We start from the raw sequence: 118386 nt of genomic DNA, 5'->3' as shown, positions 1-118386 counted from the left end.
AATTTGGATGAATCTTTGCAGGTTCCCAAAATGGTCCTTCGCTAGAAGTGGGTGAAATTTTCCTGTCTTCTCTGGGGCCAAAGCTTCCATCATTACTTCCTAATAGTGCTGAAGTAAAAACCTTGGAGGACTTCTCTTCCTACAAGGACAAAGCCAATTCTGCCCGAGGACTGCTTTGGCTTTGTGGAAAAACATAGAGATGAGCAAGGGGCTTCTGGGGCTCTTGGGGTGAGGTAGGGTTGAACCTCCTCCTCTGCCCCCAGTGGACGTTCTGCTCCTTTCGTGCCTTTTCCTTTGCTGATGGGTTCTGCTTTCTCCTCACCTGATTTTTTTTCCTCCGTTATATGCTTTTTTCAGTTTTGTTATTGACAGCTCATCTGTTTCAGATCCTCTTCAAACTTAATTAATGTGCTGCTTATTCCATCTTCCAGATTGGTAATTATTATATTAAATAAGACCAGATCTAGTCCTGATCTGTGCATTACCTCCTGCTCTCTCAACACTTTTCAGTTTGCCATGATTTACAGCTTACAGTAATGCAATAGCACATCAGTCTATGCAAAAAGGTCCCTCCCAGTCTGGCCAGAATTTTTCAAGTAAAGAACAAAAATATATCAGACCTAAGAAAACGGACCTCTGCCTGTGCTGTTAAACAGAAGGTGGAAACAGAAGCTGCTGTAATGGTACTTTTCCTGCCGCAGCTCCTGGCACCTTAGATGGCTCCAGATCTGCAATCCATGGAGCAAGGTCTGCTCTGCTGCTCCTGGCAAAATGTGTGAGCTCTGTGAAAGCTGATTCTGGGCTCCCGGAATTTAGCAAAGTTCTTTCTTTTCTTTCTGCCTTTCTAATTATCATCTCTGCATCTGCAAATTGTCAGGTTTTCATCAAAATCTTGGGGATTTGTATATGGAGAAATTTCCACTTATGAAAGAAAAAAAATGTACTATTGAAAATATCTGGCTGGGGACCTTTCAGATTTGCTCCAGAATATGTGCCCTACTAAACACCACCTCCACAGCCTCCCTCCAGACAAGGGAAGCTGTCTGGGGGTTGCAGATATAATGCCTAATGCTTCCCACTGATCGTTTACCCTTTTGTGTAAGAAATGTAACAAAGTAGCCTGATTAACTGGGATTGAAGGAATTAAGCCTATGTTTGTGGAGATAATGATCAATGAGGTCTCTCTTAACACACTTGTTACTCTGGGCTTCCTTTGACTGGCATATCAGCAGCTACACACCATAAATTACCTTGATGGATTCTCCTGTGCATCTGAATTTAAAAGAGATGAGGCAGAGGGTTATTTTAGTTAATATTCCAGTGTGTGATTTTCCAGGTGCTGTGCAGCTTCTGTTTCAACTCGTAACCTCTGTTCTCTCACTTCTAAAGTCCTGTCCATGGAAATAGCACTGGAGCTGTCTTGAACTTGCCTCTGGGCTTTCTGTAGCTCCCATATTCCTTGACCTGAGAGTGTTTTCTGCCTGGACCATTCCTTAAACAGTATATGCTCATGATGCCTGGAGGAGGGAGCAAGTGCTGTGAGACTGAGGCAGTTTACTGACAAACTTTTGTCATGACCTAGCAGGTTTTCCCAGGTGACTGGCTAGGGCTGCTGGCATGGATCCTGGCGAGAATTAGCTAAAGAAATGTTCCTGGATGCATGTTGGGTCCACAGCAGAAATTTTGGTGCCTCTCCACCGCAGCCTGTTAGCAGTGAAGGGAGAGGTTGCCTTCCTTGGATTAGAAAGCACTTGAGGTTGTCATTTACTCAGGCAGATTTCCCAGCTGACTGAGCATTCTTATTCCACTAATTACAAATCAAGAGGGTGAGGTGGCATGTGCAGTGGCTCCCAGACAGGAGGAGCTCTCCTCCCTAATAGTGGGGCTGGCTGGACTAGGAAAAGCAGAATGGATCCTGCTAATTATCCTTTCCAGTCCTATCAGTTGGAACAAAGTAAAGCTTGCTTTGGTAAATCCTGCAGAGTTTGATCAGTTGCTGCATCTGCTGCCCTCTAACAGCTGGGGCCCAAGTCCAGCCCTACAGGTGAAGTACGCTTGGGGTAACTCTGAGCCAGGACCCTGGCTCAGACTAGGTGCTGCTTTGGAGCCACCTGAATAGCCCAGGATCTGGGACTAGGGAGGCATATAAATAACTAACCTGAACCTTTGGTAGGTGTTTGACCAAGCCATTGTAAGGCCATCTTGTTCTGACTGTTTTCAGCTGGTGTGGGAGGGAGAAGACTTAGGAAAAGTTGTTGTTTCAAATTTCCCAGTATTAAAGGCTGGTGTACTTTGGGATATGGGGTTGAGTGGAAGCAGTGATGCTCATCACAGTCCAACCAGACTCAGGGCTTCCCTCCGTGTAGGGCTGTTCTGGGTCATGCAACTTGGCCCATTATGAGTATTGCTGGTTTGGGGGCAGTTACAGCATCTCTTTTCTCATCTTGAGTGTCCTTTGATTCCCTGGGCCTGTTTCCTGTTTTCCTATTTGGCTGAGGATGACTGCATTTCCAGAGGCTCCATGTCCCATTGCCAGGCAGCTGATAGCAGCAGCAGAACATCTGCCTGTCTCTGCCCTGTAGCTCTTCCTCCCATTCATAGCTGCTTTGCTCTGCTCTGTGCCTTCCTACCATCAAACGCACAACTTCTCTTGCTGCTTGTCTCTGATCTGTTTACACTAAAAAAAAAAAAACCAAAACCAAAAACACTGAAGCAGACAGGCCCTGGGAGAGCATTGACTATTGGTGGTACATTTGTACTCCAAAATGCTGTGCAAGAAAGGAGTCCCAGCTGCCTGCCCTGGGACCCATAGTCTAATATATGTCTGTCTCAGTGTTGGTCCAATTCTGACAGGAAACTGGTGTAGTGGTTTCCAATGCATGTGTCTGAAGGTGTTTCTGCGAGTGGGAGTCACCATCAGTCCATGAAGGTGTTTCTGCGAGTGGGAGTCACCATCAGTCCTAATGAATTTAGGGATGGAGGGGACATGGACTGATGGATAAGCCAGTCCTCCAGCATGCTTCCACCCTGGCACCAGCTGTGCGGACGGTGTATGCACGAGAAGCTCTGTGAGTGACAGGGAGACAACTCTTGGGCTTTGAACTGTCCCTTTTTTTTGTGCTTCACCACATGCCAGGGCTAGCCTAACTCGTGAACTGTTTATGAGCAGTTCCTCCTTTCATTAGCTACTGAGCTTCTGGCTCAGTCTCAGCTTCCCACGTGGGTGCCTCCAGTAGCCAGCAGTTGGAGTGTCCTGCCTCCTGCAGCCACCACTCACCTTAACATCATGAAGAGCTCTTATTACTTGGGTCTCTGCTGTTTTGTTTCAGGTAATTAAAGCTGATGAGATCCACTAAGTGTTGGGCAGTTGCATGTCCCTCAGCTTCCTGTGGTCCTTGTAAAGTTTACCAAACATGGCAAGATATTAATCCTTTCAGAAACTATGGTACAGGCAATGTGGTGACATTTGGAGCTCTTGTTAAAGTAGCAGGTTCAGCTGAAGTCTTTAGGAAACTTCCGCTCTCCTGCTGACAGGCTCTATCCACAACCATATTGTGTGGATAACTATCCTGCTTGATGGAGAGGATCCCAAAATTGCCATTTTGACGAAAGTACAGTCAGTCTCCAGATGTGGCAGGTTCCTGAGTGCACTAGAGTTTATACTTCCCTTGGGATTTATCCTCCTAATGGCCTTTGCTCCTGAAGCTCAGCAATGTATTTATGCCAGGAGGCTCACTGCGGTTTGGTGTATAGCTGTAAACTGAGCTCAGTTTATCAAGCTATGATGAGGCCAGGGTCTCCTTTGACTTGACAAAGAAAGCTGAGGAAGGTATTTGGAGGGGAGGGAAGACCTGGAATAACATATTCCATGTAATATGAACATAGGACATTTTCCAAACACTTCAGCTAGTGTTGTCAACTTCTGCATTTTTTAGCATGAACCTCCTCATATTTGGCTCTGTTTCAAGTTCCAGGTTTCAGCTTCATGGCACTCTCCACTTCCTTTTGAAATAAAAAAATGAGTTCACAGTTTTGGGTGCAGAGATAAATCTAGAAGGACCCTGGATCAGAAAAGCAAACAAGCAGGACTCTTAAAGCCATCCTTCCAAAGCACTTGATTTAGATGAGCATTAGGTAACTAAATTGCTTAAACATATTTGGACTTGACAAGCATGTGCAATGTTAGAAATAGAAATGCTGAGGCATCTAAAACCTTAATACTCCACAGGGGGATTTTTGAACTGATGCGGCTATTGTAACTGCAGAAGAGAAAAGAAAGAGTATGTGAACAGGTCTTTCTCTCCAGGTTCATTTTCCCCCTGCCAAGTGACTGGAGGACAAATACAGTCTCCTTCAGGCCCATTAGCTTTTATGGATTTGTTCCACTGCCAGCATATAGTTTTTGAAATTTGAGGGAACTGTTCCTGCTAAAAGAGGTCTGGTACTTCTCCATAGAGTTGGACCTGGCTTTTAGAGATTTGGATGGACATGTTTTGTCATGGAAACAAGGCTCCAGCTCTTCACTTTGCCAGGATCTGCTGAGGCACAGACCTCAAGCTCTGCAGTGTCCTGCAAGAAGAGCTTTTTGGTCTTTGGTTGCATGGGTATGGGTAAAACCCCAGATAAACTGAAGCCCTTATCTAAAGCAGCAAGGATTATGTGATCTTGTATAGAAACACTGCACTGTGCCTCAAGCATCCCTTGATTATACATGTAGATCAGTACCTCTTGGAGAATGTGGAAAGGTGAGCAAAAATCATCATCTTTTCAACTAGTGCATGTTAGACCTGCCTGTTTTGTCATGGATTGTGTCTGTGACCTTAAGTGAGCCATTTGATGACTCCGCCTTAGCCCATTACCTTCCTCTGCCCACCAGCACAGCCCTGCAATGACCCAACAGCTTCTAAAGATGATGCTTCCTTTCTCACTTACTTTGCTAGGCTTCTGTAGACCAAACTTCTGGTGGTGGGAGCCACCTTTGCATTTGTGTTGCCAAGATTTAGCCCCAACACTATCAGGTTCTTGAAAAATGTATGAATGAAGTGACAAACTGCATGACATATGGGATACAAAGGAAAAGCTCTCTCCATTTTCTAAGTCTAAGGTTTAGAGGTGGAGAGCTTCGGCAGCAAGAATACATTTTAGCTGTGTGTTTGCGAGGGCAAAAAGAGCAGCATGCCCTGCAGCCCCTTCCCAGTGCCACAGGGGAAAAGTGTGTGGAAATGTTTGCTTTTGTGGTGACCAGCAGATTCTTACCAGTCACCTACTTTTAACTTGCCAGCACATGTGAGATAACAGCCAGTGGTTTTACTGGTAAGGTGGTGCCCAAAGGACAGTCTTGATGAGGGAACACTTTGAAGGGGAGCCTTGCCTTTGGACTGTGCTAGGGGAAAGTTTGCTTTTCAGCTGTTTCTGGAGACAAGGGACAGTAGAGCATTTTAGGTGGCTCTTTGTTTCCTCCTGGTAGGCTTTGAGGGCTTTACCACGGACAAGGAGGGGAAGGAGCTCCCTTACCATGGGGGAAGGAGGTGCTCCCTTTCTGCCTCACCCAGTGCTATGCCTGTTTGCTGGGGGCTGGCCTAGGACTGCTCCCTGCCCAAAGGAGGAAGCACCAGCTCATTGCTGGTTTGCATGGGTGGCTCTAGTTTGCCTGCAAACTGGGAAAACCACCAGTTTTTTGATACCATTTCTTTGGATGACAATTAGACTTTGCTTGAGGAGTGCAAACGCGGTGCCACAGAGGGCAAACAGCAGCTCTGCCGTGCCTGCTGCCTGCATGGGACAGCCCCAGCTGAGAGGCTGGGACGGTGGCAGCAAGGCTCCCAGCAGCATGCGGGATGAGCGGTGACCCCTGTCTCTGACCGAGGATGCAGGCGGGTGGCTGATTTATGGCCGAGGCGAGGTGGGGTCTCTGAGTTAAGCTGTAGGTGAGTTGCCATGGAGATGGGCTAATAAAGCACCAGGCAGCAGCCACAGCTCTGACGCTGCTACAGTTGCAAAGGAGCATGTGGGTGGGGAGAAGGGGCAGCTGGCGTGATGGTGGTGGAGAGTGAGAACAGGGTAGCACCAGGAGGGCGGGGCAGGAGTTGGGACTGCAGGGCTGAGGTGGCTCTGAGCGCTTTGAGGAAGGGGTGATGGAAGAAGAGATCCCTCTTCTCTCAGCTCTTTGTGAGGGGGGTGTCAGCATGGTGCTCCTTAGTGGTGAGTGGGACCAGCAGCTTTCAGGGAAGAAGCTGGACACTTATGCAGCCAGAGCGTGTTTTGTTCTGGTCACCTGTCTGCTTAGTGACTGTGGGCTGTTTCCCTCCTCCAGCAACATGAGAGGGCCTCAAAGTGGATGTGGATGTCAGCTTGCAGAGGCCACCTCACACAGTGCTGGTGTAAAGGACTCTGCTGTGCTCAGGGTTAGCTTCTGTGGGGGTGTAAAACAGGACCCACTCCATGCCACAGCAGGTGCCCGCACACAAGGTGGTCGGGGCCTTTCTAACTGCTGTGCCCTCCCTGTGCTGATGAGCCTTTAGCCTTGGAGCAGGTCTGCACCACCCAGTGCCCCCGGGGAGCTGTGTGTCACTGGGGCATGTCTCCCCTGGCACACTGCCCTTCTGCCTTTCAGCACTGGGGAAGGTCATCTATTCCCTGGCTCAGTCCTCCTTCCCAGCCATTGCAACATAACTGCAGCCAGCTGCCTTGGATCCTGAGTATGGGTGTTAGTGGAATGAATGTGGATGGCATGGACTTGCTTCCAAAGAGGTGGGTGTGCTGGAGCTGTGCTAAGCTCTTGCTCCAGCCTGCACCTTCAGAAATGACCCTCCTGCTTTGTTATAGTAGGGGTTAAGTCTGCAATTCCGTTCAGTTCGAAGGCACTGTAGCAAGGACCTAAAACTAAGCATACTTTTATTCTGGCTAGTTGAGCAGCGTGATGGGAAGAAAAGGCTTAGCTAACTATTAGAAAGATGTTCCCAGGCTGCTGTACTTCCATTTTGAGAGATTTCTCTTCAGTAATATGGTGACAGCCAGATTTTAACCTTGATCACAATAAGAAAGGTTTTGCCTCAAAGCCATCTCCTGGACTGTGTCAGAGTTCAGGTAGATGTGTTCCAACAGGTAAAGGAGAGCGGGGTGGGGGTGAGGCAGGCTATATATTTTAAGAAGAAAATGAAAAGCTTTATGGAGCAGTGCATTAAAAGATAATTGCTTACAGGTTTCACAAGATGTTTTTATGCCTCCTAAATTGATGGATGTATCCACAGAGACTGATGCTCTTAGTGGAGGGTTACCTTTCCTTCTAAACAGAGCAGAGATCAAGACAAGTCCAGCTAGCTAATTCCAACTATTGATAACACTACCGCTACCGCCCCAAAGAAAAGGTTGTCTAAAGCTGGACTTCTTGAGCTAGTTAATGCCTTCTTCCCTGCCCAAAGCCTTTTCCCCTGACAGCATCCCCTGTTGTTCAAAGGCATCCTGTGCTACTGCTGAATGGCCCTTGTGTCTTAACTCTGTCATCATGGGCTAGCCAGCCGGTAGGATTACTCCTCTCCAGTAGGGGTCAGTTGGCTTTTGGCTCTGGCTGGGCTGAAGGAGGAGTTCCACTGCTCCTATTGTTAACAGGACCTCCCTTGATGCCTGTGGAGGGCTAGCTGGTGGGGTGAGGCAGCCACCCCTTATTGTTGCAGTCAAACCATAAGAGGCACAGATCAGGCAAAACTTTGGAGTCTATCTGGTGTGGCCTCTGTAATCCAGGAAGGATTTGGCTGGTGGAGATTTTAATTATTGCTACTTGGCAGCCAGAAGCAGGCCTTGCTGTGGTTCACAGGTGCCACTCTGCTAAGGATTTGCATGAGCTGGTATAGTGTGGATCAGCACATCTGGAGGGACGGAGAGAGTTGCAATGTGCATGTCCACTGACCTCCTCATTTAGGGTGCTTCTTAGATGCTGTATCTCTTGCTCTGCTCTTAGCAACTCCCTTGTAATTTCTAACCTTGTGCTTTCTTTCCTGTCTGACCCCAATTATGGCCACTTCCCCTATCTTTGTATGGAGAACTTGGTGTGTGGTATGGCTACAAGGGGAGGGTTTTAATTTTATTTTTAGATTCTTGGAAAAACTCATCTGATAAAGGGCCTCATGCCCAAGATTATTTCAGGCTGCTGCCAGTGTCAGAGGAGACCTCTGAGCAGAGGAGGCAGTCTTTGGAGAAGGCGTATCAGAGAGGAGTGAGATATGTTGCTCCTGGGGGAGTCTGTATGGCTGTTGCTCATGGATGGACAGGCCTCAAGAGAAGCATGGTTTTTGTTGCCTGTGACTATTGTTAGCACTACTTAAATTTGTAAATCTTGGAATGTTCTTCAGTATGAGCCATTTAAAATCCTGAGTCAGTTCTGTCTCCAGATATGCTTGTCTCGCTGATTCTGTTTCATGCCTGTTATATCCAAGGTAGTTCATGCCAGCAGCTGAGTCAGTTTAGAAAGGAGGAGGAAACAAGTATTAGGGCCTCTTCTCTCACCTTCCAGGCAACCAATGTTCTTGAGTTAGCCAGGCCCTGTGCCTGGTCCCACCTCTGGACATGATCATCTTAGTGATATTCTCCAACGGAGTGTCACCTTCCAGTGGGAAGATGGTGAACTAGATCCTTGGGGCTTTCAGCCAGGGGAATGGCTGTGCCTTGGGACTCCACTCTGAGCTCTTCGCTGTTCCCTTGCTAACACTCTTGGGTTCACAATCATATAAATCAGGAACAGATGATGTGCCTTGGGGACAACTTAGATGTAAGCAGAAATTCAGTGTGAATAAGTATGGCCAACTTGTGTTGCTCACAGGCCTCTTCCTTAGCTGACAGTGCTTTGAGTGGGAGGTTGGACTGGATGATGTAGTGAAATCTCTTCCAATATGAATTTTCCTATGATCCTATGATTTGCCCCAGTTGTGGAGACTACAGAAAAGCTCCTCTGCTGGCATGCACGCACAGGTCTCTTCCTGAGTGATGCTTTAGATTATGGCGGGAGGAATTCAATGCAGAAACAGGTTTTATTTTTTTTTTTAATGGGAACAGCCCATTACTGGTTGCTGTCATTCATGTATGAGCAGTCTAAGGACAATTAAAATGTTGGCTGTCCATACAAGATCTCAATAAGTTCCTGCAGATCAGGCAAAATAGCTCTCAGAGATCAGAAATAACTTGAAGGCCTGGTTGCTGATGTTTCAGAATTGTCCTGTGTGTATTTAATCTCCGTTGGTGAGGGTTGGATGTGGTGTTGAGGGGAGGAGAAACTTATCTTGATTACATACTCTTCATGGTAGTCACACAGTCCCTGTAAGAGATCAGAGTGTTGCGATAACACTAAGGACTCTTCCTCCTCTGGTCTAAGAGATGTCAGATTTGATTGTAGGGGAACTGTGTTGGACTACTCTTAGTTTTTGCTTGAGACATTGGTCTTCAGATCTTGTGAGGCTCATTGGATCTTGCCTACAGCCCCTATCCAGCAGAGGAAAGCAGAACTTCACTGGCATTTGAACTGCTGGTAGCAGATACAGGTCTGGATACCTGGATTAATAAAGACCATGCTCAATCATAGAGAGATGAAGTTTTGCTTTGAAAGAGACCCTATGTTCTCTTCCTGCTGTCCAGAAACAAGTCATGATGAATGCTCCTATCTCACTGAAGTCAGGATGGCAGTGGTTTGTAGGGATAAGGTAGAACAGTGATTGCCTCTAACATTCTCCTGGAAGCAAGAACTGGGTCATCTTCTGATGCAAAAATGCAGAGAACTGACAGTTAAACTGGATTTAATTGCTCATGCCTTGATGGCCCTTGCTCTTAAGTATGTGTTATTTTAAGTATTTAAACCCAAGAGTATGTTAGAGATATTTTGGAGTGGTCAGTAATGCCTGCGGTGATGATACTTTGTCTCATCCCGCATCCTCAGTGATGGAGGAATGGTTATGTACCTTGGAGTCACAGCTGCGGCTGAGTCTTGCAGTGCGTGTTTAACAAGGCGAGCTCTGCAGGGACAATATATTTTGAGCGCGCCTTACTGTCAGCTTTTGCCTTCCCAGCTTCACTGTTGTGTGGCTCTGCAAAAGCTCCAAAGCCCAGCCAGCTCTGTCCAGCACATCTCACATCACCTTCCTCTGGGATCCTGGCACTGCCACGCTGAATCAGTCCTTGTTTTTGCTGCCTACTCCTTGCTGCATTTTACCCTCTCTTCCTCCTCCCCCCTTCTCTGCATTTGTTTTCCTCTGCGTGCTGTTTTATTGCAATATAAATCTCAACAATTTCAAGTTGAGGGCCAAATTTCGCTGCCCTGCCAGCAGACCAGGATTCAGCCAGGCCTTGCAGTGAGGAGACGGGTTGACAGGAGCTGGGGTGCTGGCCACCTCCTTGCAGAGCGCCAGCGCTTTGGGGATCTCCCCCCTTCAACAGGTAGATGTTGGGAGCAGCCAGCCTTACTCTGCTCGTCCTCCTGCGCGGAAAGGATGGCAGGGGCTGCCGCGATGCTGTGAGGCCGGGGCTGGGCGGAGGGCCCCGGGGGCATCGCTTGGGGTGGTGGCCCCAAGCCGGGTCAGGGAGAGCGGCAGCGCCCCGTCCTCGCCGCCCCGTGCTGCGGGGAGGGCAGCTCCGCACAACGCGGGTGGGTAAACCCTCCTCCGGGGCGCGGGAGGAGGAGGAGAAGGAGGAAGGCGGGGGGATGCTGCTTCCCTCCCTCTCTCCCTCCCTCGCCGCGGCTGGAGGAGCGCGCAGGCGGCGGCTGGCAGCCCCGGCCGGGCGGCACGGCGGGCTCGGGGGCGCGCAGCCCGGCGGTGCGGAGCGGTGCGGTGCAGAGCGGGCTCCGGCTGCCCCCCCGCTGGGGCAGCCGGCGTGGCGGTGAGTGCGTGCGGGGCGCGGCGGCGGTTCGCGTCCCCCGCTCCCCCCCGGTCCCCTCCGCTCCGCGCCTCCCCGGCGGCCGCACCGAGTAGCGAGTAACTGCCCCGCTGGGGCTGGCGGGGGTGACGGGGGGCAGCGCGGAGCCCCCGGCCGGGGACGGGGCTCCCGGGTGCTACGCCATCCCCCGGCTATTGTCTACGGGCCGGTGAACAATAGGGGGAGCAGCGGCCCCGCGGGGGAATGGGGGCTCTGCTCCGCCTGCATCCCCCGGGCAGGGGGCTCGGGAGGGTGGCCGCGGGGTCGGAGCAACTCCGGAGCGTGCCGCTCCGGAGCACAGCGGCCGCCCGAGCTGTGCCGGGGTCCTCCCCGCTGGGGACCCCCGGGGCTCCAGCCCGCCCGCCTCGCACTGCCGGCTGCAGAGCGGGGAGAGGTGTGAGCGGCTGCGATGGAAAACCTCTGGGCGAGGACGATCCTGAGCCCCTTTCGTGGAGCTGGACGGTGAATGCAGGGGAAGGGGTGAGCGGGGAGAGAGGTATAGTAAAGCAAAGTCAAATTTCCCCCTGAATCCTGCAGCCAGGCCTAATGGGCACTGATGCTGTGTCGGGGTGGGGAGGAAGGGGGGAGAAAAAGGAGTTTTGGGGGCTGCAGTCTCTGAGGCTGGTATGGGAGGAAAGGAAAAAGAGGTCCATATCTTTCGTCCTCCCCCCAGAGTTACTACGACTGAGATATGGATCATTAAAAAGGAGTAGCATAATGCAATTAAGCGTTAGACAGTCCCCACTGCAACACTTATCCATTGTTCCTCGCTCTGCCTTCTGCCAGAATGATTCTCTTCTGGACAAGAGAAGTATAATTGTGCAAATAGTTAATTTCCGTGGCCAATTGCATCTGTAGTCTCTCCCCTGAACCTGCTGCTGCCTGGCCACAAATGCAGCAGTGTCCTCAGACAGAAAGAGAGAAGCGGGACCCTCTGATGAGATCCTGCTGAGGTGGGCTAGCTGGCAAGAGCAGCTCTGAATGGCATCTCACCTGAGTTGTTCTGACCGCAGCAGCAGAGCAGGTTTGCTCCTGCACCTCTTGGTCCTCTTAGCTTCCTTGTGGGAAGCGTAAAGAAGAAAAATAACAGGTGGTGAGGCAGGTCCAGCCTACAACTAGAAGATGCTATGTGCGGTTCAGGCAAGTCATCTCCTTTCTGTAGTCTGTCTCTTCACTTTTTCTTTACCCTGGAGGATAAAGGATTTCAGGCTGTTTTGAGGTGATGCTGTTTTGGTGGAGTTTGCCAGCCTACCCTTCAGCCAGTGCCTGCGGTGGCTGGGTGCCCTGCAGTGCGCGCACACGTGCACAGAGGCAGGAGCGCGCAAGACCGACACTCCTGCTCTTTTCTGAGAGAACTCCCAGCAACTGGAGGGGTTGTGGCTGCACCTGGGCCCCATGGCACATGCTTGGCTGGAGGCTGTGTCCTTTCTCCTGGAGCCTCCTCCTGGTTCGTAGTGCACAGCAGAGCTCAGCACGCGGGTATGCACAGATGCATTCTCTGCACCGCTGCGCGACACGCTCGGTACTGGGAGGCTGCTGCCTTTCCTAGCTTCTGGAGCTTCTTATCACAAGTCTGCATTATGCAGCTTTCCTCCTTCTGTTCTTTCTCCTTTCCTCTTTCTTTGTCTGTAGACTGCTGCCTGTCCCGCTTCACTCTCAGCTTCTCGTTCGTCTTTCCTGCTTAATCCATTCCTTCACCTGTTTCTCTTTCCCTACATAGACCTTGTCCTTTTCAGCCTGCTCCTCTCAACACTGGAGAAGCAGCCCAGCCCCTCATCTCAGTAGGAGTATTCCTGCCAACTGTTTACAAAAAGTAGCACAATACCCAGGCTGAACACTGACATAATTACATACCCAGCCAGAGAGTGTAGTAAATAATCCTGCCTTTCAAGCTTTTGCCCAGTGGTGAGTCTTTTGCCATCTCCTTTGCCCGTAGGCTAAATGTATTATACTTGCTTGCATTTATTTCTATTCTGGAAACCCTAAGTCAGCGCAGTCAGTGCACTGATACATGGTATCAAAGAGGATGCACATTGATGTCTTGCACCATATACATGTACTGTGCCTGTATGCATGGAGTGTCTGAATATGCATCATACGGCTCTGCTCCTGGGTTGTTCAGGCTTTGACAGTTGCACTTGGCAAGTGTGAGGGCTGTCAGGGAAGGAACAATTGCTGAGGTGTGTATATTGTTCATCAGTGAAGGAAAGATGGCTGTGGGGTGAAGGTCAAGGGTGCCGGCAAAAAGCGCAGGGCTTGGCTAGCCTTGTTTGCATTTGTTAGGGTGCCAGCTAGTTTCCCAAGGTTTTGTGTGTACATATGGTTGCAGACTCTGGGTATTGTCAGCATGGTTGTATTTCCAGTTGTGCTTGTGAGCCTTGGGTCTGTCTGCGGTTGCTTTGATTGTGAGTCAGTCTGTCTGCAGTTGCAGTAGCTGTGAATCAGTGTCTGCCTGTAATTATGTGGGTGAATCAGTGTTGGCTTGTTACACTTCGAGTGCAAACGGTTTCCTGTAGCGGTTGTGGGTGTGAATCGCTCTACAGTCCCTCTGGATATGTTTTTGAGTAGAGAGATGCAATACTGGGATTAATTTTGTTTTGATGAGGAAAAACTGTCAAGCAGCTTCTTGTTTTGAAAAATTAAAGCTGGGTTGGGAGTTGGGCATAGAGCTTGTTTCTCTATTACCAGCTTTCTACAGAAGACATTCACTGTAAGGTTTGGTCCAAAGATTTCCATGTTGATCTGAACCTTTTAATTTTTTTGCCTTGTTCCTCTGGTTCTGAGTGTCCTCTTCTGCTGGCATCTTTTGCAGAGATGTAGGCAACGTGTTTGGTAACCATCACGTGAGCCTCATACCTTACGTGTGCGGTAGATTCATGGGAAGGTTGTTTGTGGCTTGTGCAGTGTGTGTGTTTGTGGGGACAATCCAATGTTGCCTCTCGAGTAGGGAAGCACAAACATTTTAATGCCTGTGAGTCGAAGACTGTGTGGTTACTCGCCATGTGCCTCTTGCTGTGAGCCAGTGCTTTTTCTCTAAGTAGAGGTAAACAGCAAGTTTGATTCAGATAGGCAGAGGTACCGCTGCCTGTTTCTTGTTCTCTGATTCCTATAAAATGCTGTAGTAGCTTCTGGCCTTCAGTAGCATCTGTACATCACAAAGCAGCACTAAACTGAGAGGCAAGTTGGAAAAATCTGGGCTATCTCAGATAATGGAAGCAGAGCACTCCCCTCAGTCCAGAATAACAAACCAAGACTTCCCCTGCGCTGGCTGGTGCAGGTAGAGCATGATGCTGGCAGGGTTGGACTGCTTCCAGTATGGACTAGCTGCTGGTTTGTGTGTCCCTGCCTGTGTTGTGCAGTGTACGTGTGATCCCAGTTAGCTCATTTCAGAACAAAGGGATGCAAACAACCAGTAGGACAAGGGTCTTGTGAAACACCACAGTGTCTTTTTCCATCATTTCGAGGCTTCTAGATGAACTATGTCTGCTCATTGCTGCCCCAGCCATCAAATAAAAAGATAATTTTATTCCAAGGGATCCTCCTTCTTAGCTGAAGTGATTGAGAACTGAAGCAAAACCTCCCCAACAGGGACACAGGGCAGCATGCGCGTTGCCTGCATTTATTGTGCTGCTGCTGCACTGAGCACTTGCTGACTGCCCATCTCTGCAGAGAGTGCTTGGAGCTTTACCTGGAGAAATGCTAAAGCAGCACAGCAGCGATCACCACAAGGCTGGTGTGCTCACAGAGGATCATGGACAGTTGGGCAGAGCACAGCCCATGCAGTTATGATTTTGGAATCCTTGAGAGGTGTTGAAGGACCCCTCCTGATGCCTGAGACCATTTTGCAGATGCTCCGGTGCAATGAGGAAGAGCTTTAAGGAGCTTCTTGTGCTGTGCAGGTGCACCTGACTTTGGGGGTAAATACACAGGTGTTGTGAGGTCACCTATAATGCTGTGCTTGGCTGTGTTATTGTGCAGGTGGGTGGATGTGCTTGGCACCCACTGGGTCTAGATCACTCTCTTCTCCCTCCGTGGAAGTGCTTGTATCTCGGCTTTTGGACTGCGGCTGCCTCTACTTCCCAGTCTGTTTCCAGCTGGCTTCCCAGCATCAGGTCCTCATTGCACACCCGTCCCTGAGATACCTGACTGGTCAATGATGTGGAGCAGCTGCTGGTCCTGGGGGCTGTGGGTTGAGTGAGAGCTGTAAGTACTCAGCACTCCTTCAGCTGATGCCACTGGTGTGGGTGTATGGCACGTGTGCGTGCTGACCTAAGTACACTGTACTGCAGGTACATGGCATCTCTGGGTGTAGTGATGGGGCAAATATGTCCTTTGGGCTGCTTCATGAACACCACCTGCATGATGAGACTATTGCTAAGTGAATCAGATTGTTCCCTTGGCTGTGCATGTTCCAAGGAGGCAGTATTTTGTGAGAGATGCCGATGTGATTCTCCCAAATGTATCCAGGTGGGTTTAGGGGCCCCTCCTGTCTTCATTCCCCTTCTGATGTTTGCAGTCTCCCCCTCGCTGGGCTGTTCTCCCAGATTTTTTTTGCAAGCTTTACCTTTCTGTCTCCACCTCCAGAGCTGTATCTGTCTTTCCCTTGTCAGCAGTAAGCCTGTGCTAATCACTCTTTCCTAGGAAGGCATTTCAGAATATTTAAAGGATTTCTGAAAATATAAGGCTTGGTATGGCAAGTCAGGAGACACCAAATGTTAACACAGTTCCTAGGGTACCTTGCTGGTCTAGAAGGTATCGGCACTTCTTTGGTTCCCAAATGCACCTCAGTTGGGGCAGGGGTTGGAGCAGGTTGCTGTCTTGGGGAGAAGGAAGCTTTTCCAATTACTCGTTCCAAGACTGCACATCCAACAGGAAGGCTGTATTTCTCAGGAGTGTTGTTATACTGTGATGCTCTGGAGATTGGACAGACTGCATGTGTTGGAGAGGAGTGGGTATGTTTACGATGCCTTTAGGTATGTGGTTATAAAGAGACCTGCCAAAATCTGGAGTGCACAGAATTGCAAACTTCAAGTAGTGCTGGATTCCAGCTGCAAAGTGTTAGCAGGGCTCCTTAGCAAATCTGCATTTGATTCAGCTGTGGAGGTTACCAGCAACTGCAGAATTAGTGATGAATGCATTTGCTAACTGTGCCATTAAGAAATGAGCAATGGACAGATGGAGGAAGTGCAGAGCTGCTTTGAACACATACCATCCCTATAGGCTCCATCTTGCATAGGCATAGATGTGAACCAGAAGCTTTAGGATGATGATCTGTAACTTATGTGAAAGGGGTGGGGTCAGTCTAAGGAAATGTACCACTCTTTTCTGAGCTTAGAAATCTCTGCATTCTGCTTTTTTTCTTCATTGATACTGTGCAGTTTCCTTTCAATGAGATATGGTAAGTGATTTGGTTGGGTGGTTTTTTCCTTTTGAGGCTATTACTATATTACATTCCATTTAACATTCCTAAACCCTCACTTGGATGCATGCAGTTAAATACATGTTGTCTGGATCCTCCCTCCCCTTCCCAGAGGACTGGGGATCCCTGCAGGTGTTCACATCAAGATGTTGACTGTTTTAAAGCTGTCCTGAGTGGAAATTGACAGCTGAATAGCATTTATTTAAGCACTTTCTGCAAGGACAGCACCAGTTTGGGCTGGAGGATCCCTAGTGTTCTCTTCCTGAGGCACACTTGTGGGTGTTTCCATTCCTTTCCTTTGCTCGAGATGGTGCTGCACACTGAGGGACCGCTTCCTGCCTGCTCTGCCTCGAGCAGTAACTGCTATGGTGCTTGCAGTCCTCCAAGAGCAACTCTTTTGTGTTAAAATCTGAGAAGCTCAGTTAATGGGCTGTTGAAGCCAGGACTGGTTTTACAAACCTGCCAGGTCAGAAACCTTGTTATTAGAGAGGCAGTGTGGCTAGTAGCTATTAGGCTTATAAAGCACTTGCACCAGCTGAGATTCTGTGTGTCCCTGTGGTTGGTACTGGGCCCGGACTAGAAAAGCCCCAGGAAAGGGGAGAGGTGATACTGAGGGCTGCTGTGCTGTCGGGACCACACTAAGCTCAGGCTATGGGGAGATTTGGAAGCTCCGTTAAACTGTATGAAGGGTGAAAACTCCTCCTCTGAAAAAGCTTCCTTGCAGACTCCAGACATGTTTCCTGCCTGCCAATAGGGTGACGAGCACTGGAAGGGAGTGGTTCCTTCTGCTGCTCCCCAGCAGGGCCTGGACAGTTCTGGCTCAATGTCACAAGACTATAGGGGTTCATCACCAACAGTTTAAGCCCCTGTGTTAATTGCAAATGTCAACCACAATCCTCAGGACTGGGTCTGCTTCTCAATCCATCTCTAAGTGTAAAGGAGTCAAAGAATGAGGAAAATGTCACACAGCCTTTTCTGTCCAGCTACCCAGAAAAATATGATACAAGAACCAAACAAAAGTGGTAGAAAACAGTGCCAAGCTATTTTCCATGCTGCGTTGTCCTTCCTGAGTCTATAAATGCAGCCCTAGCAAACCCGCCATCCAGGTACTCTCGCACCCCATTTTGGGGGCATTCTCTGTGCCAGCAAACTGAGCCATGGCTGGCAAAGCAATCACTTGGGCAAGTAGTGAAAATAGATTTTTCTTCCAGTGCAGGTATATAGAATTGGTTCTGTTGCTTAAAATGAGACGTAAGCATGTATTTACCTTTATTGAAGCAGCCCTGTTATCCTTGGCTGACACCTTCCTCAACAGAACTATCAAAAGTAGAAAATTAGCCCATCATCTCCATATAATATTGAAGGAAAACTCTATGAACAAGGTTTGGTGGAAATGCAGTTGTTTAGAGCTTCCTGGCACAGGCAGTCGTGTCTTACACACGCCTACCTGGCAGGTGCAAGTATTTCTGTCTTTTGTCACTGTTCCTGACCCTATCTCTTTCTGAAATACCTTGCTGCCTTGTTTTCTAGTTATGTCTTCTTTAGTTGCTCTGTAACACCTTTGGTGTGCAATCTCCCCAGTCCATGGCCTCATCAAATCTAATAAAGATGGTCCAAAATGTTTTACGAGAGTCAGAACAGTTTCTGCAGAGCCAGGAGGCACTTGCTGCAAAACCAGAGGGCCCTTATCTGTGTGGTTAAAAACTGCTGGCAGTGCAAATTCTGCCAAAACAAACCATTTATTGAAATCAACAGTTGAATAGAAAAAAGTGTTGATTGCAATGGAATTTTTCAATGGTGGTGTGGGGAGGGATGAGGGAAGCTGGCAATGTTGTTTTTGCTTTTGGCTAGTGTTTGAAATTGCCTTAGGAAAAAAAAATAATTTAAATCTTATTGTATAATATGCAAGTTTAAGTGAAATGAAAGGGAAAAGTTGAAAGGAAATCTGTTGAGGAGCTGCTAATTGAAGGAGTTTTGAATTTGCCTTGTAAGAAACATCAACATTTTAGCTGTCCTTGTTGTGATTTGGAGCTAGTCTCCCCTGCTGGAATTTCCCACAGAACAGATGTTCAGCCTCTTAATTTGTGCTTCATCAGCAAATACTTGAATTTCCAAGACTGAATGTCCCTTCTCAGCTGGAGAGTGGCAGGAGCCAGAGGAGCCATCCTGAATCAGGGCTTCTATTGCCAGAGGTGTCGGCATGCCCATGCCAGAAGGTTCCTGCAGCTTCCAGTAAGCGCATGCTCCTTTGGTGTGAAGGCTGTGCTTCCCTAAGTAGCATCCTGATTAAATAAGACCCAAGCACACCGGCAAATGCTCACATGCACAAAATTAATCCATGCACAGATGTTTACAAGGATTTTAAGCGAGTGATGGGGAGGAAGGTAAAGGTAACACGTGTCGGAAGAATGCTCTGTGCAAGGTGATGCTAGGGCCCAATGCTATATATATTATTTTTTTTCTTCTGTGCCTGCTATTAGTGAATATCTTGCTAGAAGAAAAGCTGAGGTAGGTGGATGAGGACTTGTAGTGTCTGGCTTTTACCTTCTGCCTGTGTGGCAGCTCATGTCCTCCTAGAGCTGTACTGAGATGAAAACCAAAGATCAGGCACAGCATCCAGGAAGACTGTAGGGCGACCAAGGGTAGCTAAATGCAGAATTGTGGTGTAACACATGACCCAGCCTGGCCTTGTGCCCCTTCTCCTCTTCCAGTCATCTGTGGCAGAGGTAGCCTTATACACACTGCTGCACATAAATTATATATATGAACTCCAGGTGTTTCCATCCTGCTCGGCTGAGCTACCTGCTCTGTTGGCATGCGATTTCTGCTGGGGGTTCCTGTCTCCCATGTCTGTGTGCAAAAACCCCTGCTCCTCAGTAGCACTTGCATAGCTCACCTGCCCCCTTCTCCCTGGGGCACCCTCTGCTAGCTGAGAAATGCCGTCCAGGTGGTGGGGTTTGGCTTTCAGCCCAACATCTCCTTCATCCCAGGAAGGAGCTGCCTGAGGCTCTGCAATGTTGGTGCCTACTGAGTGGGGAAATCCAGAGGTCAGATCTGGCTGGGAACAACATCTTGCACTGGTTTCTGCAGGCAGTAACTGAAGAGAGCCTTTATTTACAGCTTTGGGGACTCACACTGGCCCGTCGTCCCTGGCTGTTGCAGTGCTGAGCCTCTGCTGGGCTGAATCCCATGTGTGCCAGACACGGTGTCGTGCTGGGGAGATGTCACGACAAGCTGTATTTATATAGGCTGTTGCTTGGCAGTGCTGTTCCAAGGTGCATCAACATAATGAGATACATAAAAGGGGAAGGCAGTTAAATGTGCAATAACATCACAATAAAAGTAAATCTGAGCATTAATGAAAAATCTGAGCACGCTAAGTGCAGTACAATCGAACACTCCCACTACCTTGGGCTCCCATGTCCAAATTTAATAATAATTTCTGGCACTGTCATTACCAGAGTTAAATGAGGGCCTAACTGTCCAGGAAAAGATGTTTGGTAAAAATGGGTCTCGAGACTTCGCAAGTGCTTCTGCTGTGTGGGTGTCCCCACGGCAGCACAGGTAGCGGGGGGAGCTGGAAGCTGTTGCAAGGGGAGGGTGGTGCCTGAGAGTACAGGGTGAGGAGGAGGATGTGACGGGTGGAAGAAGCACCAGTGCTGTCATTTTGGAAGTGGAGCTCTGCAGTTGCTGTTAGGTGCTGAAGCACCTGGGGAGCTGCTGGATGTGCTGTGAAGAATGGGTGAGGGTTTGTACGTGTATGTACATGCTTGGCTCTGACCCCATGCTGCAACTTCTCCAGGGTCTGCAGCTCTGCAGGGGATGCTGCTGCCTTTGGTCCCTGGCAAGGGGTCTCTGGGACTTCAATACAGGACCCCAGAAAAACTGACTGTTGGCGAACATGGATGAACTGCTGGGAAAAGCTGAACTAAGTGGATTGTTTTCCTCCTAGTAAACAAAATCTCTTTTCCCTTCTCTCCTTCCCCTCTGTACCTACCCTGGCAGGTTTTGGAGGCTTGCTTGCCGGTTACCACGTGCTGACGCCATGGCACTGAGGCTCCTGGGAACAGGGTCGTGCTCTCTCATTAACCTTGGAGTCCTAGTCCTGGTTTTGATTCTCCCTGCTGATGCTGGGTAAGGTGGTGAACACTGAGGCTGTTGGCCAAGGCTGCAGTCCTTTTGCGGTGCTTAAATATCCCAAGGCTGGTACCTGCATGAAGTAGTCCTGGGCAAAGCACTAAGAAGTGTCTCTGCTGTGTTTGACCCTCCCCTTTCTCTGTCCCCATGCCTTTCACCCAGGGACTGATCAGTCCCTTGTGGCTGAGCTGACTGATTACATTAGCATTATTTGAGGTGCTCTCACTGAAGACAGTTGTCAGCATCTTTTGCAACGAAACCAATTTTCAGATTTGGCCTCTGCACAATTCACTCTGGGCAAGGACCTGGCTTGGATGAGTTTTAACCTGGAATAGAGCTTCCCCCCACTTTAATTTTTCAATAATCTTTTAAAGAAAAGAAAATGAAACTATTTCAGCTGTTTGGCTGTTTATGGTGTAATGGCCCATGAGCAGCACACCTGATCTGCTGTAGCATGGGTGGGAAAGGGGGGTCTCTGGCCAGCCCTGGCTGGGCACGCTGCTCGCCCTCTGCCTTGGCTTGCAGGCTCTGGCTGTCCCGGCATGGAGAGCGCTGCCACTAGCCTTGCCTTCCCAGCCTCTGGGAGCCGTCGGAAGAACACAGAAGCATGTTAGTACGTGACATGCTCTGCAGCCCTCCTCTGCATCCTCCCGGAGCCTCTGCTGAGGCTTGGTGAGCTCGGAGAGCCCTTCAAGGAGGAAGGCAGAGACACCCCCAGCACAGCCTCCCAGCCATGGGGAGGGAGGAGCTCTGTGCAGAGGGAGAGAAATGCAAATAATACATGACTTTTACAAAAAATTTAGAAAAGCCTTTAGAGTGCCAGGTACGGACACTGAAATGCTGTCTGCTAAGTTACAAGTCCAGTACTGATCAAGGATTTTCATGCATGAAAAAATGTCAGTGCTGTCACTCCTACTTCGCCCACATACCGCTCTGCGTGTAGCCGTTTGCACAGCTGCACTGCTCCTACCCTGTCCTGCCCACATTGCTTCACTTGCTTGGATCTACCTTTGCATGAGCAAATACATCCCAAGCACACCTTGACATGTAGATGATGACCCTTCTATCAATGTAGGGCTGGCTGCCCATGACTCATAGGCACAGGTGGCCCTGGGCGCTGGCCTCTGACCTTCCGGGGGTGGAGGAGTGTCAGCAGTCCCTGTGCCTGCAGCCCTGCCTCTGCCTTCCCCACTGCTGCCCTTTTGCTCCCCATCACATATTCACTGATGCTGCTGCTCCCTCGCCGCCTGCCATGCGGGTATCGCTCTCGTCCACAGGAGGACTTTTTTCCTAAATTGTGTACAAGGGGACCCTTGTTTGGAGGTTAGCTTGCTGATGTGGAACCAGCTCTCTGGAGAGCATGTGCATAGGGATGGGTGGCGAGGTAATGACTTTTCCTCAAGCCTATCCTAATTAAATTTGCTGTAAACCTCTGTCTTCCCTGCCTAAAGGCTTTTAATTATTTTAAAACCATGATTCCATACCTCTTTGCAGTTTCTTAGAGTTCTTCACTGGGGCTTTGAGAAAGATAAATTAGACCTGTTCTTACGCCTTGCTAAAGGGCAGCTTTAGCTTTATGTTAAGGTTAGGTGAGCCAACCCAGACCTTGGCTGGACTGGGGAATTAGCCCAAATCAGGTGCCAGGCAGAGGTGCTGCTGGCTCTCCCCTGCCTGTACCTTTCCCTCGCCCTGCCTGTGCTGCTCTTTTCCCAGCACCTACTGAGTGAATCCCACGCTGCTCACATTGAAGTTGAAACCTCAGATGTCAGGCTAAGTAAAATGGCTTTGAAATTTGTAAACTCATTTTTCCTGTCACTGCTGAGCCTCTGCCAGGAGTTCCTTCACAAAAATCTCTCCTCTCGCTCTTTATATTACGGGTAATTTTTAAAGATAGCTTATAAAACATTAATGAATGAGCTTTCATGAGCATGCTAGCTATTCGTAAGTTATGGTTATATACCCATCAGCAGATACTGGTACAGGTTGCTTTTAACCATGACATCTATTGAAAGCTGGTACAATTGAAACTTCACTAATTACAGTAGGCATTTGTTAAATTCCTCAGAATTCTACTTACCTGCAGGGACTTCAGCTATTTCAAATATTTCAAGTCCAGATGAAAAGCCAAAACCAGTGTTTTGGTTTGAATGGGAAGTCTTGAAGCCTGTGATGCAGTTTGTAGTATCAGCCATGTTTTGATGTTTCAGATCTGACAGGTTTCATTAGGGCTGGGATGAGTGTTTTCCCAACCATGCCTCATCCCCCATGCTCTACAGGAACTGCAGTTTAAGCACTTTATTAACTTCATTGGGCTCTTGTCGGTTGAGCTTCCTAGCTTGGCCACTTCTCCCATGATAGCAGGTATTGATTTGTTAAAAACCAGAGGTCACATGACCTTGTGAGAAGTGAGCCTCAAGCGCTTGAAATGCAATTTCCCAGAGTCTTTGGTCATTGATGCTGATGCAAATTAATGTCAAAATTGCCCAAAATGGAATATTTCAATTAGCTGCAGCATGCTGAATAGTATTGATTCAGCCTGACTAAAAATACCCATACCCTGCTCCCAATTTTTCCTCTTCTGCTAGAAAATACTTTTTGCTCCTCTTTTATCTTACAGAAGCTGAGTTTTCTGTTGGGAGAACATTTTGATAGAAAACTCCAAGCCAGCTCTGCTACTTGTCATCCTACTGACCCTCCACAGAATATTTACAAATGGACTAGTAGTGTCAGGGGTAACTAGTCTGACCAGATGGGATGCAGCAGGATTGAGCTTTGACTCCTTAAATGATTCCTCTTAATGTTTTGTTTTGGGTTTTTGTCCCCCAGTTGCTTCCTGACACATGCTTAAACCAGTCACTGCACACATCAACTGGAGCAAGAGAAAATGAGGCTAGGGAGGAGAAAGAAAGGGGCAGAAGTATTAAAAATCAACAGTTTAGGGCTTCTCTTCCCCTAGCTGTGGGGAGTGGGACCCTGCTTCAGAGGCTCATAGGTGCCCTCCCTGGTAATTGCAACCTGTCTTGCACCAGCAGTGTCTCTCTAGTTTGCTGCATTTGTGGTCTTCATCTGGGCAGTGCTCCCCAGTCACTTATCTCTCTGGTTAGTGGCACGGGGCTGATTTGCCAGTTGGGGCTGCCCCAGTCTTGAGGGGCTCCTGGTGTCGCTGCTGAGGATCCCTCCACTCCAGCAGCCTTTCTTCCCCCTGCTTGGCTGGGCTTCCTCAGGCATCCCGCTGTCTGTCTGCACCTCTTAATCTTTTTTTTGGTCTCATTGGTGTCTCTTTTATTTCCTCTTCCATCATCCTTGCAATCTCTGCATCTCTATAGATTTTTCTTTTGGTTTTCTATTACTTAATCTTCTGCCTTTCCATTTGTTTTTGGTCCTAACAGCTTTTTCTGCCGGGGAAAGCTGTGCTTGGAGCTACAGCACTGGTACTCTGTGTTGTCTGAAATCTCTTAGAGACAGCCAGTTTCAGAAGGGTTCACAGCCTCCTTTTCTGTTGATTGAAAGCGAGACGCAAGATGCAAATATATTATTTGAGCCCCTTGGGCTTGCAAAACAGCATTGAAGATTTTGTTTGGTGAGATGAGCTTTGTTTGAGAAATTTATTACTTATTTTATTCCACCTGGGGCAGAAAATTCCTGGAGGAAATCACCTTACTTGGGGGCTTCCAGGCTTCTTGCGTTGAGCAGAGATAGGAACATGAGGACTCATTTGGTTTTATAAACAGGGAAAGTTCAACAAATCACAGAAATGGTTCAGAAAGAGTTTTAATAATGGACTCAGGCTTCAAGCCTGCTTTACTGAATCCCTACTTTTCTGCCTCCCTTCCGTCTTCCCAGGAGCAGAGAACTTGGAAATGGCTCAATATGGTAAATAACTGGCATAACTTCTTCTGTGCTGCCTATAAGGAGATACTGGCCCTTGAGTAACTGAGGTTCCTACAGCCTCTGTTCATAAAATACCCTTTCTTAGGGGCAGGCAAGGGATGCTAGGGCAGGGGAAGGCTTCCTGAAAAAAACAGGACTCCTAAGCTGCTACCCATGGGCCCTGAGCATGGGGAGGTGGAGAGGAGGCAGCAGGGATGCCTTGGCTTCCATGGTGAGGGCTGTGATGACAGAGGCCAAAGGGGGCTTGAGTTGAGATGGCCTGTGGGGAGTCCTGCAAGCACATTGCCTTATCAACAGGCTTGTTCCATCCTGCAGTTCAGGGGCCACTGTAGCACTAGCTGGAGCATGAACCAGCATCCCTTCGTGTCCAGTAACTGTTCAGAGCATGTAAAAAGTAGATTTCTCTTCTGATTACGTGTTTTCTTCTTTTTTTCCCCCTGCATGCCAGGCTTTCTCAGAAGCATGTTTCAGACGTTGTCGATGACAGCAAAGATAACATCACCATTTTCACCCGCATCCTGGACAGGCTGTTGGATGGATATGACAACCGCCTGAGACCTGGACTGGGAGGTCAGTTGGGTGGAGAGATGATATTTTCCAAAGCTTTAGAAATGAGAGGCTGCACAGATGACTTCTGAATAAGTCTGGTGCTGTTGGGAGGAGAGGCTGGTTCAGTGCCAGAGTCAGTCTGTTGCTGGTTTTCCCATTTTGAGTGCTATCTTGTTGTTTGATATTTTGTGAGATGAGAGGTGCAAGTCTGACTGCTGCAGTTTTCTGTGGCGTTACATTGATAGGCCTGTAGATGGAGCAAATATGATTAAACTTATTTCTGCTACTTTTACAGACATTACCATTTCAGAAGTTATGATACTACCAGTTTGCAGGACTTTCAGCTTGTGTTGGTGTTGCTTTTTAGTTAGTGGGCATTGTTACCGAGCCTCTATCTTGACATCATCTCTGTTATTTCCTACGTAGCTGTTGTTGGGCAAACTCTTCTCTGTGTGCTGGTCTGGGCATCAGGCAGTCAGCTGGGCTCTGCTGTCTCCTGAGTTGCTTTTAACACCACTGCCATTATAGCTACTCTCCCTGAGTTTCTCTCCAAGTACCTACAGATGTTTGAGATGCTTTAGAAAGCAAACCTATGGTAGTCGCCTTTCCTCCCAGTGCTTACGGCATACATTTAGTGTGCTGTGAGGAGGCAGAAGCAATGGGGAGATGTGTGGGGAAGACAGATGTGAGCTTTCTTGGTGAGATGAGGGGAGACATGGGCCTGTGTAGTTTCTTGGTGCATTGTTGCCAAGGGGCATTGCTGTGGTAGAAAGATGACCCCTCTCAGGTGCCAGCAATGGTGTATTATGGGGTCTCTGTGCTGCTCTGAGCTCTCCTGCTCAGCTGCTAAAGGTGTGCTGCTGGACCACAATTCCCACCTGAAGCTGGAGTCACCATGTACTCCCCTGTTCCCTGAAGGTCCCACTGCCAAGAGAGGTTGGGAACAAGCTTTCCTGAGCTCTTGCATGCTGATGGGTCTCCAGTGATATAGTGCTAGCCTAGAATTGCACCCCCCATTCCTCAGAGCAGCCTTGTTGCCTCCTCCCAGTCACATGTCCACCTCTGTACCATGGCCTACTGCCCTGCACCTGTCCAGGAGTACTTTGATCCCAAGCAGAGACCGTGCAAAATCTGGGGAAGAAGGGTTTCTCCAGTGACCATCCTCACCTCCAATGGGCTGCTGTTCTGCAGGACCTGGACAGGAAAGGGTGTCTGCATAAGCCATCCATCAGTTTTATTGCTTTTGTTGCTTGTTTCTTTCCCCTAGAATTAACTATGGTCCCACTAATAGCTTTGCTTCCTCAAGTCTCCCCAATGACTGTATTGATTTAACTGAAATGAATTCTGAAAGGGGACTGAGGGGGCATTTATGTTCACTGTAGGCTCAGTTGCAGACAACCCCGTGTAAAGTATTAACAAGAGGACTCCCAGGAGCCCCTTGCTGGGAAAGTTAAAACCTTTCTTGGAATATCTCTGCTCTGTTGCTTTAGATCCTTTTATAATGTGCTTAACATAATAAATGGTTCTGGCAAAGGCAAAACATTGCATGTTTAAAGACTGCTTTCACCTCTGATTTCCCCTCATGGAGCACTGTTGTGGACCCAGATGGGAGGTTTTGACAAGAGCTACAGGTTTTGGGGGCTCTTGGCTGGCAATGAGTTGACCTCACTGTGTGTGTACGGGGCAGCCTGGTGAGTGAGGCTTTCCCCACTTTCAGCTGGACCTATTTTCCCCAAGTCCGGGCTTTTATTCCTTGGAGATTTGTCAGGGCTGCTACCAGGAAGAGCATTAGAGGGAAGGACCTTTCCCACTGCCACTGGTGGCCAAAGAAGCAGAAATGGTCCTGCTGCAGACTCCAGATTTAGGGGTTAATCAAATAGCCTGGGGTGACAGTCAGCAAGAGATGGGCTCCTGCTGTCCAAGGTTATGTGAGATCTGTGAAAAGGATTGCTTTGCTTCAAATTAGCAGCGGTGCTGCCAGGTGATTTAGTGACTTACAAGGTACATCAGTTTTCCTGTGAGACAGCACTGGGCAGTCCTTGTAGACCCAGCACTGACTCTCCCTGTTTCCCTCAGGAATATCTTCCACTTGCTTTTCAGAAGATGTCAGGCAAAAGCATCCATTGGCATCACGCAGTCCTGCTTTGGTGTCTGTGGAAAGGGCAGACATGGTGGTATTGTGCCCCACACAGGCTAATAGAAAGATGGACTGGCCTAAATTGTGGGTAACCAGGAAGCAGGACATGCAGGCTCCCTTCTTGGTCTTGGTTTCCCTGCTCTGTATGAGACAGATGCCCCTGAAACACTGGGTAGGGATATACAGGGCAGAGCAGGGTGCAGCACCTCTTGGAGGTGTGTGGTGCTGTGTGTGCCCAGACGCCTGTCCCCTGTGTTCAGCAGAGCCATTTCCTTGTGCGCCAGGAACCGAGCAATGTTTGTTTAGGCTTCAGGAGAAGAGACTGTGTAAGCAACAGAGTGTTGATGTGGCGACTTCTCCCCTCAAGATAGCCTCTTTGTATTTATTTTCGTATCCCCTCTGTTTTCACCATCTGCTGCCACCCACTCTAATAGCTCCCATGCCAGAGCTCCTCTTCCTACCAGGATGCTGCAGACACAAACTGAAGCAAACCAGTGCTGAGGCTGCTCCGGAGTGCCTGGCGCTGCAGAACCAGGCTCCAAGTGAGGGTGGTCCCGTGCCTTGCTGCTGCTCCTGCCCCCAGGAGGTGGCTCAGGACATCTTCTCCAGTGAGGGGTCCTTGCAGTCTTGATGGGAAGTTTGTAGGTTTGTGAGCATACTCCAGGCCAGCTTAGAAGAGGAAAGGTGCTGGCAGAAGGTGGCTATCAGACCCCTCCTTCTGCAGGAATGCACCATAGCACTGGGGACATGACCGTTGTCACAAAGAAGCCTTCTGTGACTGGTAGGAGGTTTCTCCCAATCTCTGCCAGGTGAGCTGGGGCTGGCTTCCTCTTAGGGACAGAGGTGAGTCTTGTGTTTGGCCCTATGAGAGCTGAAATACAGTCTGGGCTTGGGGAAGGGATAGCTGCATGAATAGATCATGTTATAGGACTCGGAGTCGGGGAGGAGAGGAAGGAACTCTCAGCAGATAACCTGTGTTTCCCCTGGGAAAATACAGGGCAGATTGGTTATTAAGTCAGGAGAGGAACAGAAATGGACCTCGAGGGGATGGAGACATCTGTTGTCATGGCCAACCTTGCAGGATAAGAAAATCTCCCACTGAGAGAGTTTCTGTGGACAGCACTGGCCTCCAGTCCTGGTCTGGAGCTGTGCAATCATGCAGATCCTCTGCCCAGCCCCATGGGGGCTGTCATGAGGGGCATCTATTTATAGCTCTCAAATTGTCTTTGTGGCTCCCTGCAGAGCTGGCACACAGAGAGGCCTCAGTTTTGAACCTGGAGCTTACCTTGCTTGCAAGAGTAGGAAATAAGAGATGGGGCCAGGAGAAAGAGGTAGAACTGGCTGACAAAGGGAGAGATATTGCATACCCAAAAAGAAGAGATGCTCAAGGAGTAGGATGTAAGCGATGGGACCAGAAGCGATCCTCCAATAATGACTGATGCAGAAAAATACCCTGTGTATCCTTGTGCTGCTTACTGTGAAGAGTGAGTGAGGTTCTGTAGTCCTTAAGTGGCCAATGTGATGCCCAGCACAGTTTCCATGAGAGGGGATGTGGTAGTTGTGTTGTTTGAGGCTCCGTAATGGTCCCAGGGCAGCTGTATCTCCTGCAGCCTTATTTCCTAACCAATGAAGTCTGGGGCCATTGGGCTGCAACACAACCATCTTGTGAATGCCTAGGGAGAGACAAGAAGGAAGGTTTCCAGAATTGCCCCAGCCTTTTCCTTCCTTGCAGCCTTGAGAATCCTTTTAATATGCTTTGGCAATAGAAAGCTATTGGGCAGCACCTTAATGCTCAGGGAGGAGGCATGTGGGGCCTTTCCATAGCTGTTTGCAAAACAGGGTAGGGATTTCTTCCAGCTCAGCCAGAGACTGTCTGCTTCACAGGGGCCAGGGGTATGTCTGAGGTGCTATTTGGTATAAGGATGAGGAACCCAGAGGGTATCTGGAGTAGTGTTTGACAAGGTCACTGTATCAGGTGGTCAGGGGAAGCCTGTGCTCCAGAAAACTGTTGGCCTTTTTCAGCGGATACCAAGGAGGAAAAGATTTTGCCGGAAGGGAAGAAGAGAGTAGGCGGTCAGTTTTCAAAAAGACAAGCTGTAAACTTTCTAGATAAGCCAGTTTCTCCAATTGCAATTAAAAAGTAATTTGTACAATGTTAAGCAGCTAGGCTAGGATCGATTGGTGTTCTCCCTCCTGGATGCAGCATCACTTACAAGGTAATTCACAGTATTTCCTTGAAGCTTGTACCACATGTCTCTGGAGTCCCTAAATGGCTGACTGGGCCCAGCTGAGGGAGTGGTGGCTGGTGAGCATCCTACCAGCCTGTGTCTGCATGGTGTGCTCCTGGACAGTTGAGGGTTAGGAGCCTACTGAAGTTTTCAGAGCATGGGGTTTACTAGGACCAGCAAACACTTCCAACCGGATTAAAGCAATGCAATTCCCTGGGCAGAACAAGGCACTTGGCCCCTTTGGTTTCTTCCCTGGGGACAGAGCATGGCACCCATTCCTTGTCCTGATTGGCAGCAAGTGGGTCCCATCCAGACAGAGCAGAAGCCTCATTTTGTACCTTCACAACTGGGTATATCCAGAGAGTGAAATCAGCCAAGGCTCGTGGCTACCTCCTCTTCTTCATCTCCACTGAGTTGTTCTTTGTGGCTTGGTGTCAACATCTCCCTGTCCACGTTTGCCTTGGTGCACACACCTTTGGGCTCAAGCAGGTTTTGGTGCAGTCAGGCTCTGCTGCTCACAATAGGACTCAAATCAGGGCTGCCCGACACGGGCCTACAGTGCCTTTTATCTGGCCTTACTGTGTCAGCTCTGCCCTGCTAATGGTTTTTATCTGTAGCCACCTGTTAATATTTATCCTTCTAATGTATTCCTTTTATCTTTTGTAAGTGAAGCACACCTCGGTTGGAGTTTTTCTTGTCTCTTCTTTCTGCGGTGAGGTGTGTTTTCCTGCTTTTTCAGTGATGGTGTGGTTTGGCAGGATGGCTTCTGAGCAAGCGAGAAGCATCTGTATCCCTGTCTTGCCACCTGTATTTCACTGATTCAAGTGCTGACGGCCAAGAGGTTTTGGGTTTAGGTTCGGAGCAGCTCCATTTAGGTTGAGACATTCCTGTGAGGTGCTTGATGTTACACCTCAGTGCATCTGTCATTTTGTCCTGACCTCTTGCAGGTAAGGGCTTGTCTGTTATTATGTGAGCATTAAGGCAGAGGGGCTGAAATAGTCAGAATAATTAAATTATAAAACTTGGAAGTACAGTGCTCTTCAAGCTGAAACAGTGAGGGCTTATCTGCCTGGCAAGATCCAAGAAGAAATTTGTTTGCAGTGAGAGTAACCTATAATAGTAGTAGAAATTGATAAATTGTCCAGATTGAAGTTTAGAGAATGTTTATTTCCTAAAATCTGGATGAAATGTTGAAATTGTCCTTTTCTTCTGCAGATAGGTTGCAAAGCCCTGGGGAAGGAGCCCTTACAAACTCTTTGGGTGCATGTAAAGTGACAGTGTGCAGCGGGTGCTTGGTGGTGGGCAGAGGGGTGGAGGCAGGGCTGTCCTTGGCCCCTTGGCAGAAGTATCAGGCACTGCCTGTTGCTGTGGAGACACCTGAGCAGTGGTGGCAGAGCTGGTCCCCAGGTGTCCGGGGAGGCTGGACTCAGTGTAGCCTCGAGCTCTCCTGCAGTTTTTTCACCTGTGCATGATGAAGCTGCCTTTAGTTTGTCATAAACATTATTTAGATCTAGTGTTTGTGCAAGAGAAACATTAGATGACAAATCCAGTGGTGCTTTGTGGTTTGTTATATTTTCCAGGGTTTCAGGACTGTGTTTAATCTGTTTTTCTGTCTTAATGTTCTACCTCTCCCAGCTTCTCATCTCTTCTCTCTGATCTGACTTCATGCCTTGTATTGATTACTCCAGGGAGGAATTTGATCCTTTCTTAGAAAAAAATCCATGTCTAACCTCAGATTTTTGTCTTTGTCTGAGAAGCCTTGATGAGTTTTAATTTGAAGCTGAGGCATTGCCTGAACAGCGTTTTCTTCTATTTACCTTTCTGGGCAATGGGGACCCTGCTCTGTCTTGTCAAACTTGTGAAGTTAAGATCTATGAACAAATTAAAAAAAGGTTGCCTTCCCCTTGGGTGCAGCTCTCCAAAGGCAGCTTTGCCATGGATTTGCACAGCCCTGATGCTCTCTTCTCATGCAGAAATCCCAGTTGTGCTGCTGTTTAAACCCACGGTGTACAGGGAGAGGGAGCTCAGTGTGAAAAGGCATGCACGTTTCAGAAGGCAAGTGAAGAATACGGGCTTGACAGCTATGCCTAAGGGTGAAAGTCTCCTCTTAAATAAGTTATGAATTTGCTTAGGGCAACAAGCCTGTATCAAAGCTTCAGGGATATCACAAACACTCCAGAGGGGTCAGAAACTCATTGTGAAATGAGATTCATAGCTTTTGGAGTGATATGGCACATGGGCAGGTCAGCACTGCATCCTTTGGGGGCATCTCACAGCTGCCTGTGCCCCTGCAGTGCCATGGGAGGGAGTGGACCACCACGGCGGGTCCCTGGCCAGCCACCCTCTCCATGGGGCACTTGTGTGGCCAAAGTCGATCACCATTGACAAGGCTGTCCTTGGGCTCATGTGCTCCTGGGCTCTCCAGAGAGTCCACAACTGAGCCCCCAGGCTGCCAGCATTGTGGAGGGGAAGGTGTTTCTCATGCTACTTTGGACACCTTTTTGTAGATGGTACCTTCATTTGCTGTGTGTGCTTCCAATGAGGACTCTGCCCCAAGCTGCTATCCCTCCACATATCCCCACATGTTGGCAAGAAGATTTTTCCCGAAGGGTGAGAAATTTCTCTAGGAAAGTGAATCCACTTGGAGGAATTTTTACCCCAGTAATTTGTACTGGAGTAACACCTCATTTCAGAGCTCCAGTGCTAGATCAGACACCTGCAGTGAACCAGGGTGAATGTTAGGCAGCTGATCCCAGCCCGAGGGGAAGCTCGTGATGCGTGTTGGAGATGGGATGACGCTATTTCTTTATAATGAATTTGGAAGGGGGGAGCTGATGTTTAAGCATGTTGAACATATGTTAAATGGTTTTAAGAACATTAGTAGATGATGTTATAGATGGCTATAAACTGCTTGCAAGGATGTCTTTATTGATCTGTTGGACTATGGCAGCTACTCATTTATTAGAATTTCCATTCGTTTAGTCCCAGGTAAAGGATTTATAATGTGTCTTTGATACAGATTGTGAAATAAGACTTTTTATTAGCTGTTACGGAGTTTAAAAACAACTTTAATTGGTTTATTCTGGGAAGCTGGTGGTGAAACAACTGGTCAAATATTGAGAAAAACCACAGTTATTCGTTGAGCTAAAGGGTAAAATGTTTGCAGCAGTTTGTGTACCTATACGGAGGCACTGATTATGTCTGATGAGGCAAAGTCATTGATCGTGTTGGTGGTGAATTTCAGCCTGGTTCCATCTGGAAGAAGCAATCAAATCACATCTACCTGGGCCCCTGTGGTGGGGGGATTAATGATTCTGATTCAGACCAGTTAGCTTGTTAATGCTGTTTCATTTATTTAAAGGCTATTGTTTGATTAAATAAAAATATTGGAGTGTTCATGAGGCTCTGGAAGATGCATGGGGGTTTGGGGAATGAGTTGCTGCAAGACTATGAGGCTAAACTGTGCAGGGTCCCTTAACCAAATAGTATTAAAAGTCAGAGTGAAATTCTCACCCTGTTGTAGTAAATGGTAAAGCTCTCAGTGAGCCTAGTGGGGCAGGAATTTCGTGTAATGATTTCTTTGGCTATGTGTACTAACTTATAGCTTGCTTTAAAAATCTGCCTCTGAAGGACATACAGCTAATGTTTATTTAAAAAAAAAAAGTCTTTGTGGAGTACTAGCAATTGTAAGCATAGAGTATAGTCTAGAGATAGTTTTTAATCTGTAATTTGCATTGTGAGAAAAGGACACCCCACTCACTTTGCCTTCTGGAAGAACATAATTCAAACCAAAGTGATGAGAACAACAGGCATGGAAAAAGCATATGATTCCTGCCTTCACACACACACACACACACACCCTCCCCAAAACCTGCTGGAAAATCCTATTGATGACAAAGTTCAGACTGAATCAGTGGATGGGATGAGTCATGACTGGAGCGAAATAAATTGTGCCTGAAAACTCAAGACACTAGTTCAGCCTTGCAAAAATCATTTGAAATGCCTCTTTTTTGAAGGATCAGTTCTGATACAAGAAACTTCACCAAGGAAAGAGGATCTGATGACCATATTAAAACAAACAAACATACAAACAAAAACCCAGCAATTTGCAAAAGGGAAGGTGGCAGAGGCTCTGAACAAAGTTTACTGCACCTATCTGAATTCTTGTCAAGGTAGTTGCATCCATACAGGCCAGATCAGATTTTTGCAGTCCTGCATTCCTACTTACTCCCCTGAAGCCGTCTCCTGGAGAGCTGTGAATGTCACTTTAGCCAGTTAAGGCCACTGTCCTGCAAAAAATGAAGGTGCAAACTCTTCTTTCCACAAGTTGTGTTTTCTGTAAACGGTCTGTGCCCATGTGGGAATTGAATTACAGGCTTTAGTGCTTGAAAGATTAGAGCTCTTCCCTTTGGAGAGATGCACCTGGTCTTGCCTGACTATTTGAAAAAGCCTTTTCCTAGAAAAGGGCCCTGTCTGCTTGCATGAGGAAGGGTTAAAGAACAAAAGCAAGAAATCTGCTTCCTTCTCTCCTGATCAATCTAGCCATCATTATGAAAGAAGCTTTCTCATAGCTTCTCTTTGTCATGTAACATTAATACCATTAAGTCCACTTTGGCAAGGAAAGCAACGCATAATTAATTTGCAAATCAGGAAAGTGAATGTGATTTTTATACAAAAGAGAAGGTCTTTAACTGCAGAAGGCATTGTGTGGGCATGGCTGTGCTGCAGATAGGACCTCTCCTCTCTGGCTGGGCAGGAGTCCCTCCTCAAGCATCCCCCTCCCAGCAGTGGTGTTGGGACCCCGAGGTCCCAGGCTGGGCTGGTTCCCTGCCATGTGCCCCCCTCTGTGCACACACCTTCATCGGGTCCCAGTTTGCTGCCAGCCAGAAAAGGGACTGAATCTAACAAATAAAACAGGAACGAGGTGGGGCAGGGGTGAGGTTAGGAATGTATGCAAGTGCCTCTGAATACCTGCAGAGCAAGTTGTTGAGCCAGGTGAAAGTATCTTTAAGCATCTGTTTCCATCCACTGTCCTTTTTGTTTTTTTAAGCCTTAGCTCTATTAGAATTATTACTATTTTGATGCAGAATGCATTAAAAGGGGGAAAAAAACCCTATCTGGACTGACTTGCTCTCAGAAAGATGTTTAATTTTATATATATAATTGAAAGGGGCTAAATATAGCTGTATTAATATTTATGGACCTTATGTTGGACTCAGTACAAGAGTTGCTGTTCAGGGCAATTAAGCTTTACCTTTTCACATCTAGGATTCCAGTGTTTGGAGATGACGTTAGTTGTGTGACCTGCATCCAAGAGGGAAAAAACTAAAAGCATGCCATTATCTGTCGTACATGATACCCTGTATTCAATGCTGTTTGCTGACAGGCAGTTTGTCTCCAGCAAGGGAGATCCCTCAGAAGCAGGACTACTGTCTTAAGAGAGGTGAAATTGGAGAAATCAGTAGGCTCAGAGGCTTGCAGGAGAACTGTCCCTGCAGCTGATGCTGTGTTTTAGGAGGAACTGAGTGACTAGACCATCTCATGGGATCAGAAAGTGGGTATTGCCCACCCTTTCTGCACCGGTAGCTGCTGGGGTAGAGTGGAAAATTATTGTGGTAGCACTTCATGGACTCCATTTGTCTTCATACGATCTCCACCCTGGTGCCGGGGCATGGGAAGTCCGACCCTCAGTAGCTTGTGTGCAGTGGCACACAGGGCAGAGGGGGCTGTTTGTACCCTATTCCTGGGCTCGGGCTATCTGTGCATGTCTGCAGGGCTAGTCACAACCTTCATGTCATTAAAGCACAGGGAAAGCAAATCCTGTCCAGAGATCTGAGCTGCTGTAGGGAACGTGTGTGCGGGGAATTAGGTCGAGGCTGTAACGATGAAAACAAGTCAGTTTGTGTTAATAACAAAGGCAAAATTATGATGCGCTTGATTTCTAAAGCACTGCCTTTCAAGAGAAGGGTATCACTAGGATAACATGACAAGAGTCCTGGCAGTGGTTGAATTGCCCTGCATTGCCGCTTTTTGGAAGCTGCAGCTCCTCACTGCTCCAGTTAGCAAAGAAGCTGTTAGATGCTGTAAAATCTGTCACTGATAAGGACTGTCTGAATCCTGCCTTTCTACTAAATTTGATCAGTGTGTCAGATTTTTACTTTCTTCCATCTGGACTCTAATAACTGCCTTTGAGAAGGAGGACTGCAGCAAGGAGCCTCCTCAGGGAGCGAGGGGTTAACCTGCCCTCCCCGGGGCAGGTGCTCACAGCCATGGCTGCAGATGGAGGTTGTCGGAGGGTGAGCCTGGTACCCATCCCTTCTCCTACGATTCACGCACCTCACAAATTGTGAAGCTTTGTGTGGGCGTGTTTCAGTTCTTTCACTGGTGCGTTGTATATTTTGGTAGCTGGAAGCCTTTTTAACCCCCTTCAATAAGCATCAGGGGAATGCGTTTTCCAATGGCTTTCATTAGCTTTTGCTTTTGGAGCACAATAGCTGCTTAAACAGGAAGGGAAACGTGGAAATCAAATGGCACACACGCGGAGGTAGAAATGGTGGCCACACTTTTAGTGGTTGGAAATGAGTTTTCAACTCCAAATTGCCCTTCCAAATTCAGCCTTGGCTCTGGGGATTCACACCAAGTGACCCTGACCCCAGTAGTCCCATATTAGCAATTACGGGTGACAACATCCTTGCCGAAAGGCGTTGGCTTGATAGCAAAGGATTGTTCCTTGGTGTGCCTGAGAGCGAGCCAGCACAGGGCTGAGTCCCACCTCATCTCTATTCCTGAACAAGGGCAAGCCAAGCTATATATTAAGGAGCAAGGAAATTGCACCAGTTAAATTTAAAAAACTCATTTAGCTAAAGCAGCACAAGCCCCCATGAATATTTATCTGATTTTATGGAAGCATGTGGACTCCCACCTACTTTATTAAATTGATTTTCAATAAAAATGCCAGTGGAAGACGTTTGATTAATGGCTGGTGGGGTGGTACAATTAATGTGGAGTCTGGTCTGGAGTCAGCAAGAAGTGTCGCCTGAGCACGTGTGTCCCTGCTGGAGGTTGGGCTAAGGAAATGTTTCTAAACTTGTCTGAGGGAGAACAGTGATGTTTATCCTTGTGGTTTCCATGATAGGGTGAACAGGAGCTGCTGTTTGGCTGGTGCCTGGTTTTGCTGAGGGCCAGAGTCCTGACCTTGAAGCTGGCATGTGGCTTTTGCTCTCAGTGCTCTGCCTTTTGCTCTGCTTTTCACGCCCCTCCGAGCAGGCTGCACCTGAGAATTAAGCACAGCAGTGAGCTTCAGAGATCATGTTGGGTTTGAGCTGAGGCTCCCTGGGCCTTTGCATTTAAACATGCTCCATCAGCCTCTGGATCTGCTCAGCTCCTACCAATTTACCTGCTTGGATTTGTCTCCTGAAGGAAGGCAATTTGAGTCTGTAATGTTACAGCTCTATTAGAGAGCTCTAGCGCGGTTTCCCACTGGGACCCCTGCCAGGGCTGGCGCCGCCTCTTTTTGATGAGCTGTCGGGTGGGAGATGCTGAGTGTGATGAAAGTGGGGGTCATAGGCATTGCAGTACTCAGGGCCCTGCTGAGCCAGGGAGCCTGGAAATCCCTGTGGGGTGAGGGGGCCTCCCTGCCCCTGGCGGGCAGTGGGGCTGGGGGCTGCCTGCACAGCCTGAAATAGAAACTGTCACTGGGAGAGTTGCAAAAAATCTTTGGAAGCTGCTGTAGGTGGGATTTGCATCTTATTTTCTCTGCAGGGGGTTTCTGAGTCAGAGGTGTAGGTTTTTTGGGTGTGATGGTTAGGTGAGGACTGCGTGGGAGTGGAGGCAGGTGGCATGCCTCGGTGTGGCAGGGGAGGTGGGTCTGTCTCAGGACCCACCGGCTCCACACCCGTGGAGGCCAGAGAGGTACCTCAAGGCTGTGGAGTGCTGCAACAGGGGTGCCTGAGTCACACCAGATAACCAAGACCTGGGGGCATGAATCCTTCCCCCGCCAGTGTGGGAGCCCCATGCACAGGCTTCTGTTCTGGGAAGCAGGATCAGTGCTCTGCTGCACTCACCCCTTCCCGGAGGGCACGTGGTGCCCAGTAGGCTGCGGCCAGGTGGCACAGGGAGAGCAGCTGGGGGCAGAGATGGTGCAGATGCTCCTGATGCTGACCTCTGGGGCTGAGAGGCTCTTGTAGTGGTCTGTATTTTGCAGTACTTTGGGTTCTTCTCTGCATGCAAATGTATAATGAGGCCCACGATGGTGCTCTGCCTGCAGGAGAGGAGGGGGTCCCTGAGCAGCACCTGCACCAGCAAGCAGTGGATCAGTGCAGGTTCTTTCAGCGTGTGCTGAATTGGTTGGGCGCTCCCCTGCCGCACTTGCATTACTGGGGAGCTGGGCTCAGACTGGGCATGGGGAGAGTGATGGGAACAGAAAGGAATGAAAAAACAAAAAGCGAGCAGGTGCTGGGGAGTTCTGGTTGAAAACAGAAGCTGCGAAAAGGCAGATTGGCAGCCAGCATATTTCTGGGGACAGCTTTCTCCTCTGTAGGCTGTGAGTTGCCTACGAAACATGTCAATAAAGCACACTTGCAAGCACTGTCTCTAATAAATATATATTTAAGAGAGACATTTCTTAAAAACTTCTGCTAGGAGATATCTAATTCTGAAGGGATGACACAAAAACGGTATCTCCAGTGGAAGCAGAGAGTTGCCATGGGAACTGGAACGCTTTGAATGCACGTCGCTAAAACAAGAAAACATTATCGGCAGCAAAGGAAATTAAAAACTACATCTGGAGGCACCTGCCCTCTGCTTGTCTCTGATGGGAGTATCGGAGTATTATGCAGTATATCATAATTCATGTAGTGGGCAGAACTGAAATTAGGTATTTGTTGCCAAATTTTTGTAACTAAACTTAATTATATCAAATATAATTTAAAATTTTAATAAAAAATATTTTAATAAAATATAAACCTATAATTTATAATAAATTTAGAAATTAATAAAAATAATAAAAAATTAAAGAATAAAAAGCGTTCCTGTCCATGGGACAGACAATGCTGGTGTCTGAGCAGTGCAGGGGAGGGAGACATTTAGAGGTGTAATGGAATTTCCTCTAAAAGAGTCTTGCTCACCTGGGGATAAAACAACAGCCTGAGTGCACAAATAAGCCTGTCTTGCCATGTGTGGGTCACCCTGCTGCTTCTGGGGTCTGCCAGCCCCGTTTGCTGGCCATGGGCTTTCCTGTTCCAGGGAGGCAGCGGGGAGCTGTGCGAGAAGGGGTGTGATGGAGAGGCACGGTGCGTGTCTGGGATTTATCTTGCACTTCAGAGACCCTCCATTTATCCTTGCAAGTCTGGGACAGCAAACACAGGAGGAGTTATTGCCATGTGGCAGAGATGGACTCGCAGTCCGTGCTGTCTAATGCATTTCTTGGTGCATTGGCAGCAGCATGCACAGGGGTAACATGGGGTGCTAGGAGAGCTTGCTGTGTGACAGACTCCAGCGTCAGAGGAAATGCTAAATTGACCAGTGCAAGGCAATGTGAGTTAAATAAATTTATTTGTACAATGTATTGGCATTGCTGCAAACTAAATGAGCAGTGACCATACAGCCCAGTGACCCGTGCATGATGGGGGAGAGACAGCGCGGTGGAGACCATGGCTCTGCCCCACAGCTCAGCAGCCACAGAAGCAAAGACAGCGTTGGGGTGCCTACAGAAGAGAAAGGATGGCTCTGTGTTGCCCTGGGGTGGTGGTGAAGAATGCCAGAAGTGTCACTGGAGGCACGCTACCACAGGAGCTGATTAAGTTCTCCCGCTGAAGGAAATGCCAGCCGAGAGAGAGCGAATGGAGGAGATAAGAGAACCAGAGTGCAAATTATTGTGTTGCTCCCTGCTATGTTTTTTTTGTGTCTTTGTCTCAGTACCTGGTGTTGGCCTCAGGGGACAGGCTTGAGAATTAAATGGACTCTTCCTCTCAGCTATACAGGAAGCCCCAGGAGCCGCCTCTTAAATTTTTTTTTTTATTATATAGTCCATCGTGTGGTCTGGCAATCCTGATCCTGCAGAGCAACCTGGAAGAAGATATAGCCAGAGGCATGGGAAGGCAGTGCTGAAGCTAGAAGGCATATGGGGAAACTGAGGCACAGCGGAACTGCATTGCATGCTCAGTGCCATAGTGCAGATTAGCACCACTGGTGGCGTTGGAGCTCCGAGCTCAGCCTGCAAACCCCACGCACTTGACTGAGACATCTTGTTTGTTCTTTCTCCCTCTGCAATGACATAAAATTAACGCAATGCAGTGTGTTTCTCATTTGATTTTTCTTGCATTTCCCTGCTTGCCTCCTGATTTTCCAATCTTTTCAGGTGTTTTCTATGCATCAGTGATTATCAGGTTAGGAGTAGTGGTTTTGTATTGCACCCTTGTGTTTATCTTTCTCCTGTGGATCTACCTTGAGGTCTGCTGAATTACAGAACTCAGTGATTGCTTTACAAACACAAAGGATTTTACTGGCACTGACCTGAAGTTTTTGCAGCTCTTCTTCAAGCAGGTGAGTGGCCTGTTGAGAGGTGAGGATTTCTGGTAAAGACAGACATGCTGAGAATGTGTTAAAAAAAAGGTTCAATGTTTTCAGGAAAGGGAATAAGTGATAACTTGCTGGGGCCAGTCTGCAAGCTCCCTGATGGAGAAGCTTCGGAAGTGCACCATGCCCATTGCAGGTTCTGGATAAGTCTGGTCTAATGACTAACTCTCCCAGCAGAGTTATACGTGTGAAGGGATACAGCAAAGGCTGCAGCCCAGCGGCTGCTTTGTTCTGGTGCCTTCTCTCTCCTGTGCATGTGCAACTTCAGCCACAGTACCAGGGCACCGGACCTGCTGCAGTCTTTCCCTGAGGGTGCTGTTCACCAAGATCCCTTGATGTGGTCAACAAGAACATCGTTACTGACCCCTAAAGAGGGAAATTAACTGAAGATGAGGTCAGGAAGGCAGACCCAAAATGAAACGCAGCTGTTTTGCAGGTAACATGGAGAGTTTTGCCTAATGCTGAGGTACCAGTCTGGCATTTTTACCCTCATCTCATTGCTCCCTCCAGTGCGCACACCCATGCAGACACCCTGCAGGACTGTGGTCAGCAAAATTCTCCTGGCTTTGGCTTTGTTAGGGCCACAGCCACGTGTACCAGCTGGCAGCACAGCATTGTCTGAATGCTCTTCCCCTGTCCGCTGGGACCAGCAGGGATTCCCTTCTCTGAGTGCTGCTGGCTTAGCCATCAAGGACAGACTTTAACACTGAATATGTTAAATTATGCATGCTAATTTATATTCACACATTTTCTCATTGTATTTATAATATATAACAAACATGTTTATGTAGCATTTCTCTTCCATTACCACAGGGTCTCAAAGCACTGTAGAACCTCTAAAAGCATGCTCATACATACATATTCCTCCTCTGTCCTCATAGCATCTGAGGGTGTCCTAAGTTCTTAAAATAGTAACTACAGTAGCTTTGTTCATTCTGTCTTTTCTGTCTGTAGTAAAAATAGCTCAACGAATTTGTAGTCTCTGTTTGTAGTCTGTATGTGTGAGAATGGGGGGTGTGTGTAAAGCCTCCGTGCCTGCACATCCTCTAAGAGTTGCTGCTTCTGACTCTCTTCTATCTGACTCTCTCTTCTATTCCGCCTGGACTTTATCAATAACTTGCACCATGTCCTGATTCTAACCTCTGGATGTGTATTTTATGTCACATAATGCAGTAATAATAATAATTCTTATTACATATTACATACATTACTGCCTCATGCAGGTGTGTGCCTGCCTGCATGGGGCAATGAGGGAAAGCTAAATTAAACTACATGAACCAAATACATAGTTCTGTTGAGTCTTGCACTAGTTTTTGGCCTGGGCTCCTAATGGAGTGAGGCTTATCACATCTTTCTTTCTGCCTTTTGTCTTCCAAAAGCTTTTGAGCCTGTTGGCTGATCTGAACAAATCCTGACAGAAAGGTATCTCATATCTATAAAATCTCAGAGATTTTAAGTCCTTGCAAGATTTGTGGAATTATGCAGCTGAGTGGAAAAAGATCCAAAGTAGAGAGGGGTTACTGGATGGAATCAGCTGGTGTAAGGCATCTGAAAAACAGACAGGAAAAGCTGATCTGCAAGAAAGCAGGGTTTGTTGGCTCTGCTACTGGTAGAGCAGCATCTCTCCTAGTCTGTTCTGCTGGATAGAGCTCTAACCTGGATCCCCTACTCTTGGTAAATGTGATAAAATGCCTTTTTCCAGCATGGGAGGGTGTGAAATCCCTATAGCACCTTCTACAGCAACACGTGGACTTACCCACTACACCAGGTATGCCTAGACCCCCCTTACCCATTGCGTGTTGAGACAAAGAGGCAGTGTATAATGCTCTGTACAGGGAGTTCAGATCAGTAAACTGGGCAATCTTGTGCTGTTGTTCACATGGAATTGCTAGGGCAGCAGTGCAGTTTCTCACCCAAAAGGGACAAGCAGATGTCCTGTGTGTCTTTCAGTGCTGTGCTGTGGGATGCTGTCTCCCTGCTCACTTGGAAGAAAGGAGGAGCAAGGTGTGTCTGACCTCTCTTCTTTCAGCAGTAGTTATGCCTTGATCCAAACGCCGTAGGCATGGAGAGAGCTTAGACCTTGGTCAGAGCCACGAGCCCATGTATAGCACATTTGGAGACTTAGGGATTTATCTTCCAAGAGCTGAGCTGATCTTCCCTATGTAACCCAAGGAGTTTGTGCCCCGGATGGCTTGTTCCCCAGGGATTACCTGGGAATTAGACATACATCTAGGCATTATGGTGTGCCATAAATCATAGACAAGCCATGCTCAAGTGGTAACTGGGTCACTTAATGGTCCTGCATCTTGTTCCTGCAGAGAACACTGGATGCAGCCATGTTAGAAAGCTGCATATACAGCCTGCTGTGTGAGACAGAGAATAAATCTCTTCATTGCATCAGTTCTCCCCTGGCCCTGCTAAGAAAGGGCCAGGGCAGCAGGCTGTCTCTTTGAGGGATTTGACAGGCATCATCTCATCACCTTGTGTGAGTGGTTTCGTTATCAGCTGTCCCTTGAGGAAGCCCCTGAAATTCTTTTGAACTTCTTGCTCCCCCTATGCTGAAATATCCAAGTTGGGGGGAGAAAGGAGAGAGACCACAGCTGGAAGTGATACCACGTGTGTATCTGTGCTTACAGATTTGATGACTTCCCTCTAGTCTAGCTGGAGGACATGCAGTTGTAGACACTGATGTGCCATCACACCAGAGAGAAGGTAGTGATTCATCACCACAGCTCACAGAGCAGCTCCTTCAGAACTGGCTGTACTGGCCATCCCGGGGGATTTGAGCAGCAGCAGTGGGTGATAAGCAAACCCCTGTGAAAAGATGCCTCAGCACCCTAGGACAGGGTTGATGCTTTCATGGACAGCAGCAGATAGCCTCGTTTCCTGTATAGATGTGACGTCTTTTCGATCATAGCTCTGCAGACATCACTGAGAGTGTAACTGAGGGGGTCAGATCTGTTACACAGACTGAGTTATTTCAGCTTTGAAAGCGAGACAGGGGGACCACTTCTGTAAGCAAGCACATAGCTGAGCAAAACTGCATTAGACAAATAGTTCATGACACATCTGCAGAGCTAGATACGGATCTGATCCAAAGGTCTTGTTGGCAATCCACTGCAGGCTTTTACTCAACCCTGCTTTTGCTGAGATAAGACATTTGTTTCAGACATTTATACTGTTTCTTTCCTTGCTGTGTGGTTCGTTCTGCAAAGTACAAATTTCCCAGTGCTCAGTCCATGGCTGACCCCACTTTGCAGTGATGAGCATCCCATCAATTTTAACCATGTTGTCCCAGGTGGGAGCATGAGGCTAAGGCCAGCCTTCACCCATGGAACTCTGGTCGTCCTCATCTCCATGTTCACTAGAGAGAGGCAGATCCCATCAGAGGGTGTCAGGTCTGGGTGGGCTGACCTACCTCTGGGATGACATCCTCACCCCCCTCACCACCACCTCACCACCACCCTCCACTCCCCCGCCCACCCCACTCCCCAACAAAATGGGGCTAATGGTGTCTCTATAGTGTCTTAATGCTTCTGCCCAAGTGAGTTTTCCTGTAGATGTGTTGGTGCTTTAGGTAGTTCAGGGAATTAAGCCTGATGGCACTGTTAGCTCTGTCTGGCCTGTGAAGGATTGGGCCAGCTGCCAGCCCTCCTGGTGACACTCTTAGCCATGATTGCTGCTGTTCAGCATTGACTTCTGTGGGCTGCATGGTGTGCTACCTAAAGCCTTTGCTTCTTACTGGTTTCAACTGTTTTAATTCTATATAATTCTATCTATGGAGGCGGCGGTTACAGTTTATTCCTACGTAAGGAAGGCTGCTGACAGGACCGAGATGCCATATGTATGTTCTGGGTGGTTCTTCTAAGAACAACATGTGCACTCTGCTGTCCACTTTTGGGAAAGATGCCCAGGCTGAACTTGTCAAGCCTGGGTGTATGTCTGTGATACGAGACTTGGCTTTTGTATCTGAACAAGTAATTTTGTATTCAAGGATGCCGAGGCACTAAACCAGCAAAGCAGCATCTGAAAATATGTATTTTGACTTTGGGACTGGGAGTTTGAAGAGGTTGACTGTGACCTCTCTATGTGTTCTCCAAGATCCCCAAGCGAAAACCAATTGAGAGAGAAGAAGCTGCCCAGATCTGTCTCCACTCTAGCTCCGCTCTCCCTTTTGCAAATGCTGGAGGAAACGCCAGTACCTTCTCAGTCTTTTGCTGTGTCTGTTCCCCAGCCTTCCTATCCTGACCCATGCACAGCCTCTACTCCTAGGATACTTTGTGTGAAAGCATGTTTGTGGTCCTGACATTGTCAATAGCTCATGTTGCTTTGCGGCCTTTGGGTGGGAGGAGCTCTGTCAGTCTATGTCCTTGGAGTCTTTATCCCCTGGCTGGGCTGGACAAGCCTTGGAGGCATTAACAGCACTGCAGTGATGTTCACTGAAATGTTTGTTTCTGTGCTGCTGAGCTCCCTAGCAAAAAATGCAAGAAAAGCAACTCTAAGATGCATCCCACATATAGGAAGAGTCTCGCTAGCCCTGCAGCACGAGAGCAGCAGTGAAGGCTATGTCAGGGGTTTCTTGTGTGTGGTTGGTGATCTAGAAGATGTCATATCTCCATTTCTGCAGCTCTGGCAAGGGCAGCTGTGGAGGGAGGCAAGGTTACCCTCTCTCCTCAGGCACCTACCCCTCTGCTTGTGCCTCCCTGTCTTCTAGCTCTGGCGTGGCAGTCCCAAGGGCAAAGTCACATCCAGAGGAGTGCCCTACCTTCTTTAATGCCTCTCTTACTGAAAGGAGGCATCACTCAGCTCCTACTTCCCAAAACAAAGCAGCACCATGGGTTAAAAGGCCATTGGAAAATCCAAGGTAGGAACTGGCAAAGGTAGCAGCCCTGGTGCAATGGGACTGAAGCTGTCAGAGTGAGAGGAGGGACCTGAGGGTGGAGTTTCTGACTGGGGGCTGCAGTGTGCCTCATCTGAAGGCAAGTGCTGCCTTGACTTGTGGTGTGGCTTGGCTCCAGCAGGCTCATGGGTATTGTAGCAAAGGTCATGGAAGCTTCTTTTGTTCCAGAGGCTAAAATTGGAAGGAAAATGAAATCCCCTCACTGAGAGACTGAGAAAATGAAGAATGAAACACCCAAAAAGCTTCTGCGTGCAGCTGCAAAAATTACCTTCTGCTGCTTATTAATTAGCATGGCAAGGATTTGGGAGAAGGCATGAAATGGAAGTTGGTAGTACAAACCAACTCGTATTTCCCTTCCTGGAGATGCTGGGTTAGCTGTAAAGCACTGTCCTGTCCAATGTGCTCACTTTGGGTTACATGATATGGGAAAGAGCTATGTAGCATACCCTTTCTCTTCATGGTGACACTGCCCTCACTCCAGGCTGGTAGGAGTCCTTCCCAAAGGATTTTATGTATTTGAGGGAACACTGGACAGGTCCTTGGGAGAGGGTTGCTGAATAAGGAGACCTTATCACGCTGAGAAACAAGAGCACTGCTCCACACTAGGAGCATGTTAAGGGGCATTACCAGCTTGTCACTGCACTTTTTAGGTTGTGACCACAGTTGGAGATGGGATATAGGGCTGGCTGGAGTCCAGAGCAATTCCTAGGGAGCCCAGTGCAGGAACATCTATCTCCAGGAGCTGGCCTGGAGCCAACTAAGGGTTTGTACCACTGAGTGCAGGAATATCCTCATTTCTAGTCTCAGCCATGCCATCACGCACAGAAACACCAGTACAGACAGGCTTGTCACCTGTGCGCTCCCTCAGGTCCCAGCACAGCCCTGGGGCGAGCTGGAGCACTGTCACGTGGAGCACGTCCTTAAGGAGGTCCCCGTGCCCTCACTTATCCAGTTTCTCTCTGAGGTAAGGCTGTGCAGCCTCTCTGACGTCAGTGCAGCAGCCAGGAATCCCCTGCACAAAGCCACAGTGGCTTCACCTCTGTTTTAATAGTGCACATCGTTTGGGAGCCTCCAGTGCTCAGATGCAGGCACATCATTTCTGCTAGCTTGTGGCATAGCCTCTGGGAACCCCTGCCTGGGAAACGTGTCTGTGTTCAGCACATCCACAAACCTCAAGAGCTGAAACACAACTGGCTGAGTCAATTATATTACAGCTGAGATTCTTAAATAAACAGCACTTGATGAGTGCAGCAGGATGTTTAATAAGAGCCTCCTCAGCCCCTGTGTCCCCCACCTCCCATAATCACTTGTAGAGGCAGCCCTACAATCTACAGCTGGTGAGGGGAGAGGCAGAGAGGCAGTGTAATTTGTATTCCAGCTCTGCTACTGCTCCTAGTGCTTCCAAGAAGCAAGTAAAAATAGCACTCTGTCATTTTGTAAATAATAGCTATCTCGTCACAGGCCGAGGGAGTCACGAGCACTTAAAAGGTAGACTGTGGAAAGGGTGGGATGTCTGCCTTGAGCCAGAGCCAGGAAGATGGGGCATGGGGACTCAGAGAGGGGAACAGAGGAGGACTGATAAAATGGAAACCCTGAAGCACCTCATCAGCGGCAGCTGCTGCTGTTTTACACCTTCTGCACATACAAGGCAAGCCAGTGACCCTGCTGGTGTGGGGCTTGGGGTGGCAGGACTGGCCCTCCACATGGTGCCAATAGGGATGTTTATCTTCTGCACAAGCAGCTAGATCTGGTGTAGCAAAGTCACGGAGGAGAGGGGTAGCTTCTAAAGAGCAGGCAGGTATAGGGAGTGCCATGGTAACACTGTGGGAAGGGATGTTACAGCTTTTGTTCTACATTTGCATTGCAGATCTGCCCAGCTGTGGGGGATTTCTGCAGGCAGGAGCAAGGTAGAATTGTCTGGCAGGCAGGGACTTGGCTTTGTACCATGTGGGAGAAGGGGCAGCTCTGACTGACCCGCAGTACCTTGATCCTGCTCACTCACTTGTTCCAGATGGCTTTAGAAGTGCAGGTGTGATCAAGTTTGGGAATAAGCTGAGCCTATAAATGGGAAAAGCCCCCAGACAAGGGAATCGGCCTCAAACAAGTGCTTGGGAACTTGCCACTTGGGCCTCTAAATTCTGCTCATATTCAAATGTTGAACCTGAAAATCTCTTCTAGTTTTGTGACTGCTACAGGGTCCTTTTTTGCTCTCCAGTCCCCAGATGGCAGCAGTTTGGGCATGGTGAGGCTCAGCACCTTGTGTTGATGGTGGTGCGTGTGCGGCATGCCAAGAACAATACCAAGCCCTCTGCTAGGCACCAGTGCACCAGCCCACTCCGTTCCCTAGGGCAGCTGGAGCTGAGTCTGGTCCTTGCTCCACTCCAGCTTCCTACCTGAACTAAGCCTCCTTTTTTTTGTCTCCCCAACTATTAAACAGGACTGGCAGCATCCACCTGCCACCCCAGAAGGCTTGAAGGCTCAACTTGTGCACGTAGAAAAAGGTTGAGTCACAGGGAAGGATGATACTAGGAAAGGAAAAATGCCATTTAATTCTGCAACAGGTCTCGGGAAAGTCCCTAACCCTCTACAGTACAGTCCTTAATTATTAAATCTTTGGTGAGAGCTGGGCAAGACAGCCAAGCTGCAGTGTGGGTGTGTCTGTGGATTGAGAAAAAGGTAGGGACTTCCCTGCCATGTCTCTGAGCAGAAGCAGGAGATGCTCAGCTTTCTCTTGCTGCAAAAGTGGATGCAGTTTTTTCTTGTTCAGGCTCAGGGTGGGTAGGTGTGAGGGTAAGGAGGGAGGAGGCTGCTGAATAGCTCCTAATTTCTCTGGAGGAGAAGGCATCACCGTCACAGACCTGATGAGCCTGGGTAGGGCTGTAAGCAGTGCAGGTGCTCTTGGGCTGTAGGATCGTGAAGCAAACGAATCTCTGAGGCTGGAGCTTGCTCTGTTATGCTGTATTTTACTTATCTCTGGATTTCCCAGCTCTGCTGAAATCCCTGCTTGCATAGCAATGTTTTAATTTTAGAAATCCCTCCAGATCCCAGCCAAATCCTGCCCTTAGGAGCACATATTAACAGGGAAAGTTCAGTCTGGCTTTTGCCATGAAAGGTGCAGGGAGTGCATTTTTCTAAGTGCTGGGAGACATCAATAAGCCAGCAACCAAGCCAGGCCCCACAGCTTGTCCTTACACCAGGCGCTGCCTTGCAGGCACAAAAGACATAAAGGCTCATGTAAATATAGCAGGATTGTATCAAAAGGTGTTCAAAATTATTTCTGTCTTTCTACCTCCTCATCACTTCCTGAACCCCTTCCTTCATGCTTGGACCCCAAGGATCACATTGTAAAGTATGAGTCCTTTCATAAACCCCAGTCCCTCTGCCCCCTCAGGTGTAAGGGGCAATTCATTCTGCACCTCACCAGGAATGACTTCACTGGCTGTGGATCTTGATCTGATAACCACAACTGTAAATTATTTGTCTTGGGCAAAGTGAATGCCAAGAAGGGAGGAGGGGAAGGGAGAGAGAGTTTGTGTTTTCTCTAAAACATAATTAGCTTTCTCTTGCCGCATGTGTTAGTGGAAAGAGCCTTGCTTCACTAAATGTTCTACTCTGCTTTGTATCTTATTTGGGGACTTCTTTGGAGGGAGACAGAGAAATACCCTGAGTGTTTAAGTCTAACAGAAGTAATTCATTTTGTTCAGGATGCTGTCTTGTTGGTTTCTGGGTGTTTTAGAAAATGTACCGCAAACATATTTCTCTTTAACCTTCTTTTTATTGCATCAAGACAAGATCAAGGGTTACTTATATAGCACAACAACATCAGCCACGGGCTGCGTCAGAAGCTTTCCAGCCATAATAACTAAAGACATGTATACGTATATTTGAGCCATTAAGGAGAAAACCCTGCCAGAATGTATTATCTTATTTTTGGATACAAAACTTTGAAGCACAAGACTAAGCTTCGTAGTGCTGCAAAATAACTGTCAGGGGACAGAAGGATTTCCATAACTGAATTGAGCAATGGGCCATCCCGGCTACTTGCAAAACTGCTGCAGTGGCCAATATGGGGTACTATACACATAGCATGAAGTCTTCTTTGGGGATCTAAATTGGTTCCTTCATAGGGAAAGTAACTCTGAGCCAGCTAATGCCATGCCCTAAAGTGTTGAGGATTTATGGTAATGTAGTGCTAAGCTCAAGGCACCTCACTGATCATTTTTTTAGTACAACCCAGTGGGCAGGGCATAGGACCATGAATCTGGCAAATTACTCTGCCTTGATTTCCCTGCAAAATGAGACAGCAGCAGAGATTTCAATTAGGAAACACGCCGAAATCAGAATGAAGTCAAGAACGAGAGATGTGTGTGCCATTCAGCATCAATAATGCATATCTTTACCTGAAGGCAAGTGATTAAGATTGCCCCTGGGTTTTAGCGCTCGGGGCAGGAAGTGGGGCTTTGTTGTTTTGCTGGGGCAGCGAGGCTGCTGTTCAGCATCCAGGAGGGCGGCGCAGCCTGGGGTGCAGGGAAGCGTGTGATACAAGCAAGCAGCAGCTTTGCCAGAGCAGCTGCTCACCAGGAGCGAGGCACCTAGGAGAACAACAAACACGACAGCAGTAAAAGGCAATTGGAATAGTGATTCTTTTTACATACAGATAAGCCTGAAGCTGTAACAAAACCAGGGTTTCCTAAAACTGGTGGAATATTGCTAGGCTATTTATCAGGCTGGGAGACACAAAGGGATTTCAGATTAAAAGGAGTTTCAAAACATCAGGACTTACCTCTGTATTGAAAACATGTGGATCTGTAACACATTATGTATTGTTTAGCCGCGTACATTTTGTAAATATGAATTGTCTGGCTGTGCAGGACATATTCGTCCTTGGTGTAAGCATGGAAAGCAGCAGAGCTACATCAGAGATGAATTTGCCCAATTACAAGTGATAAAATCGGCTGTTGTTCAGGGCACAGCAGAGAGCACAATGCCGGCTTGCTGAGGGCTCGCCAGGGAGGCCCCTGGCAGGAAAAAACACCACGTAACAAAACCCAAACCCTTCCCTGTACAAGCAAATTCAGTTCTTTAATTGCTTTTTTCCCTTTTTTTTCTGCCCCAGACAGTGTAACTGAAGTCAAGACAGACATTTACGTGACGAGTTTCGGCCCTGTCTCGGACACAGATATGGTAGGTGCCACTGGCTGGTCGCCTCACGAGGAGGGATGGCTTCTCCTGCAGCTGACGTGCCCCTCCCATGTCCCTGGGCAATCTGGGCAAAAGGAGGATTTTCCCAAATGACAAGAACATGAGCAAGCATCCCAGCTGCCGGTGTGGGCATGAACGTGCTCATCAGCTTCTCCAAGTCCAAGGGAAGCTCAGGGTGGGGTAGACAGGGATTGTTTCTCAGGTGCATTTGGGCTTTTAGAAGCAAATTGATAATGGCAAATACAACCTTGGAGGGTTGATGTCTTTGCACCACTCAAGCACACTGCAGGCTTTGGGATCTTTTTCTGTCTTGCAAGTGCAACCTAATGAAATGGGAACATCTGCCCCTGTGACCAAGACCCGTATGTAGCATGCTGCACCTATTTCGTGACTTGATAAACACCTTACTGTAGCCAGCTTTCTTTGACCTGTGTGTGGAGGAAGGAGGGGTGCTCTCTGGGAAGAGGGGAGGATGCCAGAAGCCGGCCTGTTTTGGTGGCAGTGCCAGAAGAGAACGGTTCACCATCAAACCGTCCTCAGTGCTTGAACCAGAAGGGTGGCAAAAGAGAAAAAAAGAAAAAGAATGAACTGATTGCAATATTTTGACATGTTCGGGGAAAATTATTAACGAAAAGGCCTGAGGTCTGAATTTAGGCTTGTATTCCCACAACAGTTTGTCTTCTAATTAAAACAGGACTGTGGAGCATAATTAATTGTGAGTTTTCTCAACAGCATTTCTTGCAGCTCGTATCCCACACGTGCCCAGGCACACAGGGAGGAGTTGGCTGTCGATGGTTGCTCAGTGTTTCAGGGAGCCACATGAGGACAGTCATGCATTCAGGACTCAGACCATTCTGTGCATCCAGTCCCAGAGGTGACCTGGTGCTGGCATAGCCCAGGCCAGTGGTGGGCAGTCCTGGCCTTGGAGGGAACCCACTTCGGGAGAAGAAGCAGGCATTGCTCTCACCAGCTGTGTCAGGCAGGAGCTATGTCCTGCAGCTCTTGCGGCCCCTCCAGAGCTGAGAGGGTTTCCTTTTCTGTGCTCACGTGGCCATGAACATCTCTTCAGCTGCCCCACTGACAGACCTGTGCTAGCAAGCAGAGGAGCTGGGGGAGAATAAAATCTCATTGAGGTGCTAGCCCCATCATGCAACCCCATGTTGCTTTGGAAAGACCACTCCAGGGTTAGAAGTTAACTTGATGTCAGCGTAGCCAAGAGTATTAATCTCATCTGAGTTCTCTTTCTATCTTGCTTGCTTTCCTACCACAGCGGAGACCCATAATATATTCAGCAATCTTAGCCCTTGGGGAGTATCTGATAATTACTTCCAAGGTGGAGCATATTTGATTAAGGGAGCATGTATAATGAACTGTGAAGAAGAAATATGAGGTATTGGAAAGAGAAAGGTATTTTCTGCAATGTGATTTGACACAATGAATTTAAAATTAGGAGGACAGTTAAAGAACAATAAATTACTTCCCCTTTGCATGCTTTAGTTCCATGTATTTTACAAATGCATAGCAAATGTGTTTTAGCGTGCCATTCTGGTCCTAAATAAACTCAGAAATGTGAGAGAGAGAAACCCCATCTCCTCGGGAAGCGTGGGGAGAACCTGCTCTTCTGCAGTGGTTCCTTTCATCTTGGGAATGGGGAAGTCCCTCCTTCCCTCCTTCCCCACTCGCATCCACCTGGTGATCCCGCTCCTGTCCCTCCCCCAGCCATTACTCATTGCAATGGAAAGCCGCTCCTGCGCATCTTGATGCAGATGGAGACTGTAATTATGATGACGGAGGAGAGGCAGGTAAAGCTGCTGTGGAGAGCAGAGGAGAGCAGCTGTTTATGAAGCGTGGAAGAGGACATGCAGACCTTTTCCCTGAGATGCTTTAAGGGACTTCTAATATCTCTTTCAGTTTAGCTTGGAAAGTAGAGCCTGATAGGACCTGACATGTGCCTGAGTCTTTGCTAGTGAGCTCTTGCAGCTTTGCTTCAGTCCCCAGGAAATTAAAAAAAAAAAAAAGTTCAAGGGAGTTTTGTGCTTTGGTGGATGGACTCTGGAGGCAGACTCAGTCTTGATGTTTTCAGTTACTTCTGTAAGGCGGTGAAGAGCATAACGTAGAACTAAATGTGCTCCTTGGAAGGGGTGACTTGGGAATGATGCTCTTGTGGAAAGAAGTATAGAAAAGAGGAGAAGCATCTGAACATGATTTCTCTTTTTTGGGGGACTGATTCCTTAGCATAAAAGAAGAAAAACAGGGCCTGGGAAATTGTTATAAAAGTTTTGCTGCTTTGTTTGTTTTTTTTAATAGGAACAGGGAGTTCTGAATAAGATGCCTCTTCTCCTGATAAGGACTTTTCCCAAACCTACCTCCTGGGACTGCACACAGACTGATTCCCTTGGTTTTATCCCTTTACTGAGCTTAAAACCACAAAGTGAAGATCACTTCCATGAAGGGGCAGAATATCTTGTAAAGGGCAGAGCCTGTGGGAATGTAGGATCTTCTTTTTCCTTCCCCCAACCAGGTTCCAGAAACTTCACATTCAAGCAGGAGTGACTCTGGCCGGGGAGCAGGGATGAATTTCTTTTACCAAGATGCTTTCATTCAGCTGCCATCTGCTGCAAAACCTGTAGGAATTTCTATGATCTATAGGAAACTGATGCGCAGCAGCTTTTTTAATGCTGCTGAGAAGAGCTGCAGGAAATAAATCACTCACAGTGATAAGTTTAGTTGGTCCTGCAGCCTCCAGGAACCCGTAAATAAAGACTATGAATCTGCAACAGCAGTGGAAGAACAGCTGGGACAGACAGGTTTTCCAAAGCCCCTATCTCTCTCTGAAAGCCTTGTGAGCTAATGAGCTCCTTCAGTAGGAGGAGGAGGTGTGAGTTGTAGAGGTGAGCAGTAGGCAGCTTATGCTGATGGGCTAAAGACTTTCCCTCAAGTGACATGGACCCTCAGAGGATACAGGATGGCTCAGGTCACAGGGAACAGCAATCCCTTATGCCAAGCACAGGGCAGATTGATTTAATTTTGCCTCAGGGTGGCTGTGGAGCATAGCACCTTTCCTGCTTGGTCAACTGGTTTCTGAGGCTGCATGCAATAAGTGAGGAGCTGGCCCTGGCCCCAGGGTTTCAGAGAGGTGACTTCTAATTGCCCCAGCTGGAATTTGGCCTAGGAAATGGCTTTTACACTAGCTAAAGGGTAAATAGAAAAAGGAAAAATAGGAAAAAGAAAGTCACAGGATTTTGTAATGCATGTTTATGAGGTCCTTGATTCAGTGCATTTCTAGAGGTGGCTTGGGGAACAAAATAACGTAAAGACAATGTCATTAAACTTTTTTATTATTATTATCAGGGGTATAATTATCAGTATCCTGGCCAAATTCTAACCCCAGGAACTTTATTTTTGCCTTTTTAAATTCCCATGTAGCTGCACACAATGGTTCCATCCCCTGAAACTTCTGGGTAAAGGTGGTGGTGCAGCAGAGCTACCCTAGTACTGGCCACTGTAGGCTGTATTGCAGCTTGTCTGCAGTGGTCAGAAACACTGAATGCAAATTTCGGCATCCTATGTAAGGCATTATACAAAATGTGGTAAATGCCCTCTATCCTCCACATATTTCTCCACTGCTGTTAATCCCCACTTCCTGTTGCATCACACTTCATGTCAGCTAAGGTGTGCCAAAACACAATGTGCTCAGTGACCAAAGATATTTACCATTTCTTGAAGTGCTTGTTTGCAATGAAGAGCTGAATGAAACAAGACTTATTTTTGTCTCCTTTCTGCACAAAGGAATACACTATTGATGTCTTTTTCCGTCAGTCCTGGAGAGATGAAAGGCTGAAGTTTGATGGTCCCATGAAAATACTTCCCCTGAACAACCTGCTGGCAAGTAAGATCTGGACTCCTGATACTTTCTTCCACAATGGAAAGAAATCTGTTGCCCATAATATGACAACACCCAACAAGCTGCTGCGCCTGGTGGACAATGGCACCCTCCTGTACACCATGAGGTAAGTTTGTGTCTCCTGGGCCAGGGTTTTCCCAGTCCCTATACACTTGCAGGCAAGGATGGGACCTCAGGGTACATTACAGCAGGACTTGTGCAGGCTTCCACTGACTCTGTCAGCGCACTTGAGTCTTACCCTGCTGCTTTCCCTGCTATCCTTGTGTCCTACCTATGTAGCATCACTGATCCTCAGCTTAAGCACATTTTTACAGGTAGCTTTTTTCTCATGATTCATGTTGATTTTTTTCTTTTATGTGATGAGGTAGAAGTGTTGGGATCTGTAGTTTGTGGAGTTGGTGTGCCACCAACTTATTTTTGTTCCTGACCTCTGATGGGATATGAAGATGGGTTTCCAGAATTGGTAGGGTAACATTAGGATGGGAGAACTTGTTGTTCTCCAGCAACTTGAGAACAGATCTAAATTTCCTCAGCATGTTACATTTAATGAACTGGAGCTGTTTGAAACATTTAATGAACCCAAGCTTGCTTTTGAGAACAACGGGTTTCTTTTTTTTCCTGTTTTATGGAATCAAAAATCCAAATCTGTGTAATCAAGGCACATCATAAGGGAAAAAATCACCAGCTTATTAACACCCGTGCTTTGAAGGTGCCAGGTCTGGAGAGGCCATTGGAAGTTCTCAGTTTAACCCAGCCCATGTTATCCCCAGCTGAGCTCTCAGTGGGAGCCCTGAACCATGAACCAGGGAGCCTTGCAGCATGAGAACCTACAGCCTGTGCAACCCCACTGTGAGCTCCAGCAAAAGGAGCCTTCCTTCTAAAACATGAGCTGCTGTTGGTGAACCATGCTTGGGCAGTCACCTTTTCTGGATTTCTCAAGAACTGCCCTGGTATATACTTTTATCACTAAGCTGCAACAGGTGGAGAGGATGAAGAGAAACACCTTTGGGTTAATTGTATATTTGTTCCAGAACTATTCAGATATTCCTGTATGCTTGTAAGCTATTCACTCATGTAAATAATGTTTCCACCTGGGGCTGATGTACTAATTTGCCTTCTGAGGTAAATGGGCTTATAAATGAAACAATAAGCTACTTACAGATGCACAAGAAAGGTATTGAGTTGGTTTTAGAAAGGTGTAAATCTTTGTTTTCAAAAATTATTTTCTCTGCTTCCATCTTAAATCCAATCCTAACTAATAACAGGCTTCATTGTAGATTCTGTGTGTTGAGATGCTGTACTTTCACCTCTGTTTTTTGAGAATCAGACAGAATTTCATCTCTTCATAGTTAAGCTGGCTGTGAATCTACATAGTGTCAGCAAGTTTTACAGCCTACATTGATAAACAGTGCTCTGCTTTTGTGCAGCACTTCCCAAATATGAGCTAATCCTGCCACTGCCTGGGGGTTTAGGTCTCCACACATCAGTGATCTCACGTTACTGAGGCAGATGGGGTAAATGAAGGGAGAAGCCCAGCTTGACTTAAGGGCTCAGTTCTGCTCCCGGCTCACTGACCTGCATGTGGATGACTAACACTCCCCCAGCTTGTATCATTGGCTGACTATAAAGTGTTACTGGAGCTACTGGCATAAGACAGCAAAAAAAGGACTCAATTTCAGGGATTTTATATCATTTCATTTCTTCTTTATTCAGCAAACAGCCATTAGCTTCAGCAAGTTTTGTGTGACTGAGAAAGCATTGGTTTTACTTTTCCGTATAGGGCTGGGCAAGTGCCAGGATGGCGGCATCATGAAGCTCTTGGGAATGAGCTTCTTGAAGAAAATGGAGTCATGGGATTTTTAAAATAAATTCAACACATCCTCCAGTTTAGCTGTCTCCCAAAGAAGGGGGGGATGAAAAGGAGTCTGGACCTCCCTTTGCGTCTGCTCCTGCCCGCCTTAAATGTACCTCCTAGGCTTTGTAAGAGGTGAAGAACCCACTCAGAGATACCGAAAGGTTGAGGGTTGGGTAACAGGCCTTTTGTCACATGTTATATTGCACAGTACAAGGAGCTGTGGTGCATGAAGATCTTTTCCTTATCCAGCACAGATTGCTGCTATGCAGATGTGAGGTGCTGAAGTGTGTCCAGAGAAGGTTAACAAAGCTGGGGAAGGGTCTGGAGAACAAGTCTGATGAGGAGAGGTTGAGAGAACTGGGGTTGTTTAGTCTGTTTAGTCTGGAGAAGAGGAGGCTGAGGGGAGACCTTATCGCCCTCTACAACTACCCAAGAAGAGGTTGTAGTGAGGTGGGGGTTGGTCTCTTCTCCCAAGTTACTAGTGATAGAATGAGAGGAAGTAGCCTCAGTCTGCACCATTATCCACCTAATATTGGATATTAGGAAAAATGTTTTTACTGAAAGAGTGGTCAGGCATTGGAACAGGCTTCCCAGAGAGGTGGTTGAGTCACCATTCCTGGAAGTATTTAAAACACATGTAGACATGGCACTTGGGGACATGGTTTAGGAAGAATGGTAGTGTTGGGTTGACAGCTGGACTTGATGATTCTAGAGGTCTTTGCCAACCTTAATGATTCTATGATTCTCAAAAGAAGGAGCAGGACCATGAAGCCAATCTCAGCCCCACACAGCTGACATCCAGCAAAGTGCAAATCTCAGAGAAGAACGCTCTGTCCTGCTGACTAGGGAGTGAGTTTGGACCTCTACCAGATTTCCCCTGGACTGGCAGGATGGCTCAGGTGATCTCTCGCAGGCTCAGTCTAGACTGGTACCCTGCCATGCAGTTTGACTCCTGAGGCATCCTACTCCTTTACCTTGTACCAGCCAATATCCTCGAGGGATCAGCTCTGCTGATGTGCAATTAAGAGGCATGTCTCTTGCTATTTATCCTGCTGTGAAAGCCAACTTCTCTTAGTCAAGGCTTACATTTATAGATGAAGTTGCTCTGGTGGAACAGCAACTCTGACACATGCATCCAGCAAAATTACCCCTGTGTGACAATATTGATAGCTCCTGGAGGGAGACTCTTTATCACTGACCTGAGCTTCAAGGAGTCGCACACCAGCTGTAGCTGAGTGTCCAGAGATTCCTTTTAGTCATGGCACAGCCTCCTCACAGATCAGTGCAATGTCACAGTGGAAACCTCTCATACTGACTCAGGCCTTGGCATCTGGGTGACAAGATGGCTTTTGCAACTGCAGCACAAAATTTCATTTCTCTGTTCCCCTCCTTCTGGCTGCTGAGGAAGGGACAGGATTACTGATCCCTCTGCCTCTTCTCTGCTACTCCAGCTACCTTAGAGGGCAGGGGGAACATGGTTTTATTACGTAGTCCAGCCTCTGCAGTCTGGTTTGTGGAGCTCCTGCAAAATCCAAGTAGTTCAGAAAAGCCCAGCTAGGGTCTCAAAGCTCTGGTGCCAGACCTGAGTACAACAAACCGGGAATTGTGCATGGATTTACATAAGGTACAGACGAAAACTCAGGTGCTGCAGTAATCTCTGGATGTACTCTCTGGCTCGAATTCTGTGGGGCATGTAGATAATGTTCTGGTTCTTCCTGGCCTTGAAGCATATGAAAATAGTGAAAGCTTAATGCTGTGCCAATGGGAATTCAACTTCGTGAATCCAGGCTTTAAAGAGCTCTCCTGCTCTTCACAGGAACTGTCAGAGTGGCATGTTGAGGCTTTGTGGTTATTGTCATAGTGATTCCCAGACAATATGTGCTCAAGTTATGCATTTAAAGGATGTTTAACTGCCAGGCTGATGCATTCAGCTGCATGCCCAAAGACTTTGCCTCAAGAACCTGTATTGCTAAAGACAACGTGAAGTCCTTGGTGGCAGTGCACGAGCACTTGGGAAGGAGGATTGGTGAACTCCTGGCTGAGGCAGAACAGGAGGGAAAGCTGAGTACAAAGGCACGCAGTGTACATGCAGTCCTACCAGAGCTGTTGAACCCCAGATAACAAGTCCTGTACCTACTGCAGCATGCTAAGGGGTTTGAGTTTCCCAGGCTGTGATTTTTGAAATCAAAGATCTTCATGGTGTCTCTCCCAGCAAAGGGTTTGGGTTGTCTTTACTGCTTGGATTTTTAACCCCCAGGCAACTTGTGAGACCTGTAGGCTGGAGCTTGCAGAACCCTTCCATGTGATGGAGGTTCAACCATCATTCTCCTTTCTGCAAGAGCAGAACCAGCTCCTCTGGGTAGTATGAACTGGCAACTATTTGGCTGCATCCCATATCAGGGCTGATCCAAGACAACAGCATAAACAGACCTGAGCAGACCAAAGCTATAGTGCTAAACACACAGGCAGATGAACAGACAAGATGAGATTTGCACAGCCTGCATTTCCCTGCCTTACAGATCCCACAGTGGATCCAAAGGCAGAAATGGTCTATTTTCCAGGCTTGGTTTTGTGGAGGTAGACTTTGTAAAGGAAGCTGTCCCAGGAGCAAGAAATCTTCAGAGATCACCTTATCTCACTGCCATCTGAAATCTGAAATCTCCAGGGGCTGGGGGAGGACACAAAGTGAATTCTGTGCTTTCAGATCCAGCACAAGGATCCTAGAAGCAATTTGGCTTTCAAGCTCAAACTTCAGCAATTAAACCTAACCTAGATTCTCACACAGCCTAAACCGTAAACACTCTTCAGCCTGACTGTGGTTATTAATGAATCTCCTGGAGGAGAAATCAGGACAAAACTCAAGCGATATCCCTGGCATAAACAAAGTCGGTTCTGCTGTGCAGGGTGCTGTCATGTTTTTGTACCACACATACACCAAGGGATTATTACATTTGCGTCCCAGAAATTGGTCTGAGACTCTCGCTCATCCTGCAGCACGACGCAGGTGCTCTAATGACACATCAAAGGCTTTGCTAAGCTCCTGGTAACCATGAGAACGAAGCTGAAGTGGTTTGTTGTACCGTCAGCCCTGGAAGAGGTATGTTTAGCCTGATTCACGCTTCCTGCCATTGTGTTGAGCAGTTCAAAGGACTTCCCATGACTTTAAAGAGAAGAACATGGTTTCTCTCCTGGATGTTCCACTTTTAGTGCCATTGTGCCAGCAAAGAAAAGAGAAAACGTGAGAAATTTGGGTTTGATTTCAAGACAGTTCTGCATAAGTTATTGCTAGTGTCTGGGACAGATGAGCCAAAGGATACAAACAACAGCTAGATTATGTGATTGCTGGCAGCTTGGCTATTTTTCACATGCTGTTTAGGCTTTATAATGACATTTCAGGGCTCGAATATCTGGACCTGAACAGGGCCTGAGAGCAATGAAGCAAACCTCTGTGGTTAGCTGGCCATAAGCTCCCTTGCACAGGGTAAGGGGCAAAGAATTTCTGCAACAGGTGTTTCTACCCAAATGCTGCAGAGGCAGTGGTAATTGTCTGGGAAACAAGATACATTCCTCATAATCTGACATTTTGACGTTTCATTAGGCAAAGCATACGGTGCTGAGGAGTTTCCCACCAACAAAAGGAGGTGGCGGGAAATGCCAGCGGGAGGGGGGAGTGGAAAGGGAATGTGGCCACTTTGCTGAGCAGTGACTGATTCCACAGCTCATTTAAATATCTCTGCTAACTAGAGCTCTGAAAGATGAGTGTGTGCAAGAGAGGCTGCAGGAGGGGGGTAAAAGATGGCCGAGGGATGCGGGGCCAGAGGGGTGAGCAGGAGTGAGCAGCAGTGCATGCGCTCTGGTCATGGGGAGAGATTTTGGGGAGCCAGCACACCCTGGCTTGTGCGGGGACAAAGTGAAGAGGTTTCAGGCAAGGGAGAACACCTGCGTGAGGGAATGCCTGTATTGCTCCCCCTTCGGCAGGGAAACTGACTCCCTTCACATGTTATCTGTGAACGTGCTGACTTCTGGTTGGCTGAAGTTGCTGAACGAGGCTCATCTCACTGGAACAATATAGAATTTTCTTTTTTATTTAATTTCAGGACACTTAAAAGCTCCTTCAGTTGTAGGTGGAGAAGTGGCAGACTAGGTTGCTTTTTCCAGTAGTTTGTTGATGGATTTCTTGTGTTGTTGTTTACTGGCTCAGGTAATAAAAGACACTTTAGATTTAAAATGTGACTGCTGCATTCCCACACACCTATGGAGTCATTCAGCATCCGTATAAAGTTGTTTCCTTCCCTTGACAACACTTGCTTTTGCTGGCCATGGCCTGGAGAGGGCAGGAGGGTATGGCCAAGGCCAGCTTGTGCCCAGCTGGTCTCTGCTGCCAACCTGGCCCCCTCTGAAGCTCCTTCTGTCTGCTTTAAATGGCACTCAACCACTGGACCTACAATCTGTGGTACTTTGAGTCATTCAGCCTTATTCATAGTGGCTGTTGATCACAGCCAAGACTTGCAAACAGTACACTGTATGAAAAAGGCCTTTCTGGTTTCTGTGGAGTTCAGGATACATCAGAGGGAAAGCACTGATCAAAAGAGAGGTCCTCTGGAAAAACGACTTTGGGAATACCCAGCTAAGAGCCTTTTGAAATAATAAAGTAATTAGTGGAGGCAACACAGGAATAGGAAGATAAAAAGGAAAAGTCTTGTGTGGCCTGCTGAGGGAGATGGGAAATGCAAAAGCATTTCCTTTATACAAGTGACAGTGACAAATATTAGAAGCAAAAGGTCCATTGCAGTTGGAAAGGACACAGTAAGAATTGAATTGTAGGATTTGTGAGGGCATGTTTGACAAGCTTGCCAACCATGAAGCTCCTCAAGTGAATTTCGAGCTGACAGAATAAAGCATCACAAAAGAAGCAGAACAGGAGGAGCAAGGCTGTCAAGTCCATGTCTTGCTGCGAGGTTTTCATACCTGCTTCTCGAAATCCCAATCTTCATACAGATTATGAAAGAGAGGCATCAGAGCAAATGAGCGATTTATTCCTGGTGGCCTTTGAGTGTTCAGAAGAAAATAATTCCAACAATGTGCTTGTAGGCTTGTCAAAATCACTGTCAGTATTTTCATTGACTTCAGGGAATTTTGGTTGAAGTCCAAGTTGGATCAGGTCATCTTCTCTGTCATGTAAAACTGGTACATTCACTCCAGAGATGAAGAAGATATCAGCAAGTCAGAAACAGTGATTTGTTTCCAAGGAAGTTACATTGACCACACAGTCGTTCTTGGACTGCCTGAGGAAGCCAAGCTGGGGCCAGACATAATGCAAGCAGGACAGTCATCATCACTTCTTTGTCAGTAGAATGATTACTACAGGACATAGCGATCACTATCCATGTACATGGATTCAGAAAGGATTGGCAGGATCAGAGTAGAAAAGGTCCTTGGTCTCTGGTGTATTCGGTTGCCAGAATACAGCCTCTGAATCATGGAAGCTGTAAGCCACTGGCTGCTGGGAGGTGACAGCAAGGTGTGGTTTGCTCTGAATTCACTCATGTTTCATACTTCTCTAAGTATTTACTGACTGCCTCTACCTGAGGTGGAGTCAGCCTGCATAGACCAAATAAACCCTCTGTGATTAACCTGGCCGGAGTATGGGTCACTGCATCAGCCATGGTTGGGCTGTGAGCCCTTGGGACCCAACAGTGTATGGTGACTCAACAGCCAGCCCCTCAGGCATTACAAGTAGTCCCCATGGGACATATGGGGACCATGTCCTACTGATGCTTAATAGCTAAGAGCTGTTTATCAGAACCAAACCTGTCCTGATTGAGGGAGTTGCATTTACAGGATTTTTTTGCCCCTGTGGGGCAACTTCTGGGGCAGAGCGGGGCCAGAGTGGGGCAGATGTGCCCAGTGGAGACAGGAGAGTGGTACCTAGCACAGAAAACCAGTAGAAATGAATATGTGCTGCTGTTGCATCAAGGAGTGGGGGGGCACCACTGAAAGGTCCGAAGGAAACTCACAGATATCCTTTGCCAGCTCATACAAGAATGAGATGTAGACTTCCCCATGGTGCGATCTGCTCTATGGCACTGTGACCCCACTGAGTGCTGCAAAGGGGTTGCATGCCTCACCTCCCAGACGTTCCCAAAGGCTGGGTTTACTGGGATTTAAACCCCTGCTGTGGGTGCTGCAGGGACTCAGGGTCATGCAGGAGTGTTTTGGCCACCAGCCCTGCTCCATCAAAGTTATGGCAGCTTCCAGCTCTGCTCCTTCACTTCTTGATTTAATACCTCTGCCTGTCTCTCGTGGGGATGCTAGCTTTCCCAGACCAGAAGCAGATGAGGCTGGATGTGGGTCTGAAATCACAAGGTTCATTTCCTCACCTGGCAGAGCAAAATTCACAGCCAGTAGAGTTTCCAGCGCAGCCTGGCCTGCTCTTGCAGCCAACAAGGAGCAGCTGTGCAGGAATTTGCTGCTGCTCCGTCCCTTGCTTGTGGCGGTGTCTGACTGTCACAGCACCATCTGCCGCCTGCAGCCACCATCGCTGCAGCTTCAGAGATCCCCTGCCACCTCCAAGCCATGGTGATTCTGCTTTGTTTCCCCACAGGGGATTTTAGAGCAATTTGTGAAGTGCTTGGTTTTGTCTACCACATCTTTTTATGCCAAGTTTTTTGTTTTGTTTGGGTTTTTCTTTTTTTTTTCAGAATCATTTAAGGTTTGTCCACCTGAAATAACTAACTTTTAATTTTCTTCTCATTCCTTTCTTTTTTTCTTCTTTGCTTTTAGCAAACAAAATCTGAATGTTTTGCATTTGACTAAGCCTCAATATCTTCTATGAAGAATAACTTACCTGAACATTTTTCCAGCTGAAGGAAAATATCTCAGTAGAAGCTTTTCCTGTGCTCTTGACCTGAGTTTTCCACAAGCCACCTTCAGCCTTAGGTCTGTGCGCTTGCCCTTTGCATCCATCTGTTGCTCCTGTCACAGTTTATTTATTATTTTGCCAAGCCATCAGAAGTGGGTCCTTTTTTTCTGCAAATGGTTCCTTCAGAGAAGATCGTATTAGACATCATCTAAGAAGCTGTCTGTCCTGGCTCCCCCCTGAGGCTGCAGGCTTTGCAGTACTTCAGGAAGGAACACGAGCTAAGAGTTACCTTTTTTAGAGCCTTTTATAATGGATTCTTTTATGCCTGACCCCATGTTCTGCAGCACACTGCTTTTATGGTGTGCCTCCCTCACAAAACCACTTCCTGATGAGGTATCCTACCGGGATTTGGTGGATGTATAAAGCGCACAAGTTGTCCTGCTCCCCTTCAGACAGCCCCAGGACACGCAGCTCTGTGTGTGCCCACAGCATCCTCTGCAGTGCCACCACTGAGGGAAGAGCCAGGGGAGGTGGGATGAGGTGCCCCACAGGCACAGGGGTATGATGTACCCTGGTGCAACACCTGCGACTTCATGTCTGCATCCGACTTTGTTCAGCAAGCCCAGTGGCGCTGTGGCTTTCTGACTGAACAATCTGCCAGCACTCGGCTCCTTCCAGACCACCAGGAAGAACCGGCCATGTTCCCTGGAAGCCCCTTCCCTCTGATTTCCAGCATGGTCCATGATGTGGTCCATAAGATGTCCCCTGGCCCCAGGTGTTAATGAACTCTTTGTGCATGGTGCATAAGCAAACAGAAGACCTTGGCTTTGGCAGATTTTCTGATTGCACTAAGTGGATAAAGATGAACGCAGTCAATAGGGTTGAGTTTATACAATGGAAAAGGTGGCCAGATCTGTGTGCCTGCTGTTCTCTCTACAGCTGATGGCCTTCTGCCCAGAGACCCACAGGTTAGTGACTGCATTGAGGCCTTTGTTGCCGTTGATGGATGCAGGGCAAAGATGCTGTGGCAGAAGGGCCAGGTGGAAACCTACGCAGCCCTGTGTTTCTGGTCATGCCCTGTGTTTTGTCTTGTAGGCTAACGATTCATGCAGAGTGCCCCATGCACCTGGAGGACTTCCCAATGGATGTGCACGCTTGCCCGCTGAAATTTGGGAGCTGTAAGTACCCTGATCAGCCTCTGCAAGGAGGTGCGTACAGAGCTAAAGAACAGTCCTTTGTGTGGCTAGTGTTTTCCAGTATTTCAGTAACAGTGTTATTAATTATTGTTAATGATAATATGACCAAAATTTATTTCTTGTATCTCATATATGCAATTCCTACTGTGGTCAGAAATGGACAGCAAGAAAATCTGTGGTCAAATCAGGCTCACAGGATGGTTTAGACAGCCGTAAGTTTATTAGGGAAGTGGGAAGAACAGCTTCCCTTTGCCCTCCCTGCCTTTGGTGGGTAGTGCTGCCTATTCAGCACTGCCTCAGCAGGACCAGCACTGGGGGAAAACTCAGAGATGCTTTTCCTTCATCGCAGGTGATCCTGGGGGCATGGGTTTGGGAAGATAGCAGTGGTGTCTGCTGCCAGGTCCTGTCCAGCTTCCCTACATCACTCCTGCCTGAAATCTCTGGTACCTCTGACTCCATACCTCAATGGAACTTACAAAACCCTTGCTCCTTTTCAGTCTGTCAAGCAGGCTGCTCTCAAGTAAGGGACTTAGAAACTGTGGGAATCACAGTCCCAATACCCAAGGGCCCCAGTTTAGGGAAGACCTGCAGGCTGCTGGTGGGTTGAAAGCTGCTCCCAGCCTCCCAGACTTGCAGCTGCTCATCTGCCTGGGCTTCCTATACCCTGCCTAGGAAAAAGTTTCCTCTTCTCTCCTCTATGCACATTAGAATTATTTTGGTTTTGTTCCTAAGGTGAGTGGGAACCAAATTCCAAGCCACTGCTTCACCATAATATGGAAATAAATTTCCTAGTCCTGTTCTGCCTGGAGTCTCCTCCAGGTCCAGCAAACTGAGCACCACTCTCAGTATATATTTGCATTAAATGGAAGAGAATGAGCTCCCACCAGTCATCTCCCTTTTGAACTCAAAGAAAAGAGAGAAATCACAACCTTTCTAAACTGGTACTTCCTTCCTGTAGCCATTTGGGAGTAAACTAAGGAGAAAGTTGAAAAGTTTGATTGACACTAGAAAAAATCATGTTTATCATGTGCATCTGCTCCTCTGCTTCATGACAAAATGCATCCATGAAACTGGATTATTCAAAACTACTAGAATAAAGTTATTTCTTAGGCAGCACCTAATTAAATGTAGAATTCGTTGCCACAAGACGTTACTAAGGCCAGTAAAATAGCAAGCCTTAGAGAAAGATGAATTATTAATGTTAAATGACCTTGTGAGGATGGATATAAAATCTCATACCTCAGGCCTAAACTCTGGGATTATTACAGGATTTGCAGGAAGGCAAATTACTCCACACCTAATTGCTTATAATGTTTCTTGGTGAGGAAAAGAGATTAATGTGCATATTTCTGCAGAAATACCCTTTGGGTTCTTCTGGGTATTTTTACTGATTTGGCCTCTGAATGATGAGAGTTTTGACACAAGCAGCTCAGAAAGCTGCCCTTGATTAACATTAGTATGGCTTTTTCTATAGCACCCATCCACATACCATCTGAGCTCACCCCTCCCATGTGGGAGTAGGATTAAACCAGTGTTTGCACCAAAAAGCCATTGGCAGCTGGTAGCTGCTCATTTTTGAGAAGCTTTGAGTGGGTCAGATTTGTAAGTAGAAGGACAATGCCAGGGCCAGACATGTGCTGTTCAAAGGTCAGCTGAATTTGCCTCAGTGACCTCCTTCTAGCATTCCCCACAACCTGCGCAGCTCATCAGGGGCCTCCTGTCCCTGTGCCACCATGGCAGCCACTCAAAGAGGGATGGCAGAGAGCTCGCAGGTGTAGTAAGGACATTTCAGACAGCTTCAGCTGCCCACCTGCATCATTCTTTGGACAAAGTGAAGTGAAGGTGATGGCTTTACCTATCACCATGCTCCCTAGAAGATGGATGCACACAGCAGAGAACAACTGTTTCTAAGCCAGTCATAGGACATTTCTACAGCAGCTGTCTGAGACTAGGCTAGCAGAAGATGTTGCTGAAGTTACCAGCTCCACTAAATGTCAAAGAGCTGTCCTTGTCCAGATTGGGCTAGACTGCATTGCAAGTGAGGCATTGAGCAGAACCAAAACAGCTTCATGGCATTAAATATGTTCCAAGCATCCATGCCATGCATATGTAACACCAGATACGTTTCTGTCCCAGGCAACCAGGTGTGTAGACAATGGCGTTTTCAGGGATGATGGTAACGAAACTGTGGGCAAGTTTCCTTTGTAGACAGAGTGACAATGGGTGAACCGTGACTGCTAGAGCAGAAGGTGCTGCCCATCAAGGCGGAAGAGCATTGGCAGAGCTGTACAAAGCTCTGAAGGAAGATGGAGGTCTCCAGAAGCATGTTGAGAGCTGGAAGGAGGGGTTGGAAAAGCAGTGTGTTGCGCATTGGATCAGAGGTGCCAGCCTGCATCAGAAGTGCTTAGGCAGCACGCTGGTGTGCTGTGGCTGATCATCAAAATCACTCCCCCCACTCTGCACAGCACCTGTTTAGTATTTAACAGGTTTGCCAAAACCTACAGGGCAGGGATAACAGTGGTTGTTTTAAAAAGATCAGAGAAATCTGGTTGTCTCAGGACACAATCTTCCACAAAGCAGAGGCTGAGACATTTCTATAGTAGACCCGACCCCAGCCAAAGAATTCCTTAATGTCTTAATAGGAGAAGCTGGTCATAAAAATTAATTAAGGCTTGTTTTAGTGAACTTTGTTCTTGCCTAAAAAACTGGTGCAGAGTGAGTATGGGCAGGAAGCTTGGGCGTTATGGGGAGAAATATCTCCCAGTAGAGTCTGGAGAGACTCAGTTTCTGGATACCATAGGACTGATAAAACCAAGAGCACGTGAGTACTTTTGGGAAAGGGAGTGGCAATGAGGACAAGCAGGGGTTTGGTCACAAAGGCTTGTGAGGGTGATGGTGACCATGTGTGTTAGAGAGAGGTATTGCATATGGGTATTTGGGCAGGTGGGATAGAGAGGGGAACTTGCAAGCCCCTGGAAGGATGCCCTGGCCCTGAGGCCAGTGCTACCCCATGCAGCAGTACAACAGCACTTGCCTGCTGTTTCTTGTGCAATGTGTGGCAGACTTTTCTCAGTACTGCCCTCCCTCGCTGACTGGTGGATTGCCTGGACGAAAGGCCAAGATACCTGGGTTTGTTTAGCATGGAGAAGAGAAGACTGAGGGGGGATCTTACCAATGTTTATAAATATCTAAAGGGTGGGTGGCAAGAGGATGGGGCCAGACTCTTTTCAATGGTGCCCAATGGCAGGCCAAGGGGCAATGGGCACAAATTGGAACAGAGGAAGTTCCACCTGAATATGAAGAAAAACTCCTTTCCTGTGAGGGTGCCAGAGCAGTGGAACAGGCTGCCCAGAGAGGCTGTGGAGTCTCCTTCCCTGGAATTATTCAAAACCTACCTGGGCACAGTCCTGTGCCCCTGCTTTGGGTGTGCCTGCTCAAGCAGGAGTGGGGTTGGATGAGATAATCTCCAGAAGTCCCTTCCAACCCCTACCATTCTGTGATTCTGTGGGAGGGCACACCCCCTCCAAATCTGAAAGCCTTGCTTCTGAGTGAGGGTGAAGTTTTTTAACTTTTTCTCCTTAATCTAAAATTCAACCCTGTTTGCATTTAGCCTTTCCCACCAGATGCTGCCAGCATGGCTCTCCCAGTCCCTGGCATGGCAGGGCTGTGGCCATCCTGCTGCCCCAGCAGCCTGATGGTCTGGATGCCTTCCTGTCTTGCCTCTGCGTGCAGCCCTTGCAGAATCAGCACGTCAAGGGCACAGTGTGTCTCTCAACAGTGCTCTGCTGCCTCTTCCAGCTCCCTTCCAGAAACTCCAGTTCCCTTTTGCTCATTTGATTTAACAGTTACTGAACTGCCTTAGTCTCTGCCGTGCTTGGCTGTGCTCAGCCGTGTGGCTCTGAGTTTGCACAGCAGGCATTAATTTGGCTACAGGGTTATTTTGATATATTTTAGGTCAGGCAGAAGCATAAACCACATTCTTCTTTCTCTTCTGCAGATGCCTACACAAAGACAGAGGTGATCTACACCTGGACACTGGGGAAGGATAAGTCAGTGGAAGTAGCGAAGGGTGGATCTCGCCTGAACCAGTATGACCTGCTGGGCCATGTTGTTGGGACAGAGATGGTTAGATCCAGCACAGGTACTTGTGGGACCACGATGCAGTGCATGGGTTGACCACACTGTCAGACAAGGTGGTCCCATGGGCTTTGAATTCCATGATTTGGCATAATGATAGAGGCAGTACCTGTGGGCAGTGAGCACCACAGTACTTCTCAAGCCATGTGCTGTTGGAGAATATGGCTGGGGGAGGGGGTTAATATCAGACTTGCCCGAGACAAGCTGAGGGACGACACTCCAAGGTTAGAGGGATAGAGTGCTAGTGAGAGCACTCAGCCTATGTCTCTGAGACAAAGCCCAGCTTGAGGTTAATCTGGCTACTGCCGTAAAAGACAATAAAAAACACTTCTATAAATACATAGAAAGAGGAAGGCTAAGGAGAATCTTCAGCCTTTAATAGATGTGGGATGAAATATAGTGACAAAGGATGAGGAAAAAGCTGAGGAACTTAACGCCTTCTTTGCCTGAGTCTTTAATATTAAGACCAGTTGTTCTCAGAGAACCAAGCTCCCTGAGCTGGAAGACAAAGACAGGGAGCAGAGTGGAGTCCCCATAATCCAAGGGGAAATGGTTAGAGACCTGCTACACCACCTAGACACACACAGGTATATGGGGCCAGATGAGATCCACCCAAGAGTACTGAAGGAACTGGCAGAAGTGCTCACCAAGCAACTTTCCATCATTTATCAGCAGTCCTGGCTAATAGATTAGCGGATGTGACACCCACCTACAAGAAGGGCTGGAAGGAGGATGCGGGGAACTACAGGTCTGTCAGCCTGACCTCAGTGCCAGGGAAGGTTATGGAGCAGATCATCTGAGAGGCATCACACGGCATGGACAGGATAACCAAATGATCAGGCCCAGTCAGCATGGGTTTAGGAAAGGCGGGTCCTGCTTGACTAACCTGATCTCTTTCTATGACAAGGTGACCAGCTTAGTGGATGAGGGAAAGGCTGTGGATATTATCTACCTGGACTTTAGTAAAGCCTTTGACACTGTTTCCCACAGCATCCTCCTGGACAAACTGGCTGCTCATGCCTTGGATGGGTGTACTCTTTGTTGGGTAAAAAACTGGCTGGATGGCTGGGCCCAAACAGTTGTGATAAATGGAGTTAAATCCAGTTGGCAGCTGGTCACAAGTGGTGTTCCCCAGGCTTCAGTGCTGGGCCCGGTTCTGTTTAATATCTTCAATGACCTGGATGAGAGGACTGAGTGCACCCTCAGTGGGTTTGCAGATGACACCAAGTTTGGCAGGAGTGTTGATCTCCTTGAGGGTAGAAGATTCTGCAGAGGGATCTGGACAGGCTGAATAGACGGGCTGAGGCCAACTGGATGAGGTTCAACAAGGCCAAGTGCTGGGTGCTGCACTTGGGCCACAACAACCCCATGCAATGCTGTGGGCTTGAGGATGAATGGCTGGAAAGCTGCCTGGTGGAAGAGGACCTGGGTGTGTTGGTCAACATCCAGCTGAACATGAGCCAGCAGTGTGCCCAGGTGGCCAAGAAGGCCAATGGCATCCTGGCTTGTCTCAGGAATAGTGTGGCTGACAGGACTGAGGAAGTGATTGTTCCCCTGTGCTTGGCAGTGGTGAAGCTGCACCTTGAATCCTGTGCTGAGTTTTGGGCCCCTCAGGACAAGAAAGACATTGAGGTGCTGGAGCGTGTCCGGAGAAGGGCAATGAAGCTGGTGAAGGGTCTGGAGAACAGGTCTTATAAGGAGCGGCTGAGGGAGCTGGGGATGTTTAGTCTGGAGAAGAGGAGGCTGAGAGGAGACTCTATCACTCTCTACAACTACCTGAAAGGAGGCTGTAGTGAGGTGGGGGTTGGTATCTTCTTCCAAGTAACGAGTGATAGGATGAAAGGAAATGGCTTCAAGCTGCACCAGGGCAGGTTTAGATTGGATATTAGGAAAAATTTCTTCACCGAAAGGGTTGTCAGGGATTGGAGCAGGCTGCCCAGGGAAGTGGTTGAGTCACCATTCCTGGAGGTATTTAAAAGACATTTGGATGTGATGCTTAGGGACATGGTTTGGTGGTGAACTGGCAGTGTTAGGTTTATGGTTGGACTCAATGATCTTAAAGGTCTTTTCCAACCTATATGATTCTGTGTGTTCTGTGACATCTGGAGCAGTCACCAAGAAGCAGTAATGGGATTAGCTTTTAGTGGTTTCCGCTGAAAGAGCTCTATCGCCCATACCCTCTAGAAAACTGATTTCAGGCATCTAAAAATGGTCTGTTGTGTAGAAAGTTTGCCCCACCTTGCCCTGCTGATTCTTGGTACTATGGGTTCATTTGTCTTGGATCCCTCTCCAGTCCCTCAGGAAAGCATTGTGGGCAGGGGAGGCCAATACAACATAATGTTCATTGTGATTTTCACTGCATCTGCTTACACAAATATTATCACAGCTAATAGAAGATTATCCCAAACAAATGTTTCCTCTGATTAATGACCAATATTAATCATCTTTCTCTCCCATCTGCTGCTCTTCCCTTCCCCTCTGAATCCAGGTACTGATAGCTTCTGTTATCTCGTGTGTGTCTCATCTTTCTTTTTCTATTTTCCTTTTTTTTCTTTTTTTTTTTTCCTTCTGTATGCACCAGTAGTTCTCTCATTTGAGGATATTTCCTCTCTGGTGCACTTGATTTTAATAGTGTCTGTCTGTAACAACTCATATCACCTCCCTTGGGGAAATGTGGGGAGTCCAGGGAACTAAATGTCATAATATCTGGCCCATCTCTCTACTTAAGCTGTAGTAAAATGTACAGATGAATAACCTGAAGTGGCAAGAAAGCTGCTAAAGGCTCCTGTGTGTAATGATTTAGCAGAGCCACATTCAAAACAAAAAGGCACAATAATCCAACAAAATATCCAGACCTTTGAGTGGAGGAATAGGGCATTGAGGGAAAATAGGGACAGCTGCTTCTTTGGTTTACAGCCCAGACCTTTAACGACAGAACTTGCCCTGATTTTTGAGAACGGTTACAGTGAGGAAACGTGGAATATTTTCAGGATTTTCAAAGAAAATAATGTCCTGAAATCCTGCTGAAGCACTGTTAGGGTCTCTCAGGGTTTAAGGATCCCTACTCACAATGTAGCTGCCTGGGCTGGAGCAGAATAGGGATGGGAGCTGGATCAGGAGAGAACCGCAGAGGCATCTAGTGCCTGGGGTGAAACAGGGAAAGCCTGTTGCCCAGTTGTTAACTGGCATTGATTTGCCTTTGTCCCACAACCGTTTTGTAGTGAATTAAAGAAGCCTCCAGAAAAGTGTCTGAAAGGACAAACAGTATGTGGAAGTCATGCAGGCTACACTGGGGCACACACCTGGCGTGGCACAGCAGTTGTGTGCGCATGCAAGGCATGCAGAGTCAGTGCCAACAGTGTGCTGCAGCATGCATCCCTCCTTTGCACAGCTGTGAGGGTGGCCTGCAGCACTGTAAGACACCAGGGCATGCCAGCCAGTAACAATGTGACACATGCACTGCAATTTCATCTAAGAACTTGAAAGTTTGTTCAGGACAGATCTTAAGTGGTTTAGAGATGGATTGGTGGTCAGCTGGCCCCATCCTGGAAAGCACTGGTGGCTCAGCATCTCTAACCAGCTGTCTCTGCAGGGGAGTATGTCGTCATGACCACACACTTCCACCTCAAGAGGAAGATCGGGTACTTTGTGATCCAGACCTACCTACCCTGCATTATGACGGTCATCCTGTCCCAGGTCTCCTTCTGGCTTAACAGGGAGTCCGTTCCTGCCCGAACGGTGTTTGGTGAGTCTGGGAGCATGGGGGCATCCTCTCAGGTTGGGGGAGAAAGGCACCACAAATAACAGGAAATAGACTGAGTGTCAGAGCTGGTCTTCTCTAGGCCTTGACCAGCATCAGTGAAGCTGCTAGCCATTTCCCAGAATAGCTCTCAGTGTCTTCCCAGTGCCCCTGCTCCCACAGGATCACTGCCAAAATAGTCCTGTCTGTGTTTCCTCTACAAGCCAAGCCATAAATATTAACAGTAATCAAAGTATTGATCATCTAAATATATGCATTTGGCTGTGTCTGCTTATCTATTTTGGTTTTTGAGTTGAGGAGAGGATAGGTACATGGGGTGGCATTTAAAGCTCTACCTTTGAAATTGCTGATATGCCCCTGGTCAGAGCTCCACATAACACGTTCCTGGGATGAGGCAGTATTACTGCATGGTAAATATATTGTTATTATTTACTTCAGCTGGTTTCAGTTCCTCTCTCCAAGGCAAAGTGTCAGGCTAGCATTGCACATATATTAATAACAGAATTGCTTTGTGCTTTCCTGAGAAGACTTTCAGTTCAGGATCTACACACACACCAGGTGTGCTGCTGCAGGACTGTATTTCCTGGAAGTAACAGTGCCCAGCAGATACCGCGTAACAGAGAGTATATTGGACAAAAGTCACCAAGCAGAGGGGATATATGGTACCACCTGCTCGTGTTTTTGAATGACAGAAAGTGGTGTGGTTTCAAAGATCATGAAGCATTTTCTCTGTAGCAAGAGTCGTCATAGAAATACTCCCACAAACCCAACAAGGCTGTTGTCCTCCTTTCTGGATCCTCTCCTCAGGCTTGGACCTTGTTCCTATGCTGTGGACTGGAATGGGATGCAGGGAGGGTCACAGGTGGTGTTGCACCCTCCTAAATGAACTACAAGGGAATCATACGGTTTTTGTGTTCACTGGGGCTTGTGAAATGTAGGTCATGAGCAAGTTTTAAAACTTACAGTTGACCCCAACTTCTCCCAAATAGCACTGGGTTGCTACCCTTCCCTGGTGATGCATATCATACAGCGATCCCTGGGGTCAAGTGCAGCTGCAGGGAGCTGGGCGGTTAGTATGACCAAACTGGTTTGCACAATCCAGACTGTAAGATCTGCAACAGTGATAGCAGTGAAGAAGAGGGTATATGCCCCTTAACACCCACTTTTTGGTGTCTTCATCCAGCACAATGGAAAAGGGGGGGCTCAGACAGAAGTCATGTGGAAAACAGGACCAGCTCAGGCATATAGAGTGTCATTAATGAACGTTCCTCACTCATCTACCTGTGAATCATTTGCAGCTAAACCCCACAGAGTGCACACCTGGACCCCATATCTGTCCATGACCCCCAGGTGGGCTTTTACATCTGCATTCGTTCTGGAGTGTCTCTGCACTCCTGACACCAGGGGTGAGCCCTTCTCTGAGGATATTTGATTTCCTCCTATGTTATCCTGACATTTGCAATTAGACAGGTGTCCTCAAGTAACAGCTCAGATTGAGCAGGAAAGAGCTGACTGAAAAATAAAAACCTACCTTTGTGAAAAATGTCTTTGCTCCCAAATTGCCTTGCTTTCTTATTAAGAAAATAATGAGAACTCCAATTGTTTATTCCTTTTTTTTTGCCCCTCAGAAAATATTGTCAACAATATCATTGAAACTGTTCAATTACCAGGAGTATGGCTTAAGGGAAGTGAAAATTAATCAATATTTTTATAATGTTTTTAATGCATTTTTAATTGAAAAGCATATTATAGGGGAAAATTGATAGCAATGGTTGCTTTCTTTAATGAAAAAAGCTTTAAAAGGCATTTTGCAAGAGATAATTTTTTTAAGATTAAATCGCAATGACACTCATTCTGGTAGCTTGGGCCACTGATGGGTGCGTGGCCACACTGGCAGGACCCAGGATCTCAGGTGTCCATCCATGCATGTCACAAGACACTATTTCCAAAAGGTTGAGAAAACCACATTGGATGAGTGGCCAGTTTCTGGTCCTCCATGAAGTTCCCAACCATCTAGCTGTCCTTTTTATTGGTATTTCATTATTTTTATTTAATTGCAAAAGCAACTAGAGGCTTCTCCATGGCATAGTCTACGTGAGGGAGCTGCGTCTAGCATCACCCAACTTACCCTACTAGCAGATGAGGATTGAATGTGGGTGCCTACCTATGAGCTAGGACTCTTACAGTGAGCAGAGATCTAGTCAATGGAGTTTGGGGAAGATTAATCTCATCGTAATGCAGATGTTTGCCATTGGCTATATGAATTGGAGAAATTCAAAACTGAACCAGAGAAGGCCCTAAGCAACCTGAAGTTGTCCCTGATTCAAGCAGGGGTTGGACAAGCTGACTGCCCTTCCAACCTGGACTGTTCTGTTATTCTATGGATTGCACCATGGACTTGTGCTGGGTAAGACTCCCTTAATTACAGCAGGGATGTGGGACACGTAGCTTAGAGGATGGCTCCTAAATTTACATGATGGAAGTGCCAACTGTGTGGTTTGAGGAGAAATTGGGTGGGTACAAGTGTATGGTCTCACACCATCCTTGTCTCCTGCTGTGTTTCCACAGGTGTCACCACTGTCCTCACCATGACCACACTAAGCATCAGCGCAAGAAACTCGTTACCTAAAGTGGCGTACGCGACGGCCATGGACTGGTTCATAGCCGTCTGTTACGCCTTTGTGTTTTCTGCGCTGATCGAATTTGCCACCGTCAACTACTTCACCAAGCGCAGCTGGGCTTGGGATGGCAAGAAGGTGCTGGAGGCCCAAGAGATGAAGGTCAGACCTGTGGCCAAGGCCAGGGAGGAGGGGATGGTGAAGAAACACTGCACGAGAGAGTTGTGCTGGGGCCAGGAGTAGGTAACATGCAGCCCTATAGCACTCTGAGAGGCTGGATGCTACTTACTGGGGTCCCCAGCTCAGGTCTCAACTGGAGTGGTTCTTGAGGGTCAAGGGAGGAAGGGGTTGGAGGGGCTGGTTGCTGTGCTTAGCTGGAGAAAAACACCCAGGCATGACTGCTCACTTTTCCCTCTGACCTTCTGCATGACTATTTGCTGGTTGAAATGTGAATGCATGCATTTTTTGATCTTGATCTACCATTGGTCTCCCCTCTCCTTTCTTCTCCCTCCAACCCATAAATGCCCCGCTTCATGTTGCTAGCATCCCACACAAACCCAAATATGCCACAGGATGCCAGCCTCGCCAATGGAGATGGTCCCACTCTGCTGTGTCCCCTATGGCTGGTGTCTCCAACTGTATGTGTCCCCTGGCACAGGCAAGCATGGTGCAGCAGTGGGGGGGTCTAACGCTCACGCTGTTGCCCACAGCTGCTGGCAGCTGCTGCTTTGTAAGCTTGAGCCAAGAGGGTGGGTGGGAAGCAAGCAATCAGAAATGGCAGCTGTCAGTAAATTAGTACCTGGCATCACCCACATTTTCCCTTCTCGCTTGGGATCAGCCTCTCTGGCAGCTTCCTTCCTGACAGCCACCGCTACCCCTGCTCGTGCCCTCTCCCTCCTAACTGATTTAATCTTGGCTGCGCAAAGAAATCGCTTACAGTTTGTATTTATTGAATCAATTTGAAAATCAGCTTTGTCCTTGGTTTTGGTTCTGGAGCCTTTATATTTTACTCCTTTGCATTTTAATGTGTTGTTTAAAATTGTTGTGGAGCTGTATGCAAATACCCGGCAGAATTGCAGTAACTTTTGGGAAGACAACAGCCAGTCGTCTCTCTGGTATGGAAGTCAAAGCAGGAGAACAGAGGCCTTATGGAGAATTACAGCCATCACTGGGTGTTGCATGCCTCTCTTGTGTCTCTTGGACTCTCTCTCTGTTTGGTTTTGCAGCTGTGGTCTAAGCAACAGACTCATGGCAGAAAGGCTCCAGAGGAGGCCAATTGATGGTCTTGCACTTCCATCGTGGATGATAATGCTAATTTGGCCTCTAGAGATGACAGAACCCTTTCCCAGGTCATTGGCATGAGCAAAGGATCAGAACAGGTCCTCAAAGCAACCATGTCCCTTTTGGGGATGGGCAAATCGACACAAAGTCAGGATTCACACAGCCATGGGCAGTTATGTGAACTGGGCACAGCCAAAAAAGCAGCAAAATCTCAAAAGCTTCAGTCATGAAAGAAGCATACTCCTTAATTTATTCATTGACCCAGCACTGCAAGACTAACAGTGCTGAAACAATAGGATAAGAGCATGCAGAATGTTTGCGCACATGGTAATCAAGCAAGAAAATAAAGCAGGACCAGGAATGTTTCACAGGGAGTGCTCTCTGAGTTTGCTGCAATTGGTATCAGGCTGGAGAATCACGAAGGACTCCAAATTTCTGGGTACATTTTCAGCCAACCCTGATCTTTATCTTAGAAGGCTAACCCATTCCCGGTCTCTACAGCTCAGAGAGCTCCCTGAAGAGTGGTGGTCTTTCAGGGAGGTCGGGAATATGATGTGTCACCATATTTGCTTTTTGTTTTTATTCATTTGAATATTTCCAAGCAGTGAATTTGCTACACAGTGAAGGTGCCTCATTGGCTCAGTTTCAGCCTTTAATTATCTCTTCTTGAAACAATTGACAAGCCAGGTGGTTGAAACCACAAAAGAAAGAAGAGGCAGAAGAATAACTATTGGCATTTTAAAGTGTTTGTACCAGCAGTAAAACTACCAGTGACAAGCCCAGGCTGAGCCCTGGTCCCCAGAGAGCCTTCCTCCCCAGCCAAAAAGAGTGCTCTTTATTGATATGATGGCAAGGACCCTCATTCCAGGTTTGATTGTTTCCTTGCATGAACATGAAACAAATATCAATGTGCATCAGCCCTTCCTTCACCTCAAATGCAGGCAGCAGCAATTCTTCCCATCCCATCTGAAAGAAATCACTACCTTGCAAAAGCTGCTGGTTGCTGACAGGCACTCCCAAAGTGTTCACTCTCTCAGGGCTGGTTCTGTTCTTTCTTTCTCCCTCTCAGCAAACCCAATGGTTTAGATCGGAACAGAGCACTTCTTCAGGTAGAATCTGATATCGTGGTCTGATCCTTGTGAATCGCTGATCTCTGCATCATAAATGATCATGATGATGTTCTGGCTATAGCCACAGCTGGGTTCTGGTTCTAGACGGGAGCTACTCTGCACATTCTCAGCAGTTCTCCTCTAATGAAAGGCAGGCAGATATCACCATAGATGTCACCAAAAATTCTCTTTAGCTCTTTACACTCTGATAAGATTTGATCAATGCTTCTTGGACCCAAAGATTTTTCCAAGCCTTTCCTGCATGTCACCACTAATCGCTAATTGTGGATGAAGCATTTCCTCCCTTTTTGTATGGCAGAGTGGCTGCAACCAACCTTGAGGTGGAGATCGAATTGGAGAGAGGTATCTGGAGCCAATGTGGAAAACTTGTTAGTAAAGATAATTTTTTAAAACAAAACACCATCAGGAGGAAGGTGGGAGATGGCAGTAGTTGGGGAGGAATGAGAGGCCAAAGAGATAGAAAGACAAGTGGTTTCAGTAGCCAGCAAAGCTCTCTATCTCCAGCATCCTCAAAATATATTGTTAGGAGGATCCAATTCAGGACAGAAGGGCTGTGTCTGAATAGAATGAGATCCCTTACATCCCATCCATCCAAACCATAGGGATGGCCATCGCCAGAGCTAACAAGGTTGCTTCCTGAGCAGCTGTTAAAGTGGCGATCCAGAGAGACAACTATTAATGGTGACTTGACCATCGGGAAACTCATGAAGTCTGCAAGGATGACATTCACCAGGAAGCTCCCTGCAAAAAAGTCTTGTCTGTTCCTCAGGATGGAAGATGCTTTGGATCTTTGGAAGATACTTACTTAAACCCACTTCCACCTGCAACACAATATCTATGCATAAAATCTGATTTAGCACTGTATCTGTGTATGACATTGCCCTGAAATCCTGGGTGGCAAGAAGCAACAAAACCAATACAAGTAGATGCAGTCAGACACACGAGAACAAGGAATAACAGTTTGGATAGAGGAATAGTCCTGGATCTTTATCCTTTTCATCCTTATGACAATAAACCCGTAGTGCATGGTGAGAAGGCTGGGTCCAGGCTTTTTATGTACTTTTCGCATGTCTTTTTACTAAAAGAAAGCCACCAAAAAGCATCCTCCGAACCTCTCTGTTGATATGATCATCATTGTTTTCTTTCTTGTAGTTTGGGAGTGATAGGCATGCTCACCGTTTGCACTAGGTGCCTTTTCTACCAAGTGAGGAAAGCCTAGCTTTTTTTCCAGCCTACTCTTCAGCAATTCTGAAGTTTGCCCCTTGATCCAGGTCACTTTGGGAATCATTCTTCTTTCTCCTTTGTTTCTTTCCATTTGTGGCATCTTTGTTTCAATCCCCTACTTGCCATCAGAGAGGACCTAGAATCAACCTTGACCTTCAACCAGTTTGAAGTCTTACAGACTCATGGGGTGGTTCAGACCCATCTCTCTTTCTTCTGCCTCACTATGGTAAATAATGTTTTTGCTGGGACTTTCCGTTGCTGACCATGCTTTGCAGCCTATGAGTCCTTTATCTTACTGCACTTGCAATCGCCTGTAACTCTCGTAGCACTGCAAGTGATTTATGTTCTCAGCATCTTCACTAGAGTCCGTATGTGATTCTTTGACAACATTTTGCCCTCTTTCTCTCAACACTATCTGTGTGGTGTGTTGGGCTGATTATTGACTCCATCCAACCTCTGAGTCTTTCTCTGGTGATGCAGGGTGCATAAGATGATTGGGCTCAGTCCCACATAACCCGAATGAAGAGATGGGAGGGATGACTGATGCCAAAAGCTACACCAGCAGCTGACAGTAATGTGGCATTGATGTAGCCTGCTTGTTAATGCAAGATTGCATTGTTCAGAGCCTTTGGCTCTGCTCAGGGTGCAGGCATCTCAGTGTAAAACACACTGCTGCTATTCTCTGATAGCATGAAGTCCTCTGGCACACTGCAGATGGGAACTTTGGCTGGCATGAGGAAGGAGTGGTATTTTGCTGGAAGAGCAACTGCAGTTGCTGGGCTTTGAATTATAGGATACAAGTATGTCAGAAACTAGAGCTGCTTGGAGGTCATTAAAGTGACTTTTCTCTAGAAAGGCAAGTGGCAGATATCTTTAATTTCTCAAGTACTGCAGATATTAGTGATGGTAGTCTGTCAGAGGGATAGTGCTTCCAACCCAAATTTCTAGCCAAGGAGCAGGTGCAGAGAACTTAGTCTCTAGCAGATCATAGACAGAACCACCAGTTCCCATAATTTAGAGGTTCAGCCGTTAGCTGCTCTACAGGGAGGCTTGAAGATAAGAATATTTAACAAACATGCTATTATTTTCCAGTGTGTGTGTTGTGGAAGAACTTGTCAGACTGCAATATCCAGAGAACATATTTATCTCTAGACCAGCTTTCACAGCCTTTCCCTCAGGAGAGCAGTGCAGGGACAGCTTTGTGCAGCGGTTCAGTCTCTCTGTGCCCAGTCTGGGCCATAAACGCAGGAATTGCTTTGCCATATAGATGTTTTTAATAGGACAAGATTTCAAAGCAAATATGGGTTTTTCTCCTGTTTCTCCACTCTTTCCTCTGTTTCAGTAGGATGTGGAACTCCTCATAGATAAAGGGGGGAAGGCTGGGGGCTACTTTGCAGGTGACAGCAATAAGCACATTTTGCTTTCCTTGATTGTCAAAATCATGCCTGAAACATTTATAATGTGCAGCCCGATAAACTTCAGGCTGAACCATTTCTCCTGACATCTCAGGAGAAGAGCACATCCAGGGCACGCACATGCGCTCTGGTGTAGGCAGTGTGTGCTCTGGGTGCTTCCCAAAGGCTACCAAGGCTCCCAGCTCTGACCAGGGCAGAAGACTCCACAGGCAGCCGGAAAAAGGCCTTGGCTGCAGCCTCCCAAGCCTCTGCACTACATGAACAGCCTGATCTGAGGTCCAGAGAGGCCCAAGTGGATGCCTGGGGGCTCTGGATCACACTAACAGGAGCAGTAGCTTGCTATCACCACCCACAGCATTTGTATCTGCCTGACTTTCCTCTGTTTCAGCCTGCTGTTTTCAGATGCCTTTGGCCAGGAAAGACGCATCCACTTTCCAAGCTCTGGGGCAGAAAACCTAGACAGGTTGAAAGTGTCAAGTCACCTGTAGTCATCTTATTTCTGTAACAAATAACATGACTGATTAATACTAAAATAATCACAGTGCACTTCAAATTACATTCTGCGAACAACAATCTGTTTTTCATTTCATTACTGATTATTAATTATTTTATTACCTCCTGTGGCTGTGTTAATAAGTAATCATACTTACGCATATTTAAATGTTTCAGAAGGTGAAACATCTTTAGTCCTTTATTTGCTTCTTGTTAGGTCTTTCACAGGAAAAGTTCACCTCCTCTGCAAGGGGACATGGCAGAAATCACTAGCTCAGTTAATTGTTAAAGATCATAACAACCCTTCCCATAAAAGACTATTAATATGGTCTGATCAGTGGTTGAGTCTGATCTGATCTGGAGTCTGAAGACATTTAGACCTCCTCCTAACAGCAAGTTAATTTCTGTAATTGCTGGCATTATTACAAGGCTGCAGGCCTGGCTATGATGTTACTGGAGAGGGGTTTAAAGATTGCATAGAAGTCTGCTTTTAGTGTCCCTCTGAAAATCACTGCAGAAAATTCATTTCCTAAGGTAACCAGAAATATCCATGGTGATAGTGGAGACATTTAAAATGGAAGCACAGCATGAAAGCTAAAGCCCTTGGAGTATCTCTGCAGAGCAGACTGGGCAAATCTGTCCTTTCCAGCTCTGGGTGCTATCTAGCGATGCTGCCTGCTACCAATTCCCAGTGTAGGGTGGGGAGATGAAGAGGTCCTGCTGGCTGCATTCGCTCCCCTTCTCCTGATGGTCACTTTGTACATGGTTCTCTCGCACGTACATGGCAAGACTATGCCAAGCACCCCGGGAAATACCCAGATGAGCCTTACCTTGTGTTTCAGTGGCTTTTGAATAGAAAATGAGATCCTAAGTTGCACCTTGTGTAACTTCCATCGTGAGTCACTGCTGTGTCTAATGCTGGCTCTTGGTGTAATTACAGTGGACACTGCATGGAGTACATGAGTGTCCCAACACATGTAGGGAGCCTGACGTCTGCATATGAATAGATTTCATTCAGTGGCCTTCTTCTGGTAGACCTGGATTGCTTTATATGATATGGTCTATGGTGCAGCTGGTCTCAGGTCCCTGACAGCAACGGGACGATCTCCAGAGTGGAGGCAACACGTATCGTGACTTCCTAGCTCCTTCTTCCTGTCCACTCATCTTTGTCAACATCTGAACTGTCTGGCATCAGCATCTTCCATCATTCTTCAGTACATCATGTCTGACACATGTGCCTATTTTTCCATTTGCTATGCAAGCTCTCCTCTCTTCAGCCTGGACAGCATGGCTGTCCCTGGAGCCTTGTGGGAAGGGTGCACTTATCTCCCTTGATTTGCAGCAACCTATAGCTATGAAAGCAAGATGAAAGGCTTCCCTCTGCCCTGTAGTGTTGTGTTGAGCAACCCTGAAATCCAGGACTTGTGCAAATGCCTTCCATCTGTTCTGTATCTTACCTGAGTAGGTCATGAGGTACTCTAAGGGGTCCCAGAGATATTTTGGACATCATTATGTTAAATTGTGAGGTATTCCGGGCACTGAGGCAGCGTATGATATGGCCTTGTAATATGGTACAAAAATACTGCAATGCTGTCACCCACATTCTTAAAGCCACTGGCTTTCTGTTCCAAAAATAAAATAGAACTATAATCCTCTGTGATGTCTCCTCCTCTCACCTGACCCAGGAAACAGGCCAGCAAAACAGAAAACCCAGTTCTTCCCCCACGGTGACCACACAGGGTGTCATTCTTTTCTGAGGACTACATTCCTGCACCATATCTTCCTGGTTGAACCTTACATGGAACAGATAACACTGCCCAGTTGAGAGAGAAGACAAGCAGTCTGTATAGTTTGAGCCCACATTCACTTATACTGACCTGGCAATGCACAACATAGACCTGGCAGCACTCAGCCAATCAAGGAGTCACCCATTTGGGGCAGTTAGTGCTCGAATGCAGCTGCACACAGCTTTTTATACCACTACTCTGAAATAAGGGGCTGCAAGGAGGCTACAAACCCAGGTATGTGGCTTCAATTATTTGACTTGCAGCAGGACCTAGCTGCCAGGTCAAGACCTCTTTGTGCTACGTGCTGCATGTCAGACTTACACAAAGTAACTGATCCATCCTAGACCAGCACGTCCTTACGCTCCAGCAGTCCTCAAGTGGCAGATGTCATGAGTTCTGGCCATCTTCTCACCACATCTTCCTTCCCTTCCACAATGCCACCTTGTTGGTCTTTTGCTCCTCGCACCTTTTTCCATCTTCTCACCCAAGCAAGCAGGTAAACTCAGAGGACAAAACGTTCTCCATGCAATTCTACAGTCACTTCATCTCTATTATGTTTTTTCCTTCCACCTTCCTTAGAAAAAAGAGCCAGTGGCACTAGCGAAGAAAACCAACAACACCTACAACATTGTTGGCACCACATATGCCCTCAACATTGCCAAGGACCCTGGCCTGCCCACCATCTCCAAGAGTGCTGCTGCCACTGCTACTGCCACCAACGTACCCCACAAGATGCCCCGCATAGAGGAGAAGCTCCCAGAGAGCAAGAAGACATACAACAGCGTCAGTAAGGTAGACAAGATGTCCCGCATCGTCTTTCCAGTCCTCTTTGCCATTTTCAACTTAGTCTACTGGGCTACATATGTAAACCGGGAGTCAGCTATCAAGGGAATGATCCCCAAACAATAAAATTGGTCACACAAACCTTCCATCAGTGAACACCATCCAGGCAGGAATTCTCCAGGGCTTTCTTCTTTCCTGTTTTGTTTAACTATTATTGTTCATTTGATATTACTATTATTACTATTAGATCATTCTTTTATAACGTAAACAAAACTGTGATTTTAATTTAATCCCATATACTTTAGTTTTGTTTTACTTGTCTCTGACGATGAAAGGAAAAAAAAAGGATCATAACAAGTTGTGCCTCTAACATTGTGAGTCTGGTGTCACCCATCTGTCCAAGTCACCCTGTGCTTCCATCTCTCCTCTGCCACCTCCTACCATTCCCATGGTCTGCATGCCACTGCCATTCCACGCTTCATTCTGCTGGGGGCTGCTGCTGTGGTCCACCCCCCTCCTCCTCTTCTGCGATGGACTGCCCTAGCATGGTGGAAGCTCCTGGTGGCCTGGGCTCAAGGATGTGGAGGCCTCTGGAGTCAGTCAGTTAATCAGGCTGTTTTTCAGTGCCTGGTGCTTTGTGCTAGGTGGTACTCCCCAGGCTGTGGATGCAGGTGAGGGGGTCTGTTGAGGGAGCAGTGCGGCATGGGCCAGCTTGTAGCCCAATGTCTGCTGGGGGCAAACCCATCACTGCTGTGGTCAATGGAGCCATTGCAGGGGTAGAACAGGGTGGCAGCATCTTGTAGGTACCTACAGGGCTTCTTCCTCTCTGTCTTCAGCAAACCCAGCTGTTAATTTCCTCTCTGTCTCTCCCCAGACAAGAAGAGGTCTTGTCTGTCTGCCATCCTGCATTCTTCGGCAATTCATGTTAGAAGTTGGGGTGGTTCCTACCAGAGAAATAATTTTTCTCAGGGTCAGTCAAGAAGTCAAGACAGGAGCTTTATAATGCCTTGGAGGAGATAGTAGCTGTGAGGCCACATACATTCAGCATCAGGACTGGAAGCCATATAGTTCATGCTCAGATGGGTGCTTTATCACTTTATCTTGGCCCTATCAACTTATCCTTCTTGGCATCTCCTCTCTGTCCCAGCCCTTTCTTCCAGCTCCCCATTCATCTTCCTTTGGCTACTCAGCAGCCATCAGTAGTATCTCACTGCTCACAGGTGGACTTAGGCAGAGAAGCCCCTACCTCTCAGGTAAGCCACAGTGACGGGAAGAAGCACAGCCCAGGGAAGCTCAGGTCATGGCGCATCTCTGCTCTGGCTCACCAGAGCAGCAGTGGTGTTGGTTCAGGCCAGGTCAGGTGCAGGCTGTTTCCCATGGGACACACCAGGGACCACTCTGCCACCTGTGGGAGTGAGTCAGGGGACAGTCAGTCCCCAGGTACCTCCCTGCCCTTGGTGAGCAGATGCAGCTAAGCATCCTCAGCACCATGGGAGAACAGCAGAAGGTGCTTTTTAAAGCAGAAGGGTGATACCGCTGTCCCAGAGAGCCATGTGAGCCATGTGCCATCCCACAGAGCCATTAGGATAAGACCCAACTCTAACACCTACACACTCTTCCAAGGAAACTCCTCCAGTGCCTTGGAGAGAGGCTTTTTCTCCCTTCCTAGCCACCAGTCAAGGGCCCAAATCAGTGGTTGTCCCATTCCAAGCAGCAGCACAAGATGGTGGCGTCCAAGCCATCTGTCCCCTCTCCCTGGTGCCTGGAGCCATGGACACACTGTCCTGCCACAGGACGGGCATCCTGTGCCTGGTGAGTTCCTATCCCCAGCCCATGGGCAGCACTGATCCTGCCAGCAGCCCTGCTCCCAGGGAGCCAGATGCACCTACTCTTTTCTGGGCCTCCCTTTGACCCTCCAGCTGCCCCCCCGAGCTGCCTGCAGCACATTTCCAGTGCATGCAGCCAGGCCAAGGCCCCAGCACCCCCAGGTGATGTCTTCAGCATTGCTTTGAGCCACTGTGCTGAGTTCAGTTTCCTCCTGCCCATGCAGGAGCTAGGCTGAGCACAAAGCACAGGATTTGCCCCACCTGGAATATCCATGGGGACACCAGGACAGAGCGGAGAAGACGTGGGCACTTTGTCCTGCAGTGTGGGTGGCATTGGTGCGTGTCTTGCCTGTCCCTTACCAATCTTGCTGGCTCAACAGCAGTGCAGTTGCTCCCTCTGCCTACAGCTGCAGTGAGGAGAGGCACTGGGAGACATTTAGCTCAGCCCCCACTGCGTTCAGTCCACGAGCGCATCCACACCAGCGCGCAGCATCAAGCATGAGATAGCAATGCTCCCCTGCCCCAAGCTGATGCTAAGGAAACCAGCTCTCTCCCCATCCTCCCTCCCAGCATCTGCACCCAAACCACCCATGACATTTCTACAGTGCCTTTCATCCCAGAGGGCTCCCCGCTGGGTGGCAAGGAGGGGAAAGCCTGGGAGGTCTCCCCCTTTGCACCCAGCATCAGGTTGGAGAAGCAGAGGGAGGGGACACCATCCTTAGCCCTTCTGCCAGGAAGGGGGAACATCCTGGCTGGTTTTGCACCTGGGGCACCCGGTTCCTCCTGGCACTAGCTGGCTGCTGCTGCTGCAGCCACCCCACACCAACAACCCGGCTGCCCCAGCACTGCCCCACTGCACCCCTCACCACCAAGGTCCCCTATTCTTCCTCCACACCAGCACTGTCCCCTCCAGCAGCGAGTGCCATTACTGCTGCCCTTCTGCTCCCCAGGCTTTCCAGAGAAAAGTGCTATGCTAACTGGTTGTGAGGCTGTTTGTTTTGGAAACTACTTGGATGTCATTTTCTTAAATAAGCTAGATGAAGTGTATCTCATAAAACATTCATGTCACTATAATACTCAGGCCTAAGTGAATGGAATAGAAACCCTGTAAAAAGCAAAACAAACACAATAAAATGGTAACAACAAGTATATTTTGTTTACTAACAGAATTACACAGACTCACAGAATGGTAGGAGTTGGAAGGGACCTCTGGAGATCATCTTGTCTAATCCCCCTGCTTGAGCAGGCACACCCAAAGCAGGGGGCACAGGACCGTGTCAAGGTGGTGTTTGAATATCTCCAGAGAAGCAGGCTCCACAGCCTCCCTGGGCAGCCTGTTCCACTGCTCTGGCACCCGCACAGGAAAGGAGTTTTTCTTCATATTCAGGTGGAACTTCCTCTGTTCCAGTTTTTGCCCATTGTCCCTTGTCCTCTCATTGGGCACCACTCAAAGAAGTATGGCCCCATCCTCTTGCAACCCACCCTTTAGATATTTGTAAGTATTGATGAGATCCCCCCTCATTCTTCTCTTCTCCAGGCTGAACAATCCCAGGTCCCTCAGCCTTTCCTCATAAGAGAGGTGCTCCAGCCCCCTGATCATCTTCGTAGCTCTCCGCTGGACTTGCTCAAGCAGTTCCCTGTCTTTCTTGAACTGGGGAGCCCAAAACTAGACACAGTACTCCAGATCTGGCCTTACTAGGGCAGAGTAGATGGGGAGGATAACCTCTCTCGACCTGCTGCCACACTCCTTTTAATGCACCCCAGGACACCTTCTTAACCACAAGGGCACAGTGCTGGCTCAGGGTCACCTGCTGCCCATCAGCACTCCCTGGTCCTTCTTAGCAGAGCTGCTTTCCAGCAGGTCAGCCCCCAGCCTGTCCTGGTGCAGGGGGTTGTTCGTCCCCAGGTGCGGGACCTTGCACTTGCTTTTGTTGAATTTCATCAGGTTCCCCTGGGCCCAGCTCTCCAGCCTGTCCAGGTCTTGCTGGATGGCAGCACAGCCTTCTGGTGTATCAGCCACTCCTCCCAGCTTTGTATCGTCAGCAAACTCACTGAGGTTACACTCTGTGCCCTTGCCCAGGTCATTGATGACTATGTTCAACAGGACTGGACCCAGCCCAGACCCCTGGGGAGCACCGCTAGTGACAGGCCTCCAACCAGACTCTGTGCCGTTGATCACAACTCTCTGAGTTCTATGGTTGAGCCAGTTCTCAATCCACTTAACTATCTACTCATCTAAACCACACTTCCTAAGCTTACCTATGAGGATGTTACGGGACACAGTGTCCAAAGCCTTGCTGAAGCTTCATCTATCCAGCCACTCATGCCATCATAGAAGGCTATCATATTGGTCAAGCATGATCTCCCCTGAATTACATTAAAGGCAAGTTTAAATATGGGATTCAGTGACGTAGCTGACTAGAGCTGGCCCCAGCACAGAGGTGGTCTCCTCTGCTAGCCTGGGCATTCCCCAAAATCCCCTCTACCCTGAGGGCCCTGTCCTACCACACATTGCCTCACTACATGTTCCTGTGTCTGCTCGTGCCTGCTTCACAGAGCTCACCATAAATTGTCAGGTCTTACCATTGGCTTCTCAGCGGCCCGAGCACCTGCAGGCGCTGCCTCTGCTGCCCACCCTGGGCCTCACATGCTCAGTGTGGCAGGGTGATGCTCAAGGTGCCAGGCCTGAGCCTCTCTGGAGCGCTGGGCACAGCATCAGGGCAGCATCTGAGCCTCTTCCCTTCCTGCGGGTGATCCGATGTCTTGCTGAACTGTCAGAGTGAATCTCCTGCCTGTCTCTTCCCCCAGTCCTTCCGTCCCTGCGACACCGAGACTCTTGTCCTTCCCCAGGACACAGCCCACCAATCTGGCTTGCTGGTGACACCCGTCTGCCGGATTATCTTTGCTCTTCCTGACTCCAAAAACTTTGCTCTCTGCCTGATAAAAGGCTGCCTTCCTGGATCTGTGTTAGCACGCCTTGAAAGCCAAGTCTATTCCCACCAAAGCCTGGCACTGGCTTTGAGTCTTTTTGCCAGCTGGAAGCAGAAATACCTGCATCCTTTGGTTAAAAACAAACCAAACAGGATTTGTAGTTTGGTTTCCAAGCAGGGAAGCATTTTGGGAAGATAGTTATAAATAAGTGGTTTAACATCTCCTGCCAGCAGACATGACAGAGAAGATAATGTGTTGTTTTTTTTTTTAAATCTGCCAGTGGCTCAAATTGGGACATTTCCTTCCCGACTAACAGGAGGCTGCTGATGGGGGCTTCTTCTAAGGGCACGCCAAGCCAGAGCTAACCTAGCATCAGTTACTGGGGTTTACTGCTTGCTGTGATAGTATCTAAGGGCTCCCTTTTTATAATTGATCCTGTATATGAATAGATCTGTACATGGCCATTGATAGTCTAATCCAAACTGTACAGAGAGTGGTCACTCCAGTTCTCTGTGAACCTCAATACTGCAATATTTATTTTCTTCTGGCAAGGCCCAAAGCCTCCCTGACTTGATGAGAGTCTTCCAGGCAGGAATTAGAAGTCTTCAAGGATAATAAAAATGATCTGTTCAGTCCATGCTCCTGTTTTGCCACTTGCACCACTGCAACACACAAAATGCAGTCCAAGCCTACAGCCGCATTTCTCCTGAAGATGTCAGAGGGACATTTTAGCACTGGCAGCTTGCTTCTTCCCCCCTCTGAAACCACACATGGGCAAAAGCAGTGCAGCTTTTGGGAGCTCTGCACCCCAGGGAGGTGGGGGACAGTTTGGCTGAGGTTCTCCAACCGGGCAGGGAAGGAAGCGTGTGGTGGCTGCAAGTGCTGTATTAGCACTGTGATGTTTCCACGGGGTGACATGAGAGGGATGGGGGAGAAGTGGTCCCTTGGTGCCACCCATTCTTCTACAGGGCTGATGGAGTTACCCCCATACGATGTCTCAAAAGTTTCTTGAACATCACCAAGCAAGACTGTGACACCCGAGACAGAGCTTCCCGGTTCTCCTCTGTACACCGAGCTCAACATAAGCAAAGCTGGCTTTGCCACTCCCTAGGTTTTACAGACAAGTGCTGTGGCAAACACAGCTCACCGCCATCCTGATCCCCACCAGCTCGGTGGCACTGGCAGGGTCCTAGTTCATTTGCTGCAGGACATCCCCTGTGCAAACAGATCCCATGTTTGCTGTTCCCAGACACAAGCCATGCATGCAAACAAGATTATGACCGGTCTGTTACTACAACCCTGTCGTATGGACACAAGGTGCATTCATTTCTCATCTGCTGCCTTGATTTTTCCTGTCCATATCTTGGATTCCTTTCTGCCATCCCTTGGGGAGGATTATAGGGCTGCATCACATAGCAGGAAGGGGTTTCTCTTGCTCCAGATCACCTCGCACAGGAAGACTCTCTGTTCTGCTGAGAACCTCTCTGAGACGTTCAGAAACCTGGTCCTGATACCTCTGCCAAAGGGTGCTGTAGAAATCGCCTCTTTGAAGTGTTCTTTGCAGCTGCTAGAAGAACAGAGCAGTTAAACACACTGTTGTTAAAGGAAGGCTCACAGACAAAGGTGAGTGGCTATTGAGGACAGGTACCGCGCTATCCCAGGGCATGCCATGAGCAGGAGAGGACCAGGTAGCTCCCCATGGCTCACTTGGGGAACAGTTTGGCAGGGACATGCTGTTGCCCCACTTCCATGTGCCTGGTCCTGGGGGTGCTGGAGAGCCAGCATGGGACCATGGGACTGGACCATTTCAGCACGCAGCATCAGGCCAGCCCTTGCTCCAGGCCCTCTTCCCCACATTGTATGCCTCTCTGGGGCCACACTTTAACCCACCCAATCAAATATCTGTATGGTTTTTGTAGACTGCCTCCTTGGTGGCTGTTGGAGGTGGGGAGGGCTCAGCAAGGGCAAGGGACACATTCATGAAAATATAAATGGCCTATTAATGTCAAAGTACAGAGAAAAAAAACAAACAATTCACCAATCATCTCTTCATATCAAGCTAAACTACTCCTGAAGGCATTTTTGGCAAGAGGCCACAACACAGATGAGATTGATGGCTTCCAGGTATAAATATTTACTGTTTGACCTTGTTATTGTTCAGTCAGCCAAAGGTTTTTACATATATATGTGAGTGCGCATATCTATATTTATGCTCACAAACTTTTTATATCTAAAAGTCAAACCTCTTTCTCTTTGAAAGAGAAAATGGCCACTTTCAATTATTTTACTTCCTGCTCGTTCTCTTTGCTAAATCTTCTGGAAGGTGGTACTTCCCTTCCACTGGTCCTCAGATGGCTTTGGGAGGTCAGGGAACAAAGGGAGCAAGGGAGAAGAGCCTCTCTCCACACTGGGGTCTCAGTGCAGGCTTGCTGCCCAGACCAAGGTCACCTCTGCCAGCCCTACTCAGTACCTTTCAGGAAAACCTAGTCCCAGATGTCACAACTTCTCTAACACAGCTCTTAACCTCCCCCAGACACTAGGATCTTCCCAGGAAGGCAGCATGGCTTTTCAACAGCTGAATGCCATAAGCAATCAGTCCTCACGCCGTAGCACAGCCAGGGAATGCGTAGCTGAGCATTGCAAAGGGGGGCGAGGCCTCCATCCTAAGCCTGCTTCAGGAGGGAGCACAAAACTTGGTGGGATCCATTGGCCAGAGGAACAGCACAGGTAAGGGCTGCACTTCAGCTTAAGCTCTTCTGCAAAGCAAAGGGAAGCACTGGCACTTGGTCACTGCTTGTTGCTCATCTAGGTGGGATGTTTTGATAGGTGACTCTGCAAATTATGGAAGGGGTCAGCAAAAGCATAGGCCTTTGCTGCCACTGTGTCCTGGACCCAAACCTGATCCACCTCAGCACGAGCAGGACCAAAGTCAGATGCTGGGTGGGCCATGAGCAGTGGCACCATGGTAAGTGAGCAGTGTGCAACTCCTAGCAATGGTACTACAGACAGAGCGTCAGCTCCCTTAATGTCACCCCTTCATCTTGCCCTGTCTTAGGAGGAATGTTTAGGCAGTCACCCTGCAACTGTGCTCATGGCTCCTATATTCCCTCCTCTGCTGCTGGAGAAAGGCTCTTGGGGTCAGCGGTGACTGCTGCATGTACCTTGTGGTGTCCCAGCTATAAGAATGAAGGATGTCACCACCCATAAGCAAACAAAACCAATTCTCTTTCTGGATCTATGCCTGCCTCAAACCACAGGAATCTGAGCTGCTTTAAACAGCAGAGAGCCTTAGGCTTGGATTAGTCCTAATGTCTGACCTCTCATCCTTCACCACAAGCAGGGTTATGCTGGTTTTTGCTCATGAAGCTCTAGGACAAAATACGATGTTCTAGCTACTCTTTCCTATTCCTCACTGTCACAGTCCCCACCAGTGCAGATCTATTCTGTACAGAGCTTTAATGGTCCCATCTGCCTAGAGAGGAAAGCCTGGTCCCAGGTTTTCTACATGAGCCAGGATGCTCCCAGTCTTTGAAAGCTCTTTGCTCTTCTCTTTACTGCTGCTTGAAGGTCCTGTCAACTTGATAAGTCCATTGGCTCATGTTACACTGCTAGCAGCACTCTGTTTCCCCTGAAAAGTCTGTCGATTTTTCCTGACTTTTTGCTTTTGCAGGGAACCCAGCAAACATAATGGCAATCATACATCGAACAATTTGATTTTTGCAACCACAAAAAAGTAGGGGCAGAGTTGGGAAACCTGAGTCATTGCCTTTTCAAGGCTGTATTTAGAGTTGAAGGGCTCCTCTCCATTGTCATGAGGGAATTTCTCAGCCCACCAAATCTAGTCAGGTGGCCACAAGTATCCTTTCATCAACTAGATTTTCACTGCCCAGTGACTTGGGGATAGCCGCAGGCGAATGTCCCATCTGATGGTGAGGACACCTGCTGCTTCTTTATCTACTGCCCTGGTGCCCAGGGTAGGGAAAGTTGCATTAGCTTCACACTAGGGCAGCCCATCATGGGAAAGAGCACACCGCAACAAATTGCCAGAGGATACTCTCATTTTCACTGCCTGAGGTTCAATCTGTGCCCCGGTACATATTCTGCTTTGTTTTCCATCTTGTGAGACTCTCTTTACTCCACTATGAGAAAGAATCTAGCTGGCAGCAGTATAATGCATGACAATCCTGTTATTACAGCTGTAAATAATTAACAACTAGGGAAAAAAATGCATTTTTAAATTTTTTTGTTGACTTTATTTTCTCTATTGACTAGCTAGTAGCCACTTTCTTAAGGGATTTCTCACGGAAACTGTGATCTTTCTTCTCTCTATTTCTCTCTCTCTCTTCCTTTCTCTTTCTGAGATTTGTGTTTCAAATGCTTTTTAGTGCAATGTTCAATGCCTGTTTGTATTTTTGAATCGTATTTTTCAACCTTTGCCAGAAAAAAAAATGCCCATTCTAATTGGCAGGATTTTGAGTCCTGCAATTTTTTTCAGCTTTTAGCTTTTTCAGTAAGTTAAAGCAACAGAAAAATGTCTCAAAAATTACAGTGAAGTTCTGAAGAGAGATTAGAAAACATCTGAAACAAGAACTACATGAATAAGATCAGCAAGCTGAGTGAAGGAGGAGGACTCTCCTGATCACTTACTAAACTCCTGATCTAACACACAAGGCGAGACTAGACCTCTTCACTGAATTAAATCACTTCGCTTATCCACTCTACCCACTCTCTCGAACTCCAATCAAAACAAATAAAAATTCATATTTTAAAAAAACCAACCCTGTGTCATTGTTCTTTCCATGATCTGTTTCTCAAAACCAAATGATGTTGATGTCCAGAAGGACGGGGAGCCCGGGGAGCCAGTCCTCTGGGCTTCAGGTTACCTGAATATCTGGGGAGTTTGGCCCAGTAACGAGCAGACAAGCTACCCACAAAAAAAGAAATATTCTGGGCAAAAATAAAAGAGCTTGAAAATATTCCATGGTTCCCATCACGTCGTGTTTAAAATGCTTTCCCTTCCAATGGCAGGGGAGTAGAGGGCACAAGGTATCTTCAAGGCAGATTGGCTGGGCAGCTTGGGAACCAACTCAAAGATGGGAGAGTGGTGGTGAGATGGGTGGACAAGAAGGAGACCCTGAGGTGTGCTCTTTCCCTGCAGCGTGTGACCCATGGCTAGACTTTGCTTTTCCAGTAGAGCTCTTTGGCATTTCTCTATGTATAACATGAATTGAGCTTTCTGCTGCTCTAGGGGCAACCTTAAGAAGCCTTGGCCAAGATACTGGTTTATTCAACCCACCACATACACTTCTCCAGCTGAATCATGCCTTGAAGAGACCCTGGTGGGAAGAAGGACGTGGAAGCCCTTAACCCAAATGTCTTTGGCCATGTGGTAAATTGTATATGTGCCAAGGAAAGGCTGTGGGCAGTTCAACCCACCCTGCTGTGCTGTTCAGCTGTTACAACAACCTCCACTGTCACTTCGGTTCACCCAAAGAGCTTCCAGGCATGACTTGGGATTTACCATCGTCCAGAGGCTTTTGCTGCAGGGCGTTTTGATTGTGGTTCCCTGGTTTTGGAGATTTAGTAACACATATCTGGCCATGCCACGTCACTTGGACAGTGTGATGTGTCCAGGTGACTGTGTGGTCTGCTGGCAAGGAACTTCAATGTGTAGGGGATTCATTTGGACACTTCATTGCACCTCCTTGGATGCAAAATTTAGCAACTTTCTATTTAGCAACTAATAGAAAGAAGGATTTTTCTCACTGCATAGGAAGATCCGAAATGAAGTACATCTCTTCAAATGCAGAAGCAAAATCACCTGCAAGAAATGCTGACGTTCTTTCTATTGCGCTAAGTTTGAAACATCCTATATTCTCCTGTGATTGATTTTTCTGCATTTTTGGCTACTTTTTATTTAAAATTATTGATGGTTTACCCAAATCCCATGTATTCAATGAGGACTTCCCCCCCCCCCCATTACCACTGGGAAAGAGCGTGAGAAGCAAATAACTCCAGTGACATCGTCAGTTGTTTTCTGTGCCTGAAGAAGAAATGAAACACCCTCCGCCTTTCCCTGGATTCCCTGAGCACCATCTGGATGCCTCACTAGGGACTTGCTGGTGGGACAATATCTCCAAATATATTGCAACCCTGAACAAAAAAGTTACACATTTGAATTTGCTGCTTTCAGCTGAATCCTCCTTCTTGCTCAGAGACTCAGATGACAGAAGAGGCTTGGGAGCACTGGGGCTCACAGCTGCTGTGGCAGATGGATAGTTACCATCGGTCTTAGCAGTACAGGCTGCATACTTATGTCTTCCTGAGGAAGGAGGAGAGCTTGTGCCCTCAGCAAGAGCAGGCAAGGAAGGACCCCACCACTGTTTTAAACCATAAAAGCTGAAACCTGAAGTTTTCGACCCTTTCCCTGCCACCCTCCCTGCCCTAGTCCTTCCTTAATCAAAACTGCACAGGGTTGTTCCCAGCCTGAAAAGATCTTCCTGACTCAAAGACAAAAACAAACAGTGATGTGAAAAGCTTCCCTGCACTATCACTTCTCTATTTGAACCTGGAACAAGGGCCCTGAAGAGGAACAGAGTGTAATTGCAGTGTCCACAGAAAAGAAATACTAATGAAAACAGGCAGAGACAGGAGAACTGGCAGAGAAGAGACATAGCTGAGCAAGTATTTATTACCCCAACACCTAGTGCTCAGGCTGACAAGTGTCTTAGGAACGCAATAACCGGGTTTTATTATTAGCTGCTTATACTACAGCAGTGCTCGGGGAGGGAACCACTGACGTGTGGCTGCTGAGGTGCCAGGTGTTGGAGGAGCAGATAAATGTGTCCCCTGTGCCAGGCTGTAGCATGGCTTGTGGGGACGGCTCAGCCCCACAGCCCTGTGAAGGAAAGGGTCCCCTGGGGCGCAGTAGTCATCTTCTGCCTTCAAAGGGTGGCTGTTCCAGAAACGTCTTCTGCAAACCACCTCCTAATGAGTGCCCCAAAACCAGCCCTAAGCTAGCCTTTATGCATTTGGGTGGTGTGATCAGAAACCCACTATCAAGGTAGGGTTCCCTCTGTGGAAGGAACACTGTTCTTTTGTTCCTTCACCCTGCAAGATGAGTAGGTCCAAGACTCCACAACTCCCATTTGCAGGGCTTTTCCTAGGACCACTTCCATGCTGACTGCCCTGTAAGCAAACAGTGCTTTTCTCTGCAAAGCCCAGTTCCTCCTGAAAAAACCCATCCACCAGCAGCTTGTCATCAGGAACATGGTTTGAGAATTCGCGGTCACCCCACTCCACGGAGAGCACCTTTGCTTGGCAGATTTGTGGCTTGTTGGGATTCATTCTCCTTTACACTTTCACACGTTGGCAGGCTGTGGGCTGCAGGGACCTCGTGGGGGATCCCAGGGTTCTCTGCCACAAGCACAGATTCACTGCAATTGGAGGTGGGAAAAAGTGGCTGTGACTTTCCTCCAGGCCCCACCACCTTCCCTTTTCACACTCAGCGGACAGGTGTTGTGTTACCAGCAGCCAGAGCAGCAAGGGGGGCTACTTCCCAGCATGGACACACTCAACTCCTTCTGCAGATCCTCAGCGTCCTTCATGGGGGATGAAGATGTCCTCTTCTCCTCCACCTCTAAGCAGGCAGCAAGTGGTGGGCCATGGAGGTGACTGGGTGATGTACCTGGAGTTGTGGGTGTGGGTGTCAAGCACAGCAAAGCTCCTTCACCCCACAGCAGCAGGGAATGCCTCCCTGAGCCCCCTGGTCAGTGGAAGCAGAAGAAAGAGCCTGCTCCAGCCCTGCTCTGACCCCTGGGAGGGGGAGACATCTGGTTTGGGAACCACAGCGCTCCTTGGGTCTCGTTCTTGGACAACCCTGCAGCATTACCAACAGAGCAGGTATCTACCCTCTGTACTGCCATGGTCAAAGCTCCAGGGGAGGAGTACCTCAGGTCTCCCCGACACCCACCCCAGGGCTATGATAGGTGTTTTGCAGTGGGGGGTGTGGAAGACACAGCCATAGGGCAGTCAGGTGGGACAGGGGAGTCAGCCAGCCTGGGGATGGCAGCGACCCTGGGCTGAACAGGGCTGTGCCGCCCCCATCCCCACAGCCACTCTTTTGTCTAGCAGAGACAAAATGTCTCTGAAAAGCAACAACGAGTTATTTTCTGCAGAAGGGGAGAGATGTAGGAGCTAGCTGAGCATTAGGCATTTTATAAAAGCACTTTGGGATCCCTGGTAAATAGCAATCTAGGAATTGACAGCAGTGGTTTCAGCAAAGGCAGTATTGCAGCTGTGATAGTCTAACGATATAAGTGAGGCAAGGCTGGTAGAAAAAAGCAATAGTTTTTCATTACACAGACAGCACAGCTGGGAAAAAGAAGCCAAGCTTTCAGGCCTACAAACTCTCTTTCAGATGTGGTGCTGTAAACTTCAAGCACTGGCCTGGGAAGGACTGGTCTGGGCTAGCTTCATTAATGAGGCAATCAGAAAGCAAAGACTCCTAGCGCCTATGCAGAGTCGCAAGTTGCTTATAAGGGAAAAGGTACTCCTTGGGCTTTTGTGAAGAATGGGGGAGGAGGCAAAATAGTACTGCTGAGTTTATTCAAGGGAAGGAAGGAAGGGAAGGAAGGGAAGGAAGCAATGATCTGGATTAAAAAAATATAAAAATGTATATAGTACAGACAAAAACCTTCTCTAAAGTCAATGAACAATTTTTTTCAGCACATGCAGGTTTTACACTTGCTCAAGAAGCCTGGGAGCAGTAAGTCTCTGGTCTGACCTCAGCTATACATCAGCCCAGACTTGTGCTGGAAATGACCATAACTTATCAGCCCATCTCCCAGCATTTGAGGGAAGCTGTTTAGGCTCCTCTTACAGTTTCTCTTTGCTGTTGTGAATCTTTAAATATCTGTGCCAGACTGTAATCCCCAATTTGACTTAAAGCTAGCCTTTACCTTTATACTGCCTTATTACACCCAGCTTAAATTATGAAGGATAATGAGACAGAGTTAATAAGAAGAATTTATTATGCTTGAATGACCATCTATAGCAACTCATTGCTCAGTGACTCTCTTTCCCTCCTCTAGAGAACAGCTCCTGCCAGAATACACTCATTTTCAATTGTGAACTGTCAATCAGCTATGATTGGAGGACCTCACTCACATCCTCATTGGGAGTAGAGGATTAGGGTCACCTGACCATGATTATAAAAGGAAGCATCTCTAAGCATCTTGCTTTTGAGGACCCTGGCCTAGAAGAGATGTAGAAGCTGATCTGCAGGTGATCCTGGTTAGAGGAAGCCCTGAAGTGGGGGGTCCTTCATCACATGATGGTGGTGTGCTGTCCTGGGTAAGGAGCAGAGATGTGCAGAGTTCCTTACCTTGGGGTAAGGATGCTCCAGGTGCTGCGGGGATGGAGCCCTGGGTGCGTCATACAATGGCCATGGTGAGCTCAAGGTGGCAAGAAGTTGTGTTTCACTTAAGGCAGAAACTTCTCTCCCTCTTTGGGGTTTCCATGCAGACAGCATAATGTAAACCAGTTTCCTGGGAGCATGCTGGGACTCAGCATCTCCACTGGGACCACTGGTGGCTGTCTGCTAGGAAGTGGAGGTAACTGTGCTACCTACCAGCATGGATATCAAGCCCAGCTTGTAACAAGGCAGAGCTGGTCTACTTCTGTAGCACTGCAGGGGTACTGGCAGGAGGTCAGCCTTTTTGGTATGCTTTTTTAAAGAATTAGTGTTGGGGGGTTGGGTGACACTTCCTTCCTTTGCTAAGTTTAGAGTGTAATTTTTATGATGCTTGTTTGGGCTTTTTGCAGCCCTACTGTCTGGGGATCTCATTTGTGTAATTTTTTTTGAGTCCTGGCTAATAATGATGTCACATAAAAACAATTCATTCTGCTGGACCGAGAGTGGGCTTTGTTGTCATGGTAACCTTTGATTTGGAGGCTTGTGAGAAGGAGACAAGCAAGTGCTTGAAATTGCTGTATTTCAGCATGGTTTCAAATGCCTTGGAAGTCTAAGGCCCATTTTCCATAAATGAAATTTCAAGTCTTGTTGAGTACTTTGTAAACAAAATTCATTTAATGTCTGAAGAAAGTGGAGTGGAATTTGTTGAAGAAGATACTTTTAATAAAACTAAGACTTCATGATGCACTCTACAAAATAATGGGAGTTCAACACAATCAGGTTGTGCTAATGCTGCTTTGTTCCCCAAAACTCAGCCCTGGAGAAGAGACCCTTTCCTTGTGAGGGAAGATAGTTCAGTGGCCCTCAGGGCTGGCCTAGCAAGGACACCTTACTGGGGGGGTATGAAGAGGGACAGAAGCAGGTCTGATGGGACCCATCTTTAATTCATTTCAAATGCGTTCCCCACAAGTGTGCTGTGTGTTACTCAGTCTGAATCAATGTGCCTCTCTCTTCCCGAAATTTGGGTAAATGTGTACTACATTAGTCAAAATACTCTGGAAGCCAAGATATTCACTCAGAGCTAGATATCTACATGCTTATTTGGAAATATGGTTATGAATGTTTGTGTCTTCTCTGAAAACCAAACCGGGATGATGTTAGCCCCTCTAGATATGAGTTAGTCTGAACTGGGGCTGTAGGGAGACATTTCCAGCTGAAAAGCCCTGGGCTTTCAAAGGGAGAGTCCAAGTTTGGATATGCTCTGTAAAATCAGCAATAGCTCTATAGTGCTGACTTCCTTTCAAAGTGAAAATCAGCCTGAACCCAAAGGTATGCCACAAAAGGCAAAGGCCAACATCTGGCATCTGGTTCCAGCCAATGCTTTGGTTGGGTCTTTGATTCTGTAGCCCCCTAAATATTCTTCAAAGGGAGGATCTGTGAGTGAAGTCGTTTGGCCACACCATAGTGTAAAGGGAGAACCTGGTGCATTGCTGTTACCACAATCTGGGTTGCAGCATTTATCCAAACACTCTTTGGCGTAACTTATACTGCATGCCCCCCTCCCTGCCCCTGAAACGCTGTCTCCTCCTTTCCCTGGAATAGGGTCACCATTTTAGGGAGCTTTCCTCCAAAACTGAAAGAATACCTTGGTACTTAACTCTTGCCTTGAAAATGTCACTTTCTTCAAGGCACATGGGAAAGGAAGCTGTTTCAGCTCAGCTGCAACCGGTGGTTTGTGGAGGGAGGGGGATTATGAGAGGAAACCCAGGTGGGCCTGTAGAAATCAAGAGCTGAGGTGCCAGCTTGTTGAGCCTCACAACTACTGCAGGAAGCAGAGACACCATGTGCAGACTATTTAGGATGTGGGTCAAGTAATGGGGTCTCTGGGCCCTGGAGTGCTGGCTGAAGAGGTCTGCAGCCAGTGCAGGGACTGTGGCAGTGCTGGAAAGACACGTCTTGTGCCTGTTCGGGGTCCTGCTCCAGCCCAATGGATGTTCAGAGCAGCTTCTGTGAATTGCACCAGCCCTGGCAGGATGAGAACAGGTTCCCATGGCAGGATGGAGCACTGTGAGGAGGGAGCTCTTGGGGGATGTAACACCAGGTGACAGTAGCAAATTGGGTCTGTGATTCTTGGGCTCACAAGCAGATATCCCTGGTGTATATGGGAAGTGCCTGAAATAGAAGCATATTGGAAATAGCAAAAAAAAGTGTTTCTGAAGGACTCCAACCCTTCCCCATGTGATTTGCTCAGCCCTTCAGAGCATTTGTTGCTTTTTTTGTGGCATAAGCTATTCAGAGAATTTGACCTGATTTTTTGCATCACTTTGGATGCCTAGAAATGCATTTATTTAAAGCAAATAAGTCATTTTCTGAAAAAATGTTGCCCAGCTATGTGCAGGAGAAAGGGCAGGTATTACTAAAATTAACCCAACATTAGTGCAAGTGTTTGCTGGGCTCACGGTCTGCAGGCACAGAAGCGCTCCTATACTGGGAGAGCCCAAAGCCTTGTCTAAACAGTGTCTGATTTCTGATAGCAGTCAAATAGCAGATGCTTCCTATAATCTGAGGCTCTCTTTCACTCCCATGCATCTTGCAGAGCTTCACTGTGGTGCTGTCCCAGCCTCCAGCAATCTGTGTCTCAGGGACTTGCCTGTAAAAGCCACAGCCTTATGTTTAATTTTGCTATGTTATCTTTATGTTAAGGAGGCTGAGGGGTGACCTCATTGCTCTCTACCACTTCCTGAGGAGGGGAAGTGGAGAGGGAGGTGCTGATCTTTCTGGTACCCAGTAACAAGATGTATGGGAATGGTTCAAAGCTGCATCACGGGAGGTTTAGGCTGGAAATTAGGAAGCATTTCTATACCAAGAGGGCGGTCAGATACTGGAACAGGATTCCCAGAGAGGTGGCCAATGCCTCAAGCCTGTCAGTGTTTGAGGCATTTGGACAATGCCCTTAACTTGCTTTAACTTTCAGCCCCGAAGCAGTCAGACTAGATGGTCATTGTAGGTACCTTCCAACTGAAAATATTATGTTCTAGTAACTCCTGATGGATTATTGTTGTTGTTTTGTGAGCTGGTCCAGCTGCTCCTTGAACTCCTAGCAACTGTGTTCACAACATCCTGCAGAAAGGAGTTTCCTGGTTTAATTGTGATATAAAGAACCACTACATTTAGATTTGGGGGCTATGATTTTCCTCTTCCATTTGATGTCTCCTTGTGTGCCTTCAGCAGAAGAGAAGATGAACCCTTGATCCCTGTCCATCCTCTGCCTGCATCACGTAATTATACACTTGAACTATACGCACTTTATTCCATCTTAAGTATCTCAGTCATGGCTCTGGGGGGCTGAGGGAGTCAAGGGGTCTGCACGGCCAGTGATCTGGCTGGCACAACCTGCGCTGACCATGGCAGACAAAGGTGCAGTGTGTTTCCCTCTGCTTATGCCTCTGAGTACTGCAGTTCCTGAGCAAAATCTGAGAGCTGCAGCATGGTGTACACGTGGCAAGTGCCCAAAAAGGTATGGCATATATGAGGCCCAGTGCTATTCAGCCGTGCGCCTGCTGCTCAGTACCTGACTCAGGGTTTTTTGGAGTGCCTTTGGTGATGTTTTCTTCAAGCAGAGCCCGCAAAGTCCCTGTGCCAATGTGCCAGGATCTCCCTGGGGCCTGTGGGAAGTACAGTGCTCCTGCAGCAGCATACCAGAGAATGGATTCTAGGCCAGCATTTCAAAAAATGGGTTCACATGAGCCTGGGAAACCCCAGAACATACTAGGACTTCTCATGTGGCATACAGGCTCTGTCCCCTTGCTCCATTGCTCTCCCACTGGCTGACAGGGCTGCAGCTCTCTAGTAGTCTTGCCCATGTTTTGGTATTCACACTGGTTGCACAAAGTGGCTTCCCAGCCGAAATTTCAGTAGCCGGAGTTGACTGTAGCCCTCCCCTTTGGGGAGTGGTCACTTCTCCCCCTGGTCTCATGGGCTGCAGTCGCAACCTGTTGCACTTCAGGGCTCCCCACCTCCTAGAAGGAGTTACGGAAGAGCAGAGCATGTTTTGCAAAATGCTGCATTTTGCAGGAGCCGACTGAATGAGTATTGTCACTCTGCAGCTCTTTCCTCTGTAGCATTTAAGGTAAATGAAGCTTATGTGAATGGGAAACAGATGAGCTACATGGGGGCAGTGGCATTGTGTGGAGATGCTGTCTCCAAGCCTCCCCCTGCAGCGCTGGTGGTGGCGGTCCTCTGCCCTGACCCCAGCTTCCCTGCTATTCTGGCTTGGGCTGCTAATGACGTTGTCACAGTTCTGACGAGGCACCTCTGTCCCCATTGACACCCCCAAGCTACTCTGACCCTCTCTTTGCCCTTCTTCTGCTCAGCAGGGGCACTTCAAGCTCAGGCTGAAGGGCTTCTATAGTTTTGCTCCTGGCTGCTGACTGCCAGTCATGCCCAAGAATAGCAGGGAGTTTTAATGATGTAGATAAATATTTCTTGAGAGCACGAAGTTCACTTTATTAGTGATCAGGACAGCTTTTCAGGGACAAAACATGGATTTAGAGCTTAATCTCTGGCTCCTGCTGTGTTGCCAGCACTCTTTAAAACCTTTGTGGACACCAAGGCCGTTTTGGATTTCAAAGTTAAACAATCCCTCTCTCCCCCTCCTTGTAAACACCAGGGGGATTGGAGAATCAAAGCCTTAGTTGTGAATATATTCTGCTTCTTAGGTGTCTCCCTGACTTGAACCTGCTTGTGTGGCATGACTCCAAATCTTCCTAGCTTATTTCCTGTGCTCAGGGCTAGAGCCAGTCAGGGAAGTTCAAAACAATCACCCTGATGCACAGATATGCTGCAGACAAAAGTGATAGTGAATTTTAGCATAAATAAATATTAATTTGTTTTTTTGAAACTTTTTATTTATTTGCCATCTGTGATTCTTCTGATTAAAAAATCATTCCATCATCTAGTCAAAGGCAGGAAAGGACTAGCTGGGGCTTTGCTGGCTGACCCTGCAGCACAAAGATCACCTTGCAGACAGATGAACCCAACGGTTAGTCTGTGCCTGACAAGGGCTTATCAAAAGTACTGGGCCAAGAGCTAAAAATTTGCCATGGTGAATTCAACTGATGCAGTCAGACTCCAGTGCAGAGTTAATGCCCCATTTGGAAGTGGGGGTTCAGATCAGTGAAGCCCTTGCTTTGAATTACACTTCCCTGGCCACCCCTAAACTCCCAGAAATGTCCTCCAAATGGAGTAATAAGACACTTGTGAAGAGAGAGGGGAAACACAAGGCAACTAATAAAGTAATCTGCAAGGAAAAAAAAATCAGTGGACAAAAGGCTTTGCTTTGCCAGCAGTCAAACCATTCAGCCAGCCACAATAGCGTGCTCTCTTCCCATTCTTTGCACCCTAGCCCTGTGCATTTGTGGTTATTATCTTGCCTGGACCAGATTGGTGTTGACAAACAAAAACCCAGGTAGCTTTGATTTTTTTCCCTGTGTGCACAGTCAAAGGGAAGGCGTCATCTGCCCCTCAGTGTCTGATTTTTCATTGTCCTCGCTCTGCTATATTCCTTCCGCACCATGGCATGGAACAAAGGCTTGAATTATGGCAGAAGATGAATTAAATCTTTGAAAAGCTATTAGAACAATTAGTGCTAAGGCATGGTGCAGGGGGAGAACGAAAGGGTCACCACTTTGAGGGCTTGAGTGCTCTGAGTTTTGGGAAGGTTTGGACTGGCTGTGAAGCTGGTCCTCTGGAGGGGAAGCAGAAGGAGAGAAATGCAGAGAAAAGCTAGGAGTGCTGGCAGCTGCTGCCATCAGCTGTCCTGTGACCGGCTATCTAGAAAAAGTAGCCTGACAGCAGTCAAGGTCTTTTCTGGCTTCACCTCTCCATCCTGAGCTGGTGTGGGAAGAAATTCTGAGCCCTGCCAAGAGAGTGAGAGCCTGGGAAAGCAAGGAGACAGCAGGACAATGGCAACTCATGAGAGATGACTTGCTGAAACATGGAGGGCCCTCTTGGAAAGGGAGTAACTCTCTGTATGCCTGTCCCTTAACATCACTGAGCAGCCATTGGGAGATGGGACAAGAAACAAAGGACTTGGCTTTACCTGCTGTGGCCTCTTCTAAAATGTGCTATTACTGTGCAGACCTCCCATATGTACTTGGAGAGAAATCTTCTAACAAGGGCAGCGGTCGATAACAGCAGTGCAGTGTTCCTCAGTGCTAAGGGCACGTGCTAAAGATAAGGATTATTTCTTCCCTTACACAGCTGTGGAGACGAGCACTAAGAATTCCCCTGCAGGCTCCAACCAAGACAGCTTCAGAGCTGCAAACATCCCTAGACAATGATATTTTTCAATGGACAATCCTTTGGATGGTAGGAGAAGAGTCTGGCAATCTCTAGGGCACTTAGGTGGTGAGCAATAGCAGTGTGGATGGGGGAGCAGAAACAAATTGCAGCAGAGTCAAACTGCTGCTGGAAAAAAATGCAGAGGGTGCAAGTTAGAAAAGGTGATAACTCTATCTTAGCACTGCCATTAATGTTCATCAGATATGATGGGAGGTGGGGTGCTGTATAGGTTTCCCTTCTGTGCTAGTTTTCCCAGAACACTGTTTATCCTTTAGTCCAGACTTGGAAGAAAGCTTTTACTCCCCCAAAACAAGACTTTGTGGCAATAGAAAACGAGATCATGACTCTCTTGGTGGCAGAGAGGTGTGAAACAATGGTGATTAAGAAAAAATAGTAATCTCTTTAGGAAGGAAAGTCCCGGTCTCACTTGACAGATGTTATTTATTCTTCCTAGCAAAGGGAGCAAGAAACTGCAGCTGGAATCTCCAGTTGGCTTCCCAAGGTACTACTGTGACATTTTAATGATCTAATTCCCCTCAAAGGTGGCATTTTCACTTGTTCCCCTAACCTATCGCCATACATTTGCTTTGAAACAAGCTATCTGCTATCAACCCTGAAAGCTCAGGCTCAGAGGGGAAAAAAAAAAGCTGTGATAGTAATTCAATGAATGGACTCTTCACCCTATTAGTCCTTATGAGGATGTAGCTAGCCATCTCGTCCACGTACTCCAGGCCATGGGCTCTTTGGGAGCATGTCAGTGTAATGCCATTCACCTTTGCAGCTCCCATTGGCAGAGGCTGTGACTCAGACTGCACCTGTGTGATGTGTCCTGGCCCATTTATACTCTCTTCCTGCATGGCCAAAGGTGATGTTCATGCTGGTGAGACCCTTTTCTCACTCTGTAGTGTGGCTCTGCCCTGTTCGGAGGAGTCGCACCAGACTGAAATGTTGTTTGTGATCGGCATGGCTTGGACAAGATAACCTGCAGATGGTGTGGCTTGCAGGATGCCCTGCCCCACAGCGAGGCTCAGGTTTCCGCTCTCTGGAGATAAAATAGTTCACACTGGTGTAAAATGTGTGCAATGAATAACACAACTACAGAAAAATACTTTATGTAAAGCACTGATGTGGGAGAAGTTTCATAAGAGGTTTCATACCTCAGAAAGGCCTTTTGTCAAAAATAGAAACATTTCCTCTAAGAAAAGAAAATCAAGTTTCTTGCACAGTCTTACTGTCATGCTAGTGCTGTTCCTAGCTGCCATGGAGACCCTCTTTTCTCCCAGAGTAAGATGCTGTTACAGTCCTTTTCTGAGCAGGACAGAAAGCAGAAGCAGCCCTTTCAGGAGTGCCTGGGCTGGGGACACTGGCTGCCACCCACTGGGGCAACCAGCCCCACAGCAATGCCCACCGGGGGCTGAGCTCTTTGTCTGATTGGTTTTGCAGGGCAGGCTGGTTAGGGGGCAAGAATGGGGGCTGCCAAGTGAGCCAGTCTGGTAGGGAACAGGGGACAGGTGAGCCGCTGACATGAACTGCGGGGCAGCAGAGATGGGAAAGCTGGCTGGGGAACGGGTGTGTGGGAAAACAGTCACCTCTGCCTTGAGGCTGGGTCAAGCAAAAGAAGCATCTCAGTGTGTGCACTCCAAAACCTTCAGGTAAACACTGGTGTCCAGCACTAATATTTTGTTTCCTTCCTCTGGGAATGAAACAGGGATACAGCAAACCCCCAAATAGGCAAGACACTGGTGCTCCCACTCCAAAGGGGCAGGGCAGCTACAGGGATGGGGAGAATCCGGGCAGAGAAAGCAGGCCATGGAAATCAATGCAAATGACTTTGCGGAGTTTCAAGCCCATTTGCTCTGTAGGAAGCATGGCTGTCAGCAGGGATAGGCAGTGAGAGGGGTGGGATCTCACAGTTTGCACAAAGAAATGGAGGATGTGGCAGATGCTTTTTTTTTTCCCTAGCTTAGGGCCCTTTACACGAAGCCCTTAGCATCACTTTAATGGACCAAAGGGGGATGACTTCAGATTCCAGCCCCATACCCCTACATTTCTGTTGGTGTAAGTGACAGCACTTTAGGCAGTGCTGGTACTGTGACTGCATGATGATGGGGCCAGTGAGTGATGGACATCAGATGGGACTGGTGACAGGGAGGCAGCGAGGCCCTGAAGAAGCACCTCTCTGGGGCACAGAGAGGCTTAGTGCCTCAGGGACCCATGGGGATACCCTCGGAGCCACCTGGTGAAGTGGCAGAGCCCCTCCATGAGCAACCCCTGCAGTGTGGAAAGGGAAACCTCTACCTACGAGCAGGCTCTGTGCCCTGCAAACCTCACCTGGGGAGCACTTGTGTGGGGAAAAGCTCCAGTTGTCAGTCATCATTTCTAGGCATTTCCAAAAAGATATCCCTTTGGAGCAGGGGCTCTGTTTTCATTCAGAGCTGCATGTGATGGGACATGTGCCTCTGCTGTAGTTTCTGAGTGCCACTGTTGTAGGTTAATTTTCATTGGTAATTAATCATCACCACTCACAGAAAGGTTTTTCCCTGCTGGTCGGGAGTCACACAGTGTTAACAGCTTTCTTCCCCTGTAAACACAGCTCCAGTTTGGCCACTGGCCCCAGCAACTGCCTTGGAGCCTGGCAGACCCTTGGAGAGTGGCTGGGGGGAGTTTGGGTTGCCCTGCCTGGTGACTTTTTTGTTTTTGTTTAATATAATTTAAATGCAGCTAACTAAAATCTCACCATGCTCATGCAAAGCTTTGCACAGGGACTCCTAGACTAAGTCTTGTTGACTTCTTTCCTCCTTTTAATAAGTATTTGATGCAGTGAGGCAGCTGGAACAAATCCAGTGATATGTCCAGTGGAAACATATCAGTTTTCAAATATGTAGCTGAAAAAAACCAGACTGTAATTATTGCTTTCACTATACTTAAAAAAAAAAAAAAGAGGAAGGTGGTGTCGGGATGTTTCTGCTAGGGCCACCCCAGGGAACGAGACACCCTGGGGGACCTGCTGGCCTTGAGGCCATGTGGACATAGGCATGGGCATGAGCTGCCTCTCCTGCCAGGAGCCACTTCCAGCACTGGCTTCTCCGCAGCACTTTAGGGCTGGTTTTTTTTTTCTTGCACATCCAGCCGCCAGATCCTAAAACAGGTCAGGCATATGGGATCATGGCATGAGCGAATTCAGCTGGCTCAAGTTCAAGTTTATAAGTAATTCAGTTGCCTTTTTATCTTTTTTTTTTTTCAACTTAAACCAAATCCCAAACATAAATTATGGGAACCAGGCGCTTCCTGGCGCCTGCAGCTGCTCAGCAAAATTGACTTTTCCGTCAGCGCTGCTGCTCGTAGCGCAAACCTGGCAGCTGAGCACCGGACCCAGTTGGAGCCCTGCTTTTCGATTCAACAAAAGTTCAGCCAACTTGGAGCATTTCAGACTCAGCGAATTATTTTCTGACAAAAACGTTGGTTTATTGGGAAATTTCCGGCTGGCTGTAATTGGGACAGCTGTTAAGGCGGCAGTTTTCACAAGAACTAAAAGTTGCTTTCAGATGAGTACAGCTCTTAAAACGGCTGTTGCTTTGATAGCTGCTCGTTGCCTTTCTTGTCTGATTATTGAGCTTAGTATCTCCCTGAAAGCTTAAAAAAAAAATCCATTTTGCCTGTCTCATCTTTCTCTTCTCTTTACCAAATATTATCTTCTGCCCTTCCTCTTCCTTCAAGGAGACTGTCAGTTCAAATTTGACCCTAAATTTGAGCTTTGCAAAAATTAACGTCTATAGCATTTCAGATTAAAAGATTTTCTCTTTTCCCCATCCCCCAAGTTTCCCAGGGTTCACAAACACTGTCAAAAAGTCAAAGCAAACATTTGCCTTGTTGCTTTAACGTGGGAGATCCTGCCAAGAAAATTAACGGGGCCTATCTCCACAAAGGGAACAAACTCATCTAATTCTGATGCTGGTACTGAGAGATGTGCAGCTTGTTAGCTTTCTGTAATGAGTTGGTTTTAATTTAATTGTTTTTCCTTTCTAATCCCATATACATTTTTCCCTCCAAAGCAAGGACGTTGAATAAAGCATATGAAGGTTCCTAAATAGCTCATATATTCCCAAAGTCTATGACCTGGAAATTTTATATCCTTAAGGAGCTGGGAGCTGCAAGGGCTTGACAAGAGGCCTTGATAAAACACTATTGAGCCTTACTGTGATCTGCTGGGAATTCTCACCAAACTTGCCTTGGTCCCCATGTGGCAATGGGAAGACCTGGAGCTCCAGAAGCCCTTGGCACATCCTGGCTTTGTAGTTCTTGCAGGAAGGATGAGAGCAGAGATGCAGCGTCGCTGGCTGTAAGCCCAATACTCTGGGGTGGTGGCAGCTGCTCTTGCTTGGGGACAGCACAGTGTCCCCATCTCAGCTGGGGATGTGCTGTTGCTGGGCCCTGTGGGAGCCGGGCCAAGCTGTCTGCTCCCACCTGCTCTGCCCTTGGCCACCTCACTGCTTAGGTGTCTTAATTTCCGCTGGAGTTTTACCACCAACAGTCACTACTTCCCTCACAAATCTAGTCCCCTTGCCAGATACCTGACTGCTGCCGAGTTGCTTGAACAAAACTGCTGAGTGCTGCTTGAACATCCCTTTCGTGTCACCTCCAGCTGTGCGCACCAAGAGTGTGTACGGGACTGGGGCTGTGGCGAGAGTGGCTCTCCAGGGAATATACACTGCCGATATGAAAATTCCTCTGGAGAAGAGTGAGGAATGGATTAAATTTGGTTCAGATTGAATTGAGATGTCCTTTTTTACTTTTTTTATATGGCTTTCCAATGAAACAGGAAAAATGAAAAAAAATTAATCTTGTTGTCTCGGTATGTTGTTCAAACCAAAACAATGGTTCTTTTTATACCTTTTTTTTTTCTAAAGTAGAGTTTTAAATGAACAATGGTGTGTTGAAGTGGAAAAATTTGAAGCATTTAATTTAGAAAATGGATCAATGAAACATTTTGGCATTCTTAAGCAAAACATTTTATTTCAAAACAGGTTGAAAAAGTGCTTTGATTGCAGCTGTTTTTTCTTGGATTGTGGTTTTGTTTGTTTTTTTCTCACTTAAACTAATTGCCAAATTCTGCCTAAATTTGCCAATTGTTTAGATGTCTTGAGAGTCTGTTGTGCACCAGACTTGCGGTTCATTTCAAATGAAAAATCTTTGCAAATTACACATATACAAGAAGCTAGAGGGAGGGTCCTGATATGTAGTTTTCTTCATCTTGTGCTGGAAATGGCTACCTGATAATTCCCCTATAGGCAATGCCCTATGGAGTGTAGTTCATAAGTAGGCTGCTAGAAAACCGTGTGATGCCAGCACTGTCCCTCTGTGCTAGTACCTCTATTGCTGAACAGCCCATTCTCATGGGAAAAGAGCCCAGCAGCCTCCCTAGGGTTCCCAGCCCTCCCAGGGCAGTGGACCCTTCTGCAGGACTCTGGGACCTACAGAGCATGTACAGTGTCTTGCACCCAGTTGTCAACCACAGTCATACCCCTGGGTGGCAGAGGGAAGGAATTTAAATTAAGAGGAGCAAAGTTTATATTTAGAGCTGGAGGATGCTCCTTCATCAGATTATGCAAGTTTTAAGTAGGTCAGGCGGGAGACCCAAGAAATCAGAGTCCCCTTCAAAGGCATCCGTCCGTCATTTATTATTCCAGGCATTTCCTTTTCACTCTGTCTTCCTTTCACAGCCCTGGCCCTTTGTCGCTGCTTCTGGCCTGCGCTGGCTCTTGCTGTGCTTCCCAACACTTGCTCCTTTCATTGCCTTTCCCAGCCCTCATCCACCCTGGCTCTGGTACAGCGGTGAGGACAGCAGTGGCTTCAGCCATGTCATTAAGATGGGGGGTGTTCAAGGCCACTGTTTTGGGGTGCATCCCAGCAGCTGGAGGGGAGGCTACATGCATGGGGTGCTCCTCGCAGCAAAGTGTCCCCCCATGTCTGAGTTTTTTAACCTGAATACAAACAGGTTTAGGTGAAAGCAAGCGATAGCAATGAAAACATCCAAAATGCAAATTAATTCCCCAAACCTCCCCATTTAACCCTTTTATTCTGGGAGAATAACTGTCTGCCCTGATCAGCCTGAGACCATCTGCCTGCTCTCCCCAGCAGCATTGGTATCAGGCATCCTTTCCAGCCATTTCCCTTGTAATCAATCCTAATAATAAAGGCTCTGGACATGTACAGGACCCTTCCTGAGCATTCCCAGGCTGCCTTGCAAACAAATATACAGCAAGGAGAACAGCTTACGGGGTCTTGACACATGCATCTGAAATGCAACCTCGTCGCCTTCATTACCCAGGAAGACTTAAATCCCCTCTCCTTTGGCACGAGCAGGTCAGACACAGGCAAGGGGATTGCTATGGAGCAGGCACCAAGGCTGATCCTCCAGCAAAGCACTTCAGTGTGCATTAAGTTCTCTTTTTCCCAGCTGACTGGTGTTATTTGAGTGCTTGTGATTACAGGCTTTGTAGGGTCACGGCAGGGATCTCGCACCTGGGAGGAGTGGGGCTCTGCTGCTGATGGGAAGGAGCCTGCAGGCAGTCTGGGCAGGTCAACAGTGCCTCATGCTGTCCCTGAGGACAGGTGTTTGTGCTGGCCTCCGAGTGGGTCTGGCACAGGCCATGCTGGGACCAGGGATGCTCCAGACCCTTCTGTCAGCTGCACTGACGCATTCCCACACCAAAATCACCAACAAGTAACACCCACTTGTTTTTATTGAGCCATTTTCTTTTCTTGCTTTCAGCCTATTACATTTTTCAACTCTCAGTGGATTTTGGTTTTTTAACTCAAGGCCTCCTTCAAGCTGATCACAAGGGAATGCTTGTTTTTTAATATTCTGACAGGTGGTATTTTCCTATTTGCTTGTGCTGATTCAGGACATTTGCATCTCTTCGTCCTTAATTAAAAAGCACTTCACCCGTGCTGCAGGGGTATGGCAGATTTCTCTTGATCTATTCATTTTGGGGAACTTTTAATCAACATATCCACACTATCAGTGCAGGTACATTTCTGACAGGGGGGTGAAGCTTAGCACAGTGTGGAGAGCTGTGTGGGTGTAATTATGGCTTGCTCTTTTTTTTTTTTTTGGGGGGTGGAGGGGGGGAAGTTTGACTGCCGTTGAAAGGCATTTTCTAACAGTCTCCTAGAAGACAGGAGTCCCCTGTCCACCAAGCACATGGGCAATGACAAAGGCAAAATTTGCTGTGAAGTCTGAAGCTGGCAGAGCTGCCTGGGGAGTCGGTGTTTTGCCTCCCTCCCACAGGGTCTAGCCAAGACCTGCAGACAGGCTGCCCCCACTTTGCGGGACCCCCATTAGATCCACTCTGGTTGCACAGACAGAGTCTGGTTCAGCTTATCTACATCTCTGCACTGCAACCCTTTCTGCAAACACCCCAGGACTGGGCACATCCCCAGGGGGACAAGGGGGTGTGTGCCTGGTGTGCTGCGCTGGGGTGCATCTGGAGTATGCCAGGGATGATCCCTGGTCTCTTCCACACACGCTTTGCAAGGTGAAAGGGCAGGACATTTTGTAGCAGGGCCATATTTAATGGCAACACCTGTAGCCTTGGGCTGTCAGGGAGGCTAAAGTACCTGTGAACTGAGGAAGGGATTCAGCAGCAGCTCAGCGGGCAGTGGCAAGTCTCGGAGTCATAGAATGGTTTGGGTTGAAAGGGACCTTAAAGATGATCTAGTTCCAACCACCCTGCCACGGGCAGGAGCATCTTCAACTCGATCAGGTTTCTCAAAGCTCCACCCAACCTCACCTTGAACGCTTCCAGGGGTGGGCATCCACAACTTATCTGAACAACCTGTTCCAGTACCTCACCACTCATAGTGATGAATTTCTTCCTTATCTCTGATCTAAATCTACCCTCTTTCAGTTTAAAGCCATTACCCCTGTCCTATTACTACATGCCCTTGTAAAAAGTCCCTCTCCAGCTTTCTTTGTTAGGCACGATTTGCTCTTAGTGAAGCCATGCTGGCTGTCACCAAACACATCCTTATTTGCCGTGTGCCTTAACACAGCTGTTTCCTTCCAGACAGTGCCCACATTTTCCCTAGTCTTCCTTTTATCACCGGCGTACCTACAGAAGTTTTTTCTTGTTGCCATTGCTGTCCCTGGCCAGATTTCATATTACCAGAGCTGATCCCTGGCTGCTTGGACAATTTCTCTGTATTCATCCCAGGTTACCTGTCCTTGCTTCTACCCTCTGCAGCCTTCCTTTTTGTGTTTGTTCGGGAACTCGTCGTTCATCCATGCAGGCCTCCTGGCATATTTGCCTGACTTATTCTTTGTTGGGATGCATCACTCCTAAGCTTGGAGAAAGTGATCTTTAAATATTAGCCAGCTTTCCTGGGCCCCTCTTCCCTCCAGAGCTTTATCCCATGGTACTCTACCAAGCAGATCCCTGAAGAGGCTGAAGTCTGCTCTCCTGAAGTCCAGGGTAGTGAGCTTGCTCTGCACCCTCCTGAGTGCCCTAAGGATCTTGAACTCCTCCATTTCATGGTCACTGCAGCCAAGGCTGCCTTTGATCTTCACATTCCCCACCAGCCCCTCCTTGTTGGTGAGAACAAGGTCCAGCATAACACCCCTCCTGGCTGGCTCCTCTATCACTTGGAGAAGGAAGTTATCATTAATGCATTCAAGGAACCTCCCACATTGCTCAAGCCCTGCTGTGTTGTCCCTCCAACAGATAACAAGGTGGTTGAAGTCCCCCATGAGGACCAGGGCCTGTGAATGTGAGGCTGATCATATCTGTCTATAGAGGGCCTCATTCACTCAGTCCTCCTGGTTGGCTGGCCTGTAGCAGACCCCCACTATAAGGTCACCTGTCCCTGCCCTCCCTTTAATCCTGACCTATAAGCTCTTGGACAGCTCTTCATCCATCCCCAGGCAGAGCTCCATGCACTCCAGTTGGTCATTGACATAGAGGGCAACACCCCCTCCTCGTCTCCCCTGCTTGTCCTTCCTAAAGAGCCTGTATCCTTCCATTCCAACACCACAGTCACAGAGTCCATCCCACCATGTCTGTGATGCCAATAAGAACATAGCCCTGCAGGCATGTGCATATCTCTGACTCCTTTAGTTTATTCCTCGTGCTGCATACGTTTGCATAGAGGTATTTAAGTTGGGCCCCGATGAAGCTGACTGAGTGGCTGGAATACCTTTGTGCTGCTCTTCAGATGCTCTCCTGCTGACCTGTGATCCTTCTCCAGGCTCTGGGCACCCATTGCTGGTACTGGCATCAAACTGGTAGGAGCAGGATGAATTGAGGTTCCCCTCCCCTGGAGATGCTCTTCTCTCCTCTGACAGGTGGAACCCATCAGCCCCTGGTAGACCAGGTTTCTCAAAGCAAGTCCCATGGTCTAAGTAGCCAAACTCCTGGCTGTAGCACCAGTCCTGTAACCTTTTGTTGATTTTCCCAGTTCTACTGGCCCTTTCAAACCCCTTCCCTTTGAGCAGGAGGATTGATGAAAAAACTACCTGCACTCCAGAATTCCTTACTGCTGCTCCCAGGCCTCTGTAATACTTCTGGATGCTCTTTAGACTGCTCCCAGCTGTATCGCTGGTGCCCACATGAAACAGCAGCAGCAGATAGTAGTCAGTGGGCTGTACAAGGCTTGGTAGTCTCTCAGTGACATCCCTGATTCGAGCCCCTGGTAAGAGCACACCTCTCTAGAGGGTGCATCAGGTCGGCAAATGGGTGCCTCCATACCTCTCTGAAGAGAGTAATCTACTGCTATCACCCATTGCCTCTTAGTTGTGGTGGTTGTTATGTGGGGAGCAGATCGGGCTGCCTTAGCTCCAGAGTCTCTCCTGGTGTGATGGGTCTTTCCTCTTCAGTCTGCAGAGCGGTGAAGCGGTTCTGCAAGGGCACCACAGGCTTCGGGGGAAGTCTCTTTCTCAAGCTCATCCTTGCTGCTACAACCATCCATTTTTACTGCATTATTGGTCCCCCTGCCTTCTGTGTGTGCCAGTGGGGGAGTTTTTTGGCCATTTGGCATGGGCTGTGGGTCCACTGTAGACTGTATTTGGAACCAGCTGTTTAACTCCCTCTCAGCCTCCCTGGTGTTAAGCAGCCTTCTCACCTCCTGCAGCTCAGCCACCTGCTGCGGGAGATCCTCCACCTGGGCACCCTTTTGCAGGCATGTCTGCTGCCTGTCCCTGCTCCAGGAGAAAGGTCTGGGCACTCCCTGCACTCTGAGGTCTGCACTGCAGCCTCTCCCTTCAGCAGCTCTGTCTGGGTGGAGGCATCAGCCATCACTGGCGTAGATGGAGCTGACCCCCCAGCCAGACCTGCAGCCTTTGCTCTCAGAAGAGTGCCCACCATTCTGCCTTGAGGCTCAGGTAGGATGAGTGCCCTTGACCTGTGCCAGTGGTCACAGAATGGTGCCCAGTTGCTGAGTTAATGTGTACTTCAAGTCTCCCACTGGGCCAGCAGAATGTCCCTCCTTCGAAGAGGCGCCCTCCCTGAGCGCCTTCCAGCGCTAACTGCCACGCCATGCTCCCTAGGGCTGCCTTTTGTGGGAGTGGGGGGTGGCTGCCACGGCTCCTGTCCCTGCCCAGGCCTTGTCAGATGCTTTCATGAGAGCTTCTGGCTCCTGGTGGGTCTCTGCACTCCCCTGGTGTTTCCCTGGCTCAGGAAACCCCCCTGTATGCCAAGATCCCACAGTCTGCTGCAGAATGCACCTGCGCCGGAGCTGATCGCCTCTGTGGGTGACCACTGATTGCCTCTGCGAGTGACATAGTCTGGAAGTAGCTTCCACTGCAGGAAGGGAAAGATACAAGGAGAGGGGACACCCCTCCACATGTGTCCCTTGTGAGAGGGTGCTGGCACAAGGCTGTCTGCAGGGATGCTGCAAGGCAATGGGATGCAGGAGGGGTGAGGCAGCCCCAGTCAGGGTGGTGGGAGCAAGGTGCTGCACTGCCCTAGCTCCTTGTCCTGAGAGCTGGGGATGATGGGCAGCAAACACCCTACCTGGACATAGGCAGAGACCATCTGCCCGAGGAAACTGCTTCCATCCCCACAGAGTAGGTTTTTTCTTTGCAGCTTTTTCCACCTGGCTGGATCCTGCTCGCAGGTGGGGCAGTGGGAAGGGCCTGCAGACCTGCCTGTGGGGGTCTCACATAGGGAAAAGCGTCCAGCCCTTCACGTGCCACTGCGTTGGCTGGTCCCCAGCGCTGTGGGGAAACAGGAACCGGTCTTTGCCTTGGGGACCTGAGCCTGCCAGGCAGCAGTGACTCCAGGGATGGGGTCCCAGAAGAAGGGGTCAGGCCCTGGGTGCTGAGATCCTGTAACTGCTTTCTGATATTCCAGGCCTAATTCTTCCATCTCCTCCTACAGAATACTAGACTAAAAAACAACTCCAGCAAGGCTCCTGCTGCTGTTCTCAGTGTTTATCTGTTCTGCTTTTCCAGGCCAGGGCGTGCAGGCTTGTAGGAACCTTTGAAGATTATTTCTCTTCAGTTTTCTGAAGAGACTTCAGCCTCCTCTTGAATATTTTTATTTTACCTCCTTTCAACGTGTCAGCCCAATTTCTCTGAGACTTAACAGCGACGAACAAGATTAAGATTGGAGCTTAGTGAGTATTAGGAGATCTCTCATTCCTGACATGCTGGCAATTACCAGATCCTAGTGCCAGCATCTCTCTTTTGGAGAGGCACTGTGTGTACAGGCATTTCTGCTCTGATGACTTTGGGAGTGCAGAAGCTGGAGGGCACTGAGTGAAAAAGCCGCAGCTCACAGTGTCGGCTTCTTTGCACTTCAGCTGCCACTGATTGCTCTCGGCAATCAGAGGGGCCGGGATGGAGGGGGAGAAATCCGAGGGTGAGGGGGATGGTGGTTGCTGGGCACTGTGGCACTGGTTGCTCTGGCCTGATGGGGTCTGGATTTCCACCCTATGAGGTGTGAGGACTCTTCAGTTGGAAAGTAAAATCCTGAAGAGGGAGGGTACCTGAGCGGGGATCGCCGTGCCCGGCAGCCACAGCAGCACAACGCAAGCTCATGGCAGCACAGGGTTGATCTAGGTCAGTGTTTCACAGGAGATCCTGGAGCTGAGGAAGAGAGGAGTGCTGGCATTTCCCCATGTACTCTTGCAGGCACAGGCTGAGGAGCATCACGGATGCTCACAAGGGTGTGGAGGTGGAAAGCGTGCAAAAGGGTGCCAGCAGCGGAGAGCAACGGGCCGCTGGATGGAGTCTGGACTGGGATGACCATGCGGGGGCTCTCAGGGCTGCTGCAGGGGCCAGCTGTCCCACTGTGTCCCACCTGGGCCAAGAGGAGATGGAATGAGAGGCAGTCTTGTTGCTTTCCCTATCTGGTAGTGGGTAATAGCAGCACAGAGGAAGATCTCTGCCCCTTGAATGAACGATGCTTTCGGCCAGAGGTGGAAGAGGGCCTGCCAAGCTGCTCCAGGAGAGGAGCATGCGCTGCCCATGCCCTGAGAAGGTGTATGCTGGGGAGCCCACCCCCCAGATGGGCAAAGTGCATCAAGGTGTGCCATGTCTGGTCTCAGCTGATCACCTCCCTGGTGAGTTCTTGCTTATGTAGCCCCGTTGCAGTGGCACCATCAACCGCAGTGCCACAGTCCCAAGCACTGCCTCCCTAAAACACAACAAGAAACAGCCCCTCCAAAATGTGTCCGTTGAGTTCAGGCACCTGAGCAAGAAGGGCATTTCCCACTTGTTGGGGAAGATATCAGAGCTTCACAGGGGAGGAAAATAAAGAGTCCCTGAAAATGCCCAGTAGCTCCCAAGAAGGAAAGAGGTGTAATAACATGGGCTTGCTGCCAGCATCTGTCCCAGGGCTTCAAAGTCAGCCCCATAACAGACAGCAAAGCAACACAACTCATGTGACTCCAGATTGCCTAGTACCTGCCACAGGAGGGACTGGGTTCTGCTTCAGCTCTGGAAGGAAAGCTCCTTTCACTGGTTTCTCCACTTGCCAACCACCCTGCGTTATCCTCAGCTGACAAAATGTCAAACTGCCAGGCAAACTGCAGAGCCAGGGCAAGAGGCAAAGCGGAGTGCAGGACCCAGACCAGCTGCTGGAAATGGTTATAATTGCAACAGCTAAACTCGGCCACAGATGAGCAGTTAGCATTATTTACTGGAGTATAAACATTCCTGAGCCAGTGCAGAGAGAACTCATTGAAATCCCTGCATCTCTGGACAGAAATGCCTAAGGGTATTAACAATAAAAGGCAAATGTGCCTCCCTCTCTCCTAAATCCTGCCAGGGAGGCCAGTGGGTGATAATGTGTCCTCAGCTGTGCCTTCAGAGTTGCAGTATGGAAAGGATCAGGCAAGGTTACTGCTGGCCACGTTCATCCATGGGGCTTTGGTCATGAGCACCATCTTCTGCATGTGTAGGCTCTGCTCTGAATCCCAGCATGTTCTCTGGAAAGCCCCAAGCCCAGGTTTTTCCCACCTATTGAGCAACCCTGGGAGAACTCGCTGTGTGAAATACAGTTTGCATACCAATGACTTTCCTGGCTCCTTTTCCCCTACCCTGAACTATTGTGGCATGGGCTGACAAGGAGCTAGTGTGCCTCCTTCCAGAGACAGCTGCATTTCTACTGTGAAGAGAGGAAGCTGCTCCAGTTCCTGCAACTGCATGTCCCCAAAGTTAGTGTCAGCAGTTGCACAGTATTTAAAATATGGGTGTAATGCCTGGGAGTTATTCTGGGGGCAACATGCCAAGCTACCAGCTCATGGTCCTGTATTGGACGTACGACATCAGATGTACGGGTGGCATAACTGTGAATTAAATTTGAAAAAGTATTGACACACCTGGTGCTCAATTTACTGAGATTTTTTCATTTTTTGCCAAATGCTGCCAATTCTCTTCCCTGCCCCACCCTTTCCCGTGTACGTTTTCTCTTTTCATGCATTTATCCCTAGGAGGAGTGTAATGTGTCAAGCCCTGGAGCTTAGGAAAGCACCAGAAGAGCAGAACCATAAAAGCCCAGGAAATGGCATCTTTCCCATCCCCAGGATGACAACGAGAACTCTTCTGACAGCCAGGATCAGATCACCTATTAGTCTGGTGATCTCTTTCAACTAAGCAACTAATTTTGAAGAGGGGCTGTCTACAGTAGAAAGGATGTGGAGACTCCTTCAGGCCTGGCCTGATGTAGCAGCAGAGGATGAAAGTAAAGTTCTCGCTCCTGTCAACACTCTTGTCACCTTCTGGTACAACTTGCACCAGCTCTTGCTACGGCCTGGGCTGTCCTCCCACACCCTTCATTCTCCCTGGAAAATGTTCACATCACATTTGTTCAGGCTCCAAACACATTTTTTTTTTATCTGTCAGCACTGCAAGTGCACTCCAGCACCTAAAAACCAAACTGTGTCCTGCCTGCTTCATATATCATTGCTGTCCATAATGGTGGGAAGCCAGAGCCCAGCTGGAGTGGTTATTGATGTCATGTGAGCCCAGATACAGCATCTGCTGCTGTGTCCGGTCTGCCTGATGAGCCTGAAAAAGGCAAAACCTCGCTATGTTGAACATATGCCCTGGTAGAGTAAATTATTGTTTCTATTGTGCAATACGTGCCCCAACTCAGAAAAAAAGCATTGAGGCTTCTACAGGGTTTTCCAACCTCCAAGTTTTCCAAAGGGACTGTGTAACCAGCTTCTCCTCAGATGTCCTTCACTGTGCTTGTCTCAGGCATGTCAGCGTACTCAGCTTCATGGATGCTGCTGTAGGAGCCTGACCAGCCTCTGCCTTCTGCTAGAGCCCACCGCTCTGGGCACGGGAGGACATCCATGAGAAACCTTGGCGTGGGAACCTGCATTGGTCCTGGAGGATGCACTGGCGAGGTAACAGCATGAGTCCTGCTGTTACCAGGAGGAGAGTGAGCACCAAGGGCAGTGGCTTTAACTGCTCTGTCCTCAGACAGATAACGTGGAGCAGTGACGGGAGGAGGGGAAGACAACTTCACCTCCATGCAGCCCTTCAGAGCTGTTGCTGCATGGCCCTGGCAGTGGCTGCCTGCAAATACCCTGGCAGCTCTTTGTCCTGGCATCCCCAGCTCTGCCAGCAGTGCTTTCAAGCCTGACCTGATCCTGCAAAGTCCTGTGAGATCTGTCTCTGCCCAGGGTCCTCCAGTCCCGCTGTGAGTCACCTTGCTCCTCCACCCTTGAAAGTTATCTGTCAGAGGAGGATTTTGCAAATTCCAAGAGCCTGAGTTTTCTCAGAAACGAGCTCCTAAACACCTTGGGATAATACTTTTCTCCACTTGTATCTATTTTCCCTCAGTACAGCACACTCCTGACATAGCCCAGAAGAACAGCAGAGAGAGAGGCACTCCGTGTTTTTGGCATTGCCTGAGGCAAGGAGTGACCAGCCCCTTGCACAAGGAAGAGGAGGACAAAGCATTGCCTCCTGTCTTCACCTGCTGCTTGAGCCTGCAGTCATAAACACCACCCACCAATGCGGGAGCAGGCAGCACAGATTTCAT

At 48.0% G+C, this 118386-nt stretch overlaps 1 protein-coding gene across 2 annotated transcripts; it reads left to right on the top strand.

Moving 5' to 3' along the window:
- Positions 1 to 10778: 10778 nt before the first annotated feature.
- Positions 10779 to 91913, top strand: GABRA3 (gamma-aminobutyric acid type A receptor subunit alpha3). Of its 2 annotated transcripts, XM_064463167.1 has the most exons (11): positions 10779 to 10860; positions 20321 to 20449; positions 24792 to 24913; positions 49849 to 49916; positions 53724 to 53944; positions 63651 to 63733; positions 67749 to 67892; positions 71481 to 71633; positions 74217 to 74428; positions 82175 to 82387; positions 91685 to 91913. In XM_064463167.1, exons 2-11 carry the CDS (start codon positions 20361 to 20363, stop codon positions 91685 to 91687), a joined length of 1308 nt encoding a protein of 435 aa, XP_064319237.1. In that variant the 5' UTR covers positions 10779 to 10860; positions 20321 to 20360; the 3' UTR covers positions 91688 to 91913. The 2 variants fall into 2 exon arrangements, with proteins under 2 accessions (XP_064319237.1, XP_064319236.1); XM_064463166.1 differs by having other exon boundaries at positions 82175 to 91913.
- Positions 91914 to 118386: the final 26473 nt, after the last annotated feature.

The sequence above is a fragment of the Phalacrocorax carbo genome, chromosome 11 (genome assembly GCF_963921805.1).
Source record: "Phalacrocorax carbo chromosome 11, bPhaCar2.1, whole genome shotgun sequence".
NCBI lineage: Eukaryota > Metazoa > Chordata > Aves > Suliformes > Phalacrocoracidae > Phalacrocorax > Phalacrocorax carbo.
This window is presented reverse-complemented; position numbering and strand designations above follow the sequence as displayed.

Coding starts and splice junctions, on each gene's coding strand:
- GABRA3 (XM_064463166.1), top strand. CDS start 20,361: ATGGCACTGAGGCTCCTGGGAACAGGGTCGTGCTCTCTCATTAACCTT. Junction 53,945..63,650: donor ACCCTCCTGTACACCATGAG/GTAAGTTTGTGT, acceptor TTTGTCTTGTAG/GCTAACGATTCATGCAGAGT. Junction 74,429..82,174: donor TGGAGGCCCAAGAGATGAAG/GTCAGACCTGTG, acceptor CACCTTCCTTAG/AAAAAAGAGCCAGTGGCACT.